Source organism: Microcebus murinus, chromosome 7 (genome assembly GCF_040939455.1).
Source record: "Microcebus murinus isolate Inina chromosome 7, M.murinus_Inina_mat1.0, whole genome shotgun sequence".
Classification (NCBI taxonomy): Eukaryota; Metazoa; Chordata; class Mammalia; order Primates; family Cheirogaleidae; genus Microcebus; species Microcebus murinus.
Genome location: NC_134110.1, coordinates 42,087,054 through 42,231,232, shown reverse-complemented (window position 1 = coordinate 42,231,232; position 144,179 = coordinate 42,087,054). Strand labels below are relative to the sequence as shown.

Below are 144,179 nucleotides of genomic sequence, written 5' to 3'. Positions count from 1 at the left end.
TAAATGAGATCGTGCATGTAAAACACTCGGCAACGTGCCCAGCATACCGTAAGCCCTCAGTGAACATGAGCTGTCATTTTGAGGTTACTTGTTCCAGGTCACACAGTTAGGAAGAGTCTTGACTCCACAGTTGCATTCTTTCAAGAAAATGTTGTCTGTGGTTGTGAAAATTGTTGCTGTGGCATACTTTTAAGTTAAAAAACCATAAGTTAAATATAGCTATTATAACTGCAGGGAGACCTCCCCCATTTACCATGTGCTCAAGGCAACAGAACCATGAAGTTCTCTTTTCTCTTTTCATAATCCCAGCTCATTGAGACTCCCCTCTGACAGAATCCCATTTCCTTATGTTGTACTTAGGCAGCTAAGAATCTTCAAAGTCTAATGTACATTGTATTTGCTGTGCATATGTAAGAATACCAAAGCAAACGAGACTCCTGAACAAGATACCATTACAAATTTCTCTTTCAGCTCTTTGTAATATGGGTTATCAAGGAAACAGAAAGAATATAAAATTTGGTGGATACTGAAGAAGTTATCATAATAATGAAACATAAAATATGTGTGAGTTTCTTGTTCTTAGGCAGCCTAGGAATGGATCTCGGAAGAGTTCATGGCCTGATGCTAAGGGACGGATAAAATCGAAGATCCCTCAAGTTTTTCATTTCTCTGCAATGCTAAGAGCCATAGCTATTCGGATGGGCCCCAAGAGTATAACACCTGTGACCAATGGTTAGAAAAGAGAGCAGATGACCAATTGCTGAGGATATCACAGATAGATTTCTAAGGGAATACCTAGTATGAAAATTTAAGGTGGCTAAATAGAGGGGGACAGGAGAGAGTACCTTTCAATCAGGTGTCTACTGAAAGCTGCCACGTGCCTAGCACTGAACTGGGCACTATTGGGAAATAAAAACTACGAGGTAGGGTTCACATTGAAGGTACTACCATCAAGTTGGAAGACATGACAATTTCATGTAATCAGGACTCAATTTAGTGCTAAGTTCTATGAACCTACTATGAATTTTATGAGAGATCAGGATGCATGAAGATTTTGTATTGTGCTGATTTGGCTAAACTGGAACTGTGTTTCCCAGAATTCCTTTCTCTGGTTCCATATTAGAATTGGTCACAAGTGAAATCTGCAATATTTGGAAGCAGCCATCATGCTCTGAAGGTTAGTGTTGGTACCACGTGCTGGTGCACCTCATGCACGTTGTTGGTGATCCGCTGGGTCATGTTGTCAGCCGGGGACAACTTCTGGGCTTGTGGTTTCTCCAGGCCACACCAGGTGTCCTCCTTTAGCATCTCCAAGTCCTGGGACAAGTGCATGTGCAGCTCTGTGGCAAGAGCACCAGCTTTTCTGAAGAGATCATTGAAGTTGGCAGCAGTCAGAGAAAGATGCAAGTTCCAGTTTGCCCAGATGGATTCTAGTTTGCCTTTGTGGTTCCAAATTGTCTTCCCCATCCACTATCTCTCTTTTCTTCCCAGTGGGTAGTCTTGCTGACCTAGAGCAACTTCAGACCCAGGACCAGAAGTAAAAGCAACAGGCTTGCGTAGACTTCTTCACCACCTCCTGCCATCGGGTGATGTCTAATGCCTATGCTGCATCCCTTATTCTATATCACTCATGGTAGGTCTGCTTCCTTAATAGAACCAATAACTGATAGAGCATGGAACAGTAGCGTCAGACAAAAAGAAGTTTCCAGATTCCTTAAAAGCTTTGATCTTTAAATCATCAACATGTTAGCCACTTTCTAAAGCTACTTTCCAAACATCACTCATCCATGCCTGAGAGATAAACTTTGTTCCATTACAGGATAATATTATGTCCACCTCAGCCTCTAATGCATGTTCCTGAGCCCGTCCCAGGCAACCTTTTTTACAATCTACCTGATGCCCATAGCTTTCTTATGGTTAATAAACACAGCAAAATCTATGAAACCAACCAGAAAAAAAGGGGGAAACTTTAAACAATTACATTCATATAGTTTAGTACAATCATTAGAATGAAAATTGGGCTTTGGGGTTACAACTGAGAATGAATCCTAGCTCCATACTTTCTAATCATTGGGCTTTGGTCAAGTTGCTTAACTTTTCAGAGCCTTGGGTTCCTCATCTGTAAGATGGGAATATAATCACTTCATTATCAGGTTTCTGTAAAGAAAAGAAAATGTAGGTAACGTACTTACTATTATTTTATTTTTTTTTTTGAGACAGAGTCTCACTTTGTTGCCCAGGCTAGAGTGAGTGCCATGGCGTCAGCCTGGCTCACAGCAACCTCAATCTCCGGGGCTCAGCGATCCTACTGCCTCAGCCTCCTGAGTAGCTGGGACTACAGGCATTCGCCACCATGCATGGCTAATTTTTTGTATATATATTTTTAGTTGGTCAATTAATTTATTTCTATTTTTGGTAGAGACAGGGTCTCGCTCAGGCTGGTTTCGAACTCCTGACCTTGAGCAATCTGCCCGCCTCGGCCTCCCAAAGTGCTAGGATTATAGGCGTGAGCCACTGCACCCGGCCTATTTTTAAGTGTTCAATCACATACACAGTAGCCTATCTCTCCCATTAGGACCACACTGAGGTGGTTCATTATTTTGGATACTGTGCTTTATCCCCAATAACTGGGATACTCTGTATGTTTAATATATAATGAAAACGTGGGTGGATGGATGAATGAATGATTTTTGCTAAGCATCTCCAGACTGGGAGGGCCAATGGGAAAGAAATGCACCTGAAAATCGTGACTTTGAAGCAGAAGTCAAGTCAAGGACACACCTGCAGTGAAATCACTCAGAACTGCCGCAGCATTAGGCTTTGCCAGGTTTTTGTCCTTGGTTCCCCAGGGTTTGATCTTCAGGCACCACACTGTTACGTGTTCCTTCATATACTTCTATAGTCTTCAAATCCGTCCCATGAACATATTATCATTAGGTCTTTGCAATAACCCACAAAGGGAGGAAACATGAATATTAGTGTCTCCATCTTACAAACAAGGAAAGTGAGGTTGAGAGAGCCTCAGCAATCTGTTCTGATGTCTAACCAAGTGTTGGTTCCACCATGTGGCATGGCCTGACCAATGTCTCTAAGCCACGATGTAAAGAAGAACCATATTGGCCAGAAAAAAAGCTGCTTTTTCACTACCACAAAATTCTGAAGACTACATTCTGGCCTCATGTAACAAGCATGAGGCTTCCAGAAGGGGATCTGGGGTTCTAATTCTGGGCCTGCTTTTATTAGTTGCCACTTGGCATGAAGAAGGGGATGTACATGGACTTCACCACCAAAAAGATCTGAGTTGGAATCTCAACTCTGCCACTATCTGTGTGACCTAAGGCAAGTTACTTAATCTCTTTGAGTCACAATTTTGCAATCTATAAAATTGGGATGATAGCTAATTTTTAAGATTGAGATGACTCATCAAATAACTTCAAAATTGTAAGAGACTTCCAAAGACCTATCCCCTCCCCTCCCAGTTTTCCAGACTCAGAAGTCTGCCTGGGAGTCCAGTCCACAAGCCTGGTCAAGAGACATGCACAGAGCTCAGAGGGGCAAATGTGATGATTCAGGGAATAGTCTCAGCTTGTCAAATTCAGTGTGCACTGGATGTAAAAGGAGATGATGTGAGTGAATATTTAGAGAGAAATCAATTTACCATAGACTGCCCAAGCTCCACTCCTCCCATCCCCAAATTCTACAGTCATCAGAACAAGGTATCATGTGCTGCCTCTGGCTGGAGAGCCGGGGAGGAAGGAAACAGCACAGCAATCTTCACCATCATTCCAACTATTAATACTCTGTTGTGACACAGCAAGTCTGCATGAACCTCATTTTGCAAAATATTGCAGGAATTAGTGCAGGTGAGGAACTGATGGGAGACGGAGGAAAACTTGGGGTCTTGGCTCGTCGCGTTGCTCCGACCACTCCATCTAATGGAGCCAGGCTAGCAGTCACTGTTACATCCTCACAGTTAGGTCCCTCACAGCACTTATCACAATGTGAAATTATTTGCCTACTAGTTTAGGTTTATTTTTCCCCATAAGAATATAAGCTCCGTGAGAGCAAGGACCTCATCTGATTTCTTTCCCATCTTATCCCATCCCTCCTGAATAGCATATAATTTGCACTAGATAAATGTTTGTTGAATAAACAAATGAGCAAATAAATATTTTCAGGAGCTGGAGACAACCTGTGCATAAGAACATCCCTGTAACTCCACCTGCAGAATCCATTACTGTCAAAGAAAAATCATAACAAACTCGTTAGTCTACTACTTTGCAGTTTTCTTAGCACTAAGTATGCGTTACCTGATTTGATCCTCACAGCTGATTTGTGAGATAAGTATTAATTGTTTCGGCTTTACAGGTGAGAAAACTGAGCCTCAGAAATGTTCAGTGACATCCTCAAGATCATATAACAGACAAATAGCAGAACTAGAACTCAAGTGGTCAAGTCCAAGTGCAGTGTTTAGTCTACGCTTGAGAAACAGCTTGAGAGAAATAGCTCACGAGAAATGAGCTTATTTTATATCCAGATCGTTTTCTAATTTGTGTATCTACATCACCTAAGATAGAGTCTAACATGATCTCTTTACTCTGGAAAAGGTGTGGCCCAATATGGAGAGCTTGGGCTGCAGTCCAGACCAGAGCTGCAGGAACCGGCTATGTAATCTTGGATAAGTCTTGGCACCTCTCAGCGGGACCTTGCTTCTTCTTTCAAGTGGATGTAATAATTCCTGACTTACCTGCCTCACAGTGTATCTTGAGTCTTTAGTTTAAAAAAAAAGATGAAAAGTGCAACAGAGATGTAAGCTCAACGTCACAACAGGACACCACGGCTCTCGTGCTCTGTCCCACCCTGCTTGGAGATCTGACCATGAAGGGTCCCCAACTCCCCTACCCACCTTATTTCCATCTTGTCCTGGTGACTTTGCTTTTTCCCATATCTGAACCTCCTTTCAGGGCCCAGATCTAGAATTAGATAGTGGTGATAGTTGCACAACTTGGTGAAGATACTAAAAACTGCTAAATTATAATCTTTAAATATGATGTATGAATTATATCTCATTTTTTAAATTTTTTTATTTTAGCGTATTATGGGGGTACAAGTGTTAAGGTTACTTATATTGCCCATGCCCCCCTCCCCCCTCCCGTAAGAGCTTCAAGCATGTCCATCCCCCAAACATTGCACATCTTACTTGTTGTAGTTGTATATACCCCTCCCTCCTCCCCCCTACCACCCTCCCAACACCTGATAAATGTTACTCCTATATGTCCACTTAGGTGTTGATCCGTTAATACCAATTTGCTGGTGAGTACATGTGGTGCTGGTTTTTCCCTTCTTGAGATACTTCACTTAGTAGAATGGGTTCCAGCTCTATCCAGGAATATACAAGAGGTGCTATATCACCATTGTTTCTTAAAGCTGAGTAGTATTCCATGGTATACATATACCACATTTTATTAATCCACTCATGAATTGATGGGCATTTGGGTTGTTTCCATAGCTTTGCAATTGTGAATTGTGCTGCTATAAACATTCGAATGCAGGTGTCTTTTTCATAAAGTGACTTTTGATCTTTTGCAGAAATGAATTTAATTTCAAGGATCCCAACTCACATGCAGAAAAAATAAGTTTGGCTTGTGCTTTTTCTCTTGCCCTCTTGATATCCATGCAAGTAATGCCCAAAAAGTTGAAAAGAGGCCTGTGAGCACCGAGTCCACGCGACCAGGCTTTGAGTCTATAGGAAATGTAATTTCCTTCGCTTTGTCTCTGAAACATTTTTTCTTTGCATTTTGTTAAAAGAATGTCAGTGTGCCCACTCCACCAGTTGGACAACTGGAAATTCTGACTACTGCAGTCTCACATCATCTTGGTTTCTCTTCCAAAGAGGAAAGAGGCTCCCCTTACTCCACCCCATCTCACCCCAAGTCCAGATCCAAAGGTGCCCGTCCTCTCTCTGTCTTCTCCCTCCCAGTAAGTACCCAGTCAGTTTCCAGCTTATATAGACACGTCTAACCCACTGGAGAATTTCACAGGCCAACGAAGTTATAGACAAGTGGAGTTAGAAAGGCCCGTAGGAGACTACCTGCACAACGAAAGGTGGTCTAACTTAGTGGTTATGTGTGTTGACCACTGGAGCCCGACTGTCTGCCTTCAAATTCTAGCTTTGCTACTTTTCATCTTTGTGACTTTGGGTAAACCCTACAATCTCTCTACGCTTCAGTTCCATCGTTAGTAAAATCGGAATACTAAGAGTACTTACCTTGCACAGCTGTCGTGAGGAGTCATACGGTACCTGGATGCCCTTAAAAAGGAAGCTCATCACCAACCATAAGACACGATAAAAATGTGCAGTGTGGTTGCCTTTATTACTCTTAGCGGCACATCCAGTGTTTAGCCAGTCCTTACTCGGGTGGATCTCAGGAGACCCGATGGTTGGACTGTCCGGCACTGACAGAGGCAGCTGTGCTGGGTCAGATGTCCCTCCAAGCCGTGCGGAGGATTCTGCTGGCCTGGCAGAAAGGAGCAGCCCCGCTAGCGTCTCAGTGCCGCCTGGAGCGAGGCTGTCCCAGAAGCAGCCAGGATTCTAGACGGGCCCTGGTTCGCGTACCGGGCAGTCCGACACAGGGCATGGATGGAGACAGACTCCCCGAGAAAGTCGCCGCCACCCCACACAGCAGGAGAAGAGCAGTTGCCACCGCCACCCTCCCTGCTCGTGTGCAGTGGCCGATCAGATGATCAATGACTCATCTCAAAGGAAATCTTTGCTTTATGAGAGTGCAATGCATCTTCATTAGCCTCATTAGAAATTGTTCCTTGTCAGCTTAACAAATGGGGTAGCAGAGAGGCTGGACTGCAAAAGCAGGAAGGGCTTTGGAATCTGACACACCTGCATCCCGGCCCTAGCTCTGCCTCGTACCAGTCCCGTGACCTTGGGAAGTTTGCTTAGCTTCTCTGGTTCTGTCACCTTGTCTATAAAATGGGGATAATAATTTCCACTCCACAAGGTTACTGTTGAATGTCAAATGAGATGGCATAGGCGCAGTGCTGTGCACATGGCATGTCAGGCTCAGAGGAAGCAAACAAGACAATGTTGTCTGCTCCTTCCCTTCCTGAGTGAATCATTATGTCTAAGTGTGCATAGCTAAAGCATGCGATTGCTTGGCAACCTGTCCAACCCCTGGTATCTCAGGTGTCTTCAGAATTCCTAGAATTGAACGATAGTTGCTCAGAATATAACAAAACTCTAGGATGCCTTGCTTTATAAGGTCTGTAGTTTTATTGCTTTCATTGCCATAACTTCATAGTTTTGAATGTATGGCTTTAACCATGAAAATGATGTTCATTACTTTTAAAAAATATGGACCTAGGTATGCTGTCACCAAGTTGCAGTAGGTACTTTACCTAGAGCTAATTAAATAATTTCCTAAATTCTGAACCTGTACAAATTAATTTTACTGAAGTTACCATGTTTTGTGTTTTTTATGTCACTGTTCCCTACTTAGTTGAGATACTTAGGGGCAGGGACCGTGAACCACTGATCTTTGTATTGTCACTGGTTAACTTAGTATTTGCCACAGACACATTGCTCAATAAATCTTAAAGTTAGCTTGGAACTAAATTGTTCTTCCTACTTAAACTCTAATTTTTTTAAAATTCAAATTTAATACTACCCTCCATACAATGGTCGATTATGGCTTGGAATAAATGGGGTTATGCCCTATAAGCACCAAAAATAAAGTAACTCTTCACATCAATAATGCATCATTAATTAAAAATGCTCACAAGTGAGGTCAAAAAATCCAAGATATTTGCAACGTAGATGCTCTTTCCATCCATCTTCCCTCCCAACATGTTTCAAGATAACCTTTCAGGAAACCTGTCTAATATTAATAAAAATGACAACAAGGCAGCTGTTACCATTTATTAAATGCTTCCCAAGAGCCTGTGCAAATTGCTTTATGTGGATTATGTGTATCCTAGTTGCGGCTTCATGGCGGGGTCAAAGAGAGGGCAAGTTGAAAGTGCTTTGATGCCCAGTGGGACCCTCAGCTAGCAAGCCACATCTCAAGCCCAGAAAGTCAGACTTCAGAGCCAGGACTATTTGCCACTGCACCTGAATTCTTCCCCACCTGGCATTTGGGCTTCCCAGGATCTATTCCAAAGACTTCACTTCACACCTGAGTTTTTCCCTTCTGCGCGCCTTCTGCTCCAGCCAGGAGGAGCTACTCGCTCTTTAACATGCGCTCTTCATGCTTTCCAAACTCCACACAGCTTTGGGAACACCTGCTTCTTGAATGCTTTTCCTACCTTCTCTGCACATCCAATCCCATCCACCTTCAAGATACAGGTCAAACACGGTCTCTTCCAGAAAACCTTCCCTGGTCTCCCACGCCCACCAGCACAGGTGCCCCCTTCCCCCTAGGGGTGTCTCTGCTCCTGCTCTAAAGCCTCAGAGTGTTTTCTCAGCACCACTCCTGTGGCACTTCACACCTTGTCCGGCTTTCGGTCTTGCATTCAGAGATTCCATCTTCACTGGATGCGGCTCACCTTGGAGGCAGAATCCACGTGGCGGCCAGAGCCATCTCCCCCCAGCCCCATGACCCAGGAGGCTTTGTCTGGCAGGCAAGGACAGATGGATTCCCTCCCCTCTCTCAGCCTCTCCCTCGCCCCCCAGCTTAAGTGATTGAATGGGCCTTTGTGGGACCCACCAACGAAGCATGAAATGGACCCATATGTGGCCAGGAGCCGCCCAATCCATCAAACGGCTAAAGAAGAACAAAAATGCTGCAGAAGACCAAAATAAATAATTGCCAAATTAGTCACCATCTGTGCCTTGCTGTCAACAAACAGAACCCACGACAGTCCCCGTTTCACTTCCTGCCTACTCAGATTGCACAATGAGGTCTCAACCGAAAGGCGTGAATAAGGAGCTGAGAGTGTTTGGAGATGAGATGTGCCCCTGAATTTACTGTAGAGACATTCCATCCACTTGACTGGCATTTATTAGGCACCTCGTGCATATCTGACTCTCTGCTGGGCTCCAGAGATCTAACAGTGATAAAGGCTCTTCTGTCAAAGAGCTGAACACATGAGTAGGGTTGCTTTGTCTTGGTCATGTGGCCGAGGGAAAGCAGGAGAGGTGGGATGATAACCAGGTGACGTGGGGAGGAAGTGAGAGAACATTTACATAGAGACCTGGTTCCTCACTGTTCACTCTCTTCCACTTGTGCCTCGGGGCCCATGTGTATAATTTCTCCCTCAACACGAGCGCTAATGGTAAATAAAGAATGAAATATACAGCCCAGGGAAGACTGTCCATGCTGGAGACCTCATAGACCTGCCTTTCATAAGCAAAACTGAGCTAAATAAATTTCATTTTCTTCATATTTTCCTGGCGAAATGATTCACTTCAGCATTTTTCCCTTCCTGTGAGCCTCAGATGGTGGCCCCACAAATTAAAATATCTTCAAAAGTATCCAAGATCTGAGCCTTAGTGTCCCCATTTTCAAAGTAGGGAGGATGACATTCACGCCATAGGGTCCGTGTGAGAAATAGATGCGACGACTCACACAGTTATTCAGTAAATATTTACAGGATGCCTGTGCTGTGTCAGCTCTATTCTGGCTGCTGAGGTTATAGCAGTGAACAAAACAGACTTTGAAAAATCTTCCTCCTTCTAGTGGGCATGGAAAGGTAATAGCTGTCTATGTAAAATATATAGTGTGTCAAATGGTTAGATGCATGCAAAACCTTCAGTACAAGACATGACTTGTACTAAATGCTCAGTATAATGCAGATAATGATTGGCACCAAAGAAATAAGCTTCTTCAGGGTCAGGCTCAAAGGCAGGTTGTAGGTGAGAGGAGGAGGAGGATGTCAGTTCCCACAATCACTTAACACCATGTCATCCCCTCAAAGAAAGGAAGGAGATTATCCCTGGGGATATCAGTGCTATGGCAAAGTCAACAGTGTTTTTGCCTTATACTTGAGAACAACAATGGAAATCATTTTCCCATTCAGTTAACCCTGTTTCTAATTCACTTTCCCATTTAACTCAGTGGTTCAAGCATCCCTAAAGACTTTCTTATATGAAAAACAAAATCGTGTTGGCAAAATGTATATATTCTGTGGTCCTTTGCTTCCTGCAGTAGAGAGAAATGAATTAACTGGTACGTTGGTCCTTGTAGTTGGAACAGAGTTCAATGTCATAAACACTCAGAGGAGGCTGACCAAAACCAGAGCATCTACCCCTGGAACAAGGTCACTGACTTAGTCTGTATCTGAAAAAGCAAAGGTCCACCCAGAGTTGGCATGAACATTTCCCAGTGCAAAAGCCTCACCCCTCATACATGAGGAAATTGAGTCTTGGAGAGGTCAAGTAGAGTCAGCATTTAACTCAGGCAATCTAATTTCAGAGTTCATCCTTTTATCACTTAATCCCCCTGGGACTTTCCTTTACTAATGAAAATTTCTGGGGCAGTGGTATGGGTGATACAATAGAAGCAGATAGCTCAAAGTACTATTTCTCTCCCCAGCTATCTATCTATCCTTTATCAACCCTTCCATCAGTCTATCCACCCACTCACCCACGTATCCATCCATTCTTCCATTCACCCACCATCTCTTCATCTTCCAACTCACCAAGCCATCCATCTAACTACCTACCCACACAACCATCCACAACTATCTACCCACACAACCATCCATCCATCTTCCAAATCATCAATCAATCATCAATCATCAATCAATCCATCTACTTACCCAGCCATCCATCCTTATATTCATTTACACATTCATTCATCTTCCAATCCATCAATCTACCCATCCACTTATCCATCCATCTCTCTACCCACCCATCCAGCTACCAACTTTCCCATCCACCCACCCACCTACCTACTTTTCCATTTATCCATCCATCCATCCATCCATCCATCCATCCATCCATCCATCCACCCACCTAAGACATTCATCCACTCATCCAAATCATCAGCCATGGCTATGATGCCAAATAGTGCCAATGGAATGTATTATCTTTATGGTTCCTTGCAGTATGAGATTCTGTGATTCCACAAAAACTGGTGGAATATCAGTGCAAAATGAACTATAATCTCAACAAGCCCTCAAAGAGCTCTCATCCAGGAGGGAAGATAAAAAAAAAATACACATATAACCAAAGTAGGAGGGAGAAAATTAAAAAAGCCTAAGAGAGGTATGAGCAGCAGCATGAGTGGGACTGATTAAGGCCACAGTGGCCTGGTCCACACAGACAAAGGTACCCTATTTTTGAAATCTGTGGCAACTAATGCTGTGGGTTTGAAGGGCACCAAAAGCCAGAATCTGCTTCCCCCCATAGCCTGCACCATGCTTCAAATTCCTACCCGCTTTTGCATGAAGCATCTGCCTCCAGGTGGCCTCTATTAAAGTCACGAGTTGCCTGGGAAACACATCGATCAGTACCTATCTATAAGATTAGCACTCACACCATCTGTGATTACAGAATCTCATTTTCTGAACCCCAGATCAAGGCATGTGACAAGCACTCCTGTAGACAAAAGGTCTATTTGGAATCTGAGCTGCCTTAGAAATTCTGCCTCATAGAGATGCTGTGGCTGTAGAATGGCAGAGCTTCAGAGAGCAGGAATTCTGTCTGGGGTGGGGGTGGGGTGCCTAGGAAATCCAGTCTTCACCTCCATCTTGAGCACTGCTGGGCAAGTCCAGCACAGCAAGAGCGTCCAGCAGAGGTCAAAGGGCACCCAAGCAGTAGTAGGAAAGCACTGAGCATCAGTGAGAACAGGACAAGGGAAAAGGAATCTTGAGGAATACCAGGCAATTCTACAAAAGCACCCCTAGTGAACTTGACTCCCTTTCATAATTGTTTTCTGGGCTGGGTTTGCACAGGAGGAATCTGCCAGACCAGCCTGCCCCAGAGTCAGGGGCTGGCACCTGAGAAAGGCCCAGGATCCCCAAAGCTTCCCCTTCCCACTCTCCGATCGCTATCCTCAAAGGGACAGCTGGCTCCTGCCATGGGAAGCAGGGACTCCACACCACTGGGACTTAAGTCAGCATTTCCTGAGATGCAGAAGGGCCACACAAATGGTAGAAAAGGGAAGCCACGGGCCGGGAAGCCCGCTCTGCCAGGGCCAGGCTTGTAGCTGAGGCTGGCTCCAGTCACCTGCCCGGGAGATGATCCACCAGTGGGAAACAATAGCAGTAACAACAATGCCTAGTATCCATTGTGTCACATCCTCACCTCATTCAATCCTAGGAACTGCCCTATGAAGTGGGTACTCTTATAACTCCCATTTTATAGCTGGGAAACTAAAACATATAAAGGCTAAAGTAGCTTAAGATCACACAGCCAGTAATTGGCTGACCCGACCTGGATCCCAGGCAACATCTGTAGAGCCTGAGCATTTACTGCAGGCTGTAAAAATAGCTTCACCGGAGCACTTATGATGTCACTGTTCCAATGCTTTGCATCTGCTCACTCGTTTAACCCCCACAAGGACCTTCAGAGGTGCACATCCTATTAATATCTCCATCTCACAGATAAGGAAACCGGGCTAAAGAGTAACTCACCTAAGGTCACACAGCTTGAGAGGGACAGAGCCAGCCTTTAATCCTCATTTGCTGATCTGGAGCCGATATTCTGAACCTCTAAGCAAGAGGTTCTCATGGAACTGGCACCATGTAGTAACAGAGTAACAGCAACGACAGTATCTCCCACTTACTGAAGCCATTGGAAAGTACCAGGCTCATTTGTGTCTGTATCATCTCATTTAGACCTCCCAACAACTTTATGTGATAGGTAACTGGGTACCGTGGGCACCCATGACCCTGCACAGCTGCATTTGCTCTTGTAAACCTGGGCGCTCTGCTCTTAGTGCAAAGATCATGTAATTCCCCAGACCCAACTTCCCATGCATTCCTACCCTATGCCTTGATTAAATAACCCACTTCTGGATTCCCCAAGCAAGTAGCAAGGGACTCATTTCTGGTTGCATCTCTTTCCCAGATTCCAAAGGCCCATCTTCTGAGTCACCCTCACCCTTCTTATAAGTCAAATGCTTCTGTTCATGCCTCCAGAGGTCCCATAATATTTTATTAATATTTTATTAATATTTTTACCTTTAAAAATACATTTATTTGGCATTTAATACATTTCCATGTGTTATTTTTTGTATGTACACAAATCCCCCCAACTTTATTGCAAATAGGAAAAGGGCAGGACCCTGTCTATCTAGTAGTAGCCATATGGTTTCTCAGTGTGTGTGTAATAATTGTGGTGTTGATTGTCAAGGGCTGATTTAAATTATCATTATCAACCAGGTAATACAGAAAGCTGTGCTTGTTTTTTGAAGTTCTTCAAGGTCTATCTTATGGATATAAAACCAAGTGGCCCAAATTAACTAAATAAAATTTGGATTTCTTGTTCTCCTCTTAAAGTCAAATGATTTAACTAAACTAAGTCAAACTGAAAGGACCTCAGAAATCATCCAGTGTTAGTGCCCCATCTTACAGGCGGGATTGTGTAGTGTCAGCTTAGTCAACCCTCCAGTTAGGACTGTGACAAGCTACAAATGTCGTGACAGTTCTGAGCCCCTCTCTCCCACCCTTGCCCTGCTAAGTCTTCATTGATGGGCCCAGCTACATCGGAGCAAGACCAAGGTGCCCAGGCAGCCCAGCAGGTGGCAGGCAGTGCCTCACTTGTCCCCTCTGCTCCTGCAGGATGAAGACTGGGTAGGTGCTCTTTCAACTCTCACAGACTTGGAGCTCTTTTTTCCTTCTCTGTCCAGAAGTCAGTCATTTTAAGAAAAGAGGAAAGGAAATGACTTGTCACTTCTGGAATTAGTCACACACACGAGTTGCGCATCAAACCACATCACAATCAACGCCCAGCTTAAGACTTCTCCCTCTGCAAGATGGATGGGAAGAAAGAGTCACTGATTGTCCATCCCAGGAAAACTCAGCAGGCAAGACATCAGGGAGCATGGAGGGCTCCAGCCCAGCATGTCACCTTGAAGCACTGGGTTCTGAAGGGTTAAAACATATGACAGACTCTCTGGGTGAGATGGGCGCAGGGGGACACAGGAACTGCATGCGTGTTACTGCAGCAAATGCAGCCCGGTTCACATAGGCGAGTCCCGCCCAGCCTTGAACGCTCAGATACAGTGGTCTCGACTCCAGGAGCAAATATTTTCAATTCCAGCGCTGTCACTGAGGGGAGAAAAAGCTGACCTTCTAATCGGTTTGTTCATAGAGGAAACCTAGGACGCCGACTGAGAAAGCCTCGACTTGCATGGTGCCTTTGCTGCTCCTCCATTGCGTTACTGGAGTCTCAGGCCTGGGAGGTAGGGGCCAGTCACAGTCCCATTTAGGAGCTAGGACACAGAAGCGCAGAGGGTGCAGGGCCTTCCCCAAGTCTAGGAGGCAGCAGGACAGAGCAGGCACGCAAACCCAGGCTTCCCACTCCCTGGCTCAGGAATCTTCCACAGCGCCAAGAAACGAGGCCTCATTGAGAAGACCGGAGTGACTTCCAGTGGGATCATCAACCCCATGGGAGGGGGAGGCCTGCCTGGGACCTGGGTCCTGTTTCCTCTCCTTCCACAAGCTCGGGGAAAGCCTCCTGCAGAAGTGAAACAAGGAGAGCACTGAACAAACCAACTCTACTTTTGAGTTACCATCCTGGATCCGGAACTCCAAGGAACTTACAATTGTCTTCTGACTGGACTTGGGTTTGTCTGTGGGGAAATGGTATCCCCCAGAAACCTCGACAGAAACGCTGCACATGCGCGCACACACGTATGCACATGCGCACACACACGTATGCACATGCGCACACACGCGTATGCATATGTGCACAAGCATGCAACATGCACACACTGTCCCAGCTGAGAAGACGTGCAGAAGGGCCCTGTCCTCGTGGACGAGAGGGCCCCCTCAAAATCCCCCCAGGTCTTACCTTCCTCCTACTCGGCTTCTTGTGGCCACCCTGACATTGTGCCCCAGATCATCCTCCTGCTCCTTAAAACTCTAGCCCCAGCTGGGCCAACAAATCCTTTCCTTATTTCCTGAAAGCAGAACTGGGACAGCCAGACATTTCAGCACAGGGCAATCATGAATAGTAAGCACAGAACTGTGACCAAAAATACAAACAGCGTCACAATTGCCACGCTTCCAAAGGAGAAGTCTCTCATGCTGAGAGAACCACAGGCTCGCCCAGAGACTACGGCCACCTCCCAGGGACCCAGTTTCCCGGGAGCTTGGCTCCAGTTTTGTCACAGGTGCTCAGCTGTCATCAGTGCTCAGCCTCTGCACCTGCAAAGTGAGATGACAAACCCCTGCCAATCTCATGGAATCCCCATTGAAAAAAAAAGGAAAATGTACCCAAAGAGACAGACATCTTTTAAATCTGATAAAATATAAGCTGCTTCTTTCCTTTAGTTGGTTTGTGTGTTTTTCTCCTTGATCCATCACCCTTAAACATGATTCATCACACAGATCAAAGGAAAGACCTATCAGAACCCCAGCAGACATCCGCCAGAAAAGAGGGGACATAATAATGGTTTAAAAGAGGGGCTGGCGCAGAACCAGGACTTCCTTCTGTTGCATTTGCAGCCCTTCGATGCAGGCAATCAATGTAATGCACTCTAATCTCAATCTAGAAAAGGCCCACATCCACTCGCCAGCTCTGCCTGCTGGCAACAGGTGGCAGCCTCAAGCCTCCTTCCCCCTGACTTGGGGGGACCACAGACATGTGCAGACTGGTGAATATTTCCGTGCCTCCATTTCCTCATCTGTAAAATAGGGATAAAGCCTCTTTGGGGATCCCTGTGAGAATGCAATAAGGTGATGCACTTAGCATCTGGCTGGCACACAGGGAGTGCCCGGGAGTCATTATTTCTGGAATCTCTGGATTCCATCCTGAGTCCAGAAGTGAAGAGTGAACAGTGCTTGGTGATCAGGGAAGGGTTAACTATAATTTCTCTTTCCTCCTGCCGTCAATAATCTTCGCCTCAGGGTTTGGGGCGGGGCACAAAAAGAGGCTTGTAAACCTTGGCCTGGCTGCAAACTGGCCTCCAAAGACTGCCCCTGAGGGCAAGGTGGATCTGGGAGATGTGCCTTGGGTCTTGGACACCTTAGGAGTGGTTGCCAGTGACTTGGGAGAGGGCATCTGACTCTGGATCCAGGGGTCTTCTGGACCTGGGGGCTGTGAGGAAGGGGAAGACCCTTCTGTCTTCCTGCCCTTATATGTGCAAAGTCTCCGCGAGCAGCGTTCAGTCAGGTGCTTCGAGCAACAGGAAGGACAGATGCTGCGACCCAGCTTCCTTTTTTCTGAGAAGCGGAGACGGTGAATCACAGTAAAAGCACTATGATTTAGATTTCATATTGCGATAAGAAAGGTCACACTAAAACAGCAATCTTAACCGAAGCAACTTTTTAAGCACATATTTTAGCTGCAACTATTAGCTAACAAATCATAGGCCACTGAAAAGTGGGTTTTATTGGAGAAGGATGAATGCGGCCCCCATGACGGATGCCAGGCCCTGTGCTGCAACATCTCATCGTGCTAGGCTGAGGCTCATGCAGGAGAAACAGGCTGCCCAGAGTCACTCAGTTGGCAAGTGCTGGATTCTGCGATGAGGGCTTTCTGTGATCCTCCAGGTTGAGCTCACAGCACAGTCAGCTGAGGACTTGTTCAGAGATTGCTGGGCCCACCCGATTCAGAATGTCTGGGTTATGGCCTGAGTATTTGCATTCCTAACAAGTTCCCAGGTGATACTGGTGCTGCTGGTCCAAGGACCACAGTGTGAGAACACCTGCTTTATAGCAACAGCATTGGTTACTAAAACTCAGCCATGAAGAAAAGGGAAGAGTCCTTAAAAATCACTCGTGGCAAGGCATGGTGGCGCACGCCTGTAGTCACAGCTACTCAGGAGGGAAGCAGGAGGATCGCTTGAGCCCAGGAGTTTGAGGTTGCAGTGAGCTATGATGATGCCACTGCACTGTAGCTGGGGCAACAGAACAAGACCATGTTTCAAAAAAAGAATAACTCTTAAACTGGTTGTTAGGTTTGCCTACTCACTCCCTGCCTTAGACACACACACACACACTTGCTGACACCTTTATTTGTTGAGCAATTGTATTCTTCAGAGATAGTTTCTGCTTTGTTGAGCTCCAATCACACCCTCCACAATGGCTGCTATCAGAGGACTAAGGTTTCACCAGCCTCCCAGAGTCCGTGAGTTGGTTGCTTCTCTGAGAGCACTTCCTTGGGCCAGGTAAGGACAAGTCCAAGCACAAGAGAACAAACTGGCCCCACGGTGCAACTGGAACGCTCTCAACCTCTGCAAAACCTTGGCAACCACGGAAGCTTGATGGTCATTTGTGGCCATTAACATAAGCTGGGACCTCCAGCGACCTCAGGAAGCCCTTTCTCCGATGTTTGTCTGGTTTCCTAGCAACCTAACCATTAAGGAAGAGAGGTGAAAACAAACCTGCTGGCTGCCCCCAAGGAGGTAGGCGCTGGAAGGGATTCCTGCAATATTAGAAGGGTCTCAGCTGCCATCAGGAATAAGCCCTGCGATCCCAATCCACAGGCAGTACATAAAACCACAGGCAAATGCCTCTGCGCTCCCATCAAAATTAAAGCCACACAAAAGCACAGCTGCAAATGACGCGGTGAAACTGGGAGCTGCTGGCAGACAGACCGGCGCGGTGTGCAGTCATCTGAAATCAAACCGGTGTTTTAAAGCTTATGGCTTTGAGAAATGTGTGTCAGGCCATTTCTAGAAATCAATACTGTGAAGTGATTGTCCTTTGCCCAATAGTGTGAAACAGACCAACATGGCAACAAACGCTGTCCCCATGAGGTGTCTAGTCCATAGAGATGACAGCGGAAGGGTGGATGTTTGTGAGAGTGTGAGCTTCAGAGCCTGCTCTCGCTCCGCCGTTTGTCAGATGAGTGACTTTGGGTGCCTCATCTAATTCCCACATTCAAACCATCAGCAGGTCCTCTTGCTCTATCGCCAGCAGACACCCTACCTAAATCTGCCCACTTACACCCATCGCCTCCAGTCTGTGTGACTGCACAGCCTGCTGGCCAGTCTCCTTGCGTGCACACCAGCCACCCGACACCCAGGGAGACCTTCTCTTTCTTTAATTGTGGTAAAGTACACATAACATAAAGTTTATCATATGAGCCATTTTTAAGTGTACAGTCCGGCAGTGGTAAGTATATTCACATGGCTGTGCAACCAACCTACAGAACGTTTGCATCTTGCAAAGCTAAAACTCTGTACCCATTAAACAGCTCCCCATTTCCCCTTTCATCCCCCCCCCAGCCGCCACCATTCTATGAATATTTTCTGTTTCTATGAAGCTGAGTACTCTAGGTACCTTAGATAAGTGAAATCATACAGCATTTGTCCTTATTTCACTTAGCGTAATGTACTCAAGGTTCATCCGTGTGTGTGTCAGAATTGCCCTACTCCTTAAGGCTGAATAATATCCCAGCGTATGTATAGACCACATTGTGTTTATCCACTCGTCCACTGATGGGCATTCAGGTTGCTCTTGTCTTTTGGCTATTGTGAATTATTCTGCTATGAACAAGGGTATATAAAGATCTCTCTGAGACCTTGCTTTCAATTCTTTTGTATACATAACCAGAAGCGGTATTGCTGGATCATATGGAAATTCTATTTGTACATTTTTTTTTTGCTTCCAAAATGCCATGACTTATGTATATTTTTCAAAGTCTTAAGTAGTAAAATACTTTGGCTGATTTATTTGGGAGAATGGCTGTTGAATTGAGTGGTCAAGGAGCAACTCCCAGAGGAGGTGACATATGAGTTGAGGGAGAATGGCAAGCAGTTGCTGGCCATGCAGAAACCTGGGGGTGGTGTTCTGGGCAATGGGAACAGCTAGTGCAAAGGTCCTGAGGTAGGAATCAGTTGTGTCTGAAGGATGAAAGGTCGCCATTGTGGCGACCTTTAATTTTTTGATTTGATCAAAAAATCAAATTTTTGATTTGATTTGATCAAAAAAATTTGATTTTTGAGGAACCGCCATACTGTTTTTCATAACAACTGCATCATTTCACATCCCTACCAATAGTGCAGAGTGATCTTTTAAAGACCTCAGCACTGTTGACATTTAGGGCTGAATAAGTGTTTGCTGGGGTCGGGGTGGGGACCTATCCCATGTAGAATGTTTAGCAGCATCCTTGGCCACTACCCACTACATTCCAGTAGTACAACCCTGTCACCAATTGTGGTACAATTCCAGTAGTACAACCCTGTCACCAATTTTGGCTGTCACCAATTGTGACAGCCAAAAATGTCTCTAAGCATTGCCAAATATTCTCTGGGGCAAAATCGCCCCTGGCTGAGGACTGCTGGATTGAATCATGGCCATCCTCAGCTTAAACCCTTCTGAAGCCTTACCATTGCACTGAGGATAAAATCCAACCCTCCCATGGCCAGCAAAGTCCTCAAGATCTGCCCTTTCCACTTCTAAACCTCATCTCCTTCCACCTCCTGGGCATGCACTGGGCATTGGCCACAATGGTGACCTTTCATCCTTCAGACACAACTGATTCCTACCTCAGGACCTTTGCACTAGCTGTTCCCATTGCCCAGAACACCACCAGGTTTCTGCATGGCCAGCAACTGCTTGCCATTCTCCCTCAACTCATATGTCACCTCCTCTGGGAGTTGCTCCTTGACCACTCAATTCAACAGCCATTCTCCCAAATAAATCAGCCAAAGTATTTTACTACTTAAGACTTTGAGAAATATACATAAGTCATGGCATTTTTTTTTAGAAGATAATGTGTGTAGGGGACTGACATATATTTTCCTAGTTTAAGAATTAAATTTAGTAATGTATGTGCTCTGCCCAGAGCATTTAAAAGTAATATGTTCCGGACAAGGCCCCTGTTGCCTTGAGGCATAACAAAAACAAGGTGTTGCCTAAAGACATAACAAAGGACCTGAGTTGCAAGTAAGCAAGAGCTACCCCACCCCACGGCATTGGGGGTCTGGAGGACACACGCTTAACACATTGTTCCTGTGATTGCTGCGTACACCCCATAAGATGACTGGTTAGTCAATGATGGGTAAGACCCCTCAAGGGAGGGGCGACCTAAGCCATGCACAGCCGCCGGAGTTCAGCCAAAGATCTTAGGGGGTCACCCTAAAAGAAGCTGGGGATGAGAAATGCCCCCTGTGGCTACCTTGCCCATCCTTGCTAATCTCAGTCCATGATCTATGCCTAGCGCCTAGAGCAACCACCTTGAAATTCTGAGTCAGGGGATATCTGCTTCCCTAAGGCTATGCATTCCGGAATTTATGGCTATCGCTGCCACACCTGGGTGGTTACGTACAAGCAACTAACTTTAAATTTTTTAGAGTATAAGAATTAAACTGACCTGGTGTATTATTACTCGAGTCAACCGTTTATACGTGTGTCTGCATTTTTCTTTGTGTTCTGCATTTGTGTTTTGTGTTCTGTGTTCATCCTCCGTCCTGTAAATGGGCCACGACAAATGTGGTTGATTTTTTCCTTGCCTTTATCACCGTCTATTTGTTCTTGTTTCTATTACATAGGAAATAAAACCATAATATCACGCAAATCAAGACATTTTGGGAGTAGAAGGGCATGCTAAAAATAACTAACAGGGGTTAACGATCCCAGGCAAACCAGGGACTTAGGGAGCCCTATCACCCACCTCCTAGCCTGCGACGCGAGCTCCATGAGGGACTGTTTTGTTCCCTGTGTGTTCCCAGCACCTGCAGCAGTATCTGACACACAGTAGGCGCTCGGCAAATACTGCTGAAGGAACAGACAAGCTTTCTGACCTCAACTACTTCAACTGTGAAAATGGGTGTGATAACTATGACAACCTAGAGACTGTTGTGAGAAATGAATGATTATCACAAATGTGCCATCAGACCCTCAACAAAATGCTCGTTTCCCTCTGTGTTATTTCCATGGAGAAGTAAAGTTTTAGAACTAAAGAGACCTTAGCCCCTGGAAGTGGAGTTCCAGAACTGGGCGTGGTGGTCTAGCCCAGTGTTTCTCAATCTCCGCCAAACTCGAGAATCCCCGGGGCGTGTTATGCAACAGCAGCACCCGGGCCACCCCAGCCAAGTGGCGTGAAAGCTGTGGAGGTAAGGCTTAGGCAGGCAGATGGCTTCTACTGTTTCTTGGGGGATTCTGACACACAAGGAGGGCTGAGGCCCCTGTTCCAGGTGAAATCCACTCATTTCACAGATGAGGAATCAGGCCCAGACAGGGGACCTGCCCACGGCCACACACTCCACGTGGCAGAAACTGCACCGGACGCCAGGTCTCCTGGCTCCTAGGCAGTGCTCTGCCCACCAGCAGGTGCAGCTTTCCAGGCTTGGAAAGATCCTGAGGACGTTCTATGGGAGGACCAGGGCTTGCTAAGCAGCCCCAGCTGTCATCTCTAGGCGCAATGAGTCAATTTCAAAGCCAGGTTGAGTTCCTTGTCGGATGCCCTCTGAGCTCTTGCACGGGCCTTGTGGTGGATGGTCTCCCTCTGCCCCTCCAGGTGCAGCCTGAAGATTCCCTCTGCGCCCTGCCCCCCTCCTCGCTGCAGGGAGGCTGGCCTCGAGAGCCAGGCTCCTCTGGCTTCTGATTCAGTTTCACCAGTGGGCGGCCCCAGCGGGAGTTCGGAGAGCAGGAGGAGGCTGGAAATGCCGCTGCCCTGGCTGTATCCTGGGAGGGCGACCTCAACACCCAGCCGACCCTTTCACACGGTCAGCGCGTTCTAAGTACCCTTTCTTTCTGACACGCAACAGGATGTGGATAAAATCTGTGCGGTGCTTGCGGGAGGAGATGGAAATTAGCCTGCATTTATATAATAGCAAGGCACTGAGACAAAAGAATCATTTAGTGAAATAGGACAACAAAACCTCAAAAGTAAAAAAATCAGCTTTGTTCTCGATTCGCTTTGTTTACTGTTCTTGTTAATTATCTTTCTTTTCTAGTAGTGGGACGCCTTCATTTAACTTCGTAAATGGCATTCAGAGCTTTTATACAATCTCTTGCGGGGCTTTCAAAAGGGTTTTCATACTTACAGTCACGGTTTCCCCACTGTTCAGGAAGTGGTTTCATGGGGACGATGAACTACAGATGACTCAGAGGAAGACTCATGTGTTCCCAGCCTACCAAGCCAAATCCACAGCCCGGGGCGGGGGGCCTTTCACAGAGCGATGGGCCCTCCCTAGACGTGCTCGCAGCCATCTCAGACGATCAGATTGGGATTTGCTGGCCTGCAGTCCAGCAAATGGGACACTTGGACGCTTGGCTCCCAGTTGGACCTGGGAGGAAGAACTTACCGAGGTCATGACAGCGGGTGGAAGTGGACAGGTTTAGCTGCTCTGGGGTCAATGCACGACTGCCGTGTGTTCCTGGACAAGTCACTTGAGTCTCTCAGTGCCTCGGTTTACTCATGTGTCAAATTGGAATAGTGATCATGTTTACTGTGAAAACCAGTGGTGGACAGTGAACTCTGACTTGGGTTTCTGGTCCCCGGGAGATGAGGGACTTTGTGAGGATTGGAAGTAATGAATGTTGAGCTCATGGCACGTGGTAGGTGAACTATATATAGTGGTGTGGGGGCTAGAGCAACTCCATCTTGGATGCCGATCTGCCTTGATAACTTCTGATTAACCCCAGTTCTGGGAATACCTCTAAGATTTCTATTTTCATGCGCTTACCATAAATCTTGTCCTTGGGTAAATTTCCTGAGGTTTATAAGTCCTGGGTCCGGGGGGTAAAGTGCAGGGATCCACCAATTCATGGCTACCCGAAACATGGTTTCTGTTCTTAATGTAAGTTCCTATTAAATGTTTCTTTCTGAGAAACTGGATTTGTCAGTCTCTTTCTTCAGCCTCTCAGCTCACTCAGCCTTTGGGGGTAGGTTTGCAAAGAGCTGCTCACTGTAGAACAAGTAGTTATTATTACTTCATAACATTTCGTGAGTGTTGAATATCATAATGTGTAAAAATAACCAGTTGATGCTAGGAACACAGTATATGCTCAATAAATGGTACAATATATTTGAAAGCAAGTCTAAAAATATCTGTGAACAAAGCTAAAAAGTAGTGCGCCCTACCCTTATTTGACTTGGATTATTCTAACCCTTCTGTTGTCCTTGGGCAGTATCCTCTAAGGTCATATTTTCTCAACAAAAAGAAAAACTGGGCCCCCGACAGACATAGCATAAGAGTGATGACAATAAAACCAACAAGAAAGTTAAATTTTTCATTAACTATAGAAAACATGAAATTACACTTTCCAAACATTATATTGAATTCCAAATTAGTTAGAAGTTGGAGTGCAAATTTGTAAGCAAAGTTTTGTAGCCTTGATTCTTGGATTGTTATAGTCTTCATATTTTTTTCTTGTAGGAGATGTTGCTTTCTGGAGCAGTGGACCAGGAGGCAAGAGGCTGGGGGTTTTGTCCTGGTCCTACCATTAGCCAACTGTGTGGCCTTAGGGCCCTGGTGCCTCCCCTGTTGAACAAGGGGGTTGAACTAGATAGTAAATGTGTGACTTTCCATTTTCCTAAAATGTTGACATGTTGGGGAGGGGGTGCCACTATTGATAATGGAGTGCCTGGATGGGTGAGGTGGGGTGCAGGTTAAGTCCCCCACAGAGACAAGGAAGGGCCCCCCTGCCTGCCAAAAGGTCCTCCTACTAAGGAGCCTGGGAAACTAGGGTAGAGGGATGGTAGTCTGGCAGGGTATGAGGAAGGGATCGGGTTGTGGTGGCAGAAAATGGCTCTCAGGGAGTGACCAGTTGGGGCAAATGCTGGAGAGAGAGGTCAAAACTTTGAACAGAGGGGGTGACAGATTTAGTCATGTCGAGACCACTGGCGACCTTGACAAGAATGCTTTTGTTGCAGGAGTGGGAGTAAAAGCCTGATGGCAAGGGGTTCAAACAAGACTGGAAAGAGAAGAAGTAGAGAAAGTTAGACACACTTTGGAAGAGTTTTGCTGTAGATTTAGAAAATCATTATTTGGAGTAAAAGATGAAATCTATGAACACTAGGAAGAGGGACAGTCAGGTTGTAAGTGCTGAAACATGTTGGTCGCTATGATGACTATTTCTCTTCCCATGTGATCCTCAGCAGGTTCCTGAGAGGCCCAGAGGTCAAGCTTCACCCACGTTGATGTGAGAAAACTGAGGCAGGTAAATACGATGATGTCTCCCCTTTATCCACTCAGTGTATCCATTCAGGCCTCACGTGTCTGCTGAGCGCCCGCTGGGTCCTGGAACAGACAGATCACAGGAGACTGGGGCTGGGGCCAGGTCTCCTGGGGGACAGGCCCATTCTCTTCTCAGTATATATACTAGGGAAAGTCCTTAGTATGTTTCAACTGATTTTTGCTATTAAATGTGTGAGTTACAAATCAAGGGAACTCCTTGACTCTTCAAAGAGTTGTCAGTCTAGTTACTAGGCACATGTATTTCATCTTCTCCATTTTCTAAAACATTCAAATAATATCTTCTACTAGGGGCCAGAACCTACCCTTTATGCTGTGCAGTAATTCCGAACTTCTCTGAACTGGAAATCAACAGGCCCAAGAACCGGGCTCTCCTCTCATAGAGGTTCACCATCAGCGTCTCCTTGTGATGACTTTTGGGGCTCTAGAAACCCAACTCTTTCTTGGCAGAGACTCCAGAGAAAGAGGTTAATTGGTAATCATCCTTGGGTTTGTTCAGACATTGGAAAAGCCATCATTTGCGAGTGGGGCTGAAATTCTCATTTCCTCAGTCATCCTTCACTGTCAAACAGGCAGAATGTAATCAGCTGCCTAGCATCGAAAAGATTGAACATACAAGTGTAATTCATCTCCTTGAACTTTATAACCAATGTTCCCTTTCTCCACCTCTTGAGTAATCCAATTTCTCTGACCAAGGAAATTGAATATAGAATCAGAGAAGAGGCACCAGTTAATTCTCCTTCCCACCACCACTACCACCTGACGCTGCCCATAGGCAGAGGTACCCTTCCACTGCTTCATATGCAATCCTTGCTTAGTGAGTTTGAGCTGTATATACAGCTTCCCTGGGATCCATCTGCACCAGGGGCCCTTCTCTAACACAGAGGTGAACAGCCAGAGGAAGGGATGGGCTGCCAGGCTACTGGCGAAGCTGGGATTCCAGCCCCAGGCCCTGCTTCCTAGACCTTTCTACCTAGACCACAGCCCAGTGGTTATATGCACAGGCTGTGGACTGGGCCAGGCCACCTCTAAATCCTGGAGCTGACATTTACTTTCAGTTTGCCTTTGAGTCCTGGATCTCAATTAAAACCCAACTCAATGGGTCACAGATTGGAGAAGCTATCACTTCTCCAAGGTGGATAAACTCCTAGCATAGTTTATTTACTTAATAAATCAATGTAATAATTATTCAATACTATTGTTGCTTTTACACATTCAAGAATAAGCTTTATAGAAGGAGGATGAATATGACAAACTCAGTTTAAACATATGTCACCTCAATTTAACTCTCTGTAGCCCCAGAGATGGTGCAACACTTGTGTCCAGGTACTACCATGTGCGTGGCCTCTGGGGCTGGTGCTATCTTAGAACAGCAGCACTCTGGGGCCAGTAGCCTCACAATTTCATATGGACGCTGCCCTTTCCATTTGCTCAGCCTGGTCTGATGGCCCCAAGGTAGACGTCTTCTTCTGGCTTGCTATGATACTTGCAAATTCCTCAGGGCCCTGTCCCACCACACTCCTCCAGATAGGTTTGACTTAGACACAGGCTCCAGACTGGAGGACTGGGGGTTGCATTTCTTGGAGAGCCTCTGTTGCATGTCTTATTAGATTTCCATCTGGCATGCTGCAGTCCACCTTCCGGCAGCCATTCACACCGCCCTTAGGGCACATGCCCCTCTCCCCTGCATTGCTCTGTTGGTCCCTGTTAGGGGCTGAATTGTTTCCCCCACCCCTAATTCATATGTTGAAGCCCTAATCCTCAGTACCTCACAATGTGACTATATTTGGAGATAGGACTTTAACAAGGTGATTAAGTTGAATGAGGACATTAGGGTGGTCCCTAATCCAGTCCGAGTGATGTCCTTAGGAGAAGAAAAAATTTGGACACACAGAGGGACACCAGGGATGCATGTGCCCAGAGGGAAGCCCACACAAGAACACAGGGAGCAGCCAAGGAGAGAAGCCTCAGGGAAACCAAACCTGCCAACACCATGATCTTGGACTGCTAGACTCTAGAAATGTGAGAAAATAAAGTCCTGTTGTTTAAGCCACTCAGCCTGTGGTTCTCTGTTATGGCAGCCCAAGCTGAGATAGTCTACTTGGCCCATTCCAGCAGCTGCAGCTACGTCTACTTGTTTTTCCTGACATCCAGACTCATCTATGGCATCAGCTCATGAGCTGAGATAAGCCATGCTATTCACCGTATGGAGGTTTGGGGAGAGTCTTTCTCCAGGCACTTACATTTAGGTGTCACTCCGCGCTGGCAGGGAGGGAAGAGCCACAGCCCTTGAGAGCATGCTGTGCCTCTGTTCCATCATTCTTCCTGAAGAGACCCCATGGCTCCCAAAGGTGAGGCAGGAGCAGTTCCTGCTTATTCATGTTCCAGCCTCTTCCCAGGGCAGGGATCCCCCATGTTCATTTCTGGTCACCTCACTGGAAGCCTCCTCTCCTGAGTATGCACCGAACCAACCACAAAAGGGACTCGTGGTGTCCAGTCCCAGCTCCCACGCTTAGCAAAATGTCTCTCATGGGAGGCACTGTGGGGAGCTCCACATGAAGCTGTAACCTTCACATGCAAACTACATGACAGGCCCCCTGGATGTGCCAGAGCCTTCCACATGCCACATATTGCACGGACCAACCTGGGGGCAAGGGGGCTATTGCACGAACTGCAGTGTGAACAGCACACTCTAGGGCTGCTCAGTGCACAATCTGCCCAGCTGTACAAACTGCCCCTGGCAGAAACACGTCTGTTGCCATTCATCCCTCTCCCAGCTTCGTGCTGAGCAGCTAAAACGCCCCTGATAGATATTATTGATTCACTGGCATTTCTAAGAGAAGTGTCTCCCTTCACAGAGAAAAACAGTAAAAGTCAACAAGGAAAGAAAAGAACTCTGGTGAATATTAGATGAATATTGAAGCTCTTTGGATCACACTGTGTCCACTCTGGTAATTGCATAGCAGAGATAAAATGCCTCGATGTACTCAGTTGTCTCTGGGAGGGAAGAGATAAGGTGCTACCTGAGATTTTGACTTTCTTCCTTCCATCCACATGTTTGAACATTACTTGCAATAACTTTAACCTTTTCGGGTTTTTTTACTTATTGACTTGCCCTCAGATTGCTGTTTTTCACCAGGAACCACTCAGTGCATCCAAATTCGTTTATTGATTTAGGAACAGCGGTTGTCTTGTTCCTTAGAGCTTCCACTGAGGAGCCTGTGCGGGGACATCCCACGGAGGGTGGGGCGTCAGGGGAAGGCATCCGCCTCAGGGCCTCCAGCACAGGTACCACCTGTTAGAACAATCCAGAAGTCGTGAGGCCTGTTTGTTAGCTTGAGAAGGTAAGTAGAACTGTCAACCAGGTCTACTTGCTTAACTTCGGCACCTCCGAACTGTCCTTCCCTGTACACCAAATACCTAGACATCAACCTACAACGGGAGCTTGCTTGAGGAGCGGGGATGCCAAGCTCGGGTGTGCGTAGGTTGATGCACAATAGGATACGCCAACCCAAGAGCAGGGACGGTGACATCCACGGGGCAGCAGACACTCCACAGGACGGCGTTTGAAAGGCTCAGCCTGCTCCTGGCTCTTCAAGGGTTTTCTTTTATCTGGTCTCCAAGCTGACTCTTATTTTGACTCTCATGGTCTTTCCCCAAACCGTACACTACAAGTGAATAGATCCAAAGATGCCCGCTTCGTCCCCTCGGGATCACACCCAAGTGACTTGAGTACAATTTCCTGTGGTCCCAGACCCTTTGGTTCTCAGCCACAGAAAGTTGCTCAGTTTGCTGCTAACCTTCCTGTGTGGGTTTTCCCATGAAAATCTTCTTTCCTGCATTTGAAGAGCTGTTGAGAGAGAGAGAGCGAGCACGAGACAATGCCTGTAGCATCCCCCACTGCTGCCTGGCATGATAGGCGTTCAGTAAGTGTAGTTTTCCTTCTCCCAGAGGTAATGAAGCATGTGTAGTATCTCTGTGTTATGGTCTAAGTGTGTGTGTCTCCCCTCACCAAATTCATACGTTGAATCCTAATCCCCAATGTAGTGATATTAGAAGATGAGGCCTTTGGGAAGTGGTTAGGTCATGAGAGCTCGACCACCATGAATGGTATTAGTGCCCTTATACGAGAGGCCTGAGGGAGCTTGTTCATCCCTTCCTCCACGTGAGGACACAGAAGATGCCGTCTAGGAGGAACTGGTCCTCACTCACCACACACCAAGTCTGCTGGCACTGGGACGGCAGACGTCCCAGCCGCCAGGACCGTGAGCAATAAATTTCTGCTGCTTATGAATGACCCAGTCTAAGGCATTTTGTTATAGCAGCCTGAATGGACTGAGACGCTCTACACATCCAGTAACACTATCACAGGGAAAGGGGGCAGGTGCAGATGTCCCCAGGAGAACTTCTGTCGAGTGGTTGGAGGGATTCAAACCCTAACCCAATCCCAAGCCCTGAGCGAGACTCAAAGTGTGGCAGCTGCCTGTGAGGAGGACCTGGAGTGGCAGCCACACCACAGACGAGGATCCCAGAGATGGCAGGCTGGCGCCCTGGTGGACCACCAGTGCCTACTCCAATGCGGACAATGATTTACTCTCTAAGGAAACCTCTAACTCAGAGTAGCAGAGACAGTCGAGAATCCACCATAAATTAGGCTTTGACATAAAGCATCTTCCAAGATGGTTAATCATGGTTGGATATCTTTACCTCTTGCCCTGGGGAGCAATGATAAGGCCTTGTGTTCATCACCCTGAGATGGAAGAGAGAACATAAAAGGAAAATAGAACAGGCTTTTACTTTTCAGTGAGAAAGGACAATTGCAAGGCATTCATCTCAGGGGACACTTCACCCATATGCATCCAGGGTCCAGTGAAGAGGGTGCCAACCCCTCCTGCACCCTCGGAACTGCAAATCTGTCACCATGAATGGAGACACGCTGGTTGGTGCCCGTGGTTCTGTATATTCCATCTACAGCCCCCAAGCTTGAAAGTGGTCAGCGTGGACAAGAAATGACCCTTACCTTTATGAACAAGAGTAGAGAGCTGGAGTCCAAGGGCCTTTCCAATACTGTCTCAGCAAAGACAAAGCTATCTGTGGGGCACCTGGCACCTACTGGGTACTGGAATGGCCACCGGGTATGTGTAAGCTCATCTGATCTTTAGAACAACACAAGGGGGTAAGTAGTATAATTACCCCCACTTTCCAAAGGAAAGACTGAGGCTGGCAGGATTACGTAGTTGATGGGCTCAAGATCTCACAGCTAGTAAGGGGCTAGACCAGGATTTGGACCCAGATCCCTCTAATACTTTCCGTTTGGCCACAGTGTCAACACCCACAGAAAAGGGCGTGTGGCAGCATGGATTATATAATATTTCAAAAACTTTATAACCTCCCTGTACTTGTTATTTTTGTCTCTCCGCTGACTGTGTCCCCACTGTGATTAGTTGAGGATAAAAAATCTTCAGACAAGAGGAGTCCATCTGCTTGTCTTTAGAGGCAGCAAAGAGAAATCTCTTGACCAGTGTGGCCAGAGTGTGGAAAGGTAGCATCTAAGGGGTGAGATTCTAGAGCCTCTGGAAAGACAGAAAAGGAGAGAGCCGGGGAGTCGGGCCAGGAGGTGCTGCACCCGGGTGCTCAAGGTAGAAAGACTCAAGCCTCCCTCCATGTGCCCAAAGACATGAAGAAAGAAATCATTATGCAGAGCAAACAGGGCCAAAGGTGCACCGATAGTTGAGAGGCCTTGGCCATTGCATGGAAATTAGCATGACACATATGGAAAGGGCCGTTTTCCTTTTTTCTAAAAAAAAAAAGTGATATTCTTTGGATTTTGACAATATCTGTTTTGTTTTAAGTCCTGTGGTTGCTTTTATCCTGGTCACACCTTGTCTGAGGCTGGGCCAAGGGAAAACACACTCAGGTTACCCCTAGCTCTCTGGGTGTTCATTTCTCCTCCTCATCCAGTCTCATTGTAATTGATATGATGCCAGAGGGTCTAGGGAGGCAGGTTTGGCTCCTAATAATATAAATATCCCTCAGGACATTTAGCTGTAACCACCCAACCCACCCCCAAGGTTAATTTTTGGTGTTCCTGGTGTGGAGGACTCAACCACTAATGGGTTGCCATTAACACTTTTTCTGTTTTGGAGACAGGGTCTTGCTCTGTTGCCCAGGCTACAGTGCAGTGGCATCATCATAGTTCAGTGCAACCTCAAACTCCTGGGCTCAAGTGATCTTCCTGCCCCAGTCTCTGGAGCAGCTGGGACTATAAGTGCACACCACCACGCCCAGCTAATTTTTCTATATTTTGTAGAGAAGGAGTCTTGCTATGTTGCCCAGGCTGGTCTTGAATTCCTGGCCTCAAGTGATCCTCCTGCTTTGGCCTCGAAAAGTGCTGGGATTATAGGCATGAACCACCACACCCATCCTCCATTAATGCTTTAGTGCTCCCCATTCCATGCTGCCCCCTAACTGGGCCCGTTAGTGGGGGACAGTCAGCACCTGCACTCCAGGAAGGCCCATCTGTGAGACACTTAGGAGTGGCAGGGGCTGTGTTATGGATGGTGTGTCCCACACAGGCCTAGTCCAGGGTCCTACCTCATTCACCACATTGTGGCTAACTGTCTGCAATTTCTGCGGGTCCTCGAAGTTGCCTTCTGAGCAGTCCTAGCTCAGTGTGGCCGGCTCCCAGAATTCTTTGTCAGGACTTCTGATTTCACCAGGAGCATACGGCCTCAGGCAAACGAAGTGAGAAGAGCAAAGGCGCAGGAGCAGTGACCAGGCTAGGGGAGCTAACCCTGGGATTCACACTGTTTCCATGGGAACGCACCTCTCTCCACCCCACAATCTCGCTTTGATTACCCAAGAGCCCCTCAGGGACATGGGCGCTGTCTGAAAGCAGTAGCGGTGCTGGAGGGACTGAGTCGATCAGCCACTGAGCTCTTGAGTCTCTTTAAAACTCTCAATCCAATTTTTACATCTGTCCAAGCCTCCACTGCTCTCCCAGCTCCTTCTGTGCTCTGAACCAGACTGGACTCCACAGGAAGAGGCAACTTGAGGATGGAAAGAGAATGGGCTTTGGAGGTCCAACAGGAATGCGGCTGAATCCCACCTCTACATCTTAGGAGCTATGACTTTCTCTGCAGGGCTTCTGCCATGATTAAAAGAGATAATAGAAGTACATGTGCCAGCGCACACATTAGGTGCTCAATACAGAAAAGTAGTTTGTTTGCTCTGCATAATGATTTCTTTCTTCATGTCTTTGGGCACATGGAGGGAGGCTTGAGTCTTTCTACCTTGAGCACCCGGGTGCAGCACCTCCTGGCCCGACTCCCCGGCTCTCTCTTTTTCTGTCTTTCCAGAAAAAGTAGTAGTAGTACTGTGCTGATACCGTGCTGGTGACATCCTACCCATCCGTTCAGTCCTGGGTTAACTGATACCCCCTCCAGGAAGCAGCCCTTGATTTCCAAGCCAAATAAGACATCACATATGGAAATATAAGCATGCTGTTCCCCTATTCAAAATCGATCAGTGATTCTCCATTGCCTAGAGAACAAAATCAAATTCTCCTTAGTGAGAACAAGGCTCTTTCTGATTTGACCGTAGCCCCCAGTTCTTCCCCCAAACCCACTCTCATTTTGCATTCTAACCACCTACTTCTACTGTGGTTTCCTGGGTATAGCCAGCTCCCTCATAACTCCCTACTGCGGGGGGCTGCACCATAAAACTAGTGGCTGAATTGACTTGCACTTACATTTCTGGGACGGGAGGAGGGAAAAATGTAGGGACTGACTGTACCTGTTCATCAACAGCCTGGTGTCAGGGGAAAAGGCATCCCTCTCGCGGGTCGATCAGAAATCCAGGGCTCTGCCATTGATCAGTGCAGGGTACCAAGTGAGAGTATGATCCTTGGACAGAAATCAAACCTGGCCCAACCCTGCCTTGTCACTGGCCAGCAATGTGAATTTGCCCATGTCTCTCAACCCCTGCTTCTTTATCTAGGGAAGGAGAATGGTAATAACACTTCAAATTGTTATGGGAAGGGTATCTGGCATATAGCAAGTGCTCAATAAATGTCTACTGTTATTAGAATTTCTGGAAGTAAAATGCAAGGGTTCCTCTGAAATATCACTGGACTAAAATAAAAATTTTGGCTGGGTTTTATGCACTGTCTGAAGAGATTGATTCAAGCACCTTGGATACATCTATGGCTCAACTTTAAAAGGTCAAGGCTGTGTCTTCCACTCTCGTCCTTCCCTTCCAGAGCCATCTCAGTGGAAATGACAGAGCCTGGTAAGACATTTTTCTGGAGAGAAGCATTTCTGCACTCAGAGAACATGTTCAAGAATTCAGCCTCTGCAACCTTGACCCTTCAGGGCTTATAATATGATATGTAGATTTGCAGTATGTAAAGATCTAAGAATCGGGAGGCAGAGGACCTGGATTCTACTCCTGGATCCTAATCCTGGCCCTGTTGGTTACCAGTGGTGTGATCTTGGCTAAGTGACTTACCGTCTCTGAGCCTCAGATTCCTCACCTGTAATATGGAGAGCCTACCCCACAATAAGATAAAGAGAGGGAAAGTGGTTTGTAAATATAAAGTATGGCTCAGGTCTTAGATTCTTGAGTTCACTTCTTTTTCCTCTTGGCCTATTTTACTACAAACTAAAACTCTCTTATCTACAATTCCAAAATGCAAAAACATCTGAAAAACAAGTATATTTTGGTAACTCATTTGTTGCAAAACTTGGCCTGAATTCATGTGAGTCTCTTTATAGATTTTATCCCACTTATGTTGAGCATTCATATGTTTTACTGCGAGAAGCAACGTGTTTGATTTGAGAGTGCTGTAGGGGTGTCAAGTAGTGCATGGGATATTCTGAATTCTGAAACTTACTGGCCCCACAAGTTTTGCTTAAGAAGTCACAAACTTATATTCTAGGAGTATATTCTTCTAGGAGTATATTCTTAAGCTGTAGTCATTCATGTACTACTTGCATGATTTTTGTCAGAATCTTATAACACCTGTATTATTATTTGCTTGATACATTTTTGAGTCCATTTTTTACTCACTTTTTTCAAATAAATCTTTTTTAAATGCACAGCAAATGTCTAATTATATATAAAAATGCTTGCTACGGGATCTCCCAAATCATCCTGCGTATCACAGTGAAACGCACCCCATACTTTAAGCAACAGTGATCTCAAACTGGCACAACGGGTTAGCTCTTAAATAGCAAGAACACAAGGAGTAAGGGTGACATCTGCGAGGACTGGACTCATCTTTGAGGTTCTCAGTTATCATAAATATTCAGCAGTACAATTGCACACAGTGCTGGTTGCATTCCTGCTAGGAAAAGGACATTGCACTTAATCACATCAGCTGTGATATTTTGTGGAAGAACCACAGGCAGCCAGCAGAGATGGCAGTTGAATCTCAACTTCACAACAGCTTCCCTATGATAAGTTCTTTCACAGACATTCTTATCCGATTCTCACCTTCACCAACAGGATAGGCAGCATTAATATAATCAGAAACAAAAAACCAGGCCCACACGGGTTGAGAGCTTGGCCCAAGATCTCACAAGTCCCAGGCAGAGCTGAGAGTAAATTCAGGTCCCTGCTGCTGACCTAGGGTCCTCTCTGCCACGTCAAGCCTCAGTCTTAGCTACTCAGGGCAGCTTGACTTGCTTATGCCACTTTCTGCCTCTGGTTTACACGTTAATATTCACAAACACTGCAGGGAAGCTGGACTTCCATAAAACCAGCCTGCTCCCAGACTAAGATACCCTCTATGGCCTAGTTATTACCCTTTAAGTTCTCCATTAAAAGCCTCCACAGTAGCTGAAGGGGTCTAACAAGGCTTTTAGAGGTTTTGCAAATCTTCATAATGGACCTAGAAGGATTTGCAGCTCTCTTAGCATTTTCCACAGTAGGGGAATAGCAGTTGGTGGCAACAGGGCAGGGCTCAGATCATCTGTTCCAAGGCCACATATAACAACCTAATTTAGCCATTTGGTAATCAAGAATTTCCCAAATTATCTGAACAAATAAAGGAAAATCAGAGGTCTCTCCCTCTCTCTTTTTTTCTTTTAACCAGAATTAACCATTAATGTTCTCAGCTTTCCTTTTCCCCACGTGTGAAGTCATGAAAAGAGGATTACACCATGAGTCAGGAGCCCTGGTGCTAAGTGCTGGTCTGATACCACCTAGCCATGGGCCCAGGTGGCCTCTAAGGAGCTGGCCTGCAGCATAGCAGGGAATTCTAGCTGCTGGGGTCAAACAGACACATGTTCTAGTCCTAGCTCTGCCCCTTGGACAAGTGATTTAAATTTCTCTGAGCTCCACTTTCCTTATCTGTAACCTATCTCAGATGAGGTGTTGATGCAGATTAAAGGACAAAATGAATGTAAAACCTTGAGCCAAAAAGTAAGAAGTAACTAAATGGTAGTTGATGTTATTAATGCCAACTCATTCTGGGCCTTCGACTGGGCTATATGAACACGTATAATGAATAGCTCTTGCCTTTGGTGATTATGGATTTATCACCTAGAACAGAATGACTGAGGAAACATCATGCAGCTGACAGATAAGCTCAATCACAATTTAATTTCCAAATGCATGAATTTCTCTAGCTTTGAAGGGCTATTCAAAGAGTGACTTGAGAGAGAATCAACCAGCAGAACATGAAACACAGCCAGTTCTTGACTGTCAGTGGGAAGGGATGTTAGGGAAAATGGGAAGAAATAACATTCATGAATAATTATGAGTTTAGTCTGTACTTTTGACTTCCAGGACAGAACTTTAAAAAGTATCTTCTCCTGATTTGAGTTTCATTTAATTATCTTCCCTAGTTTTCTCCCTTTACTGCTGGGAAATAGCCCAGAGTCAGATAGCAAGAGCCAAGAGGAGACATGAGGAACCCATGCCCATATTTCATATGTTGCCTGACCAATTGTATCATAGTGCTCCAGATGTGTGTTAACATGCAGATCTCCCAGCCACAAATGACTAAGACTATCTGAGGTTGGCAATTAAAAATATGCATTTTTAATAAGCACCCTTGATGCAATCAAAATTTTGAAAACCACTGATGTTAGGCCACATTATAATCATGCAATAAATGCCACATACATGTATTGTCTCAGTAAGATTCCTCCCTGTCTCCAGCAGAAATTCATGATCTAGGTGGAGCAAAAGACAAGCAAACAAGCCACTCTAATAACTGTATAGCCAACTAATAGAGATGAAAACAAAATAGGGGTGATCAGCCTGCTTGGGGACACAGAGGGACAGTTGTCAAAAAGGTCTTCCCCAAGTGGAAGCTTCACCTGCACATTTTCTAGGTGGGCAAAGTGGGTGGAGTTTAGAGGTTAATGGATGGATGGGGAAAGGGAACACAAACAGAAAGAATAACATGAACAAAGCAGAGAGACGTGAGAGACCCTGGATCATTTGCAGAGCTGCGATGATTCTTTATATGGCTGGAAAGCAGGGAGTGAGATTTGGAGGGAGAGCAGAAACATGTCTTCTCAGCTGTGCAGAACTACAAATTATACTTTTCTTCCTCAAAGAAGGAAGGCAATCTCAAGTTTCTGGCATTAAAAGGCATAAACAAATCTCTAGGCTCTACTATGACTTGATGGTTTTTTTCCTTTTCCTGATTTTAAAACTCACTCGCATCCCACACCAGATCCCAAGCAGATGCTAAATATAGTCGGCACTTTGAGCCTGCTCCATTTACTCTGCTGACTCAGTCTTTTTTTATTGTGATGTATGCTCAGATTGTGGTTGAGTTAATTTAGTCAATTAACTTCAGTCAGACCAAGGGTTTGTTTTCCATAAAAAAAAAATTCATTCTTATCCTTATGAGATATTGCGATAATATAACTAATTTAGTTATATGTCCATGGATCAACTGTTTTAGTTGGGCCTATTTTATTTATCTATTGCTATGTAAAATACCATCCCAAAATTTAATGGCTTAAAACAACAACCTTCGTTTTTGCTCACTATCTGAGACCCAGACTGGGCTTAACTGGTTAAAGCTTCTGCTAATTGCGGTTGTGGTCACTAGCTGGCTGAACTCAGAGTGGGTTGCCTAGGGTCTGGGCTCAGCTGAGATGCTGGGATGGCCTCTTCATATAGTGTCTCTAGCAGCATAGTTAGACTTTTTTATATGGCAGTTCAAGGCACCCAAGAGCACTAAAACAGAAGCTACCAGTATTTCTGAAGGCCCAGAACTGACAGTGCCACTTTTGCTGCATTTGATTTGTTAAAGCTAGTCATAAGCCCAGACCAGATTCAAGGAAAGGGACTACACAGGGTGTGAACACCAAGAGGCACTGTCTATTGGGGCCACCAATAAAACAAACTGCAGTTGTCTGCTCTCCAGTTTCTCAAGGCTCATAGCCCTTCCACATGCAAAATTCTCTCAGCCTCTCCCCAGACCTCTGAGAGTCTTATCCTATTACAGCAGCAGCCTCAGGCTCAAGGCCCAAGATCTTGTCATCTAAATCAGGTCCAGGTGTAGCTGAGGCTCCTTGGGTATGTTTCCTCTGGCATTGAAGACCTAGAACTGAACCAAAGAGACACATTGTTTCTCCATCTATACCAGTGAGAAAGGCAAAAGATAATCACAATAGACACTCCCATCAAAAAGGAGGAGAATGGAAGGCATGCAGTAGTTGCTGGTCCATAGCAATTCTGAAATCCATCCAGGGACAACTATGCCTTCTGAGAGTGCTTCTCCATGGTTCTTGGCACTGTCTTCTGAGTATTCCTTCTTTTCCCATAAGAAATGGCCTGTGCCCATAGCTGAGTAGCTTTCTCATCCTGTTTCCTGCCTTAGAAGGAGAGTCTAGAGGCCTCTTCATTTTCAACTGTCTGTCCCTTTTAGCCCAACTCTTTGTGTTTCTGCCAATACAGTTCTTTTTAAAATTATGTAGGATTCCTATAAACCTTATTAAGTTTCAGTTCATTAGACAAGAGCTACACTCACAAATCTCTTTGTGACAAGCCCCTCCACACTTTGGTCCATCAGAGTACTATGGAGAGATACCTTAGAAGCACATTGGCCTTCCTGTGAGGTTCTAAGAGGCTCTACCATGACTCTTTCTGAGGTCTTGTCAAGAGTCTTATACACACACCCTTGACTTGATGTTAAGCCAGATGTCCCATTTTACCAGACTTGATCTTTTCCCCAACACCATTTGGGAATTTTTTCCAGACTGGAAACGCTGTGGTGAGAAAGAGTTTTATTTTCCAATTCAGTAAGTCCTGAGTTGGAAAGTTTTCCTGTGTTGACACTTTTATTTTTGATCCTTCTCTATTTGTGCCTTATCATATACAGCTAAAAGAAGCCAGTTGGCACTTTCAACATTCTGTCTGGAAATAGTCTGTTAGTTAGATCCCCAAGTTCTTTAGACACATTTGCTATCTTCCACAGGCAATATGTTACCAAACTTTCAACCACTACATAACACAGATCGTCTTTTCTCCAGTCTCCAACACCAGCTCCTCACTGCCCTTCCAGCCTCCACTCACAGCCCCCCGAGCCTCCTCCAGCTTCCACTCACCACCCAGGCCAAAAGCCAAGGGCACAAGTTTTATGTTCTTGTTACGGCAGAAACCCACATCCAAGTCCTAACTTCTCTCTTGGTTAGCTATTGCTGCATAACAAACCACCCCCAAATTTAGTGGCTTAAAAATGACAATCATGTAGTTTTCTCACAATTCTGAAAACTGGTTTGGGCTTCAACTGAGCAGTTCTTCTGCTGGTCTTGACACACATGTGGCTGCCGTTAGCTACAGACTAGGTGGGTCTGAGGCCAGCTATTGTTCTGGGCCAGCTATTGTTTGTTCTCTCTCTCTCTCTCTCTCTCTCTCTCTCTCTCTCTCTCTCTCTCTCTCTCTCTCTCTCTCTCTCATCTTATGTAATCTCAGGGCCTCATGTGGATTCACCATGTGGTCTTTAGTGGCAACCAAATTTCTTATGTGGCAGCTTAAGATTTCCAAGAGTGCAAGAGCAGAAGTCATTAGTCCTTCTTAGGACTGAGGGCTGCAATAGGCATAGCACTACTTGGTAGAAGTAGTGAGAGATCTACAAGATAAAGCAAGTGAGCCACAGCCCAGATGCAAGGGGAAGGAACTACACAAGGGAGCCACAAACCCTAGAAGATCCCACAGAGAAATTTTTCACATGTAATCTTAAACTTCAATAGCAATTAGAGATGCCTGTCAAGATTTATTTTGGTGAGGGATACACCCAACAATCTTCTTTAGTTTCATGTACAGCCATGAAACTTCTTACCTTTGAGCAACCCACCAACATGCACTAATTGGGTTTCTGCCTCAGAGGAGATTGGAACAAAATTGTCAAACAGAATAGCCTGAGAGTAATCTGACTGACATCCAAAATATAACCAGAAGTGGTTTTCATATAGATTACAGGATGCATAAGATGCTTAAAATGTTTCTACCTGGCTTCTTAAAGGACTCTATAATCGTGATTAATAGCTAGAATTGTTGAACTAATGCAAACAGGCTCACACCAACACAGGCCCATGGAGGTAGACCCCCCAGAATGTTGTCTGTTACTTGTTCAGCTTCATGAGATGACATTCCAGCTCTGAGAGATTTTCTCTGACTCTTCCTTTAGCTGACCTCCCATCCTGCTTACACCCTACCTCCATTATTTTACTCACAACACTGTAGAGTAATTGGCTTAGAGTATCTGTGTCCCTCTTGCCTGTGAGCCCATGAGGGCTGGGACTATGCCTTGTCTTTATTGTAGTCCAAACCCAAGTGCAGTAACTAGTACAGAGTGGGTGCTTCATAAGTGCTTGTAGAATGTAAGTTCTACTACCTGACCTACAGGAAGCTTTATAATGACACCATCAGGGTGAACTGTGTTCTTTAGCTTAGACTTTTGATATCCTTAGACACACACCTAACTGCATACAACAGGGAATGATTCTAAGAAATTGGAAGCCACCTTTCTTGAGCTAAAGGGTGATCTTGGAATTTTTGCATTAAAAAGTTATATTTCATCACATTTGTTTTTCAAATGAATGTCTCTCTAGATAGTTCTGGGAGGAAAATGGTATTTATTGGAGAGATGATTTTTTTCTTAAATTTCAAATTTATACCCTAATTAATAATTTCCAGGACAAAAATGGTGCAATGTTATAATCACAAAGATCTCTTGCGATCTTTGTGATTATATAGAATGATATTATATTAGGGCATCCATAAAGGTATGTTGCTTGGCTGCTAAAAAAATTAATTAGATGGATAAACTAACATAGACATATATAAAGTCAGGGTCCCCAAGTGCTTCTTCTCTTCCTTTTTATTTCCCACCAGACAGGCCCTTGAGGGCAGATTAGTACTATAATCAAGGAATGTATACTCTGGAGCCAGTCTGAATTCAAATACCAGCACTGCTACTCAGTGGCTGTGTAACCATGGTCTAATGTTTGAGCTTTCTAAGCTTCATTTTCCTCATAGATAAAATGGGACGGTGATAGTTCTACTTTGCAAGGTTGTAGTCATGATAAATGTTAAGTGAGCTGATGCATGTAGAGTGCTTAGAACAGTGGTCAGTAGGCACTCAATAGACATTGGGTTTTTTTTTATTTTCTCTTCCTCTGAGTACTTACTGAGCATACCACACTGAAAGTCCAGTACTCTACTCAGGACTGAAAATGCCCAGGCCAGCCCTTGACTCTCTCTCTCTCTCTCAAGGGATAAAGAAAGTTTTTGCTGCCCCCAGAGCTGAGACTTAAAGAACAAGCAGGAGCTAGTTGAGGGGAAAAAAAATAAAAGGCCACTTCAGGCAGTGAGAATTTCAGTAAGGAGGAGCAGGGCCAAAGCCCATGGTACCTTAGGACAACTACAAGAGGACTCACAAACCTTGAACAGGAGCAAAGCAAGATTGAGGGAGTTAGGGGATGAGGGAAGCTTGAGGCTGGAGGGTGGGGGCCAGATCACAAAGCACCCGAGCATCATAATCTGGAATTTGAGCATTATCCTGTGAGGCCTTTCTTCTTGAACTGGCCTATGGTGGTGTGCTAGGGAGTATAAGGAGCCACAGCAAAAACAGTGCATTTGGGGGAGTGTACATTTTATTCCAAGATTCTTTGAAAAGAGACTTTTTCAATTCACACACACTGGTTCTTACATTCCCTGACCCAGAGTTCCTGAAAAGAACGTGATGAGGAGGACAGAACCTGAGTCACCAAGGCTGCCTTCCCCTCCAGGTGCTCCCTCCTGGCAGCCAATGCGGCAGAATTCTGCTAGGATTCCAAGGTGCAGGCTGGGATCCCATGAAGCACATTGGAATTCTGTGATGTCCCCATCCTTTTTGTCCTCTAATATTAACTGTTCCCCTCCTGATATTAAGCTAAAGGACAGAAGCCTTGGTTTGGCCTCATTGTATGCTGTCCTCCGTGCAGTCCTCATTGTAACATCTCTCCATCTTCACTGTCCTTTGAGGCTCTAAATCCCTCTCCTAATTTGGCCCTAACCTGCTCAGTAAGTATACTTGTCTGATCCCACTGCCACTCCAAACCTAACTTCTTTCATTTCCCTTAGTCTAGAGGAGAGGGGCTCCTTTCTTCCCTGGACTGCGGATCTACCCACATCACACTTTAGGTTGAGGTCCAAACGTATGCACTTGTTTTGCACACTGCACATCTCGGGCCGCCAGGCATCTCGCGTAAGCCATGTGCTCCGTCTGTCATCACATCTTAAGTATCATCTCCTTTGCTGGTTCTCCCCAGTTTGGAGAATCACTGAATTTTAGGGCTGGAAGGGATCTTTGAAGCCATTCAAGATAACTCTCCTTCATTCACTTGTATTTTTCATTTATGATAGTTCTTGAACATGGGCATTGCTATATCCCTTATAGCAAGTTCTCTTAATTATCTTTGCCACTTTATGAGGTAGGGATTATTATGCCTCCTTTACAGATTAGACAGCCAAAGTGCAGAAAGATTATGTCATTTGCCCAATGGTACCCAAGTGATAGAGTCAGGATTCAAACTCAGGTCTCTTGGCCCCAAATCCAGTGCTCTTTCTCCCACACTCCCAGCCTTAGAACCTTTGCTGCAGCCATTTCTACTTTACCCATGTATCCAACCTCTCTCTCAACCTAGTGTCTCTATAAACCTTCAGCTTTCGCTCTTTGTTGCTCCACTCTCTGCCATCATAAACACTCCTGTTTGGTTCAGTCTAGAAGTTTCCTCCTCTCTCAAAGACAGGCTCAACAACATTAGCATGAAAAATATAGGCATAAACTTGCCCTGGAAGGTCCTGTGTTCTGAATTTAGTAAAATATTAAAATTGTCAAGACTTCACACTTACATTTTGTCCTGTACCTATGTATGCATTCCCAAAACACTACTTAAAATCGCCCATGAAATTGCTTTTGGAAAAGGAAGATATTTTTACTCCTGGACCCAGCTGTCGTTATTTTCTACCCTTATCTGTATAATGGGGACAGATTCTGCTCTGCTACTTCAGTGGGTGGGTTATGAAACTAAAATGAGTCCCTTAGAGTCTAGCCTGACATCTCTACCCACCCAGAGCTCCCCATGGGACCGAGCAACAAAAGTTGCAATCCAGATATTATTTGTAGCTTGTAACAATGTAATTTATTAATGAACAGAGTCAAAATTTTAAAAGTACTGTATGTGTGTGTATGTGTGTGTGTGTGTGTGTGTGCATGTTTCTCATTCTTTTTATATCTCCTTCTTTCTGATTTTTCCACCTTTTCTTTGGTATTATCCAGTGTTTCCTTGGGGCTCTCACTAATAGATTTCCATTTTTCCAGATCCATCTCAACCTAGTATTCTCTCATCTTTCACTTGCAGGGCCACTCCTGCGGCATATGGATATTGTCAGTTTCAATAGTTATCCTTTTTTCTTTAAGCTTTTATGCAATTTTGAAAAACCAACTGACAAATAAACTCTAGAGGGTAGAGAGAGATGGACTATTTTTGTTTAAAGCAAAATCCATTACTGAAACTGCTATCTGAGGTTAATAAAAGACTTTAGGAAGACAAGGCATTTAACTATTCCCATAGCAACAAGGGAATCAGGCATTTCTGTGACCCAATAGATGTTTATAGAACTACCAACTCCTAAAAACGGGTTATAAAGCAAAAAGCATAAGACTTAGAGACCAAGGACCTGATATCAGAGAACCACCTCTGTTGCTCGTTGTGAGTTGAAGTTCCCAGAATTTAAGTTCTTTGCCTGCGAAATAGCGTAAGGCTGCGGTCCCCAACCCCAGGCCCTGGCTGGGTACCATCTGTGGCCTGTTAGAAACCGGGCTGCACATCATCACCTAAGTTTAATCCCCACCCCCAACAGCCCCCCACCCCTATCCCTGCCCCTTCCCGCCCTACCACCCTTGGAAAAATTGTCTTTCTTGAAACTTAGGAACTGGGCTGCATAGCAGGAGGTGAGCAGGCAAGCGAGGGAAGCTTCACCTGCATTTACAGTCACGACTCCCCATCGCTCACATCACCGCCTGAGCTCTGCACCACCGGCCCCCTGATCCCCACCTCCCGTCCTGGAAAAATTGTCTTCCATGAAACTGGTTCCTGGTGCCAAAAAGGTTGGGAACCAGTGGGGAGAGGGATACCTGTATCTTCAAGGTTGTTGTGAAGGTCAAATGGGATACTCTGTCCTTGTCAATCAGAGCTCTAGATAAATTGTGACTGCTGTTTTTGAGCAGAGAGTGCTGAGGTTTAGGAGTGACAGCACCAAGGATGAATAGTCGAGCAGGGCACACACACACACCAGGCCTTCTGGAACATCCACAGGAGGGAGAGAAATGCAGAGACAAGAGCCATTGCAGGTGTGTGAGCCCGTTGCCCATTGCATGGGAACAGCATAGGAGGATCTCGCAGGGCGAAACTTCATGTACTGGAAGAGAAACTTCCGTTTTGGGGCTGTGAGGCTTTTAAGTTGCGTGATTGAGAGAGTACAAGCCCCTCTCAAGGTGTGACTAAGAGCTTGGGTGCAGACCTTGTGGGCCCAGCAATATGATGTGGCAGAACCTTGGCCCCATCCCCATGTCATCGCCTCAGCACTCATCAGCCAGCAAAAAAATCAAGAGGCTAGACTCAAATCTTGGTGGTTGCCACTGTATAACATAGCAGAATCTCTGTGTGTGGCCCAGGCCTACTGCCTGGGTGTATTTGTTAGGTGGGCATCAATCCAACTAAACTGCCACTTCAGAATTCTACCCTCAGTTGGTTTGAGAATCTTAAACTCTCTGCTATAGCTGGTTTCTACGGAGTTTTTCAGAGGCCAGCCTGTGAGGAATTAGTCTCGGATAAGTTAGCCCTTACTTTTCAGTGGAGTAATAAGGAATGCTATTTTTTCCCACTTGAGTTCTGAACTTTGTGAGAAACAAATAAGCCAGGTGGTTGAAGATAAAATGGCAGCTTATTGCTGATAAAGATAAGGCTGGAAATATGGCTTGGGTGTGCAGCAACAATGAGCTTCCTTATTTTTTACCCCAGAATTTGCCCTAGCTACCAATTTGCAGGCATCTTTTGTAAACCATGGATCTCTCCCTGCAAGGATTTTCTAATAAAATTATTAATGAGCAATTTCTCTGTAGGGAGGCTGATTCCAAAGGGTGCCAAGTTTCCTGCCCCAACCCAACCACCATAAACAAAATGTGGTAGACACACCCACCGCAGAGCAGGGCAGGAGTCAGGCGAGGGATTGAGAGAGGGTAACACATGCAATGGATGGACCATGATGAAATAATGCTGGGATAGTATTTCCTCTTCACTAATTCTGAGGAATACAGTGGACTGTGTCAGTCCAGTTTCACATGAGAAAGGAGGTACGTCTGAAGTTTTCCATCAAATGAAAGCCCTCATTTTCGCCCCTATGGATGCTTACTGCAACTGTAACTTGAGATAACAGCATTTCCAGTGACAAGGCCACTTCCCATGCAATGTCTCATTCAATCTTAAGACAACTCTGAGATCATAATGTGTGGTGCTCGTTTTGCAGAGGGGCTAAATGACTTGTCTAGGATGAAATAGCTAGTAATAGAAGACTTAGGACTTAAATATTACTTCAATGAGGCTACAGGAGTTTCATATGTCTTTATCAGCTTTCATGACATACAAGAAAATATCAGGAGGACCCAAATCAATTGCATTTCAGTGCAGTTATTTTAGGGCTAGTAGTGGCACCAATGACTTCAAAACTATGTGTTTGATCTGGGTTATCTTTTAGTTGCCACTTAACTTTCATCGAAGATGTGCCTGATGGACTGAGAATTCAATACTTAAAATAATTAAATCATACTTAAATGCCCAAAGAGAGAGAAAATAGAATGTTTTCATGTTCCCATTATTCCTCAGGTCAAAATATTCAACAGGCTTCAATTTTTTTTTCCAAATATTTTACCACCAAGTTGAAGGGAGAATCACTCCTAAAAACTACTATCTTCACTACAACCATTTGCTGAGCACCTTCTATAAGCTGAGCATTTTCTCAGCCACGATACACACTCAATCTCAATCCTTACAACCTTGTGAGAGAAGTATTATTGTCCCCACTTATAAATGGGGACACTTAGAGAGCTCAAGGGGTTAATCTTGTGTGCAAATTCCCACTGCTAGGAATTGAGTGACCTAGAACCTGTTTGACTCCAAATGACAAATACTATTAACATAGCCTTGGAAAAAGCAGAAGACTTCAGTGGTGAAAGTACTTCCTCTATGACTGAATGCCAGGTTTATCAGCAGCAACCATTCCCCTCTGAGGCTGAAGGCATAAAAAGAGCACTGATGATGGGCAAGTAGTTTAAATCTACCCATTTATTTTTAGTGAGCTTACAACTCTCTAATCAAGTCTTCAGAAGTTGAAAATTGAAACTTGTATTAATTTTTAGAACCACATAGAAAGAGGGATAACCTATAATATGGTATCATGATAAATACCAAGGACAAAACAAATGAATTAGGAATAGCCTTTGCATTTTCAGAGCTCAATGTTGGGGCAAACAGATGTAAAACGATGTGTTAATGGTGTATCCACAGGGAGTCATGGGATCACTGAGAATTTAATTCATTAATTTAAATCAAACTGATGTTTTGCCCTCTAAGATTGCTATATTTCACTTATACTTTTCCTAAATTGGAATAATTCAATGTTTTTATTTTAAAATTTACTTTTACATTAAGTCTTACTGCAGAGCTAAGATTAACTAATATGAATTAACTAATATGAATAGTTATTGCCCAGTATGTTGACTTATGTAAAAAAACAAAAAAGTTTAACAAAAAAAGTTTAACATAATGCATTACAAGAACTTGACAGCAACACTGTGAATTATGGGGGTCATTCACTTGGAATCCCAGAATTCGGGGGCTTGCTGAGTACCCAAAGACTGCCAATCTCTCTGACACCGGGAGATCCTCAAGGGAAAGGATTGGATCTCATGATTCTGTTGACTCACCTGCTTCATAATTTGGTTCATTGTTGGACACCAAACAGAAAATAGTAGGAGTGGGTGCAGAAAATATTTGTTGTGAATTGCATTTTGAATTTCTAAATTTTGCAGAGACAAAGAGAAAGGCTGAATCTTAGTTAAACTATTTATTAGCTGTCTGAGTGGGAAGAATATGGCAGGAAGATATAATTATAAAACTTGAATGGAGCCAGGATCCAGCCTAGAGCTTTTATCCTGTTTATAAAATATGCCAAATATCAGATGGCATGCAAAGGGTAATGTGTTAATAGCAGACAGGCAAAACACTGGCTGCAGTTTCTAGAAGAAAGACTAAATAGAGCTGCTCTACAGCATACTTTCTCTCTTTAAATCTAAAGTGTTCGCAAATAGAAAGGACTTGAAATAAATGAGGAAACTTTATCTTAAGCACACTCAGCATTGTTCTTCTAAAATATTTCATTTTCTATACTGGGAAATATAAATGCTAAAAACATGGTACCAACCACCAGAATGTTTATTCTGTAAATTAAAAAACCCTAAATTATCCACCCCTCTATTTGACTCATACCATAATACTACCTAGACTTCTAAAATTTGGATAAAAACCAAAAAAAAAAAAAAAGAAAAAGAAAAGAGCCTAGAATTTGGAATCAGAAGAGCTATATTTAAATAAATGTCTAGCTACTTAAACTGCTATTCAACTCCTCTCATATATACAATTGGGGATTATATTGTTGTCTTTACCTATTTGGCTATAAAAATGTTATTACTAAGATATTCTGATGGCTCATCAATAATTACACATTGCTTTTCTCTGCTTTAGAGATTATGACTTTAAATGCTTTGGAATATATCTTTTCTACTCTACCAATACCATGATGCATCTTCAACTCTGGATTTCCTATTTTTTACTTCTTACCTTTTACTTCTCTTATCATCCAGGAAAAATTCAACACTTAACACATAGTGTGCAAAGTCTGTGATAGTATCAAATGAAATACAAAGGTGAATACGGTCTGATTCTTACCTTCAAAAAACTTACGACACAATAAAAAAAGGTGCCAAAAATGCTCATGACAAGGCATGATCTGGAAGGGTGAGATCATTAGAACAGCAGTGTCCAATGAATAATGCTTCCCTGTGTCCATATTCCTTTGCAACATGACATTGCTCTTCCTCACATCAGAAAATTGGAATCAGAGATATGAAACAACTTTTCACAGCCACTTTTTCCTTAGAGTAGTTGCCAATTCTGGATATGAGATAAGTGGCTGAGGACACACACAAAGGCCAAGGCAGAGAAATCCGGAGAGCTTTGGGAAGTGTTATGGAGCTAGAGGAAAACCAATAATAGAGTGCTGGGAACATGAAGAGAAAGGAGAGAACGCTGCGCTGAGCCTGACGTGCTTGGCCAGCTTTCCCCTGGAGAAATTTGCCAAAATCTGGAGCAGTTTGGGACAGGATGCTAAGAAACTAGCACGGAAAAAGCTTCTGAAAAGCAAAGCAGACTTTTGGCCACCTCATGGTGTAAAAGAGATAAGGACATGTTGAGAATTGCCAGAAGGAGGGAGCCATGAACAAGCCCAGGCTCTCAGCAGGAACACCTGGAGAACTACTCCATGGAAGTAAGGTGAACAAAAGGGAAGTGGAGCGCTCCCAAATAAAGAGAACAAATTACCAGTATCAAGAATAAAAAGAGGGGCATTAAATAATAGAAGAATATTATGAACAACTATATGCTAATAAACTTAAGTTTGATGAAATGGATAAATTCCTTTAAAAAACACAAATTACCAACACTAAAACAATAAAGGGAAAAACATGACAAATTCTCTATATATTGACAAAATTAAATATTTAATTAAAAATCTTCCCACAAAAGACTCTCCAGGCACAGAGCTCCTCCCCTGCAAATTCTTCCAAACATTCAAGGAAGTAACATTGATCTTAGAACAATGCTCTTTCAGGAAATGGTGGTTCACGTCTATAATCCTAGCACTTTGGGAGGCCGAGGCAGGAGGATTGCTTGAGACCAGGAGTTTGAGACCAGCCTGAGCAACATAGCAAGACCATGTCTCTACAAAAAATAGTAAAATTAGCCAGACATGGTGGCGTGCACCTGTAGTCCCAGCTCCTCAGGAGGTTGAGGCCAGAGAATTGCTTGAGCCCAGGAGTTTGAGGTTGCAGTGAGCTATAAAGATGCCACTGCACACTAGCACAGGTGACAGAGCAAGACCCTGTCTCAAAAAAAAAAAAAATACTCTTCCAGATAATAGAAAAAGAAGAAACAACTTATTTTATGAGGTCAGCATTCCTTGAAACCAAAACTCAATGAATACATCACACAAAAGGAAAATTATAGGCCAATCTCTCTCATGGACATAAATGCAAAAATCCTGGACAAAATTTTCGCAAATTGAATTCAGCAACATGTAAAAAATATAATAAATCACTAATCAAATAGGTTTCACACCAGGAATGTAAATGTAGTTTTACATTTAAAAATTAATTAATATAATTCAACACATTAACAATTAAAAACAGAAAGATCATTTGATTATCTCAGTAAAGAAAAAGAATTTTATAAAACACCCATTTATGATTAAAAGTAAACCTTTACCAAACTAGGAATGGAATGTTCTTAATCTGATAAGAGGCATCAATAAAAAAAGATAACTACAGCAAATACTATACTTACCAGTGAACTATTGAAAACTTTTACTCTGTGATCCCCTACCCCACAGAGAGGAATGCTCATCACCAACATTGTATTGGTGGTGATCCTTGCCAAAGTATTAAGTCAAGAAAAGTAAATAAAAGGGCTAAGGATTGGATAAGATGAAATAAAACTATCACAATTAGGAGGTTACATGACTATGTTTGCGGAAAATAGAAAATAATGTACAAATAAACTATTAGGTATAAAAGTGAATCTGGCAAGGTCATTGAACACAAATTTGATATACAAATTGTGTTTTTTAAAACATAGAAATAATAAACAAATAGAAAAAATTTTAAATGATACCATTTATGATAATAACAATAAACAGAAATCAATCTAGAAAAAAATAAACACCTAGAAATAAATCTACAAATCTAGTTTTCTACACTGAAAAACTATAAAACATTACTGAGAGAACTTAAAGACAATCTAAATAATTGGAGGGATAAATTATGCTTATGGAGTAGACTCAGCATTGTAAAAATATCAAGTCTCCCAGATTGAAAATACAATGTAATCACAATTTAAAAATCGCAGTATATTGCCTTTGTTCTTGTTTTTAATTTGGCAGCGGTAAGCTGGATTTCAGCATGCTGATTTCGAATTTTACATGGAAATACAAAGGGCCAAAAAGAGCATGGGCAATCTTTTTAACACAAGGTGATACACTTATGCTATCAGATCTCAAACTACATTAATTAAGACATTAAATGGTTATGTTAATTGGTGCAAACATAGTAAAACTAACTAATGGAAGAGGAAGTCCAGAGAAAAAGATCCATGTATATACCGCATTAGTTTTTTGATTGGTGCCATAACAAATTATTACAAATTTATTGGCTTTAAACCACACAAATGTATTAACTCACGAGTCTGTAGGTTAGAATTCTGGTGGGCTTGGCTTGTTTCTCAGAGTATTGCAAGGCCAAAATCAAGGTGTCAGCAGGACTGTGTCACTTTCTGGAGGCTTTAAGAGAGAATTAATTTCCTTATTCAATCTGGTTGCTGGCAGAATTCATTTCCTTGTGGTTGTAAAACTAGGGCTCCTGGTTTCTTGCTGGCTGTCAGCTGAGGGCTGTTCTCAGCTTCTAGAGGCTGCCCATACGCATCGACTCTTGGCCCCTTTCCTCCATCTTCAAAGCCAGCAACAGCAAATTGACTCCATCTCATGCTTTATGTCACTTCTGCCTCATTTTAGGCTGCATCTCTATAACTAACTATTCTGCCTTCCTCTTTTGCTTTGCTAATCTGTCATTAAGTCTACAACCTTAATTGCATCTGCAAAAGCCCCTTTGCTAAATTATGTAATATGTTCACAAGTTCTAGGGATTAGGGCATGGACATTCTTCAGGGGGCATTATTTTGCCTACTACATAGATAGACAATTTATTACAAAATTGACACTGTACAGCAATGAGGAAAGAATGATCTTCTCAATAAATGGTACTAAATCAATAAGAAATATATATGGAAAACATATATTGACTTTCACCCCAAACATGCATAATTTATAAGAATAAATTCCAGATGAATTATAGATCTAAATGTAAACAGTAAAACAAAAAAGCTTTTAGAAGAAAACATCAGACCATTGTCATGTTCTTAGGGTAAGAAATTATTTCTTACATAGGACACAAACAATACTAATCATGCAGAGGAAAAAGATAAATAGGAATTAGTTAAAATCAAAAATGTATTTTCATCAAAACACAGCATTAAGAAAGTGAGAAGGTAAGTCATACAGTCTACTTAGTCTGAAATTGGTATAACATCAGCAGTTTTCTTTTGGTAGGTGTCTGTAAGCCTGTTGGCAACAAATTTCCCCAGTTTTATTTTATTTTATTTTTGCCTGAAAAACACTTCATTTCTGCTTTAGTATTGAAGATGATTTTTGCTGGATACGTATTTCTAGATTGGCAATTATTTTCTGTAAGCACTTTAGAAGCATTCCATTGTCATTTTGGCTTCCATTGTTTCTGTGGGAGATGTCAGCTGTTAGTCCTATTACTCCCTCTTTGAAAATAGTGTCTTTTCCTCTATCTTTGACTATCTTTAAGATGTTTTATCTTTAATTTTGAGTTGGTGTACTGTGATGTGCCTAAGTGTGATTCTATTTTTCTTTGTCCTGCTTTAATTTTCTGAGCTCAGTCAAATGTTATTTCTGCCCATTCACTCTATTCTGAGACTCCAATTCTCATTTTTCAAGCCTTTTCATTGTGTTCACATATCTCCAATACATACTTCAGTATGTATTTTTTCTACTGTCCTGTTTTCATTAATCCTATCATGATGTGACTTTGAGAATATAGCTACTATATATGATGAAGCAGTAGGATGGGAATCGAGGCCTCTGACTACTTTCTGGGGCATACTCATTATACTAGCCATAGACCACATGCCACAATAATTTTACCTGTGAAATAAATGTCTATCTTGTTTCAGCTACGGTTATTTGGGGGTTATATTACCTGTAGCTAAACCTATTTTAAACTAATTAGGAAAGTTCAGGGTAGCAGTCCTCAGAGTGTGGAGTTATGGCTTGCAGATTCTTGATTTTTTTTTTAAGGAAGTTTGTGAGATCAAAACAATATATAATATACCAAGACATTATTTATGGTATATTATAATATACCAAAACATCATAATATACCAAGACATTATTTACCAAGACACATTCACGAGTGGTGCAAAAACAATGGTGGGTAAAAGCACCAGCATCTTAGAATGAAATGAGCATATTAGTCATTGTATTCTTCATTGCCACACACTCGCAGCTAGGGGTGGAAGGGCAACATTTCACTAACCATCCTTAGTAAGGCAGTAAAAATTACTTATATTAAACCTTGACTCTAGAAAATATCTTTTTATTTATTTTATTTATTTATTTATTTATTTATTTTTTTTTGAGACAGAGTCTCACTTTTGTTGCCCTGGCTAGAGTGAATGCCGTGGCGTCAGCCTAGCTCACAGCAACCTCAAACTCCTGGGCTCAAGCGATCCTCCTGCCTCAGCCTCCCGAGTAGCTGGGACTACAGGAATGCACCACCATGCCCAGCTAATTTTTTGTATATATAATTTTAGTTGGTCAATTAATTTCTTTCTATTTTTAGTAGAGACGGGGTCTTGCTCAGGATGGTTTCGAACTCCCAACCTCGAGCAATCCGCCCGCCTTGGCCTCCCAGAGTGCTAGGATTACAGGCGTGAGCCACCGCGCCCAGCCGTAAATGTCTTTTTAATATTATGTATCAGGAAATGAGAAGTGTGCAAAGTACTTCTGGGGTACTAAAATATAAGGGTTGTCTTGAAGAAAAGCACTTGCGAGATTGTTTTGAGTTATGAGATAAACTAGGCTATTCAGATGTGGGGATTTGACAGACATTTTCTCAAACATGAACAAAGTGAACTGTCACTTCAAGAAAAACTAATGATACCTGTTGCCAATGATAAAATTTAAGCTTTCAAGTGAAAAGCAGAATTTTGTAAGATGTGTATCTGCCATCTGAACTTGACAGCTTCTCAGTAATTAAAAGGCTTTTTTTTTTAATGAGATTGCTGGTTATACTAAACATGATTTTTTAAATTTTCTAGGGCAAAGTGTATTAACATTTGGAAGATCTGCTCAATGAATCAATAGTTTCCAAGTGCCAAATGCATGACGTTACAAAATCATGCATGGGAAAAAGTTTCAGTCAAAGTGCAAGGTACACCAATGGATTTTAATGCTAACTCAATGCAAAGTCTCACTGATATGGTTTCAGATTCTATATTGCAACTAATATTTTAGGAACTACCTTGTTTGATTTTGGTACAGTGTTCAATAATAAGTCCATAGTCATATAAAAAAGCTATTAGGCCGGGCGCTGTGGCTCACGCCTGTAATCCTAGCTCTTGGGAGGCCGAGGCGGGCGGATTGCTCAAGGTCAGGAGTTCGAAACCAGCCTGAGCAAGAGTGAGACCCCGTCTCTACTATAAATAGAAAGAAATTAATTGGCCAACTGATATATATATGTAAAAAATTAGCCGGGCATGGTGGCGCATGCCTGTAGTCCCAGCTACCCGGGAGGCTGAGGTAGAAGGATCACTCGAGCCCAGGAGTTTGAGGTTGCTGTGAGCTAGGCTGACGCCACGGCACTCACTCTAGCCTGGGCAACAAAGCGAGACTCTGTCTCAAAAAAAAAAAAAAAAAAAAGCTATTAAAATATCTTCCCCCTTTATAATGACTTATCTTCATGAGGATGAATTTTCTTCACTTACTTCAAACAAAACAATATACCAAACAGATTGAGTAGAAACAGATATGAGAATCCAGCTGTTTTCAATTAAGCCAGACATTAAAGATTTATAAAATATGTAAAACAATGCCAATCTGATCACTAAATTATTTTTTGAAAAACAATTTTCATAAAATATGTATTATTTGTTAGTATAAAATTGGTTTATTTTAAAATAGAAGATATTTTTGTATTTTATCAGTTTTCATTTTTAAAAATATTAAATATTTATATAACTCCCATAAACATAAGCTCTTTGGGGACCTCAATATTTTTTCAGAGTGTAAAGGGGTACTGAAGCCAAAAAATTTTAAAATGTTTGGGTTGTAATACTGAAAGAATTTGAGATATAATCACAAGGCTGCTCTATTTGTGAATCATAGGGAGAACAGTAAAAGTACCATTAAGCCCAGAGTTGGGTAAATAATGCCATGTTAAGAAAAGAGAAAGGGACAGATAAAAACTGTAGAGCAATATATTTGATATTAATCCTTAGGGGAAGAAGTAAAAACAAATTAAATAGAAAGTAAAGTCTCATTCTCCAAGGTCTATATAAAAAAAAAAAAAAAAAAAAAGAAAGTAAAGTGGTAACCATTAGCTCCCAACAAAAGTTCACTAAGTCATGTCAAACCAAGGAATATTTGTTTCCTTGATTATCAGAACAGGAACTGTATATAAATATTGTATTTCCCATTAACTTTTGATTAACTGTTACAAAACAGTCTAGAGAGCTGGCAGAAGATTAACCAATCTGCTTGAAGCAAAATGTGATACAAGTTCAGAAGTGAAATAAAATGTGACACTGAGTTGACCCTTGAACATGGGTTTCAACTACATGGGTCCATTTAGATGCAGAATTTTTCAATATACTGGAAAATTTTTTGGAGATTTGCAACAATTTGAAAAAGCCTGCAGACAAACCATGTAGCCTAGAAATATTGAAAAAATTAAGAAAAAGCTAGGTATGTCATGGATGCATAAAATATATGTAGATTCTATTTTATCATTTACCACCATAGAATATACACAATGGTCCATACATGGTGCCATTTGTAGTTGAAACATAAAGATGTACTATTAAATCATAACTGCATAAGATTAATTGTAGTATTGTACTACTGTAATAATTTTGTAGCCACCTCTCATTACTATGGCTGTGAGCTCAAGTGTTGCACGTATCTGTATCTGCTTAAAACGTGTGACACTAATTATCTGTGATGCTAACTATCTTCATGTGAGCAGTTAGTCTCTCTCTCCAGTAAATTATGCATCGCAGTAAAGTTATCTCTCATGGTTCTCACTTATTTTTCATCATGTTTAGTGCAATACCAGAAATATTGAATAAAATCATGGGACCCATAAAAAGTGCCACTAGTGATGCCAGAAGTGCTCCTAGGAAGCAAAGTCATAACAAGAAAATGTTGAATTGCCTGATATATATTGAAGATTGATGTCTGCAGCTGCCTGCCCTTTAAAGATAAATAAATATAGCACAAAGGACCATTGTGAAAAAAAAATTCATGAAGCCATTTGCGCAGCTACACCAGCAGGCACAAAAACCCTGCACTTTTTGTGAAATGCATTATCATCTCGTACTGAAAATGCATCTTTAATGTGGGTGCAGGATTGCTATAAGAAAGGCATACCTATAGACTCTAATATGACTTAAGAAAAAGTAAAGTCATTATATAACAACTTCAAGCAAATGGAAGTGAAGAATCTAAAGCTAAAGCATTTAATGCCAGCAAAGGATGGCTAATAATTTTAGAAAGAGGTTTAGTTAAAAAATGTCAAGATTATAGGAGAAACATCTTCTTGCTGACAAGGAGGCAGCAAACAAGTTCTCAGACGCTATTAAGAAAATCATTGAGGAGAAAAGATATCTGCCCAAATAGGTTTTTAATGCAGAAGAAAATGCCCTATTTGGGAAAAAAAATTCCACAAAGAACATTTATTAATACTAAGGAAGAGAAGTGAACACCAGTATTTAAGGCAGGAAGGGATAGACTAACCCTGTTAGTCATACTGTTTTGTGCAAATGCAGTTGGGTTTATGATCAGGACTGCCCTTATCTATAAAGCTGCTAAATGTCAAGCTTTGAAGGGAACAAATAAATACCTGCTACCAATCTTTTGACTGTACAAGGCCTGGACAACGAGAACCCTTTTTCTGTATTGGTTTCATTAGTGTGTTGCCCCTGAAGTCAGGAAGTATTAGTACCTTGCCAGTAAGGCACTGCCTTTTAAAGTTCTTTTGATACTGGACAATGGCCTTGGCCACCTACCCAGAACCCCTGAGTTTAACACCTAAGGCACTGAAGTGGTAGACTTGCCCTCAACACAATGTCTCTAATTCAGCCTCTACATCAGAGGGTCATAAGAACTGCTAAGGCTCATTACACCCAGTACTTTACAGAAAGGACTGTCAACAATATGGAAGAAAACTCTAATAGAATACCAGAAAATCTGGAAGGACTACACCAATGAAAATGTCCTTGGTTGTTACCAAAAAGGCTGTGAAGGCCATCAAGTCTGAAATAACAAATTCCTGCTGTAGGAAACTGTGTCCAGATGTTGTGCATGACTTTACAGAATTTACAGCACAGTCAATCAAGGAAATAATAAAAGAGATTGCAGATACGGCAAAAAAAGGTAGGGGGTGAAAGGTTTCAAGATATGGATCTTGAAGCAATTCAAGAGCTAACAGACACCACACCAGAAGAATTAAAAGAAAATGATTTGATGGAGATGAGTGCTTCCAAACCAATGCCAGATGATAAGAAAACACAGAAGCAGCAGTGCCAGAAACAAATCAACATTAGACCAGCTGGCAGAAGGGTTCCAAATATTCGAAACTGCTTTTGACTTCTTTTACAACATGAACCCTTCTATGATACAGGCACTGAAACTGAAGCCAACAGTGGAAGGACTGGTACCACATAGAAACATTTTTTGAGAATGAAAAAACAAAAAAGTCGAACAAATTATGACATATTTTTGTAAAATTATACCAAGTGTGCCTGCATCTCCTGACACCCCTTCCATCTCCTCCACCATGTTCTCCTCTGCCACACCTGAGATAGCAATACCAACCCTTCCTCTTCCTCTTCAGCCTACTCAACATAAAGACCACAAGGACAAAGCCTTTTGATGATCCAATTTCACTTAATGAATAGTAAATGTTTTCTCTTCCTGATGATTTTAATAACATTTTCTTTTCTCTACTTTACTTTATTGCAAGAATACAGCATATAACACATATATGTGTTAATTGACTGTTTATGTTATCAGAAAGGTTTCCCGTCAACAGTTAGATCTTATTATTTCTGCTCTTGCTTCTTTCAGGTCTTCCTTGACCATCCCTGCTTATGACCACTGGGACTTTCTATGAACCTTATCTTGTTTCATTTATCTCTATAGAACCATTTGACAAAAAAAATATTTAAGTGCTTATTTGCTTTTCTCCCACCAACGGTCCCCACAGAATAAGCTTCATGAAGGTAGAGATGTCCCAGTTATTCACTCAGTGCCTTGAACAGTTCCTAGCACATAATATACAATCAAAACCACAGAATTTGTTAAATAAATCTTGAGATTATAAGTACAATTCCTTTACATTATAGATGTAAAAATGACTCCATAAATCTGGAGGTAAAAAGGAACCTAAGAAGAACAGATGTTACAAAGTCCATGCAACTACTGTCCCTATTTCACAGTAGTTAAGAAAACTGGCTTTACACACAGACAAACTTGGATTCCAGTCCACTTATTAGTAACATCATGGGCAAACTAACCTCTTCATGCCTTAATTCACCCACTATAAATTAGGAATGATAACAGCACCAACTTAATGTTATTTAAGTGATTAAATTTGATAATGTGTGTAAAATGCTATAGCAACAAGTATTTAATAAAAGGGAATTAATACTATCATTATTATTACTACTATCATTATCATAAATCATCTCACTCAGGCTCCATGACCTATTTTCTAATATTTCCCAACCAATTTATGGTAAGACTGACCACCTAGTTGCTAAGTCCATACAACTATGAAAGAAGCAGATGAGAAAGCTAAAACAGTTGCCAGAAGCAAACGCAGCAAAAAAAAAAAAAAAAAGAAGGAAGGAAAATGAAAAAGTGTAAAGACCAGATTCCCAAGGTACTGCATTACAGCACAATCATAATGTCCATAAAGATGATGCTTAGCCACTAAGAAAAGGGCTACATTCCATTCAGTGTACTATTTTAAGATGGCAAGAAAAATATAATTCTAAAATTACGAAGATTCACTTCAAAATGGCTTATACAAACATTTGGTGTAAAAGATAAACTTCCATTACCTTCAAAATGTACCTTCTAGAGAAAAACAGTAAAGTAAATGAGGCATTATTTATAAACGGCTTGGATATCTCTGCTGTAAATACATATCAGTGTAATTTATGCCAATCTCTCTAAGGCTTTTCTGTGAGATCACTTTTCTGTCATACTATGTAACTCTGTATCTCAAGTGTGGATTTCAGGGAGGTGGTAAATAGTTCCATTTACTATCTCAGTGATATTGCTACCACTTTGTAACAAATCTGCATTTATTAATCCTATTCCCTTTAGCAATGGAATAACCAAGGCCCTCTGTAAGAAAATCAAATTTCAAAATCAAAAACACATTCCAAATTTCTTAAAAGATATTTTTTTGTTCAATTCCTTTGTAAAAACATTGGTCACCATTTAACATACAGTGGCAACAAAATGCACCCAATTTACATGCATCAACAAGTCAATAAATCATAATACATGGACAACACAAATTTCAAACAAACACTACTAAAGTAGTTCATGTTGCATTTAACTATAGTTCTATAGAGAAATAGCCAATATGAGAAACAAACAGTTCCAGTTTCAACCTGAAATAAAGTTCTTGGAGGCAAGTAATATGAAACAACGATCATATGAAGTCTTTATCTTATGGGGAACCATTCTTCAGAAATCACTTTTTGCAAAGGCCCAAACTAGTGTAGAATGAGATGTTGGAAAAATATATACCTTCAGTTAAGTACAAGCAGGCTCCATTCTGAAAATTAATTACCTGAATGATTCAAATTTTTATTGTGTCCATAAATTAAATACCTTTCAATGTGAAGGTTATATATTCCACGTTTTGACACCTTAAAAATAATTCTGCAGATGTTCAATTAAACTGACAATTCCCAAGGATTAGATTATTTTCAAGAGTAAAATAAGAAAAACAATGATCAAAAGACCTTTCTAAACTCACAGGCAAGGTTTCTGATATGGGATTTAATTAATAAGAAAAGTTAAGCACCACAATAAAATATTTTTTTAGAAAAGAGAAAGGACTACCATCATTATACAAGCTAGGGAAAAAAGCACTTACACATTACCAAAAAAAAGAAAGAAAGAAAAAAAAAGCACTCTAATCCCATCAATCTGAAATTAAAAAAAAAAAATCATTTGGTGTCTGTGTGTGGTATTATATGGAAGATACAAACCAAAATTCTGTTTGAGATATTAAGTTATATAATTCTAATTTGATCCAACAAGAATGTTATATTATTTGTATATAATAAGATTGCTATATCTTTATTTTTGTATTGTAGAATGTACTTTCTTCTTTCAAAATCTATGATTAAAGCATAGCACTTAATAATTATGAAGTGCATAAAAGAGAAGTTATAATAAACTGCTTTTTGGAAAAAAAGATCTTCTCAGCAAATAAGAATGTAAAGTAATTATGTGCAAATAAAACTTCAAAATAAAATTACTATAAATACAGCCATCCTATAAGCTTGTCTTCTTTTGCATATATTTAGCAACATAAATAATTTCAAATAGCCAAAATATTATTTAATTTTAATTTCAGTTTCTCTCCTTTAAGATATGTTTTATTACTCTGTTACAAGTAAGAATCATTTTTTAGCAAGTGTAACAGACCACACACTAAAAAACTTTAAGGGTTCAGAAAACCAAAATTTATAATCCATATATGGTTATATTTAAGTCAGACATGTAAGATTAGAAATAAGTAACTTCAACCTAGAATATGCTTTGACCACCACAAAAGAAGAAAAAAGATCACAAAAGGAAGAAAAGATTTCCCTTCATGTAACTTTAGACTATGTAGCAAAAAAGTAAAATATTACATATTTTCCCTTCAAAAGAAATTATTCAGAAATAAAATTCACTAAGCAAAATATAAAGAGATTAGGATTATGAGTATGAAATATTCAAACTCATTCCATTCAGATGTTTTTAGATGAAGATGACACTCTGGAGGAAAAAAATCCTTCTCAAACACTATAATTTGTATTTCATTAACCTACATCACTTCAACTTCACCACTTATACCATAAACCTTCTTAACAGGTCCCATTCGCTACTTCTCTAAAAAAAAAAGTTTTAGCCTCTTAATTTCCAAGTGTCATGTCAAATCCCTTAGTTCACCATAATTCCACAATCCCCATTTAAAAGATTCTAAAATAATCATCTTCTTCCCCTCAGGGGTCAGAAGCAACCATATAAGTATTCAAAATTGGGAAATTAAAGGTAAAAAAATCAACTAGAAATAAGTACACTTGTTATATATGGTTTTATGTAGTAGGGAGACCACATAATTGCTCTTTCTGATTAACCTCTGGCTCTTAAGACAGTAAAGTCAGAAAATTGAGTAACAAATACTTAAAATCTGCATCTGCATCCATTTTGAATAGATGTGAGAATTAAGAATATGACTGAAATTATGAGATTGTAAATGTTTACTGTGAAACAGTACAAAATTGATGTTGTCAAAAAGGGCGTAAAAAAATCTTTAACTGATATTAAACATCTTAAGGAATTTCGAAAACTCTCAAGGTTGAATTGTAATCATCAGGGAACAACAAGAACAAAAAAATGCTTTCATGCATGTACACATATTAAGTAACAAATAAGCAAACCCCAAGTCAATACAGTACATCAATGACCAATACTTAAATAATATAGATATATAAAGAGAAAGAAAAAATAAAATGTTGACTGCCATTGATGAAAAAGCATTTCAACAATTTACACAAAATAATACTAAACATTTATTTTAAAAAGATGTTCTAAGAAGGTCAAGCCACAATAAGTTAGTGTTTTCCATAATACATGCTAAATTATTTGATCCCATATCTATAAATTGTTACTCTCTTAATTCCTAAATGTTGTGACAGCATATTTTAATAACTGAGGTACATTAGTTTACATCTTTTTATAGGTATTCTAAGATTAATTTTTCTTTTCCAGTTTTTCATCTTCTTCACCTCCTCCAAGGAAAATCAAAGGAAACATTCCTAGAATGCAGCCAATTGTTACCCCAACAGCTTTGCCCTAAAGAAACAAAAGAGAACATTTTTTAAAAGTTACTTTATCTCTGAAAGAGGTATCCTTGCTTAAGTATCTATGATACTAGATAATTACTATATATTATAAAATTCAACTGTGACTGCATTTCTTTTGATCGTAGTAACTTAAATATAAAAATATGCTACCAAAATGTTATAAAACAAGTAATATTTGAAGTTCAAAGAACCAGAAAATTTTCGCTATAAAAATAACATCAGAGAAATATTCAAATAGAAAACTCTTTAAAAAAATTGTACATATATTTTAATGCCAGAAGATAGGAAGGCAGGAAAAAAATCTTACCAACTATACTCAATATATTTGGATTTTCCATCCTTCATACATATTCCTTTTTAATATTTATCCCTGTGTATACCTAATTATAGGTAGATATAACCCTTATGTAAATTCACCTTTGTTTTCTACCTCACTCTACCTCCAACTGCCACACGTTATAATAAACTCTTTGCCAAAAATAATGAAAGTAAGCAAATAGGTGCTCATTTTGTTTGCACATATTCTTCCTGTGTTTCAACTGAAAACTAAACACTTCCCTAATATGGTGATGAACCTTCTACTACTCATATTTTAAAGGGCAGTACTTATTAGAAATTTTGATACAAAAAAATAATCCAAATATGCTCCTTTAAGAAAAATAATGACTAACTATTGGCAACTCAAAAGCAACAAAAGAGTCTCAAAACTACAAATAGTATCTAAAACAAAGAACTTTAATATTGTTTAACATAAGTGATTAAAATAAAGTACAAAGTATTATAATATAAAATCCAAAATGCTCTGTTTAGGAATATCTGTCCTTAGTTCAAATGTTCTGTTAGACATTTAAAGTTATGAGTGATGAATTTAATTCCTTCTTACCTGTGTGCATATTTCTATACTCTATACAGATATTTTTCATTTCTATTTACTTCTAACAAAGAAATTCATTTCAATATCTTCACTAAAACAAATTCAGTCTAACTGAATTTAAATACATTAATTTTTATGTTTTACTCTTCTTCTTCATCTCCTATTAATGTTTCAATCCATTGCTGTTTGATTTTTCCTCTCCCATTTCTCCCATTAGGTCCATGGAAATTGCTCAGAAATAATCACCAATGAGCAACTATATACCAAATCCAAAAAAGTTTCTCAGAAACTTTACTTGATTTCTTTTTATCAAGAAAAACTGATTATCATTCATTGGTTCGTAAAACTTTTTCCTTGCAAGCTTCCATAAGGCCATGAGCTCTTAGGCATTCTCTAGGGTTCTTTAATTCTGCACATTCCCTCTCAATCAATAGTTCTCAAGTTCTAGAGTGGAGCAGATTTAAAACACAAATTGTGGGCCCCATCTCCAGCATTTCTGATTCTGTACACCTGCAGCAGACAGATTTTTAAGGTGTCCCCTGTGACCCCTTCCTCATGATATTTAAGCCTTTGCATAATCTCTTCCCCTTGAGTGTGGGTAGGAAGCTCAAACTTGCTTCTAACAATAGGAAAGGTGATGGGATGTTGCTCTGTGATTATATTGCATTATCTAAAGACTCCATCTTGCCAGCAGACTCCTTCTCTTTCTCCATTGTTGGCTCTGAAGAAGCAAGCTGTCATTTTGTGAGTGCCTAATGAGAGGACCACATGGCAAGGAACTAGAAGTGAGCTCTAGGTGGTGAGGGAGGCCTCTAGGAGATGAGAGCAGCCTCTGGCCAACAGCAAGCCAGAGGCTGGGTCCCTCATAGCCACAAGGAAATTAATTTGCCAAAAACCTGAGTGAGCCTGGAAGCAGATCCATCACTAGTTGAGCCTCCAGACAGAACCAAGTCCTAGTTAGACACTGATCGCAGCCTTCCAGGGGACTCATCTAAGCTATGCCTGGTCTCCTGACCCACAGAAAATGAGATAAAATACATTTGTGTTGTTTTAAGCCGCTATGTAATTTTTTATACAATAGGTAGGTCTGAGAGAATTTGCATTTCTAATAAGTTCCCAGGTAGTGTTTATTCTGCTTGTCCTGACATCACATTTGGAGAAACACTGCCCCATACAATCTCATCTTCTCCCATGGTTTTAACTAATACCTACCTTTTCAGTGAGGCCTGTCTACAGTGACCCTCCTATTTAAAACTTTAATCTTCCTCCATTCTAACACTCCCAACTTTTTTACCTCTGCTTTCTCTTTTTATTTCCATAACACTTATGAACTTCTAATATACTAAAAATTTTACTTATCAGATTGTTTATTGTCTATCTTGCTGCTGCTGGAATATAAGATCAACCAGAAAAAATCTCTTGCTTTATTAACCAATGTATTCAAAAGTCTTAGATCTACATAGAGTAGGTAAACTAAATATTTGTTGAATGAATGAATAACAATACCCATCATCTCTAATTCAGACCTCTCTAACTCTTGATCTTTAATTCAAATGCCTACTAGGTGTCATCACTTGAATGTCCTACTAGCATCTCAAATTCAATGTGTCTAAAGCAGAACTCATTATCTTCTCTTATAAATTTGTTCTTCCCATTTTGCCTTGACTTAATTAGTAGCAACATGATCTATAATATTTCCTTCCTATTTAAAACTCTTCATTGGCTTCTCATTACTGAGATATGAGGCTCAAGCTCCTTAGCATAGCACATACAATGCCCTTCCTGTCTGATCCATGCTTACTTCTCCATTCCCTAGAATTCCCTCATTCATCTAGTGAATGTCTCATCAATAATTCAAAAATCAGATTAGATTCAATAATCACTGAGAAAATCTCCCCACCAAAAGAAATTTCTCCCCTCAAAGTATTAATTCCCTTATTTGTACCATCGTTATATCTGGCACATAATTCTATTACTGCATATGTCATATTAAATTATAATTTGTTTACATGTCTGGTTCTCTACCTATACAAGTTCCTCAAGGATAACTATAATTGATTATTTATTTTATGTCCTTCAGTCTCTAACACATAACAGATACTCTTTAATACTAAATGAATTGTATAAAGATTTTTTTAAAAAATCGGAAAACTGCAAAGGCCTAGACAATTTTTGTTAATAACTCCATTCAAATCAACTTTAGCCTCAACTTTCTCAAGGGCTTGAACTATACAGGGTCCTGGCTACCCAAATTCATTATCATAAACCATACAAATTACTTACCAAATGTGTACTAACACGTGTTTGCCACATATCAACTTGCTTTGGTGTGAGATCAGGAATTGACAGGCCTAACCTGGAAGCCAAAGCTTCAACATAGCCTGCAAGTCTTTAAAAAAACAAGAGGACAGAAGTGTTTTAAAAGACCATGCAAATGTCCTCAGATAGTAAAAAACTAATTATTACAAAGAGAAAAAAAATTTTTATACCTATACTTATTAGCACTCTAGAAACACATAAATATTTTTAAACTTTTAATTTTTATTGTGTATAAATATATCATTTAAAAATATTTTCATATTAATATATTTAATAAAAATATAAATTGACTTAGAGCAATTATTTTCTACTATTACTTTAAAAGAATAATTCAAGGTATATAAAACATTTTAACAAAGGATTACAATTTCTACACTTATTCCAAATCTAGAACAAAGCATTTTAACATACAATATAAATTAATAACTGTTCCCAGAAAGCAAAACTTTCCAAAATTCATCAGATTGGTAAACTAAGAAAAATTGCCAAGAATTTTCAGGCCAATCTCAAGTATTTTAATAATTCTAAATTGCCATCATTTATTAAATACAATCTTACTTTATGAACTGTAAGAAAGAAAAAAATTTGTCAATATGCTATGTATATACTATATAACTATAACTATATAATATATATAACTATATATATAACTATATAACTATAACTCCGCTATCATATATATTAAGAATGCATTAAGAATGTGCATCTAAGAATCCATAAAATATGGTATTTGTTATTTAATGATACCAAATAAAAAGGGCAAGGGAGAAACAGTTCTTAAATATAACGACTCCCAGCAAAGTCTTCATCTCTAATCAAAAATAATTGTTTTATGATACAATCTAAAACTAAATGGCTTTAAAATCTATTAGATTATTTGCTTCTACTAAACATAACAGAAAGCTATACAGTAGCTATAATATTATTAATTACCTTAGTGTTGGAAACTGGGAAGTGGAATGTTTAAGAGATGATATCATGATAGATTTATGACAGGAATTCTAAGAATATGAAATCCCTGCCATGGTCCTAAAACCCAGAAACTTTGTTTTTAACTGGCTTTGGCCTCAAACTCCAGTGCAGAAGTCTAATATAGAAGGTTAGATCACTTATAAAGCTTCCTTTGCCTATACCATAGGGCTAAGCACAAACCCATCTCAAAACCTACCGCTCAAATGAGCCATGGAAGGAAGAAACAAAATCAAAGACAGAGCAAGAAAGAACATGTTTATCATAATAATTAATGTCAACTTTGTCTAACTCATATTCTCCAGACTTCCTCAAGATCAGGAAGCAGCCCAGGCCATCTGCCACTTGGAAGAGAAAATGTAAAGAGAAAGAGAGAAAGAGCTGGCTTTTTCTAAGTAGACATCCTCAGTTTGTTTCATCTTTCCTGCCACATGAAAAAAAGACAGCAAACCCATATATGATTTGGCCTTTATTTCCTTTGAAAGTTCCACTCTCAGAAAACATGCTCAGTCAGTATCCTCAAATTTGAGCCACATCCCTTATCTTTGGGCTTCCTGGAAGGTTGGTGAGGTAAAACAATGACAGGCATTCTTGCTTTTAATCCTGTCTTAACCTGGAGATGTCTACAAATGTATATATTAAGTCCTTCAGAAAATTTAAATTCCATTTGCTTACATGATAGTAAGTATAGTATAGTATAGTATAGTATAGTATAGTATAGTATAGTATAGTATAGTATAGTAGTTTCAGAATGAATTTTTGCATCTATCAGAATCACTTGTGAAAATTATTAAAAACAAATGCCAGGGCCCCCTCACCAGAGACACTAATTCTGTATGACTGGGGTACAACCCAGGTGTTTCTATTTGATGCACACCAAAGACTTAGTACTACTGATTTAGAAACAGTAAATTTAAAAATTAATTCCAGAACACAAAGAAAAATAAGTGTCTCTTTTTTTATGTTTCCCAATTAAAGGAAAATGGAGAAAAGAAAGAGAGTAAGTGGATAAATGAACCTACCCAAGTCCAGCTAAATCTGACACAAGGTTTCCCAAGGCGGCAGCTAAAAATTTGAAAAATAGGCACACGGATTGTTACATAAGTCAGAAAAATCATTTTAATACATCACTATGTAATCAATGAAGCGTACTGGAAGCGTACTCACATTTTGCAAACTATAACAACTATATCCAAAATAACTCACTGGATAACTCTTAATTTCAAGATTTCAAAATAGAACACAGTTCTGAAATTGTAATATTCTACCACCATGAAGTAGTGAGTTTTTTTCAGTTATGGCAGCCAATTTCCATTTTGTTTTCAATATTAAAACACTTATACGATATTTTGTAGTTGTATCTTTCATATAATATTTAAGCATACTTAGAAGTTAATGAGTAGAGCCATATGCTCTGAAATTTAAGAAAATCAAGAAGAAATATTTATTTCATTAACCCATCTACCTCATGCTTTGTATACAATAAACACAACAAAGAACAATCCCCAAATTTCACCTTGATGAAGACAGAGTGGTAAATGGTGGAGAGAAAGATAGCTTTTTAGTCTCGTATTTCCTTCTCTGACTTTTTTCTACCTAACTGGGAAATTAATTTAATAGAGACAAGGAGTAGAAATTTTTGAGGATAACAATGAATTACCAGAAAATCTGTTTTGGTATAGTCAATATAGCAGATTTTTGTTATTCATTACATAGCATAGAGCACCTAAAATTTCTCAGAAAAAGAAAGTGCTACATGCACTAAACTAAGAATCAGAAGAATAGGATTAAGGAGATTAAATTTATAGACAATTCAGTGAATAAACTCATTCAAATAATTTATTCTCTTCTAAACCTAACCTACCGAAATGTTTTATAAATATACAGACAATGGAATAATAACATTTACTATTATTAAATACCTGCCATAGTTGAAATCCCCAAAATAATTCCAATAGACATCTCAATATGGGTTCCCTAAAAAATGATTATAAAGAAATTAATCTTAAAAATTAAAGCTGAAGTGATTATAGAAAAATAGCAAAGCATTAAGAACAGATAAAAGTTAAATCAACATGTTAGTGCTACAAAGTTGCATACATTAAATATGCAGAAATATGTATATGTTAATATAATATAGTCAATTCACTTCATTACTAAATATATGCATTCATACAGAAATAATATCAATAACATTTTATTTATTAAAATTAGGCTTTTATAAAAATAAAAATACCAATACATATAGAAATGCAATTCATCAAGATTCTAGAATTTCTACTTTTCTACCACAGAGAAAGATGCATAAAGCTCTCTGAACACAAAGATTAACTCATACAATTTTAAAATTCTGAATGATTTACGTATATTATTGTTATTTACTCTAATAAGATTAAAAAGACAGACTAAACCAATTTCTAGGGAAACAGGTTTGTCAAATTATCCATATAACACCTAGTTCTTTGGCCATTAAATAAGTAGTGAAACTGTATGATTCATTCATAAGCAGCAAAAGCATTTAGTATGATAGATCTATAATAAAAAATGAGGCTCCACTATATTTCCACTGAATTTGTTTATTGAGAGAGTTTAAGATTTCTACATCTATATCATCATTCCTCTGAAGAAAAGGGGTTCACATTTTTACTTCCACTTTAAAGATAAGGAACTGAAGTGAAGATTAAACTATTTTAATGGGTTACTACATAGAATAAAGAAGAAATCCTAGGATCTATTGTTAATTCAGTTCTAATTCCTGAGCAATGCTGTCATAAGTGTATTTCATTTTCAAGAGCTCGCTTGAATACTGATGCTTAAAAATTTCTAAAAAAATCTTCAAATCTCAATGATACTTGTGGGGGAAAAAAGAATAACCTGTTATGTAGAAATATTGCATTATTCATCAATTATTTACAAAACTGAAAAGAACCTAGGTTAAGGTTTCCTCAATTTTCTTTCCCTGAGGACTTTTGGTTCCATCCCTTTAAGATATAATTCTTGCTGGATTTGGACCAAAGAGCCTGATGCACAAAAGTCCAAAAGTCTTTTGTTCTGATGTACAAAAATTAAAAACAAGGTTGTAAATGTATCCCAAAAATAGATTTTAGAAGAACAAAAAGAGAGAAAGAAGAGGAAAAAACAAGCACAGAGAAAAAAAACGAAGATGTGTATCTTTATATATGAATGCAAAATAAACCTGGAGCACCAATATAGAAGAGAAGTACCTGATAGCTACAGCCTATTAATATAATAAATAAATACAGCGTCTTTCACAGCAACAAATCATTGGCAATGACGCAAGAAGAATCTCTTTGCAATACACATACTTAAAAAGTATTTAAGTGCTTAATCATTTAGTTAAATTTATAACAGCATAAAAAGCACCATATTGGGTCAAAAATGGTTTGAGGACAATGGACTATCCATTTATTTATGGTGTCCCATAGTTACATCAAATTTTGTGTTAACAGGCAAGGTAGAAGTTATAAATAAATCTAATACTAGTTGTCTTGAAGTTATACCAGGTTCATCATCTTGACACAATTAATCTACTCTCGAATTCTAATAAATTCTATCCTAATTAAATTGTAAGAAAAGTAATCCCAAACACTAAAATATGTTATAAAAAGCAAGCCAATAATATAAAAATATAATAAAAAATTATTAAACCAAAGGCTTACTATGAATAGCAGCCAACATAAAGGTCAAATCTACTATAAGCAATTACACAGGAATTTGTTTTTATGACTACAATTAGGGTAGTAGCCAGGAGAGTACACCTAACAGGAAGAAGGAAAACACCAAATGTCTATGGAATAAGAGAAAAGAAAAATCAATTATCTCCTTAACTTACTGTCTGAAAACAGTCATAACTGCCCCACAACGTGAAGAGACAATCGGTATTTTAAAAAAATTAAAAGGTGAAAATCATTTTTAAAATAATAGCCACTTATTTCCCTTCCCATAGATTCTACAGTTATATATGTGGTTTAGTCTCAGCAGTCTATTACAAACTTTCACTGGAAAATTTCACTGTCTCTGAATTAGTGTGCATTTATCACAGGAAAATATTTTTGCCATACTTGTTACTCTTTATCAGGTATTGAAGTAAGTGGTTTGAACATTTATTTCAGTTTTATATAAATAAAAACTGGTGATAAGTCCCTGAAACAGGATTTCAATATAAACAGAATAACAAGTATCATTAAGAAAAAGTATTACTAACTGCTAAGATGGAGTTAACCATCTCAGGCCCAGAAAAACAGTGCACACTCAGTTATACTAATAATGAGGCACAGACCTGGGTAACACAAAATAGTGGACAATACCACAAAAATTTGAATCTAGAATGTGGGTGTTTGGTTTGATAGCTGTATTTAAACACAGATATGTTACTTTAGGTATTTACTTCAAAGAACTGAAAAGATCATACTGTGAAGGTCTTTTGAAGGATCTAAGAAGCTATCTAGTTTCTCTACTCTGATCTCTCTTCAAAATCTCTGTATACTCCTTTTTTGCAAAATATATCATCTAAACACTTCTCTGTAGCAAAGCATAATGTTTCAGCATTTGAATATCTAAGGTCTGCCCTACTGAAGTGAAAACAAATGGTTATTAAGATAGTAGTATAGGTAGGTGCTGTTAATAAAGAGAATCTAACATGTTGAGAGAAATTGTGTAAAATTGGAAGAAACATTTCTCACAGAGAAGCTTTAATTCAGAAAATCTATTCAAGAATACATCAAGTCTTAATCATATCTTAGAAATTCATCATAATGGGGTTTTCATTACCATTAGATCTGATTTACATTAACTATTTAAATAATCTAGCCAACTCAGATTTTAGTAGTTTCAGAAAAGACAGTGTGGTTCTAAATAGCTGAATAAGTTTTTTACACTCACAGATATACAAATTGGACAATTTTATTAAAATACCATAATCAGCCAAAACTAGCATTCTGAAGTTATATTTTAGGGCCACTCATTTAATTTGTACCAACCTTTAGAAATCTGGTCTTTCCAGACTACTCCGCTAAAGATTTCTCCAATGGTGCTTATCACCTTCCAGTTGCGTGTGTGCATGCTACAGCATCTTCTGTGACTGTTCACATAGCAGAGTATCTTCCCTGCTGTGTGAACCCTGCACATTTCCTCAACCAGGAAAACGACCAGACTTTCTGGATATCTGATACTTGTCAATTCAGACATATAGCTAGACTATACAGCAAACAAAACCATTCTTGAATGAACCGATTTTAGATATTCCTTAAGTAAATTTTATAACCTATACAATGTAAATGACATTTTTATCCCTACTTTGAAACCAAATCTTCTATTTGTTGATTTGTAGTACATATGATCTCTAAAACACTAAAAACAAAACAAAAACAAAAAAGCTTGATTCTCCCATATATATTTTTCACACATTCAAAAATCCTAAGATCATTCAGGGCTTTTTTTGAGCAGACTCCTATACTACAGTTACCATTTATAGAATTTTTAAAAAATATCAGAGTCAGTGAAGCTGACAACAAATTCTGAGTCTTAACTCAAAATAAGTTTCTAGTTATGAAGCATTGCAATTTTCTCAAAGGAGTTTAAAGATCCCCACCTGAGAACTCATAAATTGGTGTCCTAAGTATTTGATACATTTTTTTCCTCCCAGAAAATAACAGCCCTTCAATCCACTTACTAATATCTGAAAAGAATAACTTCACACCAAGCACTCTAAAAATATGCATTAAAAGTTGATAATTGCCTTTTTTTTGAGACAGAGTCTCACTCTGTTGCCTGGGCTAGAGTGCGTGGCATCAGCCTAGCTCACAGCAACCTCAAACTCCTGGGCTCAAGCAATCCTCTTGCCTCAGCCTCCCGAGTAGCTGGGACTACAGGCATGTGCCACCATGCCCGGCTAATTTTTTCCATATATTTTTAGTTGTTTAGCTAATTTCTTTCTATTTTTAGTAGAGACAGGGTCTTGCTCTTGCTCAGGGTGGTCTCAAACTACTGAGCTCAAACAATCTACCCATCTTGGTCTCCCAGAGTGCTAGGATGACAGGTGTGAGCCACCGCACCCAGCCAATAATTGCCTTCTTAACTGGACTATGATCAACTCATTTTACTTGGACAAAATAAGAGAGAAGTGGATAGTTTTTAACTGATTATGGCATTTTTCTAATATGCATATTAGAAACTGTCTGATTTATATATCTGTGAAAGTGAGAAACTTATTCAACTGTTTAGAACCACACTGCCTTTTTTGGAACTACTAAAATCTGAGTTGGCCAGATTATTTCAATAGTTAGTGTAAATGTAATCTAATTGTAACAAAAACCCAATTCTTATAAATTTATAAGCTGTAGTTAAAACCTGATGTGTTCTTGCAAGTGGGTAGAACACTGGGCAGCTTTAGAAGAATTACAATTTAATCACGGATCTATCAGACCTTAGAATATGGATCCAATATTGGTATCGATTAACAAAAGATGTTATATAATAGTAAGACAAGTAAATCAGCCATCCCTAAGATTAAACAACACTTTTATGGAGCACCCTTCCATTAAAATGACCACAGAAAAGGGGAACTTTTTCTTTCCCTAACACCACAATGGAACAAAGGGGAATAAACTCAGTGTTCTGAATTGAAATCTAAGACATTTTTTGGTTAAATGTCTAGACTGAAGCTTAGACTATATCGAAATACCCTTTGAAACATTTTTACATGGGAAAATGGAAAAAAGAACTAATCAAATAACCTATATATGATAATTGCCAAGACAATTAAAGAATATCAGAAAATTTTACATATTTTTTCTTTAATAAGAATGTTGAAACTAGAACAGCATAATATGGATCCTAAATGTTTGTTCTAAATGCTTTTACCAAGACTACCTAAATGTTTTACCAAAAATGTTAGTGATTAATATATACAATGCCTTAAAATTGAGCTATAATCTATTAATGATTAACTTGAAATATAATAAAAATAGCTTTGTTCATTATGTTAATCAAAACTTTATAGTTATAATATGCAAATTATTAGGAAAATGTGGACCACATTAATTTCTTCATTAACTCAAAATAGAAGCAGTGAGAAAAAGAACTTACTGCAACAATCATAATTGCATTATCCAAAAAGCCAAACCCTATGAAAGGTATCGCATTGTGGATGAATACTGAAAAACATCAAAAACAGGAAAATATATTTTAAGATTTCCATAACTTTAGAATGACAAAAATAGACCATATAATCAAAATCTCCTAAATAGACTTGATAAACTTTAAAATTTGCATTTCATTTCCCAGAGCCAACAAATCTTACTACTGTTATAAGTTTAACTGGCAGAAGCTATACTGGGAAAAACAAAACAAATTTTAAAAATACATAACATTTAAAAAAATAATTGTGTTAGGCTTTTCTGTTTTCTTACTGGCAACACACACACAAATATATATATAGTTAACAGCAGAACAAATTAGTAAACATATAGGAGTACCATATTTTACCTGATTAATTGCTACTGACATCAATCTTATGCCTAGAGACTGAGATCATAAAATTAATCTCTGTATTAAAAATAATGAAAAATGCACTAAATCAAATTTCAGGGAAGTTATTTGGTTGCTTTTATTTACTAATCTATTTTTTAAGGAAATGTTAGAAAAAGGTGATTAACTCGTCTATATTAGACATCTATATGCAGCCTTTTCCCCCCTCACAATTCATCAATATCCCTAAATGCTACTGCAAACTATAAATGATCATATTTGATTTAAATTGAACTCTAACTTCATCCCTTCCTACCAAAGGCACACCTTATCTCATCTAGCTGGTACATAATCTGAATGATCTATTAGAAGTGTAACTAGGAAGAACTAATACCTATATATTTTTATACATTTAGCTTTATTTTTTTCATATTTACATCTTCAGGAGAATGCCTAGGGCATAGTAGATGCTCAATAAATAATAATTAAGTTGAGGACCACTAACCTGGAAAGGAAGAGAATTCCCGATTGAGAGAATTGAAGGCAGACTGTGAAACAGATTAAAAGCTGGGAACAGGTAAAAGACTTTATTCTAATTAATCTATCAAATTGCCAAGTTATAGTCAACATCAGTTCAACTGAGGACTTTTTTCAACAAACATTAAAATCCTGAGTTTTAGACTACATCCAAAAATAGTTCCTTAAAACCAATTGGTTATTATATGTGTGCATTGATTTTAGAGACTTTTTTCTTTTAATGCAGTTAAGTCCATTAAAGCATAATTAATATAATCCAGAAGTTATGAAAGATTGATATTACTATATTGAGATATTACTATATTGATATTACTATATTGATATTACTATCAGGGAAGGCTAATAAACAATTAAAAAAAAAAGCACTTTTACCCACAACCACTATCAAAGACTAAGATCATGGGAAAATATTAATAGTATGTATAATACAATATATACTATTATATGTAATATTATTACAGCTATACAATATTACATAAAACAGTACATAATGTATATATAATAGGTCATCTCAGATTCCTTCTTGTTATTAGGTAAGAATGTCCAAGGGCAACATCTTTAATTACAAAGAATATTATCTTAAAAGCTACTAAAGATGATAAAAATCAAATAGCACATTAATGAAACGGGATTTTTCATTTAAAGAGTCTATCCTTAGTTCTCTGACTTATTGCCTCACTGAACATTCAAAATTTTATAAGAAGCAGATTCTAAAACCTATACATAATAAAAATTTAATAGGTTAAAAGAGTATAATGAAATTTTAAAAATTCACTAAATGAAACATTGAAGAGAAAGGATGGCAAAGTAATGACGAAACCAGTTGGAATCACTTACTATTTGGGAGTTTATTTGATGGCATCTCTAAAATTGGCCAGTTACAAATATCTTAAAATTAGGTGTCTGGGCCATAAAATTAAGACTACACTAATAGCTATCCTAGTAAAAACTTGGTTAGTAAAAATGGCATACTGCTACAATAATCACTTTGGACAATAAGATATACTATGTTTTTAATGTTTATACCTAAATAAATGTGTCCTATAAATAAATATTTATTTTAAATCTTAAGGAAAACAATAATTTTTCAAAAAGTTAAAGTAAATATGTACTGGGCACTCCAATGGGCACATAAGATACAAAGATAAACTTGGTTCCCAGCCCTCAAGGAGTGTTAGGTATGATAACACAGCCTTATAAATAGTTAATTTCAATATGACTTACAAAACATGACAATAGTATCATATAGTGTTATAGATATAGACTGTAAGAATCTAAACTGGGAGAATCAGGAAAGATTACTTGGGAAAAGGAGTTTTAAAGAATTCTTAAATTGTTTTTCTATGAGGAAAGTTACTAATTTCTAATATAAATTACATTCTACTTATGAAAGAAAAAAGAACTGGATACTAAATAGTTTTTTTAAATTGTATAAATTTGCCTTCCAGTATGTAATGATCTCCTGCTAATTTGTAATTTCTTCAATTTCCTTTGGAAAACACTATTTTATAACTCAACAGCTGTCAGCAAATATCATTTAATATTTACCTTTAATTTCCAATCTAATCAAATTCACTACACTGTTAAGTAATTCCTTTCTTCCATTGTCTTTATAATAAGATCCCAAATTGTCTTACCAGTGTTAGCCTTGAATATTTATTACCATCATAATAGAGAAAAGAAAAGGCACCAGTAGCACAGTATAAGGTTCTTCTTCCTGGTGGTTTTAAACGAACTTTACTTTTTTCATTCTTACAAACAGCCAGCTGGAAGTATTTTCTCCACCAGAGAACAGTTCAACCTAATCTTAAGCCTAGAAATTCTAATTCTGCAATTATCAAACTTAAATTCAAACCAATACATCCTGTCCCCTGGGAATTAAGAAAACTTCTATCATAAGTATAATTCTATTTCTAAATGGTAATATTTTAACAATATTAGATATTCTATAATTTTGTGTTATATATTAAGCCAAGTTCATTAAACTTTGTGCTTCAACATAATGAATAGGATAATCCACTCTATCTGGAAAGATTTAATTGTTGACTCTTCTGTGCTATCAATTAATGACACAGTTATTTCAAATCTAAAAGACAAATACACATATATTTAACAATTGTAAAACCATTACCATATCTCAGCTGTCCTTGGGTAGGTGGTAGAGCTTCCAATTTTTCTAAAGGGGGAAAAAAGGGTGTGGGGCAAGAATTAGTTACTATAGCAAGATTTTGCAATGAAGAAAATACCAGCAGATTTACAAAGTGGGAGAATTCTCTTTAGGTTAATGGACCAGTTATCCATATAGAATATATTAATTGGTATGGATTAAATCACAAGGCAAGTAAACAAAACTGAGCTTAATTACAAGCCTACCATGGACTCTGTAGCCCGGAGTAAATCATTTGTTTTTCATTTTTTTTTAAAGCTCTTACATCTATATAAGCCTGTTTGCATTAATTACAGTAAAGGACACTTCAGAAATACAGATATCTTATTTAAGATGGCAACCCTAGATGACTCAAGAAATATATGTACACAAACATCATTGATAGTGGAAAAATAGTATATTCAAATAGACCTAAATATCCTTTAAAAAGAGGAAAAAATATTTTTAAAGCAGCTATTAATTACAGTTACTTCACTGGATTGTGTTCTGCTCCTTAATGTCCATTGATAATATACTGAAAATTTTTTGAAATCTATACTCCTGGATAATATTGTACACAATAAAACAATAACAAAAAAGTAGGGTATTATTCAAAATCACAAGTAACAATATACTATTTATAATATGTGTTATAAACATACAAACTTTTGAAGTACAAAGCAGAGTATCTTTAAATGTCACCATTATGTCTAAAAATTAGTAACTATTACAGGAAGCAACCTATCTAATCTCATAAAAATAACCATCTCATCATTAGTATAAGTACAAGAGTAAACTACGGTGAAGAGGTAAAGAATTCTACCTTCTTTATCATCAACCAATCCAACAGAATTAATTGATGACATATAGAGAAGAACCCATATAATAGATCACTATAAAGATTTAGTACAAACAGATTGTCCAAGGAAACACATTACAAACTGAATATACATCTTCTAAAATATTTATTTATAATTTATGACAACACAAGAACTAAAGAATTTAGTATGAAAGCAAACAAATCTTCATTGATAATCTACATAAAAAAGGAATATATGGTCCATATTTGTGACTGGCATTTTACTTAAAAAGCACATAGTACCATAATGGCTTTACAATAAGAAATATATATACTAAAACCTAGAGTTTAATAAACTATCATGGTGTTCAGAAAGTTCTAAGAATGCAGATTTGTTTTGTTTTTCCTTTTTTTAGAGGAGTTAAGAAATAAAGATATACTAATCTTTGTAGAATTTTACAACTGATTAAAATGTTCTCCATTCTTTGATTAGCACCATTAACTCAAAATCTACTTTGAAAGCATGCAAATGGTTTTCTAAATTTCTAATTAGGAATACAGGATGCTGCTATACTCCAGAGAATTTTCTGGTGAAGTAAACATGCAAAAGTGGTTACATACCAGAACTATTTGTTAGTTGCATTACTCTCATCATCACTACAGTTCTGACATTGTGAGAAGTCCTTGTCAGTTGACTGGAACATCTTGAAATACCTAAAAATTCAACAAGCAGGACCTTCCCAATAGAATGAGAGTATACAAAGTCCTTGCTTTTACTTCTTCAAATTCCCAGCACATTGAGAAAAATATTAAAAATATTCCACAATGCCTAAGAAGAAAGGATAAGGGCTAGGCAAATGGGAAATGTGTAGTAATAAAGAGAAAGAAAAAAATCAAATAATGTAATCAATATTCCTAATCTTTCTTTCCTACTGCACATAAAGATTAAAAGTGTAAGGCAATGAAATAATGTTAAGAGAAAAAAATACAAAATAAACGAGGTAGAGCAGGGAGGAAAACCACTGGCACAGACATTAAAGTAAAATCAAAGCACAGATTCTGCCTCCTGCTTCACAAAGAACCTAAAGAGTCATAAGAGGAATCATGAAATGAATATTTCCTAGAAAGTGGAAATTTTATTGGAGAGTGTCCATCAAAATGTTTTAAATCACAAATTATTTTTTATTATATTAACTGAATTAAAACAAAACACATTAGAAGTAAAAAAATTAACTGCACAATTTACAATAGAACTTGAAACTAAGTCCAAGGTTTCAGCAATCTATACAGGTTTTAAAATGCAATTGCTGCTAATATAACATCCCTGGAAACAGTCACAATAAGCCCCAGAAGCTTTATTTCCCCACATATATAGCTTGACTTTAATAAATTCCTTTTGACACATTATACACTACCTATACTTATATTAGAAATGTGTTCTGCTCTAATGTTTTATTAATTAGACTATGAAGTTAAAAAAAAAAAAAAACACCAGTTCTTTACATTACTCTCTGTGTGTGTGTGTGTGTGCGCACACACACATACTTTCTTCCTTTCCTGGATACTTTGAAATAATGAGATAACCATTAAGATTATACTTTACACACCATATTTGCCACAGTATTTCCAATAATGGCTGAGTAATCTTTTATCAGACCAATTCTTCTGCTTAGAACTACAAACAAAGATATAATAAATAAATACCTGAAAGCACTGGAAAATGACAAAAAGCAGGTTGATTCTGGAAGGGAATCAACATTTAGAAGAAGAAATGGTACTCAGTAAGTAAGTTTATCTGTTTGTTGCAGTTTTTAGCCTGAAGGAAGGCCCCAATTATAACATAAAAAGCAACTAAACCTCTGATAAGAACTCTTCATTCTGTCTGAAGAACCAGAGGACAGGATGCCAGGTAATCAAAGCAATTAGAAAGTGAAAAAAGAACCCTGGAAAGGATAAAGTCATAAAGGAGTAGCTCTAAATAATGTGTATATATTCCATTCAAATCTGTAGCTGACTCGTGAACCACACACGTGCAGAACAAACTCCAAAAATACCAGCTACGTGTAAAATAAATGAATATTTGAGGGCACCCCAAGAGAGAGAGTTAGTAGTTTCAGCCCAACCATTAATTGCCTGTTAAAACAGACAAACAAAAATCAACACTTTTCAAAAGAATAAAACAAAATCCAGAGCCTCAACAACATACCTAGGATAAATTCCAAAACTACTTCATAAGCAAAAAGGAAAATGTGACCCATTTTCAAGAAAAAGACAAGAGACAGACACTAATCCCATAGTAACTTCAAATGTTAGAATTAGCAGACAAAAATTTTAAAGGAGCAATTAAAATTATATTCAAAGTATAAATGAAAATATGCTTAAATGAATGACAAGACAGGAAATCTCAGAAGAGAACCAGCAAATATTAAAAAGGACCATTAAGAAGTTCTAGAACTAAAAAATATATTATCTGAAATTATAAAATTAACTGGACAGGATTAAAAGCAGAATGAGGGTAACAGAAGAAAGAGTGAACATAACAGAGCAATAAAAATTACTCAGTCTGAACAATAGAGAATAAAAGAATTGAAAAATAATAGACTGTAGTTAAATATCAATAGGTCTAATATATATAAAATTGGAGTTATAAAAGGCAAGGAGAGAAAATAGGAACAAAAAAATTTTCAATAAATAGTGGCTAAAAATTTTTCTAATTTGATGGAAGACAAATATTTCAAGATATTCAGGAAGTTCAGTAGATTTCTGAACTTCAGATAAATATAAAGAAAATTAATCATAAAGAAAAAGGTCTTAAAAGCAGTAAGAAAGGGCACGTTAAATGCAAAAAAAAAACAAAAAAACAAATATGTGAATACAGAGAAAGAAAAAAGAGGTTTTGATCCAGTATTCTATATCCAGAAAAAATTATCCTTCAAGAATGAAGGCAAAATGAATTTCAAGTAAGTTAAGATGTAACTTATATGTACTGTATATGTAACAAGCACATATACAGATGAAATGCAAAGAGAATATAGTCAAAAACCTAACAAATGACTTGAAGAAGAATTCTAAAAAATAGTTAATTAAGCTTAAAGAATGAAGGAAAGGAGAACAGAGAAACAAGAAAGTCGAACAGAAACCAAATAGTAAAATATTAAATTTACATCCAACCATATCGATGGCTTTATTCAATGTTAATGTACTGAAAACTCCAATTAAAAGGCAGAGATTATTCAAATGAATGAAAAAGCAGGATACAACTATATGATATCCATAAAATTACACTTTTCAATAGGTTGAAAGTAAATGAATGGTTAAAAAAACTATCTACGTATACTATACAAAGTGTAAGCTTATAAAGGCTGGGGTGGCTATACTAATATCAGATAAAGTAGACTTAAGCAAAAAGAGTATTACCAGAAATAAAGAGGGACATGGCAAAATGATAAAAGGGTCAATGCATTAAGAGGCATAACCACCATTTGTTTATGTCTAATAACAGAGCTTCAAAATGTATGATATGAAACCTGACAGAATTAAAGAGCAAAATAAACACTTCTACAATTATACTTGGAGATATAAAAGCCTCTCCCTCAGTAATTGACATAAAACTAGGCAAAAATATTAGCAAGATACAGATTATCTGTACGCACCAACCAAGTTGATCTGATTGTTCTTTATACCCAAAGTGCAGGTGGTACATTCACATCAAGATAGAATATATGCTAATTTATAAAACATGTATTAATAAATTTATGATTAAAATCATAAAGAATATGTTTTCTGACTAAAATGGAATCAGTAACAATAAGATATCTAGAGAAAACAAATTTGGGAATTATGTAACATCTTCTAAATACATGGGCCAAAGAAGAAATCAATCGGGAAGTTAGAAAATATGTCAAACTAGGCCAGGAACAATGGCTCACACCTGTAATCTCAGCACTTTGGGAAGCCTAGACAAGGAGTATTGCTTGAGGAGTAGAGTTTGAGACCAGCCTGGGCAACATAGCAAGACTCTGTCTCTACAAAACAATAAAAATTAGCTGGGCATGATGGCATGCACCTGTAATCCCAGCTACCTTAAGGAGGCTGAGGGAGGAGGATTGCTTGAGCCCAGGAGCTCAACATTGCAGTGAGCTATGATGATGCCACTGCACTCTAGCCCAGGCAACAGAGCAAGATCCTGTCCTAAAAAAAAAAAAATTCAAACTGAATAAAAATAAAAATACAATATATCAAAGTTTGTGGAATGCAGTTAAATGAATACTTGGAAGGAAATTTGTAGTTTGAAATAATTATATTAAAAATAAAAAAGGTCTAAAATAAATGATCTATGATTTTATCTTTATAAGCTAAACAAAGAGTAAAGTAAATATAAAATAAATAGTAGAAAGAAGGAAATAAAGAAAGAGCTGACATCAATGAAATAGAAAGCAAAAATAAGGAAAGCAGCAAAGTTAGTTCTTTGAAAATAGGTCAACAAAATTAATAAACCCCTAGCTATGCTGATCAAGAGAGAGAAAACACTAATTGCTAATATTAGGAATATAGGAGGCGACATTGCTACAGATTCTACAGATACTGAAAGAAAATATTATGAATAACATTATGCTGACAAATTCAACTTAGATGAAATGGAAAAACTCCTTAAAAAATACAATTTACCAAAACTGACATAAGGTTACACAAAAACATCTGAATAGCTCTAATAAAACTGAATTTGTTATCAAACACCTTTATATGTACACACACATACACATCCCCCCCTCCAAGCTCAGATAGTTTCACTATGAACTCTATTAAAACATTTAAAGAAAAATCAATAATCACACACAAACTTACTAGGTCTTCTAAAAAACAAAAGATGATAAAATACTTCCCAACACATTTTATGACAGAATAATACTAAAACAAAGTCCTTCATGAACACAGCACAAAAATCCTTAATGCAATGATAAATGTTCTCCTTTCCTAACGTATGTGTTTATTCATAACAGTAGCAAAAATAACTAACATCTAAACTTCCTTACACCCCTTTCTTAGATAGTTCTCACTGAAGGAAAGTTGCTTTTAATTCTATGTTTAGAAATATATAGAGTAGTAAAATTATCTATAAGAATCAATGAGATAATATTTACATATAGGATTCCTTCCCTTAGGTTTTACATTTTAAAGTCTTTGTTAGAGGATAAATAAGATAATTACTACAAACTGTTAAATTTATATTGTATTAAATCAAATGAAAATTATTTGAAATAAGACTATCTTTCTCCTATCTGTTCTTGAGAATTTAAACACAATTTATTATAATGTAAATATGCTATTCATTACAAATCTTGAAAACAAGAAAAATGCTTTGCATATTTAAATATAAGATTTTTCAATGTTTCATTTTGCTTCTGTAGTACAGAATTTTAGAGAAAACAATTTAAAATATTTAAAGTGAATTTACTTTTTTTATTAAAGGAAACTCTAATTTCTTAGAATATACAAAGAATGAAGTATTCCACTTAGTTTTCTAAACCGTAAAGCAACCAGAAAACTGTCTTAGCTTGTAAAGAAAGTACTGTTACTATCTAAGTAAAGTAATATTAAATTTTGAAGAAAGAATATTTCTTTGATGATTTGGACTACTGCTGTGCATCAGAATCATTTTAAAGCTCAATTGTGATTTATTTAGGAGATAAAAACTGAAGAGCACATAAAAAAGAAATCAGGCCGGGCCTGATGGCTCATACCTATAAGCCTAGCACTCTGGGAGGCTGAAGGGAGGATCACTTGAGGTCAGGAATTTGAGACAAGCCCAAGCAAGAGCGAAAGCCAATCTCTACCAAAAACAGAAAAAATTAACCAGGCATGGTGGTGTGCACCTGTAGTTCCAGCTGCTTGAGAGGCTAAGGAAGGATTCCTTGAGCCCAGGACTGTGAGGTTGCAGTGAGCTATGATGACCCCACTGCATTCTATCCTGGTGACAAAGCAAGACTCTGTCCCGGCAAAAAAAAAAAAAAAAAAAAAGAAAAGAAAAGAAATCAGAGGCAGTTTGGAAGAGAATATAAATTAAGGCTTTTCCCCCTCCTGTTTCAGGAATAAAAATGCATGTAGCCCACCTACTATATTTTATTATATAAGTATAAATGTTTGTTTTAAAACAAGGAAAAATCATATTAGAAAGACAATGACAGATAAGAAACAGAAGAAGAAAAAAAAGTAAGAAAAAATGCAGATATTTTCAAAAAGAGATTAAAGAGATTTAAACTCTTTTTAAGACAAGATTTAAAATTTTAAAAAGAGAGTTTCCCAGCCCATATAAGAAAACTCAGATCTGAGTGAAAGAGTTGCTGGGACATTGGTTTTGTCAGTCCTTCTACTGTGTTTGTTTTGTTGATTATTTTACTGGTCTAAACTTGACACCTTTGGATCAAACTCAGTTCTGCACAAAGATACAAAGCACAATGCTAAGAACGCTGAGAAAAACCGATGAAGAGAAATCATCTCCAACGGTGCCAGAGATTCCCAGGTTTTGCTGTAGGACACAGGTCTAAATGTTTCTGTACCTTTGGGTCGTGCTCTGTAAGTTCATTTTAAAATAAATTACTGATCCTTCTCCCTTCAACCCCCTTTTTAACCGAAAGTGGCATCTAGTGGGAGAGGAAATTGGCCAATTGTAGGTTTTAATAAGCTGATTTCTTTTTTCTGTACTAAAAGGTAACCAAGAATAGTTTTTCTTTTAATTGACACATAATTGTACATATTTATGAAGTATAATGTGATGCTTTGATGTATGTATACATAAGACAAATTTTTTGATTGGTAAGATTAAACAGAAGCTTTTCTAAAGACACAAACTTGGAACAATAATTTTAGAACTGAGCCTACATTACTGTAATGATCATATGAGCTCTAACCATATAAGAACAAATATTTCCATTTTAAAGCTCACATTTGGGTTAATCTTGGAAAATTCCTACTAGGTTTTACCAAAATATATTTTAGAATACTTCATAAATAAAGTGTGACATATATTAAAATATTTTTATAAGTGCTATAAGCATACTGAAATTTACCCATTTATATTAAAGGTTAGGGTAAAACAGAAAACTTTTTTTTTTTGAGACAGAGTCTCATCTCACTTTCTTGACTAGGCGAAGAGTGCCATGGTGTCGGCCTAGCCCACAGCAATCTCAAACTCCTGGGCTCAAGCAATCCTCCTGCCTCAGCCTCCCAAGAAGCTGGGACTACAGGTGTGCACCACAATGCCCAGCTAATTTTTCTATTTTTAGTAGAGACGGAGTCTTGCTCTTGCTCAGGCTGTTCTTGAACTCCTGACCTCAAGTGATCCTCCCACCTCGGCCTTCCAGAGTACTAGGATTACAGGCCTGAGCCACTGCACCCAGCCCAGAAAATTCTTTTAAATTATACTTCCCAGGAAAATACAACAAGCAAGTTTTAGAACAGAATCTCTGGGAACAGAACCATCTGCAGCCTAGCCATACAATGTCTTGTGCTAGTTCATGTCTGCATGTCTGTAGTTGTGGCCTTTATTTTTTTTTAAGGTTTCAGTAACCGTTATTTATTTACTTATTTTTTAGTTTAGCAACTCATCCATATTTGTGTGTGTGTGTGTGTGTGTGTGTGTGTGCGTGCGCGTGTGGGTGTGTATGTGTGGATACATAATAGTTGTATATATTTTGGAGGCAGTTGAAGTCTTGCTTGGCCACTCATTTTATTATTTTATTAGGAAATACTATAATACAATTGACACTAAGTACTTGTCATGGGAGTGAAAGAATGAATGAAGTTTGGGGTATGGGACAGGATTACAGATTTCTGTTCTACCACACCAGCATGGATATAAAGATCTGGGATTATCATTTGTGATATACAGTTTAAGAGCAGCTTGATGAAGCAGCTTTGGTATTCTTTGAGAATACCAAACAACAGAAATGAAAGTTAAAGAAATTTTCCAGATTTTAACTGACTTTCCACTGGACAATTTACCTATACGAAACTGAACTAAAAATCACTAAGCCTATAACAAGAATCTTCTTGCAGCAGCAAACATCATGCCATAACCCCTAGGCTTAGTGTTTACTTTCTGACAAGGGAGATGGAACTTCACAGAAAAACTTGCCAGATTCTGAGATATCATTTCCCTTCTCAAGAGGACTCAAGGCTCTCCCCACTCCCAGAAAAGAACTGTTATTTTAAAAATTCTCACATTAAACATACATATGTACACACACAAACACACATACACAATCATGTCTGGTTGTTAGAGACACAGGTTCTGGTCTTTGCTATAACTGACTTTGACCTGTGGTCACTTAATTTCTACGAAATTGCTTTCTTATTGGTGAAATAACATTTACCTCACTTATATGTGTTTTATATAACACTTAGCTGTATCAGTTTTACAGAATTACAACATATACTGCATCTGTCTTCTGTTATTTATGACATCTAATATATCACATTTCCAAATACTACTTTTATCCCTCAAATTAGTTTTAGTTACTGAATCTATAAACACGATGCAGTAATAACCAAGAAAGGAGTCCAAGATCAACAAAAGATAAGAAGTACAGTTGAGGGTAAAACCCAGTTTTCTTGATTTAAAGAGATAAACCATGTGCCTTGCTGTTTGCAAAAACTACTAAAATTCATATAAGTATGCGTCCATAGCAAAGTTAGTGAAATAAACTATCCAAAAACAAACATAATATTAAAGCATAACACAGCTACCTTTAACAATGTTAACTGGAGAAGAGAGGAAGTAATATTTGTTTATCTTCTATCTTCTCTCACTATATTTACCTTTTATAACAAAATTCACTAATATTGAATTCGAGCTCTTTTTCTAGTAATTTGGGTAAGTGAAATTAAAATACTGGGAATTTGAGAACTATAGAGTACACTCAATTACTCATGAATTTGAACAAAATATCTACTTTTAAGAATTCAATAAAACTTTCTCCTTTGACTTTGTTTTTCAGTCAAAACTGACTGCTATACTAGAACTGCAAACATCTTACATTAAATAAGCCATCTTTATGTATAAGTATTACATGTTTATATATTCACAGATATATGAAAAGGATGAGGATATTGAGTTTGGTTTTTATTAACTTAAGAGAAATTTTGAAGTAAAAATTATAAAATAACACTTAAAATACTAAATTCCTTTGGTTCATCTTCAATTATGAAGGTTTTACATATGTATTGTGTAAAGTTAATGAGATTCAAAAAAAGAAAACTAAAATCACCCATCATTTATTAGAAACATTTGATAGGTTAGCCTTCAATCTTATATATATATATATATATATATATATATATATATATATATAAAATTGTATTCTGCCCTTTTCAGAATATTTTGGATATTGTGAAAAATAGTGAATATTTTCCCATATCATTATTTTTAGGAAATAATTTTATTGGTGAAATTTTCTTTCAGCATATGATGTACAGTAGTTTAATTCCATATTACTATATATTTAAATTATATATGTTTTCATATTTTCAAGTAACATTAACTTGTACCTAAATCATTTGTGTTCTGTTGAAAGTTCCCTGGGGTAGATTCCAATAAATGGCATTATTGAACCAAAAAGAAAGAGACAGACAGACAGATATATAATAAAAGATTTTCTAAATTCTGCAAATTATTTCTTAGATATTGTATGCCAAATTACTATCTTGTTGCATTTTTATTTTCTTAATGTTATACTCTGTGAAACATATTTTCCAAATATAGGCAAAATGTCATTAAAACAAAATCCTTGAATGAAATATTAAAATCCCAATTGCCAACTTCTTTTATTTGACAAGATTCCAACAGAAAATACAGGTAGGATAAGTCTAAGAAGTTCAATATAATTTTTAACCTGTATATCTCATCTTTATTATATTTCCCTTTAAAAACAACTTTATTAAAAAAAAAAAAAACCTTGGTCCAATTAACAAGTTTCTAAAACACTTTAGGATAAACTGTGCCTGATGAACTTCTTTTTTACATAAGTTACTCTACTACTAAATTAAATTTGGCCTAGAGCTGCCTTTGTACATAGGGAACTGCAACTTGGTACTTGTAAACAAACTACAACCTAACTAAGAGTATATTCTTGTAACAAGTAGCTGAGTCTTGACCAATCGTAGGCTACAAACTGTTCGGACATGTCCAAATAAGGAAAACAGCAAGCTATAGGCAAAAAGGCTACTACTGTATGTCATATCCTTTTTCTGTCTATAAATACTGCCTCCCAAGATGCTGGGTGGACCCCTCTGAACCTTTATGGGTTCAAGGTGCTGTTCAATTCATGAATCATTCCTTTACACAAATAAACTCTGTTAAATTTAATTAGTCTATGGTTTTTCTTTTAACAGTTTGGCACCAGAAGTGGGATCTGAAGCATACCTCCAACAACCCCCAGGCATACCAAGTAACCAAGCAAAGAACCCCACCAGGGCCCGTTATGACCACTGATCTCTCTGATTTGAGCCCCACAAATTTTTGTTTTGAGCTCTCCAACTTGGAGCACTTTTTATAGGACTCAGTTCAAGATGGGATTGGACCTGATAATTAACTGGACTGGATCCAGCTGGAGGCCTCCAGGTGGTATTTTTCAAAATAGGTTCCCCTAAATCTAAAGAGTCTGTGACACCACTTTCTGAGACACCAGTTAACTTTATGTACAAAAATTATGGACCCAGAACCTGTATATTTTTGGAAAAATGGGTTAACCTTACTGAGGACAACTTAGAATTACAGTGGCCACAATGGCGAAGTTTTAACCTAGGTAAAATCATTCATTTGTGAGGTGTGTTAAAAAAGAAAGAATCCCAAACACCACAAAAGCAATGGGGATGTGTTCTTTAATGTAGGTAGAAGCATCTAAAAGATTAAATGAATCAAAGATTGTCTCTTTAAGAGGTTCCTTACAAAAAGCAAATAAAAAAAAATCTCAAAAGTCTTTTTTACAACTATTATTCAAAAGCTTTAGCCATCTGGACAGGAAATCTCGTTCCATTGGCCAGAAAAATTTGGATCCAGATATTCTTTAATAAATCAGTGAGTTTTATGTACCTGGCATATGGCTAAAATTTTTTTAATGAAAGCTATAAGATCTATTTCTGTTTATATGTTTGTCTGTCTATATGTTATATATGTATATTTTTGTTTATGATATTACCAAATTAAATTGTACAAAAGCTCTATTAAATGGACTTTTAAAAAAGTACTTATATAAATGAAATATTTTCTCAGATAAATAAGAACTAACCCAAATGATTTTCAAGTTCACATGACTTGGGTAATCCCTGATAAATAAGAATACTTTGATTAAAACAGGAATACCTTCAGAGTTGTTAGCATTAAATATAACACAGATGCATGACTTTTCCCACCTGGGTTTACTGGTAAAATGAGCTTATGTTATCTCTACATTACAAAATTTGTCAGCAAGAAAAATAACTTAAGACAATTACTAGCTGTTTAATGTCTCATCTTCATGAATAATCCAAGCATAATTATTAAAAATAAGTTAGGTAGATAAAAGATAAAAGTCCCATGTGAAAGATGTCTTCCCTATACCAGAAGGTTTAACAGTCTTATCATCAAGAATGGAAAGTTGACGCTGAGAAAAATCTGTACAATTTAATTCTCAGGTCTAGTCTAAAAACTTAAGAAGACAGAGATAAAATTTTGCCTCCTCTACAATTTCTAATTACAGAAAGACTAACGATATCTGGGACTCTTAATAAATATGTTCTGCCCACGGACAACCTGAGGCACTAGAGTGCTTCTCCAGAAGAACAAGAACTGGATACAAGACCCAAAAGCAACAGTGTAGCCTTTCCTCTGAACAAGCGCCACCTACTAACAGGGAGGACATGCTGCACACCCTTTTCACAGCACCTACTGACTCATCATACAGGGTGTGGTCGAATCTCACTCACAAACACCACCTACCAGCTCAGAGATTAAACAGGGCGTGTCAATACCCAAACGAAAACCTAAAGGCAAGAAGCAACAACTGATCCAGATGGGAAGAAATCAGCGAAGGAACTCCGGAAATATGAAGAACCAAACGGAAACCACACCCCCAAAGAGGGGCACCAGCCCTTAGAAACGGACACCAACCAAAATCAGGCAACCAAAATGACAGAAGAGGAATTTCGAATGTGAATCTTAAGAAAATTCAACAACCTGCAAGAACAACTGGATAACCAACAAAAAGAAAACACAAAAAGACTCCAGGACCTGGAACAAAAATTCACTAAAGAAATTGAAACAATGAAGAAAAGTTTAACCAAACTCCTGGAAATGAAGAATCAATTCAGGGAACTACAAAACACAGTGGAAAGCCTCAAGAACAGGGTAGATCAAACAGAAGAAAGACTCTCAGACATTGAACATAACACCTTCCAATTAAATGAATCAGTCACAGAGATAGCGTAGAGAAACAAGAGAAAAGAGCAAAGCCTACAAGAGATGTGGGATTATGTAAAGAAACTGAATGTGAGGGTCATAGGGTTACCAGAAGGGGAAGAAGAAAACACTCAAGGGTTGGACAAGCTATTTGAAGATATAATAGAGAAAAATTTCCCAGGCCTTGCTCAAAATCTTGATATACAAGTTCAAGAAGCTCAGAGAACCCCTGGGAGATTCAATGCAAACTGGAAGACGTCACGACATGCAGTCATCAAATGGACCAAAATATCAACTAAAGAGGCCCTTCTAAGAGCTGTAAGATGAAAGAAGAAAGTAACATACAAAGGAAAGACAATGCGAATAACACCAGACTTCTCTAATGAGACTTTACAAGCAAGGAGAGACTGGGGCCCCATTCTCACTCTTCTGAAACAAAACAATGCCCAGCCTAGAATCTTATTCCCTGCAAAACTAAGTTTTGTATATGAAGGAGAAATCAAGACATTCTCAGATAAGCAAAGACTGAGGGAATTCACCAAGACAACACCAGCCCTTCATGAAGTATTCAAAACAGTGTTATCCACAGATCAGCACACTAAACACTCACGAATGTAAATCTACTCAAAGCTAAAGATCAAAGCCCAGACACTACAATGGCTCAAGAGAGAAAACAAAGCAACAAAGTTCAACCCAACATAATCAACAGAAATCTGCCCCACCTATCAGTTATCTCAATAAAAGTGAATGGCTTGAACTCCCCACTCAAGAGACATAGGCTGGCCGAATGGATAAAAAAACACAAGCCAAGTATCTGCTGCCTTCAGGAAACACATCTAACCTGCAAGGATGCAGTTAGACTAAAGGTAAAGGGGTGGAGAACAATATTTCAAGCAAATGAAAGCCAAAAGAAAGCTGGCGTGGCGGTGCTGATTACAGATAACTTAGTTTTTAAATCAACAAAAGTAATAAAAGACAAAGAAGGTTACTATATAATGGTGAAGGTTATAGTTCAACAAGAAGACATAACAATTCTAAACATATATGCACCCAACCTTGGTGCACCGAGATTCATAAAGCAAACTCTACTTGATCTAAACAAATGGATAAACACCACCACCATAATAGTAGGAGACTTCAACACCCCACTGACAGCACAGAACAGATCCTCCAAACAGATAATCAACAAAGAAATAATGGACTTAGACAGAACTCTAGAACAAATGGGCCTGACTGACATTTACAGGACATTCTACCCCAAAACCACTGAATATATATTCTTCTCATCAGCTCATGGGTCATTCTCTAAGATTGACCATATCCTAAAACACAAAGCACGTCTCAAACAATTTTAAAAAATAGAAATTATATCATGTATCTTTTCAGACCACAGTGGAATAAGTGTAGAAATCAATCCTAACAGGAGTTCTCATTTCTACACAAAGTCATGGAAACTAAAAAACTTTCTCCTCAATGATGACTTCATCAAGGAGGAAATCAAGATGGAAATAAAAAGATTCCTTGAACTAAATGACAAAGGTGACACAAGTTACCAAAACCTGTGGGACACAGCTAAAGCAGTCCTGAGAGGAACGTTTATTTCCATAAATGCTATATCCAAAAGTCGAAAAGATTACAAATAGACAACCTAATGAATCGTCTCAAAGAGCTGGAAAAAGAAGAACAGACCAACCCCAAACCCAGCAGAAGAAGTGAAATCATTAAGATCAAATCAGAACAAAATGAAAATGACAATAGAGAAACTATAAGGAAGATTAATAAAACAAAAAGTTGGTTCTTTGAAAAAATAAACAAAATTGACACACCATTGGCTAGACTACCAAAAAGCAAAAAAGAAAAATCTCTAATAAGCTCCATCAGGAAAATAAAGGAGAAATTACAACTTATGCCACAGAGATACAAGATATAATTTATGAATACTACAAAAACCTCTATGCACACAAACTGGAAAATGTGGAGGAAATGGACAATTTCTTAGAAACACACAGCCTCCCTAGGCTCAACCAGGAAGAAATAGAATTCCTGAACAGATCAATATCAAGTATTGAAATTGAAACAGCAATAAAAAACCTTCCTAAAAAGAAAAGTCCTGGACCAGATGGTTCACATCTGAATTTTACCACACCTACAAAGAACTGATGCCTATCCTGTAGAAATTATTCCACAACATCGAGAAGGATGGAATCCTCCCCAACACATTTTATGAAGCGAACATAACCCTGATACCAAAACCAGGAAAGGATGCAACAAAAAAAGAAAACTACAGACCAATATCCCTTATGAATATAGATGCAGAAATTCTCAACAAAATCCTAGCCAATCAAATCCAGGTGCTTGTCAAGAAAATAATCCATCACAATCAAGTGGGCTTCATCCCAGGGATGCAGGGATGGTTCAACATATGCAAATCTATAAATGTAATTCACCATATAAACAGAAGCAAAACCAAAGACCATATGATCCTCTCAATAGACACAGAGAAAGCATTTGACAAAATTCAACATCCTTTTTTGATAAGAACACTCAACAAAATAGGCATAGACGGGGCTTATCTAAAAATGATACCAGCCATATATGACAAACCCACAGCCAATATCATACTGAATGGGGAAAAACTGAAAGCATTCCCACTTAGAACTGGAACAAGACAAGGCGGCCCACTATCTCCACTTCTATTCAACATAGTGCTGGAAGTCCCTGCTACAGCAATCAGACAAGAGAGCAGAATTAAGGGCATCCAAATGGGAGCAGAAGAGATCAAACTCTCACTCTTTGCTGATGACATGATATTATACCTAGAAAATGCCAAGGATTCAACCAAGAGACTCCCTGAACTGATAAATGAATTTGGTGAAGTCTCAGGATACAAAATCAATACACAGAAATCAGAGGCATTCATATACACCAACAACAGTACAAGTGAGAACCAAATCAAAGACTCAATTCCCTCCAAAATAGCAACAAAGAAAATAAAGTACGTTGGAATACATTTTACTAAGGAGGTAAAAGACCTCTACAGGGAGAACTATGAAACACTGAAGAATAAATAGCAGAGGATGTAAACAGGTGAAAGAATATACCATGCTCATGGGTCGGCAGAATCAACATTGTTAAAATGTCTATACTATCCAAAGTGACCTACAGAGTGAATGCAATCCCTATTAAAATACCATCACCATTTTTCACAGATATAGAAAAATTAGTTTTATGCTTCATATGGAACCAGAGAAGACCCCGTATAGCAAAATCAATCCTAGGCTATAAAAACAAAATAGGAGGTATCAATTTACCAGACTTCAAACTATACTACAAGGCTATAGTCATTAAAACAGCTTGGGACTGGCACAAGAACAGGGACATTGACCAGTGAAACAGAACAGAGAACCCAGATATAAAACCATCCTCATACAGCCAACTAATCTTCAACAAAGCAGACAAAAACATAAACTGGGGAAAAGAATCCTTATTCAATAAATGGTGCTGGGGAAACTGGATAGCCACATACAGAAGACTGAAACAGGACCCACACCTTTCACCTCCCACAAAAATCAACTCACGCTGGGTAACAGACTTGAACATTAGGTGTGAAACTATTAGAATTCTAGAGGAAAACGTTGGAAATACTCTTCTAGACATTGGCCTAGGCAAAGAATTTATGAAGAAGACCCCAAAGGCAATCACAGCAGCAACAAAAATAAACAAATGGGACCTGATCAAATTAAAAAGCTTCTGCACAGCCAAAGAAACTGTCAAGAGAGCAAACAGACAATCCACAGAATAGGAGAACATTTTCACAAACTACACATGCGATAAAGGGCTGATAACTAGAATTTATTTAGAATTTATTTAACTAGAATTTATTTAGAACTCAGGAAAATCAGCAAGAAAAAAATCAAACAACCCTATCAAAAAGTGGGCAAAGGACATGAACAGAAATTTTTCAAAAGAAGACAGAATAAAGGCCAATGAACATATGAAAAAATGCTCAACATCTCTAATTATCAGGGAAATGCAAACAAAACTGCAATGAAATATCACTTATCTCCAGTAAGAATGGCCTTGATCAAAAAGTCCCCAAACAATAAATGTTGGCATGGATATGGAAAGATACACTGCTCCTATACTGCTGGTGGGACTGCAAACTGGTTCAGTCTCTATGGAAAGCAATATGGAGATACCTTAAAGCGATACAAGTAGATCTACGATTTGATCCAGCAATTCCACTACTGGGCATCTACCCAAAAGAACAAATGACACTCTACAAATGGGACACCTGAACTCAAATGTATATAGCAGCACAGTTCAAAATTGCAAAGGTGTGGAAACAACCCAGGTGCCCATCAATACATGAGTCGATTAATAAAATGTGGTATATGTATACCATGGAATACTATTCAGCTTTAAGAAACAATGGTGATATAGCACCTCTTGTATTTTCCTGGATAGAGCTGGAACCCATTCTACTAAGTGATGTATCTCAAGAATGGAAAAGCAAGCACCACATGTACTCACCAGCAAATTGGTATTAACGGATCAACACTTAAGTGGAAATATAGGAATAACATTTATCGGGTGTCGGGCGGGGGGGCACAGGCAATATACAAAACCTTAACATTTGTACCCCCATAATATGCTGAAATAAAAATAAATAAATAAATATGCCCTGTGCCACACTGACAAACTGTGCTATAAGAAAGTACATATACTTTCAGAAATTATGACTTATAGATTTGCCAATCTTTAGATTGCTCGTGTGACAGTTCACAATTGCTTGCCTGCTAGTGTAATCAGGAAATTAAGTTCACTGATGGTTAAGAATTCTAATATATGTAAGTAAAATAACAACTTTCTAAATTATTAGAAATAATATGGGAAGCAAGTATACAAGGAAGGTAAAACATGCTTTTGGTAAACTATAAAGTATAAGAATGTTTTGTTTTGTTAAGGGAAAAAGAAAGTAATTTTTATTTTAAAGTAGAATTACTGGTTGTTTCAAATAAGCTGAAAAGTATAAAAACAAAAACAATGTATAAGAAAGTTGTACATTTGTGATAGATGAATCTTATAAAAAAATTTTAAGTGTGATCAAGCTGGCTAAGATTAGAAGAGAATTATCTGTAAGTTTTTCTAAAAACTAAACATTAATAATCAAAAGTATAGTGATGCAAAAGTAGAATTTAGTCCCCTGTGTTAAAACAATAAGGTTTTCTTAAAGTAGTGGTCTGCTCTTAATAGAAAATTGTGAAAGGTTTTTTTTTTATCTTTTAGGTAAATTGGCCTACAAAGCAAAGATTCTATGTTTTACCAAGGAAATTTCATATGCTTCATGTTGCTTTTATTAGGTTTTTGATCACTTAAGAAAACTGTGTCTTCTCTGTTAAAAGAGCTAAGGTTTTCTACAACTATGTAACTTTGTAAAAAACCTTAGGTGATACATTTCGAGCACCTGATGGATCATTTGAACACTTGCAGATGAATTTCATTCAATTGCCACCTTTTAATGTATGTTTTCTGATTATATGGAAGCTTTCCCACATGGGAAAGCCAATGCTGTAACAGCAGCTAAAAGGTTATGAGAAATGTGTTTTCTTATGGGACATTCCTAGAGAAATTTCCAGTGATAGAGGTATACCCATTTAACTGGATGAGTTATAAAACATTTGAATAAGGTATCACAAACACAATGGTATTAAGCAAAGTTAACGAAATTGACTAAATTGCCTTGATCAATGGTATTACTTATTGATGGTAATCAGATCCACTCCCACAACATATAGTGATCCCTTTTGAAATAGTTACTGGAAGGCCTATGTCTCTGACAAGAGAACTTTATGTATTTCTCCCTCTTATAAACCCTGATATGAATCAAAATAATCACAAAGCTTTGTGTATTATGCCAAAGTATATTTTCACCAGGTAAAAGAAGCTCTTTGTGATCCACCAACTGATGACAACCATACCTTTCAAGATCTAGAATCTGGAAATTGGGTCTTTTGGAAAAAAACACCATAGAAAGTCCACCCCTGAACTCCATTAGAAGGGATGATATTGAGTTCTTCTCTGCAGCAAAACTTCAGGGCCAGAAGTCTTAGATCCACATCTCTTAACTCAAGAGGGCCCCTCTAAACTCTTGGGACTGTATACTCACCAAAGACCTCAAAGTAAAGCTGGCTAGGAAAGTTTTATTCTCCCCCAGAAACAGATGGCCTCCTAAATAAAAACAACTTTTCCAAGATCACATATGAAGACTTTTCTGTCACCATGAAATTTTGTATTTTGTTTTATTTGATTTTTATGAAAGGGAGAATTGTGAGGAGGGCTGTTCAGTTTCCTTGCTTTTTTATTTTTATTGTTGAGACAGAATCTCATTCTGCTGCCCTAAGGGGAGTGCAGTGACATCATTATAGTTCATTGCACCTTCCAACTCCCGGGCTCAAGCAATCCTTCTGCCTCAGCCTCCCCAGCAGCAGGGACTGGCATGTACCACAATGTTGGAACTGGGTATTTTTCTTTTATGGTAGAGATGGTGTCTCACTCTTGCTCAGGCTAGTCTCTATCTCCTGAACTCAAGCAATCCTCCCGCCTCAGTCTCCCAGAGTACTAGGATTACAAGTGTGAGCCACTGTGCTTAGCCACCATGAAATTTTTGTCCCTTTTCCTCCTTTGCCTCTGTTCCTTTTCTGCTTATAAATCCCAAGATAATGCAATAATTAAGATTTCATAATGCAATAATTAAGAGTATGCAATAATTAAGATAATGCAGGTAACTTAGTTGAATGAAGGATATATCGTGTTACTAACAATTGGCAAAACCTACAGTGAAGGTTTTGCAGTTAAATTAGGCCAGAAATTGCATAAGAAAACCAAAGGAAAGATAATTCAACAGATTATAGATATATTATAAGCTTTATCCCTTAACTGTTGAAAGCCTCCAACCATTAGCTTCCATGATTCAATAATGGAGCCTTAGATAAATACTACTAGCCCTTCCCTAATATGACCCCTAACATACAAGGCATCCTACAGGAAGCTGTCTGTTGTGCCCCTCCAGGATATATTTTTATCTGTGGAGGATTTAAGAATCAACCATATATATGAGTAACTCCATGTATGAATCAGTGGAAAATAGGGGGGCTGATGTGGAATAGCGATTCTAAAGGTACCACTGTCACTCCATAACCAATTGGAAACTAAACACTGGTCTATACCTCTTAATTTGCACAAGGAAACAGGAATTTTCCAGCAGGTGTGAATCCCTCTAAAGAGGCATCTTTTGGTTAAATGCCCCATCCCTGGGTTGGCATAAATGTAAATATGGTGATGATTAAAAATATGTCTCAAACATTAGCTACTACAGCTCATTCTACTGCAAAGGCTATATAGTTGCTCAACAAATTTCTTTAAATTCTCTTGTTTAAGTTGTTTCCAACAACATGATTGCTGTGAACTATCTGTTGCTGAAGAGGGAAGAGTGTGCGCAATAGCTAACACTTCCTGCTGCACTTGGATGAATATATATAATAGAAAAAATCAGTTGCCAGAAACCAACAAACAAGCTACTTGGTTAAAACAAGAAGATTCCTCTTCTAGATCATTTTGATATATTTGATTTGGTTTGGTTCAATTCATGGAAGCTCCTGTTAAGGAGTGAGAATACTTTGGTCCCTCAGTATTAATATTATCCTTCTGATAGTCATCATAATAGCCTCCCTGATGCACTATATCCTATCAAGAGGATATATCCTCCCTGAAGCACTATATCCTCTTAAATGCTCATATGCAGCCATCCATTCATTATATGTCAAATGGTCTGCAGTTAGAATAATGAAAACACAAGAGAGAATGTAAAAATTCCACTGGCCTGACATCAAGAACTGTGAATTTGGCCGGGCGCAGTGGCTCATGCCTGTAATCCTAGCACTCTGGGAGGCAGAGGTGGGTGGATCACTGGAGGTCAGGAGTTCGAAACCAGCCTGAGCAAGACTCCATCTCTACTAAAAATAGAAATTAATTGACCAATAAAAAATATATATATACAAAAAAATTAGCCAGGCATGGTGGTGCACGCCTGTAGTCCCAGCTACTCGGGAAGCTGAGGCAGAAGGATTGCTTGAGCCCTGGAGATTGAGGTTGCTATTACCTAGGCTGATGCCACGGCACTCACTCTAGCCTGGGCAACAAAGTGAGACTCTGTCTCAAAAAAAAAAAAAAAAAGAACTGTGAATTCCATACTGAGACCAAAGAAGTCCATTATGATGGTGCCAAAGAGTTGTATCAATACCCAAAGTTCTGGTCAATCGTTCAAAATTGAGAGGCTGACCAAAAGGAGGAAACTGTTAAATTAAAATGGGACCTAAAGCTACCTCCCTATCTACATAGCAAACTGCAGTCTAACTTGGTATGTAAACACACTGCAACCTAATTAAGAGTATATTTAGCCTCAGCCAATCATAGCAGCTGAGCTTTCAGCATATCATAGGCTGTAACTGTGCAGACACATTCAAATAAGGCAAATACCAAACTATAAGCAAAAAGGCTACTTCTGTATGTCACTTTCTTTTTCTGTCTATAAAAACTGCCTCCTCACTTGCTGGGTGGAGCATTCTGAACCTTTATGGATTTAAGGTGCTGCCTGATTCATGAGTCATTTCTTTGCTCAAATAAACTCTGCTAAATTTAATTTGTCTAAAGTTTGTCTTTTAATACTACTGAGAGATCCATTAAATTTAAAATCAAAAGATATTGGTAGAAGAAATGTAAGTGAAACACCTATAGTTTCTATATTTTAGTCTCCATTATAAAATAATAAAATGTATTTACAACAATGATGGTGCTGGAAAACAGAAATAGGCCCCACAGCATATAGAATGAGTTCAATTATTTGATAGAAATTATAACATCATTTTCATTGTTGAATCTTCCATTAAACTTAACCATACTTTACAAGGTATAAATCCAAACCTGAAATAAAAGAAAACCTAAGAAAAAAAAAAAAAGAAGAGTCTATTTCCTAGTCTATTTTCTTTCACAACAATGATAATTCTTAATATGATAACTTATTTCAGTGTATTACCATGGATTTAAAAATCAATATAAAGTCACAAATCAAGGGAAAAATTCAAAATCATTTATAACAAACTTAGTAAGAAAAGTACCAAAGCAACTTCACCTTGAAGTGACATAAAAGGAACAGTTTAATGCACTATTATTCCTTTATTACAATAATAATCTTTAAATGTCCAGTTAGTTTCTGATCTTTGATCAGAAACAACCCTCTCTGGCATTGTTTTCAAGAAAGTACAGGAAGTAGACTTGGCAGCACCAATCACATTCTGGACTAATAAGTGATCTATGAAAAGAACAGAGATGAAACTAGTGTGTTTAAGCAACAATTTGGGGACTAAGAGTCACAGTTACCCATATTTCTGAATATTATTTATGAATAGCTGCTTAGTCTTTTAATAGAACCAAAAGTTCAAATGGATAAGGTGAAATCTACAATAAATATATAACACATTAAAGAATACAAACTTAAAATGCAAACCATGCTGTATGTAAAATAATTTGAGCAAATCAAATTAAATGCCAAAAGGTTTATGATGCACCAAAAGGGATTTATAAAGCTACACAGCAAAAAATTTTTAGAAGAAACAAATTAATATGTAACATACTTACAAAAAATGACATTCAAAATTAAAAAATGAGCACTTGTTAGAAACAGCAAAGAATTTAACTCAGTAAAGTTAGTAGTAAATTAATTTAATAAATTTTAATTAACAGGTCCTTTTAGATAAAAACTTTAATTGTAAAAGGACTTAATTATTTTTACTTAATGTGTACCTTAAGTAAAACTCATAAAACTGTTTGAGTGTGATCTTATAATTTTATTTAGCATTTAAAATTATATTACATAGAAAAGAAATTTCTACTTAGATCTTTTTAAGAATTAATACTACCACCTCACTAACCTTCTGCAGAGCTTACATGTGACCTGGCATTTCACTGCAGCGTAGACTGGTAGTAAATAAAATTATGGGAGGTCATTGTTTTGGACTGAGCTCATGCACTAGGCCCCAACAGACCAAGCCAAAATGGAGTCATTCGCGCTAAATGCAACACAAACTAAAATTTTAAGGAAACAGATAAATCCTAAAACAGACCAGGTTTTGGTTTTCTTCTGAAAACGAGATTCCAACACAGGAAGTCCCCTCTACTCTAACCTTACAAAAAAAAGCTGAAGTCCTTGTTCCCGCCTTACTTACAAAACCCAGCTTTGCTATTTCCCAGTGGGAGTTAAGACAAAATAAGTCCATTTATGATGATGACATCAGTGCCGAAAATTTTGGTCAATCACTCAAAATTGAGAAGTTGACCAAAAGGGGGGAATTGTTCAATTAAGTTTAGCCTAAAGCTGCCAGCTTACATATTTTAAGTTTAGCCTAAAGGTTTCTCTGTATGTAGTAAACTATAATCTAACTGGATGTGTAAACAGGCTGTACCCTACTCTTGTGCCAATCACTGAGTTTCAACCAATCAAAGGAAGCCAACTGTTCAAACCATATTCAAATAAGGCAAATACTGTAACCAATGGCTGTTTCTGTATCTCACTTCCATTTTCTGTGTGTCACTTTTCTCTTTCTGTCCATAAATCTTCTTCAACTACGTGGCAGAGCTAGAGTCTCTCTGAATCTATTCTGGTTTGGAGGTTGCCCGATTCATGAATCATTCTTTACTTAAACTCTGTTAAATTGAATTTGTTTAAGGTTTTTCTTTTAACGCTGGTATCTAGAGGCAACTAATGAATTCCAGGCTAATGAAGGTCAATGGTATAATAGGTGAGGACAGGAATTGGACAATAGTAGTGATGGGGAAAACTACGGTGTCCAATTAATCATCACCTTTATAAACTACATTCATATACTAACCCATTAATTGTTTAACTCTGGCTTAGCAGTAAATACTAGAGGTACAATAATTTATTTTTCTTATTTGATGTCATAGTGAATTTCTTAGGATAATCAAACATATTGATTGCTCTTCAAGTCTAACTTAAGTACTTGGAGTAATTACATACACTATTTAACACAGAGATTATATTTCTTCTCTTCCTTCATGCCTGTGAAAGATGGTCAAAGAAAATAATTACTATATATAATGCTAGGCCTTTTTTTTAAGGCTAAGATATTAAAACAACAGGACAACTTTTAAAAAACAGGTCTTATTGCTTTTACTTGTTAGGTATACAGATAGTACTACATAACATTTAGTTTAAAACATCATATAGCTATATATAATATTGTATATGGAAAGCTTAAAGTAAGCTAGAAAAAAATAACATATCTAGGAACATCATAAATGGTAGATGTGTGAGTATGGCTATACAGGTTCCCAAAAGACATTCATTTTTAAAACAAATTTGCTTAATATCTAGGAAGCAGCAGAGATTTTTCAGTTGATATATGACCTTTTTTCCCTTTCAGTCATTCCCCAGATAAGAATTCTTTCGTAGAATGGTGAAGCTGAAAGGATTCTCAGAAATCACTTGCCATTAGTTTTCAACATGGAGTGGTCCCTCCCATTAGAAGACACTTAGAAATGCAGGGTCGTTTGGGGATGTAATAATGACCAGGAAATGCTACTAGCATTAGAGATCTGTCCTACAATGTACAAGAGGAGTCTTTCATGATGAAGAATTATCTAGCCCAAATATCAATAGCACATCCACTGAGAAATACTGACTTAATTCTCCACTTTGAAGATGCAGCCACTTAGAGATGTTAAGTGACTTATTCAAAGACACACAACTGGATCCAGAACTCAGATTCTCATTCATTTTTTCTACTTCTCTTTCAACTCAAATTCCTAATAGAGAAACATGGAAGAATCAGGAATCAATACATGGACATATACATAAAACATCGTCAAAACACTGGCTATGCATTAATATTTGAAAATGAATCAAAACTGCAATTAACTAAAACACTAATATCCTTTCCAATTTGCCTCTTTTTTTCTCCCAAGAAATAATTCCCCTTCAGATAAAACATTTTCAAAAATCCATTTAAGTCAGAAGGGGAGAAAACCAAATGATTCATCATGGTTACCAAATAAAACATTTTTTGAATGGAGGTATTACATGGTTTCTGCTGGTTTCAGAACAACTGGATAGTCTATAGTCTAGGGCTGATCCACTGTTGACCCTGAAGAAATCTGTAGTGAAAAAGAGCACTGAACTAAAAATCCAAAGGACTTGACATGAAATCTCTACTCTGATATGTAACTACTTGCCAAATTTTGAACAGGTCACAAACCCTTTATGTCTCAGTTTTATGTTATACAAAATGAGGGGTTCAGTTCTTGGAGATCCCTTCAAGCTCTAAGGTTCTAGTCTATATTTCTTCTTTATTGCACATAAGTAGATTTCTAAAAATTGAGAGGTACCACCTAAACATTCATAAAGAAGCATACTACAATAAGTAGAGCTATAACTAAAGACTGAGTCTCAAAATGTAAGTCCTACTTCTAGTTTAGTTATCATTCAGCAGTACCTTACCTCCTATTGATATCACTTGCCCTCCTGTATAGAATAAGTATCATTTATTTTTCTCTACATAGTGTATGTATATGTAAACATACTATGCCTCTACATTTCTCTGAAGCTCTTAGAGCTTAGTTTTTGCTTTTGATATCATATATACAATTAAAGTTCTATTTAACTCTAATTCTTACAAAATTTCAATTGGTACCTAAAATAGTTCAGATTCCTTTTTATACACTGTATTATACTTGTTAGGCAATGTGTTAAATATAGTAATCAGAAATAAATAAAATAGGGACAGAGATATATTTATTTTAATCTTTTTCTCTCTCTCTCTCTGTCCTCCCCACCCTTTCTTACCATTCTCTCTCTTCCCACTCTTACAATTCTACCACTACCTGTCTAAGCAACCTGAGTTAGATATGAAGCTGTATGGAAGCTGAATGTAAAAAATTTTCATGAATGGCCTTAAAATGAACTTATATAAGGCTTTCAAACTATTCAAGAATGTATTTTTAAAATACTGAACGTTTCCTGAAGTTCAATTACTTAAATACAGTTTCTGTTTGCAATATTCTGAAGATTTCCTTATGTGTGGTCCTTCTATCCTACTCATTCATACTAAAGAAATTCATAGCCTTTGTTGCTTCTTATGCTTCAGTTGCTATGGTTACTTCAACAATTTTTAAAATACATTATTTAAATTTAATTAAATATAAATGATTTTGTCTTTCCTTACAGTTATAAATTTAATCCTTCGGTTAGTTAAGCATGCAATCATTGTTCCATCATATAGACAGTCTAAAACACTAACACAAAAAAACCCAAAAAAATTTAAAAAAGCATTCTATTTCAAACAAGCAAGAAGTTCTATCAAGTAGATGCTTTGCTATTTGCAATAAACATGTGACAAACAATTAACACTGTAATACCGTACTATACCAAAACTATCAGGAGTTTCTGCTGATGATACCTCCTTCGCACGCTTCACAATGGCAATCTCAGGTTTGGGATATCTGCATGCTAAAAATATTTCAAAAGCAAAATGTATTAAAGCAATAAAGTAAATAAAACATGTATAAATTAAAAAATGTATATGAAACTTAGAAGTGACACATGGTGATATATAGGCAGTCCTGCTTTGCACAGTAGAGTGGGGCCATAAAACTGATAATACAAGCTTAACTGTGCAAAGTGGTTTTAATAACGAATGGGAAAAATTAACAATTATTTGTGACCTTTAAATTTTTTTATGAAAATATTATAAACTCTCTTATTGATAGGTATAAATGTAAAGAGAAATTCTGAAAATAGTAAAACTGCTTATTTAGTATATTGTAATTTAAAATAGTGGAAACACTGATAATTAAAAGTGTTTTGTTTCTTTGAAAAACTTTATCAAAAGTAGTTTAAACAGTGCTAGTCCTCTTCTTATCATATAACTTCTCATATAATATGGAGGCAAGCATCTTTCCTATACCTTGGTGAATTTTCATACTCCTTTCTAAGTCTGGATTGTCTTACATTTTATCCTTTGCATTTTCAATGACACGAAACATCTCCAAGAGCTCCTTAATATAAACTCTATAGCAGGGTCACTTCCTCTGGAACATCTTCATCTTTTCATTACAACCTCCTTACTCTCCTCGTTTATGTCCATAAATTCCCCTTTCCTAAGCTCTGGCTGCATATCTGGAGTCTCTCAAATGGCAGCAGTGCGATGGCAGTGTCCACATTCCGATAGTCAGCTATTTCTTCTACATACTATTTACATTTGATTGAAATTTCACTTCAGCATTATTACTTTTTGTTTCTTGGCTGCATTTGCATCTTTTTTGGTCAATTCCCTTTTGATTATTCATTTTTCTAAAAGATCATATGGGTTTATCACTGGGCGACAAGAAGGAAACACAACAACAGGCTTTGTTGTCTGTGTGTGAACTGAATAACAGATGCACAGTGACCAATTACTGACGGACTGTGAAAGAAGTGGTGTGATTGATCATGATCATAATGTAAATCTGTTTTCACACAGTGATTTGTCTACTGAGGAGCTGGCAGCAAAGTTTGTACTTTACGTAATTACTCACAGTAATACTGTGGCAAATGAAATTCGAACCAAGTTGTTGGGGACCGTTGTTATTTAACTAAAACATGTTTCCTGAGATTCATGCATATGGGAACCATGCAAAGCAAAGACTGCCTGTAATAATAAAAAATGAAATATTTCATCATATAAATCCAGAAATATAATAGGTCATTAGAATTTAATATATATTATTTTTTCTATATATATAATGCAAATTCATGGAAAATAAAAGGGAAGATTCTTTTCCTTAGAAGTTAAATGTTTTCGGGGGGGTGGAGAAGAAAAAAAGAAGTTAAATGTTTTCTACTTAATAACCTTGAATTTATTATCATTCAACTATCAGACAAAGAGTAGCTAATCTATAATGAGCAGGGTTCAATGATTAAATTTTGCATTTAAAAATTTAAAAAACTTTACCATAAATCAACTGTTTTTTTTTAATTTGCCTTTGTATTCATAGCTGAAGAAAAAAACTTCTTCAAGTTTATTTTTGAAAAATTTGCAGAAAATAGCCCCTGATCTCAAAAGGTTACATGGAATCAGTAGGATGTACACACAGACATGAGATGATCAGAGACCAGTGTAAGTTTCCAGAGGATAGAAATTTTATCCCTAAGTAAGAGATAGCCTCCAAGAAGAGGTAGGATTTAACTTTAAAACACTGTAGGATTTTAAAAAGTAGAGGGAGGGGAGGTTTCCCTTCTCCTTCCCCTAAAATTCAGTCCAAAAGCCATGAGGTGGGATTGAGTGAGGTAGGCAGCTGTGTAGAATGCAAGGGAAGCTAGAGCAGCCAGAACCAAGGCTTCAGAGCTCAAGCAGCCTGAGAGTGTATCCACACAGGGGGTCAGTCTGGCACAAGGTGTCAGAACCCAGTTGGATTGAGAAACACTTCCACATGGTAGGAGGGAGGTAATTGTGGTTCAGGGTGTCAGTGTCCAAGCTGAAGTCTGAAGGGCATCTGTATAGGAATATATTGGCAGTAGTGGTGACAGGATATTGGTGACATATAGGAGTAGTGATCCAAAAAATAAAAATATTCAGGATAATAGGAGCCAAGTATTTCTCCATCAGGGAACAGAGTTAGAAATACAGAAAGTGAGAAAACTAGAATGTACCCTGTGATGTTAGACTGGCATTGAAAAAATTGTTATGAACTCTTATTTTATAATATATAATATATATATAATTCGGCCAGTTTGCAAAATCTACCACATCTTACATTACCACTATCATATCTGCTAGCCTGTTTCCTTTCACAATTCAAGCATGCCTGAGTTTATTATTTATGTGACTTTAATTCTTTCCTGCCTTAAAAATAAAAACAAAAATACCTTCTATAGGCTTGCTACTCAAAATGTGGACCCTAGACCTGCAGCACTGTAATCCCTGGGAACCTGTTAGAAATGCAGACTCTCAAGCCCCACCTCAAATCTAATGAAACATAAATTGCATTTCACTAAAGAGTCCCAGATGATGTATACACATTAAATTTTTGGAAGCAAGGTTCTAGTTTCCACTGTGCGATGTAAAGAGCTGTTAATACAACAAACATTGTCCCATACCCTTACAATGAAGTCAAATTCAATTCAAATTCATGACTTATACAGAACCCATAAGAGAACTGAAGTTACAGGGCAAACAACTACCCCAAACTCAAGAGAGGCAAGCACCTGCAAAGATAGAGGGGACATTAGTACTTGCTTTCTTGGGATAGACACAACTGGACACCTTTAAAAAAGTACAACTAGAACAGCAGGGAAACAGGCTCAGGTAGAGTGAGAAGTTGTGAGACAGTATGAAGCCACTAGGGTACACATAAATTGGGAAAGTCCACATCTTCTTGCAGGTTCTTTGCCACAAATCCCACCAAACACAAAAAAAGATTAGAGAGAGAGCCCTATGAAAGCATCCATGTGGTGGAAACCTGAGGGGAGAATAGCAATTACATAGGAGGAACATGAAATTCTACCTGGATCCTTTTCCCAGTCTCTCCTATGAGTCAAAAGCCTTAATCTGTAAGAAGGGAAAAAAATACTGTCATCCTTAGGGCAGGTAGGGTGACCTACCCACTACTGCCTTAGTTTTAGCACTTAAAGTCCCACATCCCAGAAAACTCTTCCCTGTGATACAAAAAAGTTCCTTTTTAGGTGATAGGTGCAGAAGGTTGTGGGAAAAGTATAAAACCCACACAATGACCCCCAAAATAGGGATAAAATCAATACTGTTTTTAGTATTAAATGGATCTGGCATAGATTATTTCCATCCCTTAGTTGCTATCACCGATCTTTTTTTTTTTCCCTTGACCACTGATGTTGGCAACCATGATTTGCAGTTCAAAGTTATAGACCACCCATTGTTGTATCACTTCTAGTGATGCCACTTAAGTGTACAACTTAAGTACATTATAATTGTGAACATTAGCAATACGTCTTTGACTTTGGTTATGAACTAACTGTTGTGCTTTGTATTGACATAGTACTACTTCATTTTTAACATTGCCAATATTGTGACCATGTTTTCTATGAGTTTAGATATAAAAATAAGAAGAATGACAATACAAACACCAGCATGACTAGAACAGCACTAACAGAAGGTAAATAACCATGTTACTTTAATGACCAACGGAAGAACACATGTCACTAGATTTGAGAGGTAAATAACCAAAGCAGAGCATATTGCACAATGTGCAGGAAAAAAATTTGGGATTGGGCATATGGAAAAGAGGATGTGAAAATACATATGGAGAATGAATGTTACAAATCCAGGATTAGACAGGTAAGTACTAAATCATTAATTGCCCCTCAATAGAATTAACTCTATTCTCTATTTCTCTCTTCCCATCTGAAATTAGGCTATATATAAATATCTGGGCCCCACCGGGATATTGTATGATTACTCTGTAATTCTTCCTTGTGCATGCTAATAAATTTATATGCCATTTTCCCTATTAATCTACCTTTTGTCAGCAAATCTCCAGAGTGCAAAAGGGAAGATTTCCCTTGGTCTATACTAATAACATATACTTAAAATGAGTTCAGACTTGTTCTGACCTATGAGTAAAGAGATAATCTTAGATAAAATCAAGCTACTGCTCAGTATCTCCCTTCTATACCCAAAGTTTCCATTAGAAAGTTGAATTCTTCCTTATTGCTACTCCGTTCTTAGCCAACTACAATCTGGCTTCTCCCCACACAGTTATCCTAAAACTGTTTTACAAAAACATTGATCTCTTTTGTGTTATTAAATCCAATGGACCCCTTGTCCCCTGCCCCAGTATTCCTCTCTTACTTGACCTATCTAAAGCATCAGATAATTCCCTCTTCCTCGAAAAGCCCTCTTCTTGGCTTAGCTTCTGGGATACATTATTCTTATTATTTTTCCTGTCTCTCTGGACACTCCTCATCACTCTATTTCTGGTTCTTCCTTCTTCCTTTCAATAAACATTGGTATTTTTCAGCATTCTCTCCTGGGATCTTCTCTTTTTACTCTACTCACACTGCCTGGTCTTAGTTACTACCTGTATGGGTAGGATTCCCAAACTTGAATCTTACTTTGGAGCTCCATCCAGAGTCCATATATCCAATTAGCCATCAGATATTTTTATATAGTTATCTCAGAAGTACTCAATGCCCAGGAAGCTAAAAATGAACTAAAAGTTTAGAAAGCTTTTCTACGGATTATAAATTAGATTTAAAAATTTATTCAAAAATCTAAAGGAAAATTAAAGTAAAAATTAGAGATTTATGACAGTTACAAGTTCCAAATACTAGTCTTCTGACTTTTCCAAACTTTTCAAACAACATATTAACTTTTTTCATACAGATTTCCCTTATTTTCAAGGTAACAGTGCCACATTTGCTTTTGTATTGAATGTTGCATATTGTACAAACATACAGAAGATAGGCTAGATATACTATCAGCACATCTGACTTTTATATTGAGCATGAGGTGTTTCTTTCCCCACATGTGTGTAAAATCCCACATATGAGTATCCAGAGAGGTGCAGTAGTAAAAACAGATGTTTTAGAGTCAGACAAAACTAAGTTATTATTAATAACTCTACTCTGACACACCGGTTGAGGGATCTTGAGCAAGCTTCTTAATCTATAAAATAGAGACAATTCCTTCTCCCTTGAAGAGAATTAAGCAAACTAATTACATGAAAACTCAGCTCAGTATATCTGACACACAGCAAGTATTTAATAACTGATAAGTAATGGTAGTGAAGATGGTGATGTTAAATTAAATTTAGTCTAAAGTTTCCTCCTTACATGCTATAAGTTCAGCCTAAAAGTTTCCTCATACATAGTGAAATGTAACCTAACTAGATATGTAAATAGACTACAACCTACTCATTTTAACAAGTAACTGAGTCTATAATAATTATAGCAACCATACTTCAACCATTCAGCAGCAGCCAACCATTCAAATGGTGTTCAATTAGGCAAATACCAAGCTGTAACCAATGCAGTTGTTTCTGTACCTCATTTATGCTTTTTGTATGTCACTTTCCTTGCTCCTATAAATTCTGTCCAACCATGAAGAGTTGCTTGCTCTGAACCTATTCTGGTTTGGGGAACTGACTGATACACAAATCATTCTTTGCTCAATTACACTCTGTTAAATTTAATTTGTCTAAACTTTTCCTTTTAACGGATGGTATCAGAAGTGGGAGCCAAAGGAGAGCTTCCAGCTACCCCCAGGAGCATCAAGTGAGCAAGCAAGGTACCCACAAGGCTAACAGTGACCATTGCTCTCTCAAAGTAGCTGGGGGTTGTAAGTTCTCTCTCAGATTCCAAAACTCCAAGGATTTGTGTTTTGAGCTATCCAATTCTGTTTGAGAAAGTTTTTGATCCAAACCAGGTTCAGAAGTTGAGACAAACTGGACTGGGTCCAGGACAGGATTGGATCTGATACTTAACTGGCTTGAATCCACTTAGAGACCTTGGATGTCTGACTGGGTCAGACAGAAACTGGCAGTAAATGGCAATACTGCAGGGGGTGCTAACTTCAACTTTCAGAAATTCACAGGGATTTTTGTGTTCTACCCCTTTGTTTCTTTTTCTTGCGCACTTAGGTAAAGAAAAAAAATCATTGGCTAATTTGATCAAGGGAACCTGAATGCCAAAGCTAAGATTCAACATAAAAATGGAATCCTTCCTTTCTGATGAACTGAGTACCTTCTGGATATGCCTACCTATACATGTATAAATACTAGGCCCCAGGAGCAGCAAACACTTATAGAAATGACAAAACCTTACTAAAAAGTAATTTAAAATTATAGTAAAACATTCCAAATGAACAACACTACGCTTTAAGAAGTGCCTTTAAAAATGAGGACTCCCAAATTAGGCTCATCCAGGGATGCATACTGATGTGCAGAAGCTTCTAAAAAGATTTCAATATTTTTATAATCTCTCTTAAAAGACTCTTTATAAAATGCAAATAAAAAGCTTAAGTGACTCATTGATAAGAAAAATTAAATCTGCTAACCTTTTAGCTTAGTTATTATCCTGCCCTAAAGGCTAAAAGAAAGTTATCCTGGATAGATAAAGTATTTGTAAAAGGCAGGCCCTCAATTAAGTTAACCTTGCTTCTTTTTAAAAGTTATCCATGCTGAATTCAGGCATAGAGAATGCTTTCTTTAATTCTTTAATGGGTTCTACCTTAAACTCAGTAATTTTAGTTAAGATAAACAATAGCTAAATTTAAAAGACTGCCTATTGAACTGAATTAGTCTCCAAAATACTATCTTCTGGCATTCAGCTGGCTATTTTGAAATCTTTTCGTATAATAAGTTTACTTCTACAAAGTAAATCTCCCTTTGTAAGTGTGTCTGCCTCTGTACACTAGAATAGAGGGAGGATTGAATCACTAGAAACTCTTGCCATCGGTTAAAATTTACATAAAAAGTCTTAACTTTGTTTAAGGCACTTTTCCTTGCCATCTTGTGTTAACTGGACCTGTATCTACACCCTTCTTTCTTGGATTGGGCAAATGATGGTACAATATTTAGGCCTGAAGTCTCAGCTCTGTGCTTTTGAGATGTAAGTTTTCTACCTTGTTTGACCTAAGAGTCATCCCTTTAAAAATGCAAATTTAAGGTTAATAACAATTGTTTAGGGTAATGAAATGAGTAATTTAATATAAGATTAACAGACTGAATGGGGAAAAGAAAAACTATTTGAAAACCAACAAATGAGACTTCTTTATGAAACCAGTAAGCTGTAAGATCTGCTTCTGTGTATCTATACGTAGATATGTGTTATGTGTATGTGATAACATTTGGTAAATAAAGCTAGTTTTTAAATTGTTGGTAAAATAAAATAGGAATAGTTTCAGAATTATCAGTTAACCCATTATCTGCCATGTGAATTGTATTTAACTCATGCTAGTTTTGAGCCCAAGGCCTCAAGAAGCAAAACCCTGCAGTTGGTTCATGAAAATCTTACTTGTTGATGTTCTTACTGTTACAATTAATATTGACAATTTAATTCTAAAAACATGGATGGATTGTGTTGCATATTCATGCAACAGAAAACTATTCATGCACAGAAAACTATTTAAAAAATAACAAATTAGAAAGGATCATTTTGTTTTAACAAAACACCGTGGCCCCAGGGAAGTAATTTTTTTCTAGTGTGGCAGTCAATGTGTTAAATACAATTCATACATTTTTGTCTGAGTCTACTGGTCAGACAGGTTTATGCTGTTGCTGCTACATGTTTTAAGGTTATAAAACTGCTGCTTCTGTAACATTTCTGACTTTTGCTTGATGTCTGTGACCTAAAGCTATAAGGGCTGGCTGCCAGGCTTCCCTGAGGCCTTGTACACATCTTAGTATGAGATTATGTTTCATTTTGAGCCTCTAGATTCTGAGGTCTGGACAGGTGGCCATGGTAAAGCCTGGTGACATGTCCTCAGTGCCTAGATCACTACCTATAAGCAGAATGAAGCCTCATATGACCCTTTCTTCCCTGGGGAGCTTTGCCTCCTGGCCATGCTTAGAGCAGTTGATTCTTTCAGGCTTCCTCTTTACAGGTTTGTCCTCTGCCTTGAGCTCTCCATCTGGTGTGTAAATTCAGGACCCAGAAGGCCCCTGCCCTTCATGGCCATCTTGGGTACTACATGGTTATTCAGGACCCAGGACAACACGGGAAGACATCAGGAAGGGTACCTGTGTCATAGTTTCAAAACTGATTTAAGTAATTTTAAAACCTTAAAAGTCATGTTACGTTAAATCAAGTAATAGGTAATGACAAAATGTCTGCGTCATTTCTAAGTAAGTTAAAATATAGAAACAGTAATTATTAAACATAAGTTTAAGCTTATATACATACTTTGGCATCTTAATTGTATAAGGTATAGAAAAGCTAAATATATTTACATCTGTTAGTAAGCCAAAGAAATTGAGGAAATATATCTTTTTTAAAAAATATGAAATGGTTTTCATCTACAAATAATTGATATAAAACAGTTCAAAATTACTTCTTAGGTTTTCACTAGAAATAACGGTTACTAAGAGTTAAAATTATATTAATAGTTAATAAATGTAATGAAAACTATTAGATACAAACAATTCTTTACATAGAGTGTATAAAGAAAAACAAGGTATGTTTTTATTGAACAAAGTTGTAAAGGTATGAATGTGTTTGTTGTTAGTTAATATAGGTAATTAAAACTACTAGATACAAGAGAAACAATTCTGTACTTGGAGTATATAAAGAAAAGCAAGGTATGTTTTTAGTGAAGAAAACTGTAAAGGCATGAAAATGTATTTTTCTTTCCAGCTAACCAGTGGCATGTATTATCTCAAAAAAACGTTTTGACTACTTTAGAAGTTATTTGAAAGTTGTTTCAAATTGAAGAAATTAAAAAAAGATGTAGCTAAAACTAAATGAATAAAGAAAGTTGGGAAAAGAGGATAGAAAAAATTATAAGAGATTATAAAAGGCTTATAGAAATATTGTGTGGACAAAATGCTAAGATTGAATGGATTTCTTTATGAGGTTTTATTAAAATCAGTTTTAGTATTGATAATATACTAATACAAAACTACAATTTGATTTTCTCTTTTGAACTAGAATTTCATCAGTATCAATGAGAGATGATAAAACATTTTTGTTCATCTTTTGAGTAAACTACAAAAAAGAAAAAGAGGATAGAAGAGAGACAGATTCCATCTCATGCTGTCTTTATCAAGTCTTTTGATTGTCTGGAAAACAGAATCTCTTTTCTATCAAAGAATAAAGGTTATTTTCTTTTTAAACCCTTTTAATTACCACTTTGGCTAAATGAATATTATTTTAGTGACCTATAATCCTATTTTGATTGTTTTGTAAACCTTTGACATATTTTACAGGCTTCCCCAATCAAGTTTCAAATTCAAAATTAAATCTTTTGACCTCAAACTAACTTTGGGATGTTATAAAAGCATCTAAGAGATAATAAACAGGCTTATTTGAGATGCTAAATTACATGGGAAGTGTTGTCAAATAGGAAATGATGTTTAACCTTTGAATTATATTTTATGGATGTTATTAATATATTTCAAAATTGTATGAGAATCCTAAAATTCTGATATGTCTTGGAATGTTATTAGTCATAATTATATTTATTATGTTAAATTATTATAGGTCAAAGAAATATCCAAAGTTTGTCAACTGTGTTTTTAACCATGACCATTTTAAGGCATTTCCATGGTTAATTGCTTAATTCTGATGCATTTTCAACCAAGCAACCTGTTCATTAACCTCCTACTACTGAATATAATACACGATGTATTCATTCATGTACAACAAGAAGTGTCAGCAACTGCACAAATTCTTCCTTGTTTAGCAGTAGGTAATCTAGAGCAATTCTATTATTGAGCATAACTTTAGCGAGAAAATTTAAAGAATTCTATTGTGCAACCATAGCCTTTGCAGAACAATTGGCTATAGAGCCTATTAGGAGGGATATTATCACAAGAAAGATCTTTAATGTGAGAGCTGAAGAGTCAAAGATCAATAACAATGTGATAGATGCAACTGATTAGCAGGAAATACAAAAGAGAGTAGTGGTTCTTGAAATGTCTATCAAGATTAAACCATATTGATAATTATGGGGGAGGAGGGAAGAGTCTAGAAAAGGGAAAAAATGAAAAAAAAAGAAAATTTAAAACACTATGGATTGACTTGAATAGAGCAGTTGTGCTCTGGGGGGGGAGTAAAAAAAGATAAAAGAAATTTTTATTTAAAAAACAAAAACAAAAAAACACTGCAGAAGGGCAGTCATTAGAAATAATAACAGAGGCCGGGCGCTGTGGCTCACGCCTGTAATCCTAGCTCTTGGGAGGCCGAGGCGGGCGGATAGCTCAAGGTCAGGAGTTCAAAACCAGCCTGAGCGAGACCCCGTCTCTACTATAAATAGAAACAAATCAATTGGCCAACTGATATATATATATAAAATTAGCCGGGCATGGTGGCGCATGCCTGTAGTCCCAGCTACCCGGGAGGCTGAGGCAGAAGGATCACTCGAGCCCAGGAGTTTGAGGTTGCTGTGAGCTAGGCTGACGCCACGGCACTCACTCTAGCCTGGGCAACAAAGCGAGACTCTGTCTCAAAAAAAAAAAAGAAATAATAACAGAATGCCAAGAAGCAGACCTCCTTACACAACAGAAAAGAGTTTACCACAACCACAAGGAATAAAAGAAAATAGAGTAGAATAATCTGAGAGCACTGAGGAGGGGGAAGGGCAGACTAAGCCTGACACATTTCACTACCACTATACCAGAGTCTAAGAAGCATGCCAAATGAAATAGCACAGTGTTCTGGGGGCATTTGATGTAATGCTAGTATGTCTACAAATAGAAGTAGCCCCAAAGAAAATTGTCATATTAAAATATAGTATATAAGGACTCTGACATCTGGTAGAAACTAAATTGTGATTATTATACTTTTACTAAGGCAGAGAAAAATGCAATTATGTCCAAATATATTACCACCAAAAGCCATCAAAGTAAATGTTTCAAAGTCTGACCTGCAAAGTCTTTTGTCTACAAGAGCCTCTCATTTATCCTATTGTATGTAGTAATTTTTACCTATAACTACTTGTTTTTATGTGATGTTTTTATTATCTTAAAGCTGATATAAACCTGTGAGTCAAAGACAAGGCTAGAGAGTCCTATAAAGCTACAAATGAATTAGTTCATCTGACTTAAGCAAGATGCTAATAAAATCTGCATTCAGTGATTTAGTCCCTATTTGTTCCAAACACACCTAAAGGAAGCAGACAAGAATGTTGTTCTACATGTTTATCACTATTTTTTGAAAAACTAAAATAATCTCTACTAATAATGATTCAATATTAGATCATCCCAAACATTCCAACTAATCGTTAGTTCTACCTGATCCTCTGGATGACCCTATAAATTACTGACTTTCTATTATTTCAATTGTCCTATCCACAAATTTGTTGATAAAAATTTGCTTGTCACACTTTTATAAAAAAACAATAAGTGCCTACTGAGACAAAAAAGACCAATTTAATTACTGGTGAATTAAACTATAGATAGCAGTGCATGACTTATCTGGAAGCCATTATTTCCTAAATTTCTAATATTTAGCATTTAGTCAAGAACATAGAAGTGAAAAGATTACACAACCTAGGAAAACAATTACCACCAAGTTCATTTATTTAAGAGAGAGGTGAGGAGGCTGATAGCTGTAGTGAGTTACTTGACTAATAACATGCAGCAGAAATGATGTTCTGGGACTTCCAAGGCTAGGTCATAACAAGTCCATGGTGGGCTGAATAATGGCCCCTAAAGATATCCATATACTAATCCTCCAACAAAGCAAAAGAGACTTTGCAGGTGTGATTAAATTAAGAAGTCTGAGAGTGGGATTATCCTTGATTATCCAGCAGGCCCTAAATGTAATTATGAGGGCCCTTATGAGAGGAAGGCAAAAAGGTCAATGAGGGAGAAGATGATGCAACAACTGAAGCAGAGATTCAAGTGATATGGCCAGGAACCAAGGAATGCTCTAGGGGAGAATACATTCTCCCCTAGAGCCTCCGGAAGGAGAGAGCCTTGCTGACACTTTGATTTTAGCCCAAGACTTGTTTTGGATTCAACTTCCAGAACTCTAAGAGAATAAGTTTGTGTTGTTCTAAGCCACTAAATTTTTGGTAATGTGTTAAAGCAGCAATAAAAAACCAATACAAAGTCTTACAGCCTCTACCTAGTCCTCTTGGAACATTTTCTCTGGGAATCCTGACCTACCATCCAAGTGTTACAACCATCCTGAGATTGTCATACTGGTAAGGCCAGGTACCTGTGCTTGGTTCAACAGTTCCAATCAAGCCCAGCCTTCCAGCCATCTCCACCAAAGTGTCAGACATGTAAATAAACCCACCTTGGACCTTCTGACCAGCCCAACCAGCTTATGTTTATTGAATGATCTCTGTAAATAACACATGAAACAGCATCCAGCTGAGTCTTCCCTATATTCCTGATCCACAAAATCATTAAATAGAGTGCTTATTTTAAGTCACACATAACTTTGGACATCAAGTTATATGTAAGTGATGATTAAAGGTTATTAAATAGCATGTATCTGTTTTATAATGGAAAGAAAAACATTCTATTTGATTATCTGTCTTCTACTGGCAGTAATCCCTAATAATAAGGCCACTCCAACATATACCCAGTATACTACTCTAAGAATTCAGAAATTAAATCTGTTGGAATATACTGTTATAATTAGGTTATTTCCATATTGGTAAAGTAACTAATTATAGCCAACTTTCATTTAACCTTTCTAGGCCAAGATACAGAAAGTCTTGGCTTATTAGAGATTCTCACTCCTTTTGCCTCAATTCATACTTCATACCTTCATCCTTATTCTTCCCCTCTTATTGGGCCTAGATGGAGCTGTACCACCCTTATTTTTCTTTTACTATTTCAATCAAGGCATTAAAATTTCAATCAAGGCACTAAAATATCTTTATTCATATACCTTAATTTGGAGCATGAAATGTTTTTCTTGCTCTTTTTTGAATTCTTTTTGAGTAAAGCCAACATTATTCCTAATCCATTCTGGAGGCCAATAGCTTAAAATAATTCCTACTTTCTCACATAATCCTGAGCAAAGGGTTGAGAAAAATGGGCATAATCTTGTTAAAGGTCCAAGATTCCTAGTGGACAGTGACTCCATAACAAATCTTAATTTATTTTTAAGTATTCTAGATATCCAACTTAATATCAACTCTTTGTTTTCATTTTGTCAAAGGCTCCTTATGCTATATGGCAAGTACTCAAAGCTGTTCATCCTACTTTAAATAAAACAATTATGAAAAGTGAACAGGCTATAAGATTAAGGTTTATAATTATATTGTTAACATTTACAGATGTAGATACATGGTAAAAACAAATTTTAAAAGTATACAATTACCACTTGTTATACAGAGAAACAAAATTTGCAAGCTAATTAAAATCTAACATTGATAGAAAAACTGTTCTGTTCACCTCAGTATATCTCTTATTCGCTATATGTAAAAACAATCTCATTTTTTAAACATCTTAAGTACATATTTAACAAAAATATTCCTTAAGAAGTTCCTTTTCTTCATCTCTCTCATTGTACCTCCCCAATACACCTTAAATAACTATGGAAGTCAGCCTCCAAGATGGCCCCCAAAGATTCCCACTTCCTGGTATTCACATTCTGTGTAGTTCCCTCCCACAGTATCAGGGCAAAAGAGATGGACTATCATTTCTCAGACTGGGTTATAAAAGACTGTGGCTTCCAGCTTAGGCGCCCACACACACTCTCTCACTCTTTCTCACTCTTACTCTCTCTCATCACTTATGCTAGAGAAAACTCACTGACATGTCTCGAGAACACTCAGGAAGACCTTTGGAGAGGACCACATGTTAAGAACTTGACACTTCCAGCCAACAGCCCATATAAGTGAGCCTTCTTGGAAACTGACCCTCCAACCCAGGTCAAGACTTCAGATGCAGCAGCCCCAGCTGAAAGCTTGATTTAAACTTCATAAGAGACCCTGACTCAAAAATACTCAATTAGGCTCCTCCAGGACTTCTGAGCCTCAGAAACTGTAAGCTAATACAAGCTTGTTTTAAGCCACTATGCTTTGGAATAATTTGTGATATCACAATGGATAACTAATATCCATGTTTCAAACCCACTGTCCATCTTTCAAAACCAAATTGCTATTTTTAAAAAGTTTTAAAAAATAATTTAAAAAATAGAAATATTAATTACAAAAATTGGGGAAAAATTGTTTTAAAAATCTTGGCTAATATTAAAAAGCAATTGTAATGTCAGCTTGCCAGTACTACTTGTAAAAACATGAACCAACAATGAATATACCATCAGCAGAATATAGCCTGTTTATGGGAAAAGAGAGATCAGGTTGAGCAGGTAACTTTAGGGTGCAACATCAACTTCTTTAAAATTGGTGAGGAAATCAGTGTGTAATTTAAAAATCACAATATCCTATTTAACTATGATAAGACATTCCACAAAGTCTGCTTTATCTGTTACTGATTCTAAAGTTTTTATCTCATCACAGACTATATCACATGCCTACTGATAAACATGTAAGAAAGATAAGGGCAAATGTACCAAATTTCAACAGTAGATTCCACTGCCACATCAAAGCCTAGAAGATTTTTTTTTTCTGAGACAGAGTCTCACTTTGTTGCTCAGGCTAGAGTGAGTGCCATGGCGTCAGCCTAGCTCATGGCAACCTCAAACTCCTGGGCTCAAGCAATCCTCCTGCCTCAGCTTCCCAAGTAGCTGGGACTACAGGCATGTGCCACCATGCCCGGCTAATTTTTTCTATATATATATTAGTTGGCCAATTAATTTCTTTCTATTTATAGTAGAGACGGGGTCTCACTCTTGCTCAGGCTAGTTTTGAACTCCTGACCTCGAGCAATCCGGCTGCTTCGGCCTCCCAGAGTGCTAGGATTACAGGCGTGAGCCACCTCGCCAGCCTAGATGATTTTTCTTACATGATGTTTCCACACCAAAGCCAAAACTTTCATTAGATCACACAAGCACCCTTCCCAAGGACACATAACATTTCCTATAATAACAAACATCCCTTTTAACAGATAATTATTTTCATGAGAAAGTGTACTTAGTACACACACATTTAGTACATAGTTGTGTATTTGAAAATATTATTCAAAAAGCAACAATAAAAGAAAAATATGGGAGTTTTTCATTTGTCTGGAAAAAGAAAATGTTGATTTCAGCAGTGGAATGAGCATATGCATTCCCAACACAGTAAAATCCTTTTTACCTTAAATGATTAATGAATAAGGTAATTTCCTAAGTTTCAATTCTAGTTGATATTGAACACAATAAATGAACACCAACACTGCACAAAGAGTTGAAGCAGCAGCAGCTGGAAGCATCATTTGATTCCAAGGGCAATAATTTAGTCATCAACAAAAGCAAAAATAGCTGATTTACACTTTGACATTCTTTAGCTTATAAACAGGAGAGACAAGCATTTGTCTATATCATTGTTCCCCATATCCTTGCCTGTTTCTCCAGAACAGGCATCCTCAAACTACAGCCCCAGGGCCACATACCCCCCCCCAGGACATTTGTCAGGCCCTTTGGGTGTTTGGGTGTTTTTGCCATTGCTGCCAGTCCTGCTTAACAGCCACTGGTCATGGGACCACAGTGCACACTCTCCAACGGTCTGAGGGACAGTGAACTAGCCCCTGTTTAAAAAGTTTGAGGACCACTGCTCCAGAACAAAGAAGACAAATTTAAATTACTAACTTCTCTTTCCTGAGTTACATAATTAAGTTTAATTGATGCTAATGATCTCCATTGATTAAAGCTTTTGCATCCTTTCCAGAATATTTAAAACCACGTTAAAGTAAAAAATATTATCTTCATTGGAAAATGTGGCCTTCCTACTGTAATACTGCTGGTATGTGCAAAAACAATAACGTATGAGATAAAATTTATTCAGTCATATTCAGGACATGCTTTTCAAGAACTGCCATAAGACTATAATCATAGGGCATTCCAATCCTGTAACATGTTGACAATGCAAAATTTTCAAGAAATTACTTAGAAAAGGCAAAAATGTGTGTTCAAATAGTCTTGCCAATGGAAAAAGATTTGAAAATTAATGTTCTAGTATATGACTGTCTATATTGTTTTCCAAGAAGCACATTTTTAGACTTGAATATTTTAAACCACCTACTGAGTGCACACATAAATTACAAATATGCTAGTATTCAATTATGATTTCATATTACATCATGATTACATATTTAATAACTAAATTGATTAAGATGCTACATTTTCCTGTAAAAGCCTTCTGGGTAGATAATGTCTGGAATCAATCACCCAAAACTATAAATTGATCCACAATTCCCTGAACTGAGAGAAAAATTGGTTAAAAGGCACAACTAAAACAAGTTTCTGAAGTAATACAAGTAAGTCATGCTTATATGAGGCAGATAATTCTTTCCTCCATTCCTTCACATAGGCCAAAGATAATATTTTCAAATACCTCTGGTAAATCAAATGCCATTTTCCAAATCAATGTGCTCTAAATTTAGGAATCTATGGGATGTTATGTATCCAGGAACTTGGGGGGAGGGCAATAAACTTTTTTAAAACTTTCAAACGCAACAGAATGTAATACAAAGTGAAGCAATGTATTTTGTTTATATAACAGTATTTAAATGGCAGAAATATTTTAAAACAATTCATCTTAGTCGTTTGCTCCTTTCATTCTTTTGATTTTCTGAACTTTTAGTCTTTTCACCTAGACTCAAATTCTGACCTACCACATTCGGCACTTGTTTTAAAAATATCCTATTCTAACATGTTAGCTTAAAAATAGCTTTGCTTTCATCGTTCCAAACTACTTTTGAGCAGAAGTCTGCTCTTGATTGTAGAGCCACAGACTCAAAAAAAAAAAAAAAAAAAAACACCTTCTTATTTATTCCATTCTTTAAACCTCTGGAGAAACAAAAACTGGAGTTTGACTTAAAGCTATTTTCATTTCCCAGGAAAATGTTTCCTTCAGTTGCTTAAATTAATACAACCAGATGTGTGTGCAAACAAGCAGCTGAAAGCATCCCTGACTTACACGAAGCTACACCCCTTCTTTTTGGCCATCCAACACCTTCGTTTGATAGCCACTGAAGAAAAGTTTCTTCCTGCCGGTCGGGTTGGTAGCACTTTCTCCGAGCAGGCACAGCATGCCACCTGAATGCGTGCACGTTCGCAAGAAAGCAGCAAAGGCTCGGGGACAGGAAGGCTGGGGACACGCGGCACACGGCAAATGAAAAGAAAAACCCTAAGTGTTGGCTGGCTTTTTAAGCTGAAGCTTCAAATTCTGAGGCTGGGGAGGAACAAGCCAGGCGCTGGCCGCGGCTGCCTGGCACGATCCGCGCCCGTCCTACCTGCCTCGGGGACACTCAGGAGGCAGAAAGCCCCCCCGCCAGCAGCCGTCCCAGGCGCCGGGCCCGGCTGGCGAGCGAGGCGGACGGGTGGGGCTGCAGAGGGGGTCCAAGGCCCAGGGCCGGGAAGGGCTCCCGGTGCGCCGGCGGGGAAAGGAGGGCGCCGGGGCCCCCGGACTCGCCCCCACCCGCCCCCCGTACCTTGGGCGATGGCAATGGACTCGAAGCGGTGCAGCTCCTTGAGCAGGCAGCTCCTTTCGGTGGAGTGCAGGCTGTAGATGAAGTCGCGCGCGCCCTGCGGCGTGTTGAGCGCCTCCATGGGCTCCTTCTTGGGGTGGGTGCCCAGCCCCCGGGGGCCGGCGGGGCCCGCGAGCGCCAGCAGCCCCCGCCCGCAGCAGCACCAGGGCGGCGGGTGGGGCGCGGCGGCAGCGGCGGCCGGGCCCGGCCTCAGGCTGCGCGCGGTCCGGCTGCTCAGCAGCGGCAGCAGCCGGGACATGGCGAGCTGAGGAGCGGGGACCCCCGCGGCAGTCTGCGCGGGCGGCTTCTGGCGAGGCTGAGGGCAGAAGCAGCTGGGCTCAGCCCGACCCCGCCCCGAGGTCCTCCTGACCGGCAGCCGAGGCGCCGAGCACCATGCACTCCGCGGGCCCGCGCGGCTGTCGCCTCCTCTTCCGTCCCCCTTCCCTTCCAAAAGGCCCGCGACGGTTCCGGCCCCTCCGACGAGAAAAACTTTCTGAGCCGGCCGGGCTCCGAGAGCTCCCGGAGAGGGCGGGCGGGGTGGTGCGGGCGGTGCGGGCGGGCGCCTCCCGGCTGAGGAGGAGCGGCGCGGGCGGGCGGGATCGGCGAGTGTATGAGCCTGTCAGTCCGATCTTCCAGAGGGATGAGTCAGCCAAGCGCCGCCCTCCTCCGGCGCCGCCCTCCTCTCCCGCCAGCTTTCTCACCCTCTCGCCTCCCCACGTCCCCACTCTGTGGGGTTCCCGAGCCCTCAAAGCAGCCGCGTCCTCAGGCCGCCGCCGCTGCCGCCGCTACCCCTAGCGGCCAGAGGAGGGGTAGGAAGGCGGGGAGGAGAGAAAGGGGCGAGGCTTGAGAGAGCCTGCGCCGGCGCAGTGGGTAGGGGAGGAGCCCGCGCTCGCCGCGTCCCCGCCCCCACTGGAGCGTGAAGGTGGAAGGAGAGGGGCTTCCTGGGCTGTTCTCCCGGCTGTTCATCCACCGGTTGGGGTGGGGAGAAAGAGCTTTGGACCCCCGCCCCCCGCCCCGCTCGGCTGCCAGTGCAGCTGCCACCGGGCCCACCGCATCTGGAGCTCGCTCTGTGAGGTGCCCAGCGTGCGGCCCCGCTAGTCGGGACTGGCCGGGCGGAGAGCAGCTCTGCCGCCCGAGCCCAGCCCCTCGCCGGGTCAGCGCCCGCGCCCAGACGTCCGGCTCTGAGGCACCCGCTCGGGCGCTCCCGGGAGCAGGCGAAGCCAGTCCTGCCTCTCCCCAAGAAAGAGGGTTTGAGACTGAGACCTTGACGCGGAGAACAGTCCTCCCCTCCCGTTCTGATGCCAGCAGCTTGCATGAAGATGGTTAACGCTAGAGCAGGAGGCAGGAATGTCACAGACCTCTCTGGGCGGTTGCTTGTGATTTTGTACTTCTGTGTTTTGTTTTGTTTCTTTTTTTCGTCAAAGCCCAAGCGGGGGGGAAAAAAAAATCTGCCATTCTCCGCGACTGCCACGTGTCCAGGTCCTAAGCATCTTTCAAGGCCCAGGTCAAAGGGTCTCCTAGTTCATTAAACTTCCCCTTATCTCTTTCTAAGGGAGTTCTCTGCTTTATCTGAACCTGTCTAATGACACTTAGGCACCCTGTCTTAGAGAATAAATCTACTTAGAGAATAAATCTGCTCAAGTGTAATCAAGATCTAAATCCTTATATCCACTGCTGCATCCAGCCCAGAACTTTGTATGTAGTAAATGTGCTGCTATATGTAGGCATAATATGCAACTGTGAGTAAAGGGAGGAATGCAATCACTAAAACTTCCTATTTCTCTAACTCTGTTTCTCAAAATGTGTCCGTGAGCTTTTAGACATGTGAAGTTGTGGACCTCAGCCCAGACCTCCTAGATCAGAAGAGTGGGCAACAAATGCTTTAGATAGAAGGGGGTGGAAACACAAAGTTGAGAGGGGGCGAGTATTGCACACCTGCAAGGCCCTGCACCCCCAGTGAAGCCGGAAGCAACATCCGGCTTCTAGAAACTGTTGCTTGCTTGCTTGTTCGGGCCAACTTTGCATTGTTCGAGCCCCTGTATAGTGGGGCTACCAGCCACCCAACCATGTTAAAGGTCAATCCATGATCCACTCGTGATCAGCCACTGCATAGCGTATGCACCATAGGGATAAAAGTCACGCTGCAACCCCGGTGGGGGTCTTTGCCTACCAGAGTGGCCACTGCGTTGGTGCTCAAGGCTTGGACCCTGGCTAGCCAGAAAATAAACTCCTCTTGTGTGTTTGCATCCTCGGTGTCTCTGTCTCTCTGTGGGTAGGGTGGTGAGAGGTAGTCGACTCCCAACAAAGTGACCTTTAAATATTAATAAGGTATGGATCATAGTACATTTAGATTGGTAGTATGTCATCCCTAAATTGGACACCTACTGGTGATACCCACTGTAAATCATGTAATGTCTGCCTAAGTAGATAAACCCCAAGCTACTCAGCCAACTAATGGCAGCTGCACCAGACACACTTGCCCCTCATCTCTCCAACAGAACAGATGTATGTTGGGTCCAGGCCCCTACAATCTGCTGAACCATATTGCTTACCCTCCACTCTGTTCCTCAAACCAAACTGTCTGCAGAGAAGACTGGCACTGTAGAAAGGGCTAGGACATATAAACATTGCATAAAACAGGATTTAGGTACTACAATCCTTCAGCCTATCCTAAACTTGTTACCCTATCGCTTTCTTGCTTCTCACTCTGTTTTTTATTTGCTGGTAAACTGTTTGGGTGACTATTGCTGCTCTTTGTGTGAACACATTATGCTAAAATTCAGTGGTTTAAATAGCCAGTTTATTTTGCTCTTGATTTTGTGGCTCAGAAATCCGGGAAGGACTTACTAGGGCAGTTCTTTCATGGAGTCTTTTAGGTAGTGGCAATCAGATGTGAATGCAGCTGCTGTCATTTGAAGGTTCAGCTGGGCTGGACATCCAAGATAGCTCACTCACGTGGTTGAAAGTTGATGCTGGCAGTTAGCTGCCTGGAAACTCAGATGGGGCTGTGAACCAAAGCACCTTCACACAGACACTCCAGCATGATGAACTTCTCACCTGGCAACTGGCTTCCCCCAAGGTTTGACCTCTCAAACCTCTAGGATTATGACTTTGTCTGAAAAGAACTCATCTCATGGCCTTTTCTAACCTATCTTGGAAGTCATGCAGCATCATTTCCACCATACTTTATTGGCTGTAATAAGCAAGCCACTAAGGCCAACCCAGATTCAAGGAAGGGGTATAGACCCCACCTCTCAATGGGAGTAATGCCAAATAATTTCAGAATGTGTTTTAAAAGTACCACAAAAACAGTGTGATTCCAGCTTCTTAATTTGGTCTATAAACACATCTGTTTTGTGACCTCTGGAACAACCTGTCTGGTGGTATACTTGGAGGCTACCATTGCATCAAGATAATATCCTAGATGATATGTGCCCTCTTGGAATCTAGATGGCACATAAAGAAGTCTGAGATATCCTGCTAGAAAGACCAAATGGAGGAGGAGGCCCCAGCCAACAGCCCAGCTAACTGCCTGCTAACTCATCTGCATGAGGCCATCTCAGACCATCCAGCCCCAATCGAGCCCCAGATGACAGCATTGCAAAGCGATTGAAAGCACTAGCTGTAGACCCATACTGCCTGCATTTGAGTTTTATGCTACCATGTATTAGCTGCAGAACCTTGAACTAAACAAATCAACCTTTCAATGGTGGTTCATCTGTTTCATGGGAATGAATACATGTTGCTCAGTTTGCTTATCTGTTAAATGGAGATGAGGGCCTCTGCTTTATAGGGTTATAATGAAACCAAAGGAATTAACACATGTAAACATTTCAAACAGCACCTAAAACATAAGCGCTCAGTAAATAATTTGCTATTATTATTTAAATTCCCATGGACCTCTCAAACCTCTAGGATTATGACTTTGTACCTAATTTGAAAAATACCCACGTACCTATCATTGCATACATGGATGTATATTAACTGAATCCCCTATCTGCTTCCTTCTCTGAACACCTGAGTACCCTAAATATGAATAAATGGAGGAGATATAGAGGAAGAGGATTTGGGGTCTGTTTATGGGGCTGTGGAGAAGTAGAGGATAAGGCAGGTCTAGATGGAGTAGCAAAGGGGAGGGTCTAAGGAAATATGAGAGTGCTGAAGAGGTAGTGCTGGCAGGCTGGAGAGGGTTAAGAAATGGAAGACAGGGATAGAGGGCCCAGAGGCAAACTTAGCCTGGGCTCATCCCAGTCTGCTCTTCACTTTCAAGATGACAAACATCATACCTCAGTTATGTTAATCACAGTCTCCTCCTCATGAAAAATTGCTGCTGAATCATCAGTCCATGGTTAGCTGCATCATATAACTACTCTCCAGATTTCTTGGCATTTCTGCTGCTGGCAGGGCACAAAGTTGTTTGTGCCTACCATTTATGATATGTTACCGCACCCAGCTATTGCCTTCCACTTGAAAATTCTTGAAATTGTTGCTTTACTTAGTGGAACCTTTAATCATTTCTTCTGCCTACATTTTTGCAGTTTCCTTATTGTGCTTCTCATCCATCAAGTTCTTCCCTTAGTATTCTGACCCATGAAAGGCCCCTATTCTATCAGGATTATAGCAAATAAAGTGCTACTTCACAAGAAAATCACAAAATCTTATTAGAAAAGTTAAAGAATACTTAAACAAATGGAGGGAACTACCAATTCAAGTTTGGAAAACTCAATAGCATAAGATGTCAGTTCAGCCAGGCATGGTGGCTCACACCTGTAATCCCAGCACTTTGGGAGGTGGGAGGATCACTTGAGACCAAGAGTTTGAAACCAGCATGGACAACATAGTGAGACCTCTGCCTCTACAAATTTTAAAAATTATCCAGGTATGGTGATGCACACCTGTAGTCCCAGCTACTTGGGAGGCTGAGGCAGGAGGATCCCTCAGTAGTTCCAGGCTACAGTGAGCTATGATCACACCACTGCACTCCAGAGAGAGCAAGACCATGTCTCTTAAAAAAAAAAAAAATGTCAGTTCTCCCCAAATATATTAGTCAGGGTTCTCCAGAGAAACACAACCACTAGGATATATAGAAATATACAGAAGGAGATTTATCATGAGGAATTGGCTCACATGATTACAGACACTTAGAAGTCCGGTTGTTACTGTAGGCAGGAAAGTGAGACATGAACAGAGCAGGTACAGGACAGGACATGTAAACAAATGGGATACTGACCACGAAAACACATTGCAAGATAAGGGTAACTGTATCACAAAATGTTAGTGTAAGAACACTAACATTGAAACATGAGTGAGACATGAGTAAAGTGAGACATGAGTAAAAAAGTTACAAAAGCAAACAATGTAAACAAACAGTATCCTGAGTAACTGTATATATATATACTGTAACAATAACAAGATAAGAGTAACCACAACTATCACAAGAAACATAACAGAAACAACACAGGAAATGTTACACATTATAGTTTCCCCTTCCACAGTGGGCTTTGTACACAACACATGTGGGCCTAACTATATAAGCTGGAAAACTCCCTGGCCTGACAGCAGGAAGGAGACCTCTCCCATTGGTCAAGAAAAATTAAAAAAGAGAGAACGTCATTAAGAAGGAGAAGCCAAACAAGAAAAAAAAAAAAAAATGGATGGCACAGAGAGCCCAGTGTCACCATCCACTGGGACTTGTGCCAACTCCTACCCCCACTTCTGGAGTGTACCTTCACTTGCTAATCTTTCTTGGCAGTCTGCCTCCATGACTGGAAGTATACTTGCTTAATGAACTTTGCTGCTTACTACTTCAAAATGGTCCCTTGCTTTCATTCTTTGATTGAGAGAAGACAAAAACCAAGGAGTTCAACAACTGGTAACACCACAATCTGCTATCTGCAGGCTGAAGGCTCAGGAAAGCTGATGGCCTGTGTGTAATTCAGTCCAAGTCTAAAGGCCTGAAAACCAGGAGCACAATGTCCAAGAGTAGCAGACAATAGCTGTCCCAGCTGAAACAGAAAGAAAATTCATCCTTCCTTTCCTTTTTGTTCTAGTGTGGACTTCCACAGATTGGATGATGCCCACCTGCATTGGTGAGGGTGATCCTTTTTATTCAATCTGCCAATTCAGATGCTAATTACTTCCAGAAATACCCTTACAGACACATCTAGAAGTAATGTGTTACCAGCTATCTGGGGATAACTTAGCCCAGTCAAGATGACACATAAAATTAACCATTACAGCAAACTAATCTATAAATTCAGTACATTCCCAATCAAAATCCAAGGTGGGTTTGTGTGTTTATATGTGTATGTTCAGAAATTGTCAAACTGATACTAAAATGCATATTGAAATGCAAATGCTTATAGCATACCAGAAAGAGCATGGGTCTCTTGAGCTCAAATCTTAACTCCAATACCTATTAACTATGGCAATTTGGACATGTTGTTCATCATGCTAAGCCTTGGGTTTTTTGGTTTTTGTTTTGATTGATTTTTCTTAAAATTTACACCACAGAATAAGGTAAAATGAGACGATGTATGTAAAAAACATGACAGAATACCTAACATGAAGTAGATGCTCAACAAATGATAGGTAGTATTAATTGGCATCAAGATTTAAAAATTAGTGTCAGCAAAATTAGTATTAGTGTTAAATAGTATACCTAGAAGTATCAGAGACTTATGTAACTTTAAAGCTAAGAGAGAGTGCCGGGCGCAGTGGCTCACGCCTGTAATCCTAGCACTCTGGGAGGCTGAGGCGGGTGGATCGTTTGAGCTCAGGAGTTCGAAACCAGCGAGACCCCGTCTCTACTATAAATAGAAACAAATTAATTGGCCAACTAATATATATAGAAAAAATTAGCTGGGCATGGTGGCACATGCCTGTAGTCCCAGCTACTTGGGAGGCTGAGGCAGAAGGATTACTTGAGCCCAGGAGTTTGAGGTTGCTGTGAGCCAGGCTGACGCCATGGCACTCTCTCTAGCCTGGGCAACAAAGTGAGACTCTGTCTCAAAAAAAAAAGAGAGAGAGAGAGAATCCAACTTGGGTCTCTCTTTTCTCATCTTTCCTTTACTCTCCAACACCCTGCAGTCTAGCCATCCATATTTCCAAAGCAAAAAGTCTGGATATTTAAATATGGGAGCCATCAGCATCCAGTTATCATTTAAAACTATAAACCGGTCAAGGATAGGGATGATGAGAGGTTGTAAGAGACAGAGGAAGCAGCAAGGTAGGAGAAGAAACAGGGAATGGTGTTGGTGTTGGAAGGATGTTGAATGTTCCTGTTTGTGTTGGAAGGAAAGTAAGGGGTTGATTCAGATTTTCTAAACACCTTTTGAAAGAGACATATCAAATTATCTCCTAAAACATATCTGACTTCAACATATTGACCCCACTCTGTACTAACCATCAAGCTATGTATTGGGAACATAAAAATAAAAAGATTCTATGTTTAAGGCCAAATTTTCTATTTAAGGCCTAATATTTTTTTGGTGCCGTGAATTACTGCTGTTCAACAGTATAAAGTTAGAGGTGACTTTGAGCAATGGATAGAGACCTGACATATTTTATTAAATACTTCTGGATGTCTGTGCTCAACCATAGTTGAGCTGCATACAGTTCTCTCATCTCCTACGAGGCTGAGATTCACAGTATATGTTGAAATGGGAAGTTCCATGAAATTGCAGAGACTTAGAATAGTGAGCCAATAAAGAACCCTACCCTGGAGGGTTGCTCTAACCACCGGTAGGTTTTTCATGACAGAGAAATAAACTTTTTTTGTGTCATCAGTGTGATTTGGTGATTTCTTTTTACTGTAGCAAAACCTCACGTATCATGACTGATATAGCTCTTTCTTGGCTCTGTTTCTTGCTATTATAAAACTGGATGCTTTCTTTCACTCCTGCTATTTCCTTTATCTTAAAGGAGGATCTGTTTTGGCTCTAGGACATTTGTTTGGCCTGATTAGTGTACAAGGAGACAGGGTCCTCTTTTCCTCTGTCTGGTTTTATGTGCATCTAGAGCCATAGACATAGATTTGGGAGTTAACACCACTTAAGAAAGTGGTTAAATCCAAGCAAGTGGATGACATTGTCTATGGAAAGTGTGTTAATGAAGACAGAGACCTGGGAAACAACAGCATTTAGGAGATAAGCAAGGAGGAAGAAAGAACCAAGGAAAGAAAGTGAGATGACATGTCAAGAGAAAAAAAAATACTGTAGCTACAGAAGCTAAAGGATGATAAAGTTTCTAGAATGAGTGGTCTACAATTTCAAAAGCAGCAGCATCAAGTAAATTTTAAGGAAAGGAAATGCCCGTTAGAAATGGGTTGAACACATGTAATTATGGCCACTTTGTAATAAAATCACACTAAAAGGGATATAAATGGGCTTTAAAAAGACATAGCATCCCAAGCACAGAGCTAATGTGAGAATAGATGACAGCAACACATTAGTGTAAAATGGAAAGCAGATATAGGAGTGATAATTAACTTGGTGGACCAGAGAATGTAAAAACTAAGCTGGAATAGGATCAATTATTAACAGAAGAGAATTAATTCAGCATAGCCTCAAAAGAGTGCAGGAATTGGATGCACTAGGTACCTCTGAAAGTGGAGATATAATTGAACTAACAACAAAAGAACTAGTTAAAAATACTTAAATAGTTATAAGCTCAGATCCTCTCCTTCACCATGCAGCTGGGAGATTGCCCTTTCCTCACCCTGGCAGAAATCTAGAAGTTTGCTAGTAGACAGACACCTGGCTTGGGGCACCATGAACATCTGAGGGCAAAAGGAGGTACATCAAAAAAAGGAAATGAGCGAAGGCCACACACTGACTCATGGACCCCCTTGTCACTGTTCTCCTCTGCCTGAAAGACACTGGTAGACATGCCATTAAAGGATTCCTTCCTGAGCACACAATAAGAGTTCACCCAGACCACCTAACAATGGAGCCAGCCAATTAACCAGCCCTGCCAACCAGAGTTTAGGTTATCTTATTCTTGAATACAAAATATGAGCCTAGAGCCTAAAATTACTAGACAATTGAAGAAAGCCTCCAAGATAGAAAGACAGAACCCAAATATCCAGTACTGTTTTGAAAAAAGAAACCCTAAGGACACAGGGAGCAAAATAAAACCTTTTGAAAATACATAACAGTTTAGTATGAAGAATTGTAGAAGTAAAAAAATAAAATGGGTAACATAAATGTCTTTGCAAAATAAGAAAAAAAAATTGAATCAATGATAAAACAGGTGTACATAAAAGTAGGAACATCTAGAAAACAAAAAAGATTTCTTGAAAATTACAAATATGACAGTCAAAATGAAAACTGTAGCAAAAGGATTAAAAGATAAAATTGAGGAAATTTCCTTTAAAAGTAGATGATAGCTAATATAAGAAATAGAAAATAAGTGACAAAATAGGAGAATCAGGTCAGGAGTACAAAATAATTGCAGAAGATAAAACAGTTTTGAAAATGTAAGGGAGAAAATTGTCAGAGAAATGTTTGAAGGAAAGTTTCCAGAAGTGAAGGTCATTTGTTCCCAGATTGAAAAGGTCTGTTGAGGCCTCAGAAAACTGGATGAAAAAAGGACTCACTCTAAAGCATGTCACGATGACATTTCAGATCACTAGGGACAAAGAAAAAATTCTGTGTTTCCAGGAACAAGGTCAGTGGTGGGGGGCAAATGAGTGTCAAGGGAAGTTCAAGTAGAAAGGATCCCCTTTCAAAATGGTTTCATACACCTCAACAGCAATGCTGGAGCCAGAGGACAATGGAGCAAAACTTCAAAATTCTGAGGAAAATTACTTCCAATCTAGAATTCTAACTCCAGCCATCTAGTGTGAGGGCAGATTACAATGTTTTCAGATGTCAAAGTCTCAAAATGTTTATATCCTATGTTTCAATTCATGAAGAAACTGGAAGATGTGCTCCATCAGACTGAAGGAATAAACCAAGAAATCCAGGAAATGGGTTCCAACACAGGAGTGAGGCAAAGGAAAATTACAGGGCAACAGGTGTAGAGAGAGCAACCAGTCTACGTGGGAGCAAGGCAATTGAAGGTCTGGGGAGATGTACTTCTAACAAAGAGATGGACGTAATAGATTCATCTGATGTGTTTGAAAAGATAGAATAGAAAGTTACATTCTGGGGGAAAGTATGGGGATGGATTAGTGATGGGTAGTTAGAAAACTAAGCAAACAAAAAAACTGAGGCAATTTTGAACTCCAGGATATGAAAATTCCATTAGGAAACAGAACACATTAAAATGTCACAAGCAAGTAGTATTTATAGGACCACAATATCACAGAATATTGATTTAACCAAAAATGATGATATATCTAAACTAGGCAGATAGGGGAAGGAAAGTGTCTTAGTCTTCTCAGGTTTCTATAATAAAATACCTAGACTTGGTGGCCTAAGCAACTGAAATTTATTTCTCAGAGTTCTGGAGGCTGAGATGCTGCCCAAGGTGAAGGTGCTTGTCAAGGTAGGTTTCACTCTGAGGTCTCTTCTTTCAGTTTATAGGTGGCCTCCATCTCTCTGTGTGCTCACATGAACTCGTTTTTATGTGCGTGAATGGGAATTGGGGGGAGCAAGTTATCTCTGCTATCTCTTCTTATAAGGACCCTAATGCCATCAGACCAGCACCCCACCTTCATGACCTCATTTAACACTAATTACCTCCCCAAAGCCCCATCTCCAAATGTCATGACATTGGGAGTTAGGGCATCAACATATGAATTTGGCAGTCCATAACAAGAATTCAGTCCATAACAAGAAGTGTGTGTGTGTGTGTGTGTGTGTGTGTGTGTGTCCGCACGCGCTGTAGGACAAAGAAGTTAAGAGTAACAATACTAAATGCTTATCTTCCATAAGAAGTGGACCAGTCACGGTCAAAACAGGACACAGATGGTGGTACACTCTGAATAGGATAATTTGAAAAGAGTTTATTTCTAGAAGGACCAAATGACAAAGGTGTGGGTGTATGGGGAGCCACAAGAGATAGTTAGTAACCCAGAACTTAGTATTGTGCTGCTACCAACCCTAAGCTCAAAGGGGTAAGTAGAGTGCATGGTGACCATAGTTTATTAATAGAATAAGAATCAAGTAGACTATGGCTCCTTGAGAGAAGCAGTGGCCTTCAATTGAACACACAGTCAGCTAGAGTAGACTATCAAATAGCACAAAATAAATGCTCGGATCTCTCTCTCTCTCTCTCTTTCTCTCTCTCTCTCTCTCTTCCCTGCCCTATCCCCAGTCTCCTCTCCAGAAGGGCTCCACCATCCATGTGGTCCAGTCAAGTGAGTCTCCTTCAAAGAGAGCAAGGAGAAGTGTAACAAATAGAACCAGAAGACAAATGGAAGCTATCCAATACCCAGCACAATAAGAAAATTAAAAAATGAAGAAATAGACAAAATTCTGTTATTTATCAGAAGGAAGTTGTAAAAAGAGTTGAAAATAGTTGGCTTCGTGAAGTGAAAATTGGAAACAAAGAAGCATGGTGTTGGCAACTACTATTTTTTTCAGTACTGTAAACCTTGTAGAACTGTTTGACTTTTATAAATAAATACAACTTTGATAAAAAATAATTTTTAAGTGTTCTTTGAATTTGCAATGAAGAAAATCATTGGTGACCTTTCACCATGCTATTTCAATTAAGAGATAGGAGCTGAGGTCAGATTATAGTGGGTTTAAAAGAGAAGCTGAGATGAATAAGAAATGAATTCTAAGAGACAACCAAATTTTGTTAATCCAATGTTTAATTAATGTCTTTAATAGTTGGCATATTAATTTGGATAGGTCAAAGGTATGCTGCATGTGATTTATGTTTTATTGAGCCCTACATATATACTACTACTTCGGGCCCACATGTATACTCCATGTGTCCAGTATGTACACACACAGTTTTAGGATTCAGAGCATGCTTTTAATTAGTAAAATAGTTTCTGACTATTATTTCTCAACCTATCCCCAAAATATCATCTTGCCTCTGACACCTGCTCCTCCTGCTATCTTCCCTTTGTATATCTTCCAAACTCAAAATTTGGATCATCTTTGACATCTTCCTTCACCTCTAAGCAGATGCTATACATTCTATCTATTAAATGTTGTTTAATTTTTATTTTCTCCTTTCCATCCTGGCTGGCCCTGACAGAGTTTAACCCTCAGGATTTGTTAAGTGGACTGTCACTATGGCCTAACTGCCTCCCTATGCCTCAGAGCTATATGGCCAACTGCTCCCCTTGTTAACAAATGGACTTCATGAACTGGTTGGGAACTGCCTTTTCAGATGCATTTCTTTTTTTTTTTTTTTTTTTTTTGAGACAGAGTCTCGCTTTGTTGTCCAGGCTAGAGTGAGTGTCGTGGCGTCAGCCTAGCTCACAGCAACCTCAAACTCCTGGGCTCAAGCAATCCTTCTGCCTCAGCCTCCCAAGTGGCTGGGACTACAGGCATGCGCCACCATGCCCGGCTAATTTTTTATATATATCAGTTGGCCAATTAATTTCTTTCTATTTATAGTAGAGACGGGGTCTCGCTCTTGCTCAGGCTGGTTTCGAACTCCTGACCTAGAGCAATCCGCCCGCCTCGGCCTCCCAGAGAGCTAGGATTACAGGCGTGAGCCACCGCGCCCGGCCCCAGATGCATTTCTTAAGATGTTTTCTTTCTTGAGCCAAATAATACTCCTGACTATTCTCCAGATCTTTGCTCACATTATCACCTCTGCTTGCAGCACCGTCAGCCTCATCTTATCTACATGTTCAACCTTTCTCATTCTTCAGGGCCCAGCTCAAATGCCTTCTCATTCCTGAGGTGGCTCTTAGAGATGCATTCTAGGAAGAGATGAGCTCTTTTCTAAACCCCCTCCTCGCTCTCTCTGAACCCTTCCCTTGCATTCTAGTACACAAAGTGCCTCTCTTATAAGCAATCTGGAGAAAGCTTCCCTGTCTAATTCATCTTTGTTTTTCCTTAGCAGCTAGCATCATATCCTGTATACATATACACTCAATACATGTGTTGAATTTTTAAATTATGTAGCCAATCAATATTTTATTTTATGACATAGTACCATTTGAAAGGCGAAAAAAGAGCAGGAATCTTAGGAAACTGTCATCATAATAAGACCATCTAACTTTGCCCCAGATCTCAGCAAGATAAAAAAAAAATACTATATGATTTTTAAGGAAAGATAATGGATAGGGGTAACTGAAAAGTCCTATTAAAATTGAGAACCTATGACCCAATATTGTATCTGCAGTGTAAATAATGGGTTAAGAGCAGAGGCATCACAGTCAGACTAACTTGGACTAAAATCTTGCCTCTACCCCTTAAAAGGTGCATATCATTGGACCAATTAACCTCTTTGAACCTCAGTTTCTTTCTTGGAAAAATTTAGAGAATAATGGGACCTACCCCCCAAAGCTGTTTATACATAGTCATGCATCGCTTAATGATGGTGATATGTTCTGAGAAATTCATCCTTGAATGATTTTGTCGTTGTGCAAACATTGTAGAGAGTACTTACACAAAACCTAGATGGTCCAGCCTACAACATACCTAGGCTAATATTATAGCCTATTACTCCTAGGCTGTAAACCTGTACAGCCTGTTATTGTACTGAATCCTTCAGGCGATTGTAACACAATGGTAAGGATCTGTGTATCTAAACATATCTAAACATAGAAAAGATACAGTATAAATACAGTGTAAAACATAAAAAATGGTCCACCTGTGTAGGGTACTTACCATGAATGGAGCTTGCAGGACTGGAAGTTGCTCTGGGTGACTTAGTGAGTGAGTTGTAAGTGAATTTGAAAGCCTAGGATATTGCTGTATGCTACTGCAGACTTTATAAACACTGTACAATTCAACTACACTAAATTTATAAAAAAAACCAATTCTCTAATAACCAATTAACCTCAGCTTACTGTAACTGTTTTACTTTATAAATCTTTCAATTTTTTTAAACTTTTTGACTCTTTTGTGATAACACTTAGCTTAACACAGAAACACATTGTACACCTATACAAAAATATTTTATTTATATTCTCATTTTATAAGCTTTTTCTATTTTTAACATTTTTAACTTCTTTTTTACTTTTCAAGCTTTTTGTTAAAAAATAAGACACAAATGTACACAATAGCCTAGGCATACAGAGAGTCAGACTCATCAATATCACTGTCTTCCACCTCCTCATCTTGTCTCACTGGAAGGTCTTCAGGGGCAATAACACACATGTAGCTGTCATCCCTTGTGATAACAGTGTCTTCTTCTGGAATACCTCCTGAGGACTTGCCTGAGACTGTTTAACAGCTAACTTTTTTCTTATAAATAGGAGTACACTCTAAAATAAAATAAAATAAAATAGTATAGTAAACACATAAACTAATAAGAGTCATTTATAATTATTAAGTATTTTGTGCTGTATAATTATATGTGCTATACTTTTATACTACTGGCAACTCAGTAGATTTGTTTATATCAGCATCACTGCAAACACCAGAAGTAATTAATGCATTGTGCAATGATATTATGATGGCTGTGACATCACTAGGTGATAAGAATTTCTCAATTCTGTTATATTATAGGACCACAGTCATATACGTGGTCTGTCATTGACTGAAATGTCTTGTGTGGCACATGACTATACTTAAATGAGATAATGTACATGAAGAGTTTATTTATAATGCCTGGAGTACCTCATAGAAACTCAATAAATGATAGGTTCTTTTTTATTTTCAATGGTTAGAGCTGCATTAGGCAGCTTTCAAGTGCACTGGCTTTGGAATGAGACAGAAATGGGAAGTTCTTGATATGAAAAAAAGAGGGTTATTTGTTGAAAGCTCATGCCTCTTTGACCTTCAGATAGAGAGCAGTTGTGGGCTCTCAAAAAGAAACTGTCTAAATGAAATTATGCTTGCTTCAATCTTCACTATCTCTTCAGACCAAATCAGGACTCCTGTAACCTGAAGCTATTTTCATGAGAGTTTCTGCTCCATCATTTGCAAAGATGTTCAAAGGCTAACATTACCCAGTATCCCTCTATCACTTCTAAGTTGCTATAAAGAATTAAATGATTAGATGATTGGATCTGCTGATCAATTTCATAGTAATAGCTAACCATTATTTAGTATTCAATGCATGGCAGATACTGTGTTAAGGACTTTGCATACTTGCTGTCACTTAATCCTCTTAGTCTTGAAAAGTGGCTGTTGTTATCTCTAGTTTATAGATAATAATAATAGCAATGATGATCATAGCTCATCATTGTTCAATGCCTATCATGTATAGCACATGTTAGTTACTGTGCTCAACCCTCAATGTAGATAACCTCTCTTTATCTTGATTAATAACCCTATCAGGTAGAAACTATTTTTAATACCTATTTTTAGATGAGAAAGTAGAGGTGCAGACAGGTTAAGTAACTTGCCCAAGGTCACACAGCTCATAAATGATGGACAGGATTCAAACCTCTGGCCTCTGGCTCCAGAATTCAAGTTTTTTCCGTTCAAAGTCTCAGCCAAGTTCAAACACAGACATGCTTTTACAGCTGAGAGACACTGAGTCACTCCAACCTTGTCTTTGCTTGAGTTTCAAGATCTCTCAAAATCAAAAGTCTTTTTTTCCTCTTGACAGCTCCAGTGGCAACTTTCCTCAATAAATTATCCATTGCCTGATTAGCTCCATATTTAATGACTTTATTAATCTCCAGTTTGCAATTCCTCTTATCATTACCCATTTTAACTATCCCAAATGATTTGTTCATGTAGCGTGTCCCTGAAGCATTGGAAAATGTATCATTTGAGGAAAAGTTATATAAGATACTAAATACAAGGTCCATTAAGACCAACCAAAACACAGTAAATGTTAGAAAGGATTAAAGTATTTCAATCTTTTTTCCCTTGTGACTATTTATTGGCAAACTTCTCTCTGCCTAGGACTGTGCTAAGCACCCTGATCTCGCAGTCCCACGACTTCCTCTCCCCCCAACGATCCCTTACTCCCCCTCAGTTCAGCCACTTATCCCCATGGTCATCATAAACAATCTCACACCTCCACATTCGGTTATAGCACTGTACTCTAACCACCACTTCCTATGCTTCTAGATCACTTATTCTTACTCCTCAACCCCTGTAATCATTTGACCCTGTCAGGACCCCTAATCCATTGATTCTACCACTTTTTCACTATCCACCAATCCTCTTATGTCCTCCCCTCCCTTTGAACCCAGCCTAAATTCCATGGCCTTGTGATTACTACCTTGAAACTCTGTTAACTTGCTTGCCTCCCTCTCTCTCCATCCTAGTCGTGTTGCAAAGTGTTAACTCTGGCTAAACTCAAATATTGGCTGAATATCGACACCTGCTCCCGAGCAGTAGAATGTGACTAGAGAGCATCACAGTCCTATTTAATCTTCTTTATCACAACTTTCTGTACCCCTCTGAGTCTTCTCTCCCTTTATAATGGATAAAGGGTTCCTGTTCTTATCAGAGGTGCTAAATCTAGTGACAAGTGTCCTTATAATAGACACCCAGAGGAGAGACACAGGGAGAAGATGAAGGCAGAGACTGGAACTATGCAACCACAAGCCAAGGAATACCTGGAGCCACCAGAAGCTGGAAGAGGCACACAAATCTCTCCTAGAGCCTTCTGAGACAGTCAGGCCCTGTTGACACCTTGATTATAGACTCTGGCCTGCAAAACTGTGAGAGAATAAATTTCTGTTGTAAGCCACCGAATTTATGGTAATTTGTATGACAGCCCTAAGAAAGTATTAGTAATGCACAAGGGCTGGAGGCAGGGGAGAAAATGAGGAATGACTGCTAATGGCTATGAAGTTTCTCTTTGGAGCGATAGCATGTTTTAAAATTAGTTTATGGTGATAGCTGCACTCTTAAGTATATCAAAAACCATTAAATTGAACACTAAATGGGTGAATTTTAAGGTATATAAGTTTTTCTTTAATTTTATATATTTAGGGGATATATGTACAGATTTGTTACATGGATATATTGTGTAGGAAGAAGTCTGGGCTTTCTGTGTAACCCTCACCAGATTAGTATACATAGTACCCATTAGGTAATTTCTCATCCCACACCACCCTCCTACTCTCCCACCCTTCCAGGTCTGTGACATCTGTTATTCCACTCTCTGTGTCCATGTGTACTCATTATTTAGCTCCCACTTATAAGTGAGAACATTCAGGATTTGACTTTTTCTCTCTAAGTTATTTCACTTAAGATAATGGCCTCCAGTTGCATCCATGTCACTGCAAAAGACATAATTTCATTCTTTTTATTGGCTGAGTAGTAGTCCATGTTATTCCATGTACTATTCCACGGAATAGTAGTAGTCCAATCATCAGTAGTTCCTTTATCCAATCATCTGTTGATGGACACTTAGGTTGATTCCATATCTGTGCTATTGTGAATAGTGCTGTAACAAACATACAAGTGCAATTATATTTTTGATATAATGATATCACTTTCTTTTCCTTGGGGTAGATATCCATTAGAGGGATTGCTGGTAGTTCTATTTTTAGTCCTTTAAGAAATCTCCATACTGTTTTCCATAGAGGTTGTACTAATTTACATGCTCACCAACAGTATATAAGTATTCCCTTTTCTTCATATCTTCATCAACATCTATTGTTTTTTGACTTTTTAATAATGGCCATTCTGATTGGTATAAAATAGTATCTCACTGTGGTTTTAATTTGCATTTCTCTGATGATTAGTGGTGTTAAGCATTTTTTCCTGTGTTTTTTTGTCACTTGGATGTTTTCTTTTGAAGAATGTTCGTGTTCTTTACCTATTTTTTAATGAGGTTGTTTTTTTCTTGTTGAATTGTTTGAGCTCTTTGTAGATTCCAGGTATTAGTCCTTTTTACAGATGAATAGTTTGAGAATATTTTCTACCATTCTGCAGGTTGTCTATTTAAACTTTTGATTATTTATTTTGCTGTGAAGAAGCTTTGTAGTTTAATTAAGTCCCATATGTCTATTTTTGGTTTTGTTGCATTTGCTTTTGAGGTCTTAGTCATAAATTCTTTGTGTAGGCCAATGTCCAGATGAGCTTTTCCTAGGTTTTCTTCTAGAATTATTATAGTTTCAGGTCTTACATTTAAGTCTTTAATCCGTTTTGAGTTAATTTTGATGTGGTGAAAGACAGGGGTACAATTTCATTCTTCCGCATATGACTATCTAATTTTCCCAGCACCATTTATTGAAAAGGGTATCGTTTCCCCAGTGTATGTTTTTGTCTGTTTTGTTGAAGATCAGTTGATTGTAGGTATATGGTTTTATTTCTGGGTTCTTTATCTTGTTCCATTGATCTATGTGTCTATTTTTATGCCAGTCATATGCTGTTTGGGTTACTGTAGACTTGTAGTATAATTTATAGCCAGGGAATACCTCCAGCTTTGTTCTTCTTGCTTAGGATTACTCTGGCTATTTGGGATCTTTTTTGGTTCCATGTGAATTTTAGCATTGCTTTTTCTAATTCTGTGAAAAATGACATTAGTATTTTGATAGGAATTGCATTGAATCTGTTGATCGTTATGGACAGTATGGTCATTTTAACAATATTGATTCTTCTGATCCATGAGCATGAGATGTTTTCCCATTTTTTGTGTCATTTATGATTTCTTTCAGCAGGATTTTGTAGTTTTCCCTGTAGAGATCTTTCACCTTCTTGGTTAACTATATTTCTAAGTATTTTATTGGTTTCTGTAGCTATTGTAAATGGTATTAAGTTCTTGATTTGTTTCAACAACAAACTTGATTGTTATTGGTGTTTAGAAATGCTACTGATTTTTGTATGTTGATTTGTATCCTGGGATTTTACTGAATTCATTTATCAAATCTAGGAGTTTTATGGAGAAGTCTTCAGGGTTTTCTAGGTATACAATCATATCATCAGCAGATAGAGATAATTTGACTTCTTCTTTTCCAATTTGGATGGGTATATAAATTATTATGTGACAATAAAATTTAAAAATAAAACCTCTAGGAGTTACCTTTTAACCTCTCTTTTCTTCACTCTGCCTTTTAAATCCAGCAGTAAATCTTTGGGGCCCTCCTCCAAAATATGTCTCAACTCTGACTGCTTCTCTTCATTTCTGCTGCTATCATCCTAAGATCCAGGCCCATCTTCTCTTATCTACACAACCACAATAGCCTATCTGACCTTCTTGCTTCCCCTTGAGCCTCATTCAAACCCATACTCCTTAAAAAAATAAAATTATTATCTTAAAACATAAGTCAGATCATGTCACTCCATTGTTAACTCTCCCCAACACCCTCTACCTAATGCTTTTCCTTTATAGTTCAAATAAAATCAAAACTCCTCACGAAACTTTGCTGGGCCTTATATGACCTATCTGGCCCTGTCCATATCTGAGATCTCATCTCCTTATGTGCTCCCTTTTGCTCTTCGCTTCAGCCACACACACCTCCATTATGTTCCTGGGACAGATCAAATTTGTTCCTCCCTCAGGGCTTTTGTCCCACTCTTCCTTCTGCATGCAGCACTCTATTTCTCAAACTCCCTAAGATTGTCCTCTTGTCGAAACCTTTTCTGACCAGTCTATAGAGCGTTGCTTCTCCCACAACTGGTCTCAATAATGTCATTTTGCTTTATTGTTTAATAGCAATGGTCATTATCTGAAATTATCTTCTTTGTATCTTTTATACAAATAGATAAGATGTAAGCTCTATGAAAGTACAAATCTCGTCTGTCTTGCTCATTGCTAACTCCCCACTTCTACAACACTGCCTGACAAAAGAGATGCACATACTCTGATACTGCATACAGAAATAAATGAAGGGTACTAGTCTTAACACACAGTCTTCATGACCTTAATAAGCTTATAGTCTATTGGAAGTACAAGACATGCTTGCTCTGTCATAAAAGATCAAACAATGATGTGAGACAGAATAAAAACTGCCAATGTGCAAATAGAATAGTCTTAACTCAGAACAAATCTAATGGCCATTCCACAGTGAGAAGCTCTTGGGGAATGATACATTTTCTTCCAAGCCTACACTGGGTTGTCATCTAGGGTGATATAGAGGTGCTCATGACCTTGGATGACCTCTGCTGGGATGCAAAAGCAAATTCAGAGAGCTGTGGCTTCTCTGGGCAGTATCCCCAGACCAATTTCCATTTCTTCATAACCAATGTTCCTCATTTTTGTCCCTTTTGGCTTTCAGATTCAAGTCTCTGTTCTGCAAGTACAGTGCATGCCTTTGACCCAATAGTCCTGGTCTCTGTGGCATGTTGATATGTCCCTTCTGCTTGGCCCAGTCCTCTGCACAACCCTGACTGTGCTCTCCTCTGAATCCTAGAGTAAGAAATTCCCACCCCCAGCTCTGACCTTCCAGACACCACCCCCCCCCCACACACAGACCTTTTCCCCTGAAATCTCCACTCTCCACTGCAGAGGACTTCAGATAATGGACATCAAGATTAACCAAGATATGGCATAATAGAAGAAAGCATGAGACTTGGTATCAAAAAAGAAAAAGTTCAAATGCCTGCACTTTGTGTAACTTTGAACAAGTTACTAAATGTTTCCATGCCTTACTTCCTTCCCCTACAAAACCTTTGAGATAATAGCTATCATACAGGTTAGTTAGGGAAGAAAAACCTTTCCTCTACCCTCTTAGGTTCAGTGTTTGGAGTACTGCAAATTAAACTGAAAAATGACAGATTAATAGGGAAAAAAACACAAAGTTTATTCATATACATATGAAAGCACAAAAGAAGTAGCTCTCCAAACAGCTGAAGATGGGAGTTTATATATCTAACTTAATAGGAGAGGGAGGGAAGAAAAGGCTTCTACAAATGAGTTTCTAGGGGAACAAATGAGAGATAAAATTTGTGATGATGTTTGTTTATGCAGGTGTGAGAGATCTTATTTTGGGTTTTTTGTTTTGTTTTCATGATCATAAACTCCCCTGGAGAGGGCTCCTATCCCAGCCTAATTCCCAGAAGTTTCTACTTTTAGTGAGATAAGAGAGGCTTTGAAAAGTCTTCTTTCTGCATCTCGCTGACTCTCAAGCAGTCTTTACAACACTTCAGAGTTCAGCCATGAACAGAACCATGACAAAAACTTCTGACACTTACATACTCTTTATTTTACAATTTTCTTTATTGGGTAAGTTTAATGGAAAAAAACACCATGCAGGACCACTGTATCCCCTATGCTTAGACCGTAGGCATATCCTACATGCTCATTAAATACTTTCCTAATGAGTAAATCAGCTCAGGTTTAACGTAACAGTTAAAATAAAACAGTCTCGAGTGGAGGAGGGGGCATGGGCAATATAAGTAACCTTAACACTTGTATCCCCATAATACGCTATAAAAAATAAAAATAAAAATAAATAAATAAAACAGCCCTTTCATCAACAACACACACTTGGAGCATCCCAAACTCAGATTTGCAATATAAATACTATGTGAATAAGTAGATGGTGTTTTAATAGGAAGAAAAACCACTGTGAGAATCCTTGGAGAGGAACACACATAAATCAATTTCCTTATTGTTAAAAACATTTAAAATTTTGATTCCAGGGTTATATGGTAGGCATTTGGCGTAGGAGGTATCTGAGCTTACTGAGAAGTAATTGGGTTCATGGGACACTGGTGCAATTGACACCATACTTTAGTATCGACTTTTCCCAGGGCATTAGCAAGGACTTTGTACTAATTGTTTTTAAAGCTCGATGATTAGAACATTCATGTTAATAGATCATCTGTGGCTTAGGAACAGTTTTTCAAAGAAACTCAAAAGGTGGCCCCAAATTCTTCCTCAAATGTACCAGTTTAAGATGGCAAGGCCAAGTACTGGAATAGAAAGAATGCTGGTTCTGGAGCCGGAATTGGGACACCTCCTAGCTCTGCCCGAACTATGTGTATGACCTTGGACACATCATTGAGCTCCCATGAGGTTTAGTTTTCCTTCATATTTAAGTAAAATTTTACCAGGTAATCTCTAAAATCCCTTCAAGTTCTGAATATCTATGATCTAAGATATTATAAAAGTTTATAAACATGAGCATGTTATTCCTGTGCTTTAAAATTCCCAATGCTTCCCTTAAAATAAAACTCTGACCTTATCCTGACCTTATCTTTTTAAACCTCTAAATTCCTTGTATGATCTGGTCCCTGCTTTACTTCTCCACCCGGCCCCAACCCCTGCCACTCTCTCTCTTTATGACGTGCCAGGCATGTTGCTGCACCAGGATGGAGCATGAATTATTTCCCCTATCTGGGTTATCCTTGCCTCCAGATCTTTACATCACTGGCTCCTTTTTATCATTCAAATTCAGCGCAGATGCCATCTCCTGAGAGAGGCTTTTTCTAAACACTCAATCTGAAGTAGTCTCCACCCTCAGGCAATCATCCCCTGTCACTTCATCCTTGGCTTATTTCCTCCGTTGTACTTATTACAGTGCGAAGCTACATTGTGCAATTATTTGATAACTTGTTATTTGAGAGACTCATCCTACTAGAATGTACCTCTCCCTGACAGCAGAAACCTTATCTGTCCAATAGCCCATTGCCTCCCCAGTACATAGCCCAGCCAGTGCCTGGCACCAAAGTAGGTCCTCAGTAAATATTTACTGACTTCAGACTCAGGATCAAGTTCGGTAGTTCTCTCTGTATCTTTTTTGCATAATCAAAATAGTAGGTCCCCAAATATGAAAATACTTTTGGAAAGATGAAAAAGGAGAAGAAGAACTCGTGTTAGCTTTTAGAATAATCATTGAGGTGAATAGATTGGGGCTTGCAGTTACAAGTGATGGTATTCACCAGGTATTCAAAATATTAACCTTCATCAATAAGCAGGAAAAGGCTTAGGTAGGTACTATTTATTTGCATACTAATACAATGTTTTACTATCATTAATATAACTGGCTTTCTTTTATAATTCCCCACATTTTTATTTTATGGATTTAAAATTTCGCAGCTTTCCCACTTACTAGCTATATAATCTAAAAAAAATTATTCTCTCTGTGTCCTCATCTATATAATGGGGATTAAAAAAATCCACATTACAAAGTTGTGAGAATTCAGTGAGATCATTTACATAAAGAGCTGTAGAGCACCAGGCTCATGGAAGGCACTCAACAAAATGTTCTTTCCATAGCCTCTTGAAAAAACCTTTATGGTTATGGTCTTCTTAATGAATTTCGAGATAATAATCTGTGTATGACATTATGACATTTTTCCAGATCTGAGCAGGGTTGTTAAATCTTAATTGTAGCTACTGCTAAAAATATCTAAGACCAGTTGCTTAATCTGACTTTGACCTTGACATATTTAAATACTGACCGGGTGTTTGGAAGTCTAGCTCCAGTTTTGACTAGTATTTTCTGAATAGCTTTGAATAAATAATTTATTGTTTCTATTTATAACGTTGATTCCTTCCTTTTGAGTAACCTTCAGTACAGAAGTTTGAATATAATTTGTAATTAAGAGAATGATTAACAAGAATAAAGAGATAAGGTTTTTTCTCAGGTAGCATGCACAATAAATATTATCGTCTTAATGTTTAAATTGTACTTGATGAACCATATTCTGGCAGAATCTGAAGTAGTCCTTTATTAATTAGAACAACCTTTGAAATCATTATCCTTTGAAATTATGTACCAGGAGCCTGAATGGAGAAATGAAGACCCATTAAAGAAAGACTTATCAATCATTATCTTTTAACTCTGTGACTCATAATTTTTCACCAAACCCCACAAGATGTCTTTTACCTAAGATACTAGCTTCTTGATATAGCCTTCCACAGTTGCAGACAACATGCTTCCCACAAGATTCATTTGATGTAAAATCTGCCGCTTTCACCATTTTTAACCATTCCTATCTAATGTTTAGAATGGCTGCAAGCTTCTCTCTGTCGATGGCCACAATGACTGACTCATTAACTTCTATAACACAGCTCAGTTGACAGAAAGGGCAGAGAAGCATTAGGCCATTAACATATTTTTCTGTTTTAAAGGCAGAATTATCAAGGTTCAGGGTGTTTTTTAGGTATGGCTTACATTAATTGAAATGCACTGTACCTCAGTTTAAGTTGGAGGAGATTTCATGAAGCCATGTCATCTGAGTTACCCACACCCTATCAAATGCAGAACATTTCTATCACTGCAGGAAATTGCCCCCTCCTAGTCAATCCAGGCCCCACTCCAGCCCAGGCAACCAGTATTCTGATTTCTGTCACCATAAATTAAGTTTGCCTGTTGTAGAACTTTGTATAAATGGAATCTTGAATATATATTATTTTCTTGTCTGGCTTTTTCACTCATCATCACGTTCTTTGATATTTGCTCATGTTGTCATGTGTCAGTAGCTTTTACCAGTATGCCATGGTATGGATATACCACAGTTTGTTTATCCATTCCCCTGTTGATGGACATTTGGATTGTTTCCAGATTTGGCAATTATAAATAAAGTAGGCATGAATATTAGATTTATCCCAAAGTATTTTGCGTTTCTGATGCAATTATAAATTATTTTTTTGAATTTATATTCCATTTGGGTCCTTTTCCCTTCTCTTTTTAACATAATTATTAATATCTTATGTGTTTCTTCTACACATAATTAACATCATATTAGGTGGTATATAAATTTTGTTTCAACCAAAAAATAAGAAACTCCCAAATCTAGAGACTTTCTTAAAACTTGAGACATGAGTCGGTGTTGCTGCAATACAGAAAGAGAAGGAACAAAATCTTTGCACAGGGACACAGTTAAAAATATTAACCCCCGTATTATGGCCAAAATATTTTGTTAGACATCGATTCAGAAGATTTTGCATCAAAATGTAGTTGATTTTATGATAGCACTCAGTGATAAGATATATGATTCACAATAGCTAGCTGTACTCTTTTATAATAGATATTCTTCCAGATAGATTGCAAAATTGGATATATCTATCACACTTAATTTTACCACTGATAACCATTACAAAATTGGAGATATAGTCCTTCAAAAATATTTCGGTTTTCAAACCCAATAAAGCCACATTAAAACATGCAAAAATATTCTTTAAGCATCCAAAAGGTAATTAATAACATTATGATATAATTTAAATAATGTGAGAAACAAAACAAAGCTAAAATCT

At 38.5% G+C, this 144,179-nt stretch overlaps 1 protein-coding gene across 2 annotated transcripts; it reads right to left on the bottom strand.

Annotated features, from left to right (window-relative positions):
* Positions 1-57,428: 57,428 nt before the first annotated feature.
* TMEM65 (transmembrane protein 65) lies at positions 57,429-119,821 on the bottom strand. 2 transcript variants are annotated; one of them, XM_076005045.1, is made up of 8 exons: positions 119,001-119,821; positions 101,200-101,280; positions 74,452-74,496; positions 71,403-71,470; positions 66,218-66,272; positions 65,318-65,360; positions 63,291-63,396; positions 57,429-60,122 (listed from the first exon to the last, which is right to left on the bottom strand). In XM_076005045.1, the coding sequence occupies exons 1-8, from the start codon at positions 119,293-119,295 to the stop codon at positions 60,021-60,023; spliced, it is 795 nt and encodes a 264-aa protein (XP_075861160.1). In that variant the 5' UTR covers positions 119,296-119,821; the 3' UTR covers positions 57,429-60,020. The 2 variants fall into 2 exon arrangements, with proteins under 2 accessions (XP_075861160.1, XP_012643615.1); XM_012788161.2 differs by lacking the exon at positions 101,200-101,280 and having other exon boundaries at positions 119,001-119,815.
* Between the last annotated feature and the right edge of the window lie 24,358 nt (positions 119,822-144,179).

Bases quoted from the DNA above. Each gene is read 5' to 3' on its own strand.
- TMEM65 (XM_076005045.1), bottom strand. From the start codon at position 119,295: ATGTCCCGGCTGCTGCCGCTGCTGAGCAGCCGGACCGCGCGCAGCCTG. The intron at 66,273-71,402 runs GTAAGTTCTTTT...ATCATTTTTTAG, and splicing joins ATGCAATTATGATTGTTGCA to GGAACCCATATTGAGATGTC. The intron at 63,397-65,317 runs GTAGGTTCATTT...GTTTTTTTAAAG, and splicing joins TCAGATTTAGCTGGACTTGG to ACTTGCAGGCTATGTTGAAG.